Source organism: Muscardinus avellanarius (genome assembly GCF_963383645.1).
Source record: "Muscardinus avellanarius genome assembly, chromosome: 15".
Classification (NCBI taxonomy): Eukaryota; Metazoa; Chordata; class Mammalia; order Rodentia; family Gliridae; genus Muscardinus; species Muscardinus avellanarius.
In genome coordinates, this window is record NC_137801.1 from 42,514,955 (window position 1) to 42,640,791 (window position 125,837).

Below are 125,837 nucleotides of genomic sequence, written 5' to 3' on the forward strand. Positions count from 1 at the left end.
TCTGAGCTTTTCATGTGCATTTAAAAAACTCAATAGTAATTGTACTAATTATTTAGGATGTATGCCAATGAACATATTGAAGTGGGTGTGATGAGTATTGTATTGTGGACAGTTCTTAGAATTGTCAGCCCAAGGAGATAACCAAGAGCTGACTGACTTTTAGTGGTTTCATTATCTCGTTCAAATTCTCAACAATGAAGTCCACTATTGCCGGTATCCCCCTGGATGGTGGCTATTTGTGCATGTTAGTGGTCCAGTGGTGAACGAACAATTCATAGTGCAAAGAAGAGAGAGAGAGAGACAGATAGATAGACACACACACACACACACACACACACACACACACACACAGAGAGAGAGAGAGAGAGAGAGAGAGAGAGAGAGAGAGAGAGAGAGAGAAAAGAGGAGGATAATTTCTAGGTAGAGTTCTACCTCTGACTAGACAAAAGCAGGTGTGACCCAAGGCTGCTAGTAGAGGAACTGACTTGGGTAAGAGCACAAACAGCTCTCCACTGCAATAGGAGGAAGACAGAGACTGTGGCTACAGGTGTAGGCTGCAGGCCTGTATATGTGTCATTTTTTAGAGAAAATGGATTCCGAGACTTTTCAGTATCCCACAAGACAGTCCTATTTCTTTTTAGTTGTTAGTACTGGGGATTAAATCCAGAGGCATTCTATCTCTAAGCTCTTGCAAAGGCTCTGTGAAGTTGCCAAGACTGGCCTTGAACCTACCATACTCCTATCGCAGCCTCCCAAGTGTGGTACCACACCTGGCAAATGTTGTTTTTCTTTATGACTGATTTTGGTTTTATTACCCTGAAAATTTGATCATTTCTTCTTATATGTGCTCTTTAAGTATTTGTGTACATTTCAACTACCCTAACCCAAACAAGAATGTTCTTGGGACTTTGTCACCAGAGTATTGATACCCTCTAGCTGGGAATAAATGTTGAAGGTAGCTCTGATTTGGGAAGCCCACTTGGGAGTGCTCTACAGCTCCATCTTCTTTTCTGCTTTCATCTCTGAGAGATGCCACAGATCTGCTAGCAGCTGGTAGGTGCGGAGGTGGTGTGAGTTGGCAGTATTTGTCCTTTTCTGTGGAGTTTTATTTTAACATTTTCACACCATTCAGAGAGAATTCCACCCAGAAGTCCTCCAGTGTCTTGAAAAGGACAAGGGAAGAGCAGCTGAACAGTGGCATTAAATGCCAGGAGCTTGTCTCTCCAGTGGGTCATTTTGAAATATTCCAAAACATTTTTCACAGGCTCTAAGGACTCACTGTGGAGAAGGACAAAGCCGGCATTGAACTTGCCCTGGTTGAGACCATGGACTAGACAGTGTCTGTGGCTCTCCTTTTCCTCCTTTGAGCCTGCCCCACCCTTCCTTCCTCAGGCTCTTGGGGTCTCCTCTCTTCTTTTTTGCTTCATTAGATGAAGCGTCCGTTACTTAGATCTGGATGTTCCTGCCCTCTGACATTCTTCTGGTGCCGGCTTTTTGAATAGCCACTTATTCTTCCAAACCTATAGATCTTTAGTTGCTCCCAGTGTGCCATACTCCTGTTCAGCTCACAGGCCACAGTGAATGTGGCACTTATTGGCTTGCTTACCAGCCAGCCTTAGCTTGCTTTATATACTATACATTTTTTTTTTATGATACAGGGGTTGAACCAATGGGCATTCTGCGGCCAAGCCATACTCTCAGCTTTTAAAATTTTTTTCTTTTCTTTTTTAAAATTTTTATCGGTGCATTGTATGTATATATCATGATGAAGCAAAAAACTTGTGTAGACATAAATGCACACATCATACAGCCAGTCCCCATCCAGTCCCCATCCCATTCCCTCCCGTGGTTGACTATGATATGAATTAGTACATCGTGTGCTTTAAAGAGTTTCCTTCTCCCCCATCCTATCCCCATAGTTAGGTTGCCTTATTTGCTCCCCTATAGGATCTCCTTTTTAACCTGGAGTTCCTCCTATGACATCTTTCACCTTAGCTTTCACATATTAGGGAAAGCATCGGATTCCTTACTTTTTGTGACTGACTAATCTCACTTAACATAATGTCCTCCAGTTCCATCCATTTCTCTGTAAATGCTGAAATTGAGTTTTTTTTTTTAATGGCTGAGTAAAATTCCATTGTGTACATATCCACAGTTTTGTAATCCATTCATCTGTTGATGGACATCTTGGCTGGTTCCATAGTTTGGCTATGGTGAATTGTGCAGCTATGAACATAGATACACATGCATTAGTTTGGTGTTTGGTTTCCTTCCTTTTGGGTAGATACTCAGAAGTGGTATTGCTGGATCGAATGGTAGATTTCTCATTCTTCTGAGGATTCTCCATACTGTTTTCCAAAGTAGTTGCACTAATTTGCAATCCCACCAACAATGTTTTAGAGTGTCTCTTTCTCCACATCCTCACCAGCACTTATTGTTGTTTGTGTTTTGAATGATTGCCATTCTAGTTGGGGTAAGGTGAATCTCAGGGTAGTTTTGATTTGCATCTCTCTGATTGCCAGTGATGTTGAGCATTTTTTCATGCATTTATTGGCCATTTGAATTTCTTCTTTCATGAAGTGTCTATTTTGTTCACTTGCCCATTTTTTATTGGATTATTTGATTTTTTAGTGTTGAGTTTCTTGAGTTCTCTGTATATTCTAGATATTAGTCCTCTATCAGAGGAGTGGGTGGTGAAAATCTTCTCCCATTTGGTTGGCTCTCGGTTGAGGTTCTTGACAGTTTCCTTTGCTGAACAGAAGCTCTTCAGTTTCATGCAATCCCACATATTGATTCGCCTTTTGGTTTGTTGTGCCTTTGGGGTCTTGTTGAGAAAGTTTTTATCTGTGCCTATGTGTTGCAGTGTTGGATCTTCCAGGAGCCTCAGGGTCTATAGTCTAATTTCCAAGTCTTTGATCCATCTTGAATTGACTCTTGTGCAGGGTGAGAAAGTGGAATTAATTTCCAATTTTCTGCATATGGTTAACCAGTTTTGCCAACATCATTTGCTGAAGAGGTTATCTTTTTTCCAGTGTATGTTTTTGGTCCCTTTGTCAAAAATCAATTGGCTCTAAGTGTGTGGACTTGTTTCAGGGTCTTCTATTCTGATCCATTGGTCTATATATCTGTTTTTGTGCAAGTACCATGCTGTTTTTATTATAATGGCTTTGTAGTATAGTTTAAAGTCAGGTATTGTAATTCCTCCTGCATGTTTTTTGTTGCTGGGAACTACTTTGGCTATTCTGGGCTTTTTATTGTTCCAAATGAATTTAAAGACTGATTTTTCTATGTCTGTGAGGAATGATCTTGATAATTTAATGGGCATTGCATTGATTCTGTAGATCACTTTTGGAAGAATGGCCATTTTAATGATATATATTCTGCTTATCGATGAGCATGACAGATCTTTCCATCTTCCAAGATCTTCTTCTATTTCTTTTTTCAGTGTTTTATAATTTTCTTTGTAGAGATCTTTTACCTCCTTGGTTAAGTTTATTCCTAAGTATTTTATTTTTTTGTGGGAGATGCTGAGTGGAAGTGTTGTCTGAATTTCTTTTTCAATGGGTTTATGGTTGGTGTACCAGAAGAGCTTCTGATTTTTTAAGACTGATTTTGTTTTCAGACACTTTGATGAATAGCTTTTTAAATTTTTTAAACAGGGTCTTCCTAAGTTTCTGAAGGTCTCGCTAAGTTGCTGAGTTTGGCCTTGAACCTGTAATCCTCCTGTCTCAGTTTCCCAAGTACTAGGATTATAGGTGTTGGCCACATCTGGCTGAGAGGTCTTAGCTTATCCTCCAGCATGCCTTGTTCTCTGGCCAAACTGAACTTCCCTCATTCCTCAAACCTTAGCCCTTTATCAGTATACATCCTTCCCTGGAACACTCTTCTTTGTCCCCTTCATCTGTCCCTTACATTCCATAGATCTCACAATAGAGTTTCTATTTTAGGAAGCCTCACCAGGGCCTCCCCTTCAGTTTAGGTGCTCCTGGTAATTTTTGGTACTAATTCCAATATATGATAATTATGTGTGTTTTTCTGTCCCCTCACCCTGGATATGGGCCCTGATTTGTCTGAGATATGGACCAGGTGGCTTTGTCCACAGTGAGTTCCATTTTCTGGGGGCCATCCCATGTACAAGGATGCAAGTGATGTTAGGAGGGATGCCACTGGTCTGCTCCATATGGCAGTATGGAGCAGACCCCTTGATGGAGTTTACTACCTAAGTGTGGAGTGAAAAATAGCATGCAGATAAATGACCAGATGGGTTGAGATCCACACACTGCTTCTCCCACAGATGCTTGCATTTGAGTCCCTAATTCTCCCCCTCCACATAGGCTAGAAATTTTATTCTGTAACAATTTTAACAATAAATTCAAATCCATAACATTTAATGAATGCTTTCCATATTTAAAGTACTAGGGTAGGCACTTAGAGGGCAAATAATGTTGACTAATACATAGCTTCAGCTCTCAAGGAATTTAAAATCTATCATACTTTATGGTTACAAATATATTTTTCTTAATAAACATACACATATATCCTTGAGGGGTGGAAAAGAAAGCCACTGGAAACAGAAAGAAAGCACACTTAGAATTTTAATACCTATTGTATGCTAGGAACTGTGTTTTCTCATTTAATATCCAACATCTGATAAAAAATTACTTCTCATCTGTATCTTATTCAAGGTATCTTGTAACCATTGTGTAGCGGCAGTGTTTTTTCCTCCCTGTATTTGAAACAATACTTAATTTCCTTGATTTGGGTATGCAAGGATAAAAGGTAGCTTCAAATGAAGACAATCTTGGTGAGGAATTACTAGTTCACCTCCAGGAAACAGCCACAAATGAACAAGTATTTGTGAGGAGCTTCTGGCAGGACAATGCTAGGTAGGACTGCTTTAGGGAACACACAGCCTTGCAGATCACAGTGTACTTAAATAAATGGGACCATGCTTGCCCACTTCTGAAGCAGTTTCAAGCAAAGGTGACAAAGACAGGGATAGTTCACAGTGGTTTTCTATGGTGTTTGGGTAGGAGTGTTTTCTGAGTGTCTGGGTGTTAGGGTGGTTTCTTGTCTCAATGCCTCTCTCTTGGCACTTTGGTTTCATGCAGCAGGCTTATGTTGGGCTTATTTTTTTCTGGTCTGTGACCATTGGTGATTTCTGAGTTTGAGCTTTTCCAGCACCCAATCCAGCATATTGAGGCAAAAACAAACAAGACACCAGGAACACACTGCTGTGTCATACTTGGGATTTCAAGGTCTCTAACTGGGCTGTCTGCTTCTTCCCAACATCCAGAGTTTTCCTAGGTTTGCTGTATATATACTATCCAGAATTTTATATCTTTCTTTGCAAAAGGAATAGGAAGAAGTATGTTTGTTTTGTGTTATCTCTGCCTCTCCTGCTATTTGAGGCACCCAAGGCAACAATATAGAATAGTTTACATACTGTTATTTATCTTTCTAAAAATGAGATAAATTAGCAAAGAAGAAAAGTACATTGTGAAAACAGAGGTAGTTGTCTCCCTTTAGGTCAGAGCCTTAAATTCCAGTTGTTGGCCATGACCTCTGTCTTCTCTAAGTGGAAATTTAGGTTGGAGAATTAACTGGAGACAATGAACATTATCCTTGCTAATATTTCATGTTCGTGTATAGTTACACACATTATGATTAAGAAATGAAAATGGAATAATTTATTAGCTAGGAAATTACTGAATTCTTATCAAGACCCTGATGAGAATGTTGAAAAATTATAAAGAAATCTGTGCTTAAAGTCATCTTGCATACTTTCTGAGTTAATTATTAGCAGTAATTTACATATGTACACAACATATACATCTCTTGAATATTAAATTATTGTGAGACAGGCAGTAATGTGCCTATTAACAATGCTCCACTGTGTGATAGAGTGACCAGTTGGCCATAGCCTTGTGTCATATAGTCCCTTTAACTGAGAATCTCTGTTCTCTGGGTGCAGGAGGGACTCTTGATGGTGGAACAGTATTTGATGTTCAAATAAGGTAAGTTGATTTTGGAGTTGTATTAGAAAGTGAAAAATGTTACCAAATTGCAGAGTATAAATAAATCAGAACTGCCAACATTGTAACCATTTCAAAATTACAGGGTGAGGCAGAGATTGCCTTGATTTTCATTTCCTGGAGGACATGAAGGATGAAACAGAAGCAGAGAAACACAATACTGCTGTTTCTCTGCTTCTGTTTTTGCATTGGCTGAAAAATGTTTAGAAACTAATTATTAATATTTTATACCTTCAGTCATCTGATCAAAGACATAATTTGTATTTTTCACTACAGATAAATATATTATTTAAAGTGTCTACAGTTACTAAACTGCCTTTTACTTGATTATAAAGTCAAGTAAAAGATAATGAACAGTCTCTAAAATAATATTTTTTACATTCTTATTCATGAATTTCATCTCACAAATGTAGACTTTTCACACAATAGAGAGCAAAATGAAATTGTTTCTTTACTTTTTGAAATAGAACCACTAAACCTGGCATGGTGTTGCATGCCTGTAATCCTAGTACTTGGGAGGCTGAGAGGAAGGATGGGATCTCAGGTTGGCAACCAGCCTCAGCTACTTAGTGAGGCCCTCTGCAATTTAGTGAAAACTTGTTTCAAAATAAAAACCAAAATAGGGCTAAGGGTATAACTCAGAAGTAGACTACATCTGTGTTTAATACTCAGTACCAGAAAAGAAAGGAAAGGAAAGGAAAGGTGGGAAAGGAAAGGGAAGGAAATGAAAGGAAAGGAAGGAAAGTAGTATCATTGAAACCTTAAGGCAAAATTTACAGAATGAATTAATCTGATTATTAAAATTTTCAAAAACTGGTATTGATTGATATGATGATGTATTAAGTATATAGCATGGTGTCTAATGAAACAGGACAAAATGCAGATCTCATGTTCCCGTCTGTGATGGACAGATGGAGGAAGAGCTTTATGCTTCTCTACAGGTGGAATTTCTAAGAACTAAGTACTCAAAGAAGGAACAAAGCTCAGCATTTCTTTTTTATTTTCTGTATTTGAACATAAAAAATAGTAACTGTAAAATTGTCTCACTGAGGCTTCGGGATCTTGAAATTTTAATTTTAGTATCAAAAGTGCTTTGTGCATGTAACATGCTTCTCTCTGAGTTTGAAAAACTGACAAAAGAAATGTGACCATTACATAACTATAAAGGTTAGCTTTGTTTCATGATAATCTTGGGTCAAAGCTATCAACTATCAGCCTATAAAGATTCTTTTACATCCTTTTAAAGTGCTCTTACAACTGACAAGCGTACTCAGGAAACCTTACAAATTGAAATTACAACAGGGAAAATCAAGTCTCTGCTAGTCACAGTTTAATCAGATAATGAGCTCCCAGATTGGTTAGCTCATGCTGCATAACAAATTAAGCCAATGCTTAGCTGCTTAAAAAGACAAATGTTTATTACTTTCAACAGTCTCTGAGGATCAGAGGTCTCCGAGATACTCCGAGGGTGGTTCTGGTTCACAGTCTCCACTGAACCATCAGAGCTGCAAACCTGTGGCACTGTCTCTTGGGCAGGGAAGGGCCCATACTCAAGCTCATTGCTGTGCTTATTGGTAGGCTCCTGGCACAGCTGACTCTGGGCTGGTGTCTTGGTTCCTTGACACATGGGCCTTTCCATTGGCTACCTTAGTGTCCTTGTGACTTGATAACTGGTGAGGGGATCCAGCTTGACTCGGCTATAGTTATCTTGGTTTGTAACTGCCATTTTTGCCTTCAGGGTGACCCTGGCTCACATTCCAAATCCTATAGGATATGCAAAGTCACTTAGACAGCTGAGCAGTTTCTGCAATGTGTGCACCATTTCTTAACTAATGTTTGATATGTTAATAGTTTTTGAGAAATCCCAGGTGCATTTCATTTGGCTATGGTCCACCTTTGTCTAGCTGAGCAAATAACTTTTCTCTGGTTTGGGGTGCCAGGATACTTCTCTTTTGCTATTGCCTCAGACTTGCTTCTGTGTATAAATCTCTCATAAATCACACGCTGTTTCTTCACTCTCTTAAAACGTTTTGCCTTTGGTACTGGTTCACATATACCAGGTTTTTCCAGAATAGCTGGCTTCCTCCAAAGTGAGTGACCTGAGGGAGCCTACTGACATTTATAACCATTTTGATATACCATCACTTCTGCTTTATTCTATCAGTCATCTGGACAAACCATGGTCCAATGTGGGAAGGGACAATACCATGTTGTGAATACCAGAAGTCAAGGATCAACTGGGGACCATGTTGGAAGCTGGCTGCCAAAGGTTCAGAGCAGATTTGTGACTTGAGTTTACCTTGAAAATGGATTAAAGCATGCCTCCTCTAATGACCATCATCTATTATTGGAAAGAAATTTTAGCTGAGCTTACCAATGACCATTCAGAGACATCACAAGGGGCAGACAGAGTGTGGACATTTCTTTGCCAACACTGCCTGACTTGTTTATAATCTAAGTATACTAAGTGTACAAAGAAATAATAATTCAACTGTGATTCACAGTTTGTATGGGTACGAATGACCATTTTTTTTTTTCAGTACTGGGGATGGAACTCAGGGGAATTCTGCCTCTGAGCTATACCCCAGCCATATTTTTATCCTTTATTTTGAAACAGGGTCTCACTAAGTTGCAGAGGACCTCACTAAGGATCTGAGGCTGTCCATGAACTATGATCCTCCAGTCTCAGCCTCCCAAATGCTGGGATTACAAGCATGTGCCACCACTCCCAGCCAATGACCAAATTTAATTTAAAATACATGCATAATCTTCAGCCATAGCCATGAAAAAGGGATAATGAAGTATAATGAAGTACATTAAAATGCTATGCTGACACAAAAGGGAATATACATTTAAGAATAAAATTTCAAAACCTTGCTATTAAAATTATAGAAAACAAGAGATACCTTTCAGCTTTAGTTCCCAGCTTAAATAATTTAAATGAATTTTATAATAGAAAGAATCAATGTCTACTTTTAGCTTTCTATTTTGGGTAAAAGATAAGTTACTTTGAATATTCCTCCTACTGAATTGCCAGGTAGAGAGATATAACCACCAAACATTACCATATAAGTTTCTTGGCTTTTTGTAAAAGAAATTTCCAATAGCTTTCAATCTAGAAAGGTCTTCTAAAGGGGATCATATGAATCAGCTGCTTGAAACTCATGACCGACAAGCTGCTTGACCCAGGCAAGCAATTCAGAGTGGAAGAGCATATGCAGCTCTTCCGTGCTTATGTTCACAGAAATAATAAACAGCCAGTTAAAACCCAGTGAGAGAGCAGGGCATGGTGGTGCATGCTTGTAATCCCAGCATTTGGGAGGCTGAGACAGGGGGATCATGGTTTGTGGACAGCCTCAGCTACTTAGTGAGGCCCTTTGCAACTCAGTGAGACCCTGTTTCAAAATAAAGAATAAAATATAGGTCTGGGGGTGTAGCTCAGAGGTAGAATGCCCCTGGGTTCCATCCCCAGTACTGCAAAACAAAAACAAAAACAAAACAAAAAAGCAAAAAAAAAAAAACCCCAAAGCAAACAAACAAACAAAAAATACCCAGTGATACTTTTAACTATCAAATAGCCATCTGGTTAGGTCAAGGCCTATCTTCAGGCTAGAAAAACTGTTTAAAAGGCAGAGTGAACCATGCTTCATGCTGCCTGAGTACCAAACCCCACCTGGCTATGGGGTGTTGTTACAGCAGAGAAAAGGGGTACTGAACAATTGTGGTGGTGGCAGTTAGGGCTCTGGAGTGAGTGCCAAGATCTTGCTGCTTGGGGGCCAGAAAACAACCTGCAGAGGTGGGCTGCAGTGCCAGGGTCCAGCCTTGGCCAGTCCAGGGGTCTTGAAGGAGATGTAGGGTCAGTGAAATTGAAGAATGAGAGGTGCCATGCATAGTAGCAGGGGGAAGGCATCTCTGCCTATGTCCTAGAATATACCTTATTTATTCATGATCTGAAAAATTACAGCAAGCCACATCATATGTATTTTGTTTTTCATTTAGTTTTTCAAAGCCATATTACAATACATTGTTTTTCATTAACCTGAATTCCATGTAGCAGGCACACCTCGAAGCCACCTGCTTTTCTTATTTTTTGTTCTCTACATCACACATAATAAACTTTTAACTAAACTTATCTTATTCTCTATTTTAACAACTAAATATTAGACTTACTATCTTTACTTCTAAAATAATTTTATATGCTATTTTGACCACTAGGTAGTCTATTAACTTATTCTGACCCAACCACCAAACCCACACTAAACTTATTTTATTTCTCTAACATATAAAGCCTATACCTAATTTTCTATAATACCTATTAAGTTGTTTACCAAAAGAACTCTTTTGTGCTCTAGTGAGCAGGTACCAAGGAGGTCCCTGCCTGCCCAACCCTCTGTAGAAATGGCAGAGTCCTGATATCAAGCCATTGTACAGTAATATTAACTTCGTGCTTTCCATTCATCATACACTCCTGTATAGGAAAGTGGAGGATTGGTTTTAGGTGGAAATGTATTCTGATTAGCACTAGCCTGCAGCAGACTGACTCAATCCGGATGGCCGCTGAAGTCCGCTCGAGATCGATTTATCTCAGAAAGATGGGCATGGATTCGGATGCCGTTCTGCAGCCACTTATCTGCAGCAATTCTTTCCCTTTTATGAAATAAATTCCTTTAAGTTCCTATTCACGGCGCTTCGGGAAAGAATCTGACATGGACAAAAGCTTCTTGAGCAATTGACACTTTATTACAAGAACCCAGAAAATTTATATCTTTTACCAGTGAGATTAATAGTAAGAAAAAGAGAGGAGTGCAATCATTGCAAAACAATAGTAAATGACATGTAAACAAAGTTAAAAAAAACTAGTCCGGCATTCAAGAGATTAGCTCTGGATCTTCTCCGATCTTTTGGCAGATCCAGCTGCCCTTGCAGACAGGCAGTTCCAAAGGGCAAATTCCAGAAGATACAGGCACGCCCAGGGCTTGGAGAATAGGCCTCTCATGGAATCTTCTTTAACTTTTTTTTTGGAACTTTCCATCTCTAGGGCTTAGTCCATATGGCAGGCATGGGGAGATATGGCGATCCAGGGGGATGCGATGGAAGTCTCCCAGGTTTCATCTGCATTACCTTCTAAAGTCTGAAAGCTTAAGCAAGCTCATAACACAGTTTAGCAAGTAAATACCAAAAAATAACATGAAGTTTTTAGATTTAGTTGTCAGATGTACTTCTCTAGCTGCGGAACACTTTTCCTCAAACGATAGGCTTATTAGAAGCCTATTCATCTTATAAATAATCCATATTCCTATCACAGACCCTTTGCAATATCCTGATTCTCTCTTTCCCATTTTGGGACAATCTTAGAATAAGCTTTTCTTCATATAAAAATCCTTTCTTACTCTCACCATTTTTCCTTTCTTACACACTTACACATTTATTATATCTGTCCTTTGTTCTGACATATCCATTTCTTAGCCACGTGGCGCCTCCCTGTCTCGGGCAGCACTCATACTGGGTGTAAAGGTCAAGAATCTTCCTAGCCTTCAGCTCTATTGTATAGGGCAGTATTAGCTGCTCGTAAACTAGGTTGCTTTGATGTCACACCCAAAGTTTATCTTCTCTGTATCTAGGCAGGATCACAAGGAGAGGGGTAAACAGAGGCACCTGGTTGCCTCCCTTTTAGGGCTTTTATTATAAGTTAATGATTAGAATGAAGGTCAGAGATAGAGGGGAAATCTGTGTTTGTAATTACTGTGACTGGAATGCTGCCACTGCATCTGAATTCTAACTAGATTTTATTACCATTTGAGCAAAGCCAAGGATGTTTAGAGGCTTAGACAAATTACCAGAAAGTTTATTTTCCACGGACTCAGTTTCTTTCACAGTCCTGATCTTACATCACCAGAGCAATTCGTGTGGAAAATTAAAAGAATCATCGCCAAAAGAATAGTAGTTATGAAAGAATATCTAAGAGTGGGGGAGTACTTTGGCCAGAGACAACACTTTCTCTCGGGGCTTCGCTCACGTTGAGGACCAGCCAATTAACTGCGTGGGAGACCATCACACAGATGCCGAGGAGAAGCGAGTAATCTCGGCACTAGCCCCCTGAGGGGGATACCACAGTCAACCCTCTAACTTATAAGCAACATATGGAGGCTTGCACAGTAGGTATAATTTGCCTAAAGTTAACTTTTCCTTTTATGGTAAAACCTTAAGTGAGTTAGATGTTGTAAGCAGAGGAGCAAAGAGCTCTTTTTCTTGAAAGTTCTCCCATAGTCATATTCTTCTTATTGCTACCTCCAGCACAAATCTTAGGTCATTTTCCAGTCATATTCACATCAGTTTTCAAATTATTACAAAACAGCAATCCCCATTGAAGGCAATTTTCAAATTTTATTAATATTATCATCATTATAACTAAAATCAAGAGGAATAATGGCTTCAATTTTGCCAGAGTTTTGCCAGCTCTGCAGAATTCTCTTCCTAGCTATGATCTTGTCATACAGCAGGAATGACACCACATCCATCACTTCAGGGCTCATTGAGAAGAGGTCTGGAGGGGACATATTACAGAGGAACACTGCATCAGGCTTTTATCCCTGTTCATGCCCTAGGTCTCTACCCAGCCCTGCACCTCCTCCTCCAGCTCCCTACCTTCAACCCTTTAGAGCTTCAAGGATTCTCATCCAGCCCCTGGGAAGCACTCCTTCCCAGTCTCTTGTATCTTTGCTTTGTGTAAGGGGCTTTGAGAATCTACTGCAGAGGTGGGTAATCTGAGACTTTGAGTTTATTCTGAGATGAATCAGAAATTTATAGACCCTCTCTGTTCCTGGCATGGAAGAAATAAGGTCACTGTTGAGTTGGGGTCTGGGAATTGGTGGCATCTGAGTTGGCCAATGAAGAACTTAATAAACACAAGAATATTGGATGTGTGAGAAGCTGTTTGGGAAGCAATGGATTTGGTTTAGCTTGACTGATTGAATTGGAGAGATGGAATGGGGAACTCATTTGGTTGTGAATTTGGCCTGCCTCCCTGCAGACTCTGCCTGGTGCCTGAGAGTTCTATCTGGCCAGAGGGGATGCCTGTCTTGAGAATACGGGTGCAGATATCCCACTGGAAAAAAGGGCTAGGTTGGGGTGTGTGTGTGTGCAGTTTTTAAGTTCTTCCTTGCTGTGTTCTCACTTTTTTCTGAATTTCAATCCCTGCCCTTCCTTGTCTGGCCACTTGTGAGGAGGGGAGACCTTTCCAAGAATAAAATCTCAAGCTTTGCACCACTCACCTGTGTTGGCTGCCAAAAGGACTGGATTCTACCTATAACACACAGGCAGAGAGAGTAGAGCTATCTTATCAAGTGTCTTGCAGTCCAGTGGGGGAGATGAGTACAAAGTCAGATTGTGTCACTGGGTTTTGGGAAGCTATTCTTTTTAAGGACTTATACTCAGGAAAATGTGATTTGTTTGGGAGGTGAATGGCTCCTGATCCTCAGTTCCTTGGACACCCAGTGAACAGTCGTATTTTCCACACCCTGTGTAAGGCCTGCTTCATGGTCAGTTCCTCTCCCAATACCCTACTGTAACACTGAAATTGAGTCAGGAGTTGCAGAGGAGGCAAAAATCAGCCAAGTTACTGTGTGAGACCAAGCATCTTTAATTAACTGTCACCTTTGGGCAAGGTCTGCAGATCGTGGGAGAAGGGACCAATGACCAGTCAGCAGAATCATGTCGCAGAGAGCAAATGAGGGTATTTATGTAGCCAGAGTCTTGGAGTGGGACTAGCGGCATGGGAGATTATGCCAGTCCTCTCACAATATTTGAAGTCTCATGGCATCTGGAGTCTACCCCACATGTCTGGAGTCTTGTGACACCTGGAGTCTTGTGAAGTCTCTACTTCCAGTTTCCAGGGTTCCACCTCCTGTCCTGTGAGGGGAGGGTGAGGTACCAACCTGTCATCCCAGCCTTTTGGTGATATCAGGCAATGACCAAGTCAATAACTACTTCCTGCTGTCAGAGGGGATGTTGTTATAGGGGTCCCTTGGCCAGGAGAGGTTGGGTCATTCAGAAGTGGGCAGGTGGGAATATGGCTGCAGCAGGAGTTGATTGAAGGTTACCCTGGACAGCTTGGCAATGCACATTTGAATGAACTTTAGCAGACAAGGGGCTATTAAGAAGAAAAGTCAAATTGTGAGAACAGGTCCCAGAAAAGGAAGGAGCCCAGCAGCTACTTGCTTAACCTGGTCAGAGTTTAGACATTTTCCTCCACTAGACCAGATTCATTAATGTAATAGCAGCATTTTTCCCTGAGAAAGAGACACATACCATCCTTTTCAGTGGTGAGTAAATATGGGTCAGTCTGGTCAAATGGAAAACATGCTATTGGGTTCGGAGCATCAGTAACAGATTTTAGAAAGAGTTTAACACTTATGGCTGTCTGGCGTCCAGAGAGGGAGAGCACTGTGCTGATCCCACCTTGTGATCGGTCCAATGTTTTGTGGAAGGGGCAACTAGGTCCTGCACAGTGAATTTCTATACATAAACAGGTGGGTCTTTCCTGATGACTGCGGTTGACATGGGATGTGGAGCTTCCAAGAAATACCAAGGGCCTGTGCCACCTGTTAAGTAAACTTAGAAATAAAAGCTGGTACATTATTAGACTGTAAGAAATTGAGGAGTCCAAACTGAAGGATGATGTCCACCATTTTTCCAAGGGCACTGTTCCAGTGGCCCTCCTGGATGCATGGTCTGGTTGGTGGCCTTGCTGCACTTGAAGCAGGCACTTGGAGGTAGTTGTTGTTGCTGTCCTCCACCCCTAGGTGATGCTCATTGTTCAGAGGGCTGAGCCACTACCACTGGCAGGGCAACTACCAGGGCTGGAGCTTGCAAATCTGCCTTTTGGTGAAGTAGGAGTGTATGCTCCATTTAAGCCTGTTCCTCTCGGGAATTAAAGATTTTAAATGCCATGTTCACCAAATCTCTGATAGGGGTCTGAGGACTGTCCTCTGACTTTTTTAAAAGTTTTTTTGAATATCAGAGGCCAATTTCCCAATGAAATGGGTTGCCAACACTACAGATCCTTCCTCCGTTGAGGGATCTAAGTGAGTATAGAGGGTGAAAGCCTCCTGAAGTCAATTACGAAAAATGGCTGAGTTTTCATCTGGACCTTTGGTGATTTCCTTAAGTTTATCATAACTAACCACTTTATGGAAGCAGCCTGCATGCCATCAAGAGGGCATAGGATCATATGGTCTCATCTTTTTAATCCCTCACCTCCACCATTTGGGGCTGGCTGATAATCCCAGTGAGGACCTTCAGAAGGTACCACAGCTACTCCCATCGGGAGGGCTGGGTTAGTAAAATAAGCTTGGTTGGCCCATTCTTGGGCGGCCTTTACAATATGATGCCATTCATTTGGAGTTAAGGCAGAGGTTAAAATAACAAGAAGATCCCGCCATGTGAGATTGTATGCTTGCACAATATATTGGAATTCTTTTATAAAATTGGATAGATTAGCAGTAAAACGACCCAGTTTTCTTTCAATTTAAGCAAGGTCCAGTGTAATGATGAATAAACTGCTTCAGGGGGCCTGTTTGGCTCCTAAAACTTGTACCAGTATTGGGAATGGCCTAGGAAGATTTGAGAAAGCTATGATTATTAATATATTCCAAAAATTGGGTGAAGGGCAAATCTGTGAAAGGATTTGGTTTCTACCTAGAAGCAGGCAATTATTCCAATGTAAATTAACCTAGCTAAAGGTAATTAGCAAGTCTTTAGGAGAGGGGAACTAGGACTTCCTCATCCTCATTCTAAAGACAGGTTTACATAATAATTGGATAAGCTAGCTAGGATGGGAGGAAAGGAGACACCTTGCCACACCTTGCTAGGGGAGGACCCTTACAGGGACATTTACTAGTCAGAATTACGTAAACAAGATGGAGGTCATGGGTATAAAAAGTCTGGACCACATGTTGTATCTTTGGTAGGGCATTCATTTGAACCATCCCCCCCATGCCATTCTGGCATGGGGCTGTAACTATATTCTGTATTTCTATCTTTTTAAATAAACTTCTTTAAATCTTCAGCAAGAGTCTGGGCTGGACAAGAACTCGCAGTTTTTCTGTTTTAGGGATTTTTTTTTTTTTTTTTTTGTGTGTGTGTTCTGAGGAAAATTGTGTCCAGAACCCTAACAGGGGTCCTCGGGGACAGTTTCCCCAAAACTATATAATCTCCCATCATAACAAAACCGTTACAGTGAGATGTAGCCATGGGTTCTTGTTCTGAACTATGTATAGAAAATACTAGCCTGAACTCTTGCTGGAAGCTTAAATGAATTTATTATTACAAAGATGGAAAGATAGGACAGAGTTTAATAAAGCTCTATACCAGAGGTAGTATGGGGGGTGACTTGAAGGTACCCAAGGTTTGTCTGGGCCCAGGTACATTTTATACGAAGTGTTCCGACTAGACTAGATCTGCCCTTTCTCTGGGGCAGGTCATTTGATGTGGGGGATTCCTTCCTGTAGCCCTGCCCCGTCTCTAGCACAGACCCCAAGTCTTTTGTTACACCCCCAAATATACTAGTTGATTATCAGAGTCTGAGATCTCTTGGAGGCTCATGGCTTCCTTCTACAACCTGGGGAAGTTTATCTTTAAAATGTAAAAGACCCTGAGATTCCTCATGAGCCATCCTCTCCCATTCTTGGGAAGTTTGCTTATTTTAGAATTGTTTTATTTTATTTTTTTGGTGGAACTGGGGTGGAACCCAGGGGTGTTTCTTCTCCAGGCTATACTCCCAGACCTATTTTATACTTTATTTGGAAACAGGGTTTCACTAAGTTGCTGAGAGCCTCACTAAGTAGCTGAGGCTGGCTTCGAACCTGTGCATGCGATCCTCCTGTCTCAGCCTCCCAAGTGCGGGGATTACAAGTGTGCCCCACCACGCCCGGCTTGTCTTAGAATTGTAAACGATGCTGGGCTTCCTCTGATCTCTTGCTGATCCCCCTTGGTGCCTGTAATTCTGCAGCCCTTCCCCTGGAACTCCTGGCTGTCTAATACTGATGTTATTTTCACATGCACCACTTCCCAATACTGGTTCACCCAGGAGGGAGAAAGGATCATAAATGTGAACTATACTTTCTGTACCAGACACTTTTCAGAGAGCAGGGCCAAGAGAGAAGGGGGTCCTTGGAGTGGGTTAGGTAACTTATGGGGGAAAGCGTGGGGAGGTAAGGGTTGGTCCCTTAAGGGAGGAGTGGGGGGAAGGAGCGGGTTAGAGTGAGAAGCTATCCTAGAGTAGTTTGGTGGTTGGGGTGGTGAGGAGAGATCCTGGGGATCAGGGGCCTCAGAAAACAGTGCCTGTAACTTGGCAAGATCACAAGATGGCGACTGTGTGCCACCACAGTGGGGTGAACAAGATGGCGACTGTGTGATGTCACAAGATTGCGACTGTACGCCATCACAGTAAGGCATCCAAGATGGCGACTGTGTAACATCATAAGGTTGTGACTGCATGTTGTCACAATGAGGCGACCAAGATGGCGACTGACCCAGCAGGGTTAGAAAATGGCGGCTGATGGGAAAATGGTGGCTGATAGGGGAGAGGGGTTGGAGGTACAGGAGTGCAGGAAAAAGAATGCTAATAGAGTTGGTGGTGTATTGATCCCATTACAGGTGTGTGTGTGTGTGTGTGTGTGTGTGTGTGTGTGTGTGTGTAGGCAGTGTGGTGACAATCTACCCTATGTGTGCCTTTGACACCCTATCCTTAGGAGAAGGAGAAAGTATTGCAGGTCAAGAGAGGGTGTCTACCCAAGAAAAAAAAGCCTGGATGGCACTGGCGAGTCAACTACAAACTGTTAAGAATTGTGAACTTTTAGAATCAGATTCTCTGGATGGGACTGGGGCGCCAAGCTTTTTAAGCTCTCTAGGTGCTTTTAACACCCAACCTTGCGATTGATGGGGTGGGACAGTGGGCCACATCTGCTTATTGATCAGAATCAGCTGGCAGGCATGTTGAAGTTAGAGAATGCTGGGCCACTTGGGTTTCTGATCCAGTAGGTACCTATGGGAGACCTTGGTCGTTTGCATTTTAAACAGGTCTTCTGGTGAGCTAATGCTGCAGCCTGCACTTTTTAACAGCAAGAGTAGGCTCCTGCTGTTTCTATTGTTGTATGCAGGTTTAGCAAGAAATGAAGAGTCCAAGGGAATGTGCCAATTGAAGCCTTTATTAGCTGGCCTAAATGTATGGACCTATTGAGTATTATTGCCTATGGAAGGGCAGGCCAGATGGGCTATTGTGATTACAAGTGTGGCCTATTAAGGACTTTTGTCTAAGACAGCAGACCTTGCAGGGTGAAGATACTGAAGTTTCTAAATTCTGAAACTAGATTTTCTCCTTTCTTTCCAGGTTGCCTCCTTTTTACTTTTGCTATTACACTATATAGCTGTAGTAGAAACTGTGGACTTCAGCTGGGTTGAGGGAGGAATGGAACTTGATAAAAGCAAGTATCACTAATTTTCCCTCTTCTCAAGCTGAACTGGGATCCATCCCTGAATTGCCCCTATTTTCTTAGTCTTCACACTTGAGGGAGTAAAGGCCCTTTTGCAACAGCTGAAAGAGGGTTAGACAATCTAACCACCTGGCCCAGCAGCCTCCAACCCACCAGGCCTGAGACTGTAGGTAACCCCGCCCCCTCCGCCCCCCCCCCCTGCTCGCCCCCTGACCCTGCTTCTTCTCCAGCCCCTGTTCCCCCCCCCCCCCGTCCCCGGGGCCCCTTCTCAACACCCCACTCTGCTCACTCCCATGAGCCCTGCTCACGCCCCTCCCCTCACCCGCAGGCCGGACCCGCTCACCCCGCCCCGCCCCTCCGCCCACCTCCCCGCCCCTGCTCACCCCTACCCCCACTCACCCCTCCTCCCACTCCGCCCCGCCCCGTTCCCCCCGCCCCGCCTCCACGTGCGCCGCCGTTCAAAACCCGCGCCCCGCGCATGCGCGGAGGGCGGGAGCCGCGGCCATGGCCTGCGCCAACCCGGTGGTAAGGCTCGCACAGCGTCCCGCACCCCTTTGCCCTCGGTGTCACGCCACGCACTTCCATAGCCGTCTCCCTCCCTCTGAGTTGGGGAAGCCTTCGAGGGCCAGGTGGCCCGCAGCCTAGGCCCAAGCCAAGGTCGGCTAGATTAGGGTGCGCCTAGAGGTGGAACTCGCTGCAGCCCTGCTGGTTTCTGACATTTAGAAAACCCCCATCCTCTCTTGCTCTTCCTCTATTCTAAGTCTTAACTTTTAGCGTGGGCCCTGCTGATTCAAGATGCGTTGTGTACCAGCCTGAAATAACAGATAATGAGTTTTTTTTGTTACCCTCGCCATGTATTTTTAGTGTTTCCCTATCCTCCCCATCCCATTTCTCATCCCTCCCTTCCCTCTCCCATTTTTAGCCCCCTTTCCCCTCTTTTTGGTACTGGGGTTTGAACCCAGGAGTATCTACCTCCTAGCTACACCTCCGCCCTATTTTTAAATTTTGAAACAATCTTGCGAATTTGCTGAGGGTCTCAGTTGTTGAGGTTGGCCTTGAACCTGCAAACCTCCTGACTCAGCCTCCCAAGTACTGAGATTAGTGTGTCCCACAGCTGGACATGGTGGCGCATGCTTGTAATCCCAGCATTCGGGAGGCTGAGACCGGAGGATCGCGGTTCGCGGACAGCCTCAGCTATTTAGTGAGGCCCTCTGCAACTCAGTGAAACCCGGTCTCACAATAATAAAAAATAGGGCAGGGGTTGTAGCTTGGAGGTTGAATGCCTCTGAGTTCTATTCCCAGACCCCCCCCCCCAAAAAAAAAAAAGTGTGTCCCACAATGTCCTGCCCCATCCTTTAGCATCTTTTGTTATTGTTGTTGTACTGGGGATGGAACCCATGGGCAGTCTACCTCTCAGCTACAACCCCAGCCCTATTTAAAAAAATTATTTATTATTTTTACTTTGAAACAACAACTGCTTAAGAACTTGCTAGGATGTTGAAGCTGGCTGTGAACTTCCGATCTTCCTGCCTCAGCCTCCTGAGAACTGAGATTACAGGCACCATGTCTGGCGCCCCATTCTTTAGCATCTTAATGCTACAACCCACAGCCACTGCCTTCCTGCCTTCAAGAGACCTCCATCTCAGGAAAAATTTACAGGTGCCGCTGAGCCTCCCCCCCCTCCCAGACTTAAAAACCTGAAATAGAGAAAAAAAATTCATCTTTGTCGACAGACTCCCCATTTCCAGAAGCCTGATAGGTGGTGTTTTTATTTTTCAATGATTTCACATACACATAGCAGAAAAGATTCTATTTTTGGAGACATGTTATTTTAGTGTACCCCAGTTATGATAAGTATTTTAAAAATGTAAAATACATATATTTGAATATGTTTACTAGGTATACAAATTTACCTGATTGTGAACCCTAAGGAGGGTGTATATGTGTTAAGTTTTCTTTTAGAGAAGGAGTTAAGATGGACTTCTGGGTTATATATAGATTTAATAACGATAGCAGATGGGGGAAGCAATATAAAGTCTAAATGTAGTCTTAGAAGAGAAACTATAGTTTGTTCAATATCTATTTTGCTTTTGAAAGACTGTGTCTAATGGGTTCTTTTTGACTACTGCTATTATATTCTCAGGGTAGATCTTAAAGATGTTTTTAGCCTAGGAATTTTTTCCTCCCTTAGTGTAATCACACTAGCTAGGATTAACACTGAAGCATCAATTTAGAATGCCTTTATCAGGATAAACTGTTTTGAAGAAGTAGTTAATCTAGGAGCACTTACTCATAATGGATGTACTTGTGAATAACGTATTACTTAAATGTTACTGATTGGCCTATTCATAGGCTTACCCTGAATCTCCAGAAGGATTACTTTAAAACTTAGCTTCTCTTGGGGTGAACAAAAGTGGAGGATTTGATGGGTAGTATGGAAAAGCAATTCTAGAATGCTCAATGTTCATTTTGGCCTAATTAAGTAATTTGAAATAAGAGCAACTTGGCAAAATCTGTTTTGCTACTTTTATCGGTGGCACTTCCACTCTATCAATATTGCCAGCACAGTTAAAACCGCCATTCGAATTGGGAGTTGGGGACCTGGGTGGAGCACATTTTACACAGATTTGAAGGACTGAGTTAATTTCACATACTTATTGTATTGATACAACCAATGTGTAATCTGGGTAGAAATCTGCTTAATTTTGTGGCATGCTTTGAGTAGGAAACATTTTAGGGTGTATCTTGTTTCTCCAATGTGGACCTTTTGGAGGGGGCTGGTTTGTTCATGCTCTTTTTAGTTTCTGTTACAGGAAATCCATTTTGTTGTAGGTGTACATTAACTTGATGATGGTTCAGAATTTTTTTTTTGGACCATGTATTTTGAAAGTGGGACAGCTTAGATTTCCCCAGCGTTAAGGCTTGGAGTTTAGTTACTTTTGTGGAAGTAACATAGTGAATGCTAATAGTTCACCAATAATGGCTACTTTGAGAAAAAGGTAAATTGAGAGCAAAGTTTATTTCCAGCTGCTTTAAATTAATTTATCTTTCATAAAGGAATAGTGAATACTGACACAAAAGGCAAGTGACAACCATAACTGTTATCTCTTTGTGAGATTATCTCATATTTTATTATATTCCTATAATTTGGCCTTATAGATAAATAGGGGCTACTAGGGGACTGCAGCTGAGATTTGGGGTCTGAAGCTACCACAATTTATAGAAAGCTAAGTTTATACAGAATAGAATGTATTTAGTAAAAATCCTTATGGTGTTTTTTATTTTTAAACTATAATATTAGAAAGTATATGAAAGTGTAGTCAGGTGTGGTGGAAAAACCACCTATAATCTCAGTACTTGAGAGTTTGAGACAGGAGAATTGAAGGTTCAAGAACAGACTTGGCAACATAGCAAGACTCTCAGCAACCCAGCAAGATCCTGTTTCCAAAAGAAGAAGAAAAAAAAGGGTTCAGGGTGTAGCTCTGAGGTATAATGACCTTGGATTGAACCCCTCCCCATATGTCTTCCCACAATAAATATGTGTATGGCATTTTTTTTAAATTTAAGTTTAGAAAGTATCTTAAGCTAAATATATACAAACTTGAGAATTAAAATCCTTAACAATTGCTTTTATGTAGCCTAAACTCTACAGATCTGTAATTGAGGATGTAATCGAAGGTGTGAGGGATCTATTTGCTGAAGAAGGTATAGAGGAACAAGTTTTAAAAGACTTGAAGCAGGTTTGTAAACAATTCAAATATCCATGTATTTATTAGCTTAAAAAAACTGATAGCCGGGCGGGAGGCAGAGACCAGAGAATCACAGTGTGCAGACAGTCTCAGCTACTTAGCAAGGCAATTTGCAACTCAGTGAGACCCTGTTTCAAAAATAAAAGGCCTTGCCAGGCATGGTGGCACACGCTTGTAATCCCTGTGCTTGGGAGACTGAGACAGGAGGATCGCGCAGGTTCGAAGCCAGCCTTAGCTGGCTTGAGAGACTGTTTTCCAATTAAAATATAAAATAGGTCTGGGAGTTTAGCCCAGCGGTAGAAGGCCCCTGGGTTCCATCTCCAGTACCACCAAAAAAATAAAAGGCCTAAAAAAATAGGGCTGGGGGTGTAGCTCGGAGGTACAATGCCCCTGGGTTCCATCCCCAGTACTGCAAAAATAAATAAATAAAACCTGATAAATTATAGTTCTAATCCTTCAATTATAGTTTAGTACTGACTCATTTACCATCAACTGACATTTTTAAAAACTTTTAAGAATAGAAGTATACTAATAATTTTTTTTAGCAAACAATTTTTTTCTTTACAGCTCTGGGAAACCAAAGTATGGCAGTCTAAAGCAACTGAAGACTTCTTCAGAAATAGTATTCATTCACCTCTGTTCACCCTTCAGTTGCCACATAGCCTGCACCAGACGTTGCAGTCATCAGCAGGTTGGATAAAATTAATATTATTTATAGCTTCAGAGCAAACTCTTTTTGGTAATGTCTTGGTCAACATTCTCACTTCTATAATCAAAAAGACCTGACCATGAGGAATGAAAATTTATTTGTTCAGTTTCTTGGGAATTCCAGTTTCATTCCATGCAAATTGAGGATATATTTGTGAAGCCAGAAGCAGGGAGAGCTAGAGAGCCAGCAAGCAAGGGGATTAAAAAGCACAAATACAGTTTCTAAGGCCACAGCCCACCTGCCTCGGTTAACTAGCCCCATTGGAATGGAGGAACTGATGATTATACCCCTCATGACTTAACTATAGCTCCTTCAGGGACATTCTCTATTTGACCATAGCAGGTAGTAGTTTTTAATTAGTGTGATGTTCTTAAAGTGCAGAAGATGTGGACTTCAACATCATTTTCATAAATGAACACAATGTAAAACATCACGTTATAATCTTTATGTAACTTGTATATATACACACAAATACATTTTATTTGCTTTAGCTGAAATTCAGTAGAGTAGTATCTGCAAGAGGTGAGGTAGATTTTGGATTAGAGTGACAGAAGTTGATTGTTCTTTGCATGCTTAGGAAAATTCACATGAAAGTTATGTAGGCCAAGATGAAAAGAGTAAGGGTGCTAGTACCTCCTCTTCTGTTACAAACAGGGAACATTTAAGTGTGGCAGCAAGTATAAGTTATAAAAATGGAATACATTAATGACTAATGAATTACCAAACACAGGTTTTATCTAATAATGTGCTTGTAAAGTATAATTTTGTTCTGTAAGAATTAGTCATGGCAGTTTTAACTATTGACGAAACCTCTTTCATCAGTGATTGGTTTTGGGCTGTGCTTTCATTTTTAACTTTACTATTGTATCAGGATATTCCCTTTACTATTTCTGTTTGACATTCTTTTGGAATTTTTTTAGTATGTATTTCTTATTAAAGAGCTCTAGAAATTTTTTAATTTATTTTTTACTTAGGATTGACATGAGGGTGTGGTGAAAATGTAGAAGAAATACTTGACTGTCAAAAACATGGTCAAAAACATGGTCAACCTTTTCAATTTCTTTGTTCTCCAAAATTGCAGTATTGCATTTTGCCACAAGATGGTAATATTTAATCAGAATAGTCTGGCAACTGATAAATCTAGCTGGTTTTCATTTGTGCCTTATTTTTATTCTGTGTCTTAGACATTAGAATAAGAGAAATAATTACATTTAACATAAGGCAGTTTTTTTCATTCTATTTTTCATGATTTAGAATGAAAGTTTGAGAGGAATGGCTTTCTTTTAAAAGTACACTATAGGCCTTGTTCCTATCTGTCTTCATTTCTGGGTACCCTACAAAAAGATTCTTGGAACAAATAGCCTCATAAAGTTGAAGTACTTCTTAATTGTATCTTCTTATGGTATGATTTTAAAATCCTGATTAAAATAACATAAAATTCTATAATCTTTTCCTTGATAACAAGTTCAAATTAAATCTACATTTGAATAAGTAAGATCCTTGTCTGTTCCATGTTAAATTTTGTTTGCTCTTTCATATATTTTTTTTCACAAGAAGTTGTATTATTTATTTGCTTAGTAATTGTATTATTCATTTCCCTTGTAATTTTCTGTATCTTCTGTGCCGGTATTGGGAAATGACTTCAAAATGTATTTGAAAATAGCTCTGGTATTAGAAAGACGGAGCTTAGGTGCAGTCAGGCACTCAGACAGGGAAGAAACCCTGAAGAGTTCCCTGCACCAAGGAGAACAACAGAGATAGCCCCAGGGCCCTTTTTCATTGTAAAGAAAAGCTAAAATTTTCCAAGGATATGAGAGAATGCCATAGCCTACACATTTTGGGGTGTAACAAAAGGCTTGGGGCCTGTACTGAGGCAGGGCAGGCCTACAGGAAGGAATCCCCACATCAAGAGACCTGCTTTTGGGGCAGGTCTAGTTGGGTTAGAAGATAATTGGTATAAAACTGTTCTGTATCCAAAAACTTCATTAACTTTTTTTCAAGTTACTTCCCTACACCCACACCCCCCCTTTTGGGTGTAGGGCTTCAATATCTGTTTATATCTTTCCATCTTTGTAATAATAAATTGCTTAAGCTTACCACAAAAAAAGGAGTTCTGGCTATTGTTTTTTTACAAATAGCTAAGAGATATAGCCATTTTTACAAATGGCTGTATCTCACACTGGTACAATTTCTCTGTACTGGTACCATAACATTCAGTTCTCAGTTGTTGTTTTTGTTCAGTCTCAGAACTCCTTTACACTCTTAAAATCAGGGACCCCAAAGAGCATTGTATTTATTTATTTATTTATTTGTTTATTTATTTATTTATTATTTTGTGCAGTACTGGGGATGGAACCCAGGGGCATTGTACCTCTGAGCGACACCCTCAGCCCTATTTTTTATTCTTTATTTTGAAACAGGGTCTTACTGAGTTGCAAAGGACCTCATTAAGTAGTTGAGGTTGTCCGTGAAACCAGATCCTCCTTTCTCAGCCTCCCAAATGATGGGATTACAAGTGTATGCCACTATGCCCGGCTCCAAAGAGCATTTTTAAATGATGATTGTAAATATCTATTTAACAGATTGGAATTAAAACTTAAACTGAAAAAATACTGGCTTATTAATTTAAGAATAAAATTATTGCCGGGCATTACTTCTGTTTTCTATATTCTGTAGCATTGGTCTATGTGTTTTTATGTTAATACCTTAATATTTTGATTACTAATAGTTTTATTTTATTTTATTTATTTATTTTTGAGGTGAGGAGGTCTATGTTGCCTCCAACTTTGTTTTTCTGTGTTTGAATTGCTTTGGATAGTTGGGGGTATATGTGTGTGTGTTTCCATGTAAGTTTTAGAAATTTTTTTTCTGTTTCTGTGAAGAATGCTATGGAAATTTTGATAGAAATTGCAGTATGGATTTTTTTTTTTTGGTGGTACTGGGGGTTCTGGAAGTACTTTTACCTCCGGGCTATACTCCCAGACCTATTTTTAAACTTTTTTTAAAATTTGGAAACAGGGTCTCTTAAGCCAGCGTGGCTGGCTTCGAACCTGCACTATTCTCCTGTCTCCGCCTCCCAAGCGCGGGGATTACAAGTGTGTGCCACCATGCCCGGCTGGGAAGTATGGATATTTTAACAATATTCTTTCCGTCCATGAATAGGGAATTTTTTTAACTTATTTATGTCTTCTTCAATTTCTTTCATTGTTGTTTTTTTAGTTCAGAGAATGGTGGTACTGATCTTTTACCTTCCTGATTTAATTTACTCATGAGTATTCTAGTTTTTAGATGCTATTGTAAATGGGATTATTTTCTTAATTTCTTTTTCAGAAATACAACTAATTTCTGTATGTTAATTTTATATCCTGCAACGTGTGTGTGTGTGTGTGTGTGTGTGTGTGTGTGTGTGTGTGGTACTGGGGGTGGAATCCAGGGGCTTTTTACCTCTGGACTATACTTCCAGACCTCTTTTGTATTTTATTTGGAAATGGGGTCTCACTAAGTTGCTGAGAGCCTCACTAAGTAGCTGAGGCTGGCTTCGAACCTGCGCAATCCTCCTGTCTCAGCCTCCCAAGCGCGGGGATTACAAGTGTGCGCCACCACACCCAGCCATCCCGCAACATTTTTGAACTTATTATGTCTAGCAGTTTCTTTGTAGTCTTTGGATTTTCTATGTATAAGATCCTATAATTTCCAAAGAGGTAATTTTACTTCTTGATTTCCAATTTGCATGCCTTTTCTTTCTTTTTTAAATTTCTATCTGCTCTTAGTAGTACTTCTAGTTGAACTTTGTTGAACAGAAGTGGTGAGCATGGGCACTCTTCCCTTATGTGGGGTTTTGGAGGGAAAGTATTTTTCCCCATTGATTGTTAGCTGTGGATTTTCACTGATAGCCTTTGTTTTGAGGAAATTTACTTCTACACCTAAACTTTTGAAATATTTTTCTTAATCAAGAAGGCACATTGAGCTTTGTCAAGTGGTTTTTTGCATCATTTGAGATGATTATGTGGTTTTTACAATCCATTCTTTTAATACTTGTGTCGGTGCATTGAAATCTCACAGCATTATATAGTTCACAGTAATGGGGACTTTTGAGCTGAAATGTGTAATAGTTTATTATGAATTACAGTCACCTCATTGTGATGTGAAGCATTAGAAATTATTATTTTGGTACTTTGTCCTACTCGTTTCCACCCTAGAAACCTCTAGAAACTACTATTCTACGAATTCAGATCAGATTTTTCATGAGTGATACTTAGGATTGAACCCATGGGCATTCTGTCAATGAAATTAGACCCTTTTTAATTTTTGAGGCAGGTTCTGGCTAAGTTGCCCAGGCTGATCCCGAATTTGAGATTCTCTGACCTCTTCCTCCTCCTGAGCAGCTGAAATTGCCCACAGTGATCTATAACACCTAGCTCAGATCAACTTTTCAAGCTTCTACATAGGAGAGAAAGCATGTGGAACTTTTCTTTTGGCACCTGGCAAATAAATCACTTAATAGTCTTGTTGGGATGCTTTAAATTCCTATTTCAATCTCTATATTTCTGAAATCTATTTCTACATTCAGTCCAATATAATGTCATTATTAAATATGTGAAGAAAATCTAGCCTTTTCAGATACAGAATTATAAAAAGGAGTTTTTAATAGCATTTTCAGGTAATTTAATACAACAGTAAAACTTAGGTGCAAGATGGAATCTGAAACTAAATGAAGGTACCTGCAGTTCTCCTCACTCTTGCTTTTGTGTCATCAGCACAAGTGTCAACAAGACAGAGCAAAGTATTTAATGAGAAACAAAAAAGACATACATTGTCTTATTATAAAAAGTAGTTGAGAATACCCAGAACAGGAACTCTCAGGAGTTTTCACATTACTCTCCAAGAAATGTTGCTCTCTACTTATGATGTTAGTTAGTTAGTTAGTTTGTTTATTTATTTATTTATTTATTTATTTATTTATTTGGTCACTAGGAGATATCCATATGCTTATGATTGGTCATTAAATAACTGACCCGTTTTTGCATTTTTCAAATCTAGTGACTTGCATATTAAGGTTTGAAATGATTTAAAGCAGAACCAAGAATTGTGAGACTAATAAATTACCATGATGTATTAAAGAATTTTTGAGGCCAGGCGTGGTGGCACATGCTTGTAATCTCAGCATTCAGGAAGCTGAGACCAGAAGATTGCAGTGTGCGGACAGCCTCAGCTACTCAGTGAGGTCCTTTGCAACTTAGTGAGACCCTGTTTCAAAAAAAAAAAAAAAAAAAAACAAAGCTGGGCGTGATGGCTCATGCTTGTAATCCCTGTGTTTGGGAGGCGGAGACAGGAGGATCGCGCTGGTTTGGAGCCAGCCTCGCTGATTTAAGAGACCCTGTTCCCAAATTTAAAAAAAAAAAAAAAAAAAAAAAAGGTCTGGGAGTGTAGCCCGGAGGTAGAAGGGCTTTCAGGAACCCCAGTACCACCAAAAATAAAAAGACAAAAAAAAAAAAATAGGGCTGGGGGTGTAGTTCAGAGGTACAATGTCCCTGGGTTCCATCCCCAGTACTGTATGCCAAAAAAAAGGAATTTATTTATTTATTTATTTTTTATTTATTTTTTATTTATTTTTGGTGGTACTAGTGATGGAACCCTTCTACCTCTGGGCTACACTCCCAGACCTATTTTATATTTTATTTGGAAACAGGGTCTCTTAAGCCAGCAAGGCTGGCTTTGAACCTTCGTGATCTTCCTGTCTCTGCCTCCCAAGCGCAGGGATTACAAGATAGCACCACCACGTCTGGCAAAAAAGGAAGAATTCTTGATGGGGAATAAGAAAAAGTACATGAGTAGATGTATTGTTTTGCCAAATTATTATAGAACAAAAAATTTAGCTGCTTATTTAATTATTGCTATACTGTAAAATTAGTGTTTTTGAAATTAACATTTCTAAATTGTAATTAAATTGAAATTAACATTTCTAAATTGCACAGAAGTGCATGCCTGTAATCCCCATTACTTGGGAGGCTAGGCAGGAGGTCACTTGTAAGTTTGAGGTCACTCAAAATAAAAATATATGTCTGAAATTATGATACTTTTAGTTTAAATAAAGACACATATGCAGTTAAAACCTAACTGGTTATTAAAACCCTTTGTGTGTGTGTGTGTGTGTGTGTGTGTGTGTGTGTGTGTGTGTGTTACTAGGGATCCAACCCACTTGCATTCTACCTCAGAGATATACCCTTAGTCCTTTTTTATTTTTTTGTTTTGAAACAGGGTCTTGCTATGTTGCTGAGGCTGCCCATGAACCTGCGATCTTCCTCTCAGCCTTCCAAGTACTGGGATTACCTTGTATATCTATTAAAACCATCTTGAATATTTAAAAATGTGTTTAAGGCATAATCATTGGTGCATATAACTTTGTCAATGTATATAAATGGTTCATATAATTTGTGAATTAGTATTAAAATCAGGTAGAAGCTACAGGAACATTCACTATAGAACTCTGTTCAGTGTTTTTATTCTGATGTCTATAAAGAAACTTTAAAAGCTCTCTTATAGCCCTGTTTGATTTTTTAAAGATAGAGAATTATCTTATAGGATTTATTTCAAGGTATTTAAAAGAGGAGGGTTGTTGCTATTTTCCTCAGGAAACTCGGTTAATTGCTTTATCCAATGTATTAGCAGATTTTTGTTTCTTCTTAGGCTATGGCTTAAGCTGTAGATGCTTAAGCTTTTCTCCCTTCATCTAATTAAGACTAATACCAATTGTTTTCCTGCCACTCCAATGCTTTCTAATTTATCTTTCCTAAAAGAATGCCTGTTAATAAGCAAAGCTATAGTTGAACAGAGAACAAAAAAAAAGTCTTGCTTCATTAACTGTCAATCTGCAGCCGTACTTCTGTTGTCTGAACATGGGAAGAATGGCTAGTTTAAAAAATATTGGTCTTGCAAGCTTTTTGTTATATGTGATGGAGCCATTCTAGCATCAGAAACTGATCTTTGGGGGCACTTTTCTTTAATGCAATGTGTGAAAAATAGCAATATTTGGCTGCATAAACATGCTAAAAAGTTCTTGTTCTATTTAAAGGCAAAGTGGCATGCTACCAGTCACAAACTGATATCCTTTTGTTTTATTATTTAGTCTTTATACATATTTTTAATGATAGATTACACTTATAGTATTCATTTCGAGTCACCCCCTCATGCCATTTTGGCATGGGGCTGTATTTCTATCCTCTGTATTTCTATCTTTCTAATAAACTTCTTTAAATCTTCAAAAAAAAAAAGATTACACTTATAACCAATTGGTCTACCTTTTAGATGTATTCTAAACAAAGATATAGTTAGCATAGAAAGTTGGCAGAAAGATAAGGAATAGAAAGATATAAGGAATCATAATTTTTTTTTGGTATGGGGGATTGAACGCAGGAGTATACCCCTAGTCCTGTTTTATTTTTTATTTTGAAATAGGGTCTCTCACTGAGTTACTGAGGACCTTGCTAAGTTGCTGAGGCTGGCCTCCAACCTGTGATCCTCCTTTTTTTTTTTTTTTTGGTGGTACTGGGGTTCCTGGAAGCCCTTCTACCTCTGGGCTACACTCCCAGACCTATTTTTATATTTTTATTTAGAAACAGGGTCTCCTAACCCAGCGCGCGCGGCTGGCTTCGAACCTGCGCGATCCTCCTGTCTCCGCCTCCCAAGCGCGGGGATTACAAGCGTGCACCACCACGCCCGGCTGTGATCCTCCTTTTTCATCAGGTGTGTTCCACTAGGATCATCTGGAGCAGGTCTTTAATGCAGGTTGAGTTGCAGTTCTCATGAGAATTTGTTCCTTTTTGCCTTTATTGATAGAATTGTTTATTGTAATTACTCAGTCATATTAATTATACAAATTAATGGGTTTCACCATGGATAATTTTCCCATATTTTCCTTAACATTCATACTTGTTTTATTGCAAAGTGAAGTTATGAATATTTATTTGTTCTTTAAACTGTAGCTATGATTGCTCACTTGACCAAAGTACTATAAATAATTTTTCATGAAATGAATGAATTGAAATCTGTTTTGAACCTCTACGATTTAGAGTGGATTTATTTTGAGTTATGTATTTTGATCAATAATATAATCTCATAAAAATATGCTATTTATCAAATCCTACTCTTTCTCCCCAATGGGAAATTGTAATGGAGATTTAGTGCTACACTGACTTACTGAAGACAATATATAGGTTTTCTTATGGGTTTCTAAAAGCACATTAGGCCTGATTATAATGTGACATTTTTCTTTTTTATATTTAAAGTAGCTTAGTTGTCTTTATCTAAAGTAGTTTAGTTGTTTTTAATTGTAAAAATATTATTAGATCCTTTTTCCTACTGGGGATCAGAAAGTTTAAACTTCATTATGATTTTACAGTCATAGAAAATATTTTTTAAAAGTAATCTATCTTCAGCAATTTTAAGTTGGTAAGTTCTAATGAATGTATAATATTTATTTTGCTTTCTATTGCAGCATCATTAGTTATTCCTGCTGGCAGAACTCTTCCTACTTTTACCCCAGCAGAACTGGTAGGTAGCTTATTTGAGTACATTTTACAAGATATGCCCCATTTTTAGTGAATGGTGGAAGAATGTGGGGTGTAGATGTAACTCACGATCCTTTAGTTGAATAGGAAAAGATACAATAAGGAATGGGACACCAGAGGAGTTTTAATATCATAGCAAAAGCTCAGAATATTCAGAACCAGAATTTTCTTACCAAATTTTCTCATTTTCCAAAACAGTTATTACAAGTTATTCAAAGTTATACTGAACAGGGTTCAATTCTACTATAATATATAATGTTGTATACTTGGTGAAACGTAAATAAATAATTTTGTTTTTTTTCTGTTTTTCCTTCAGAGTTGAGCAACTTCATAGATTTTTCTTTTTACCTGAACAAAATATTCTGATTATTTTCTACCTTTTTAAAGTAGAGTTTATCCTTCAGCACTTGGAGACAAGAGATAAAAATTTTAACTTTTTTATAGAAAACTGGGTAGTTTTACAAGTGAGGAACAATAGCACTTATTTACTTTGAGTTTTCTTTTATGGTACTAATGGTGTTTTCATGTGCTTTCAGCCCATGATTTCTACCTTTCTACGGTAAAAGGGTTAAGGAATCAGTTGTTTCCATTTCTTCATTAAAAACAAACCTTACTTCTCATCTAAATTTTTGGAGAGAATTGCACTTCTTTTGATTGAAAACCTTTGATATTTCTACCAATGAGATGTATAGAAATGTTATTTCTAATTAAAGAAATAATATACTTAAAAAAGTGTAAAGTAGAATGTGAAAGAGCCCTGCAGTCTTATATCTCAAAGATAACTGTTTTAACTGTTTAGCATATATTCACTAGAATGTTCATTAACATTACATTACTTTTCAGGGTAAAAAATAGTAATTGCTTTCATTACTGTTTATGTAATTTATTTCCTTTTCTTCCCTCTCTTCCCCTCCCCCTTCTTCTCTTTCTTACTACTATAGATGGACTCTTTTTTTTTTTTTTTTTTTTTTGGTGGTACTGGGGTTCCTGTAAACCCTTCTACCTCCGGGCTACACTCCCAGACCTATTTTTATACTTTTTTATTTGGAAACAGGGTCTCTTAAGCCAGCGTGGCTGGCTTCGAACCTGCAGGATCCTCCTGTCTCCACCTCCAAAGCCCGGGGATTACAAGCATGCGCCACCACGCCCGGTTGTAGATGGCCTCTTTAATACCAGTAAATGTAGATTGGCTTTAGTGGGTATAGCCCAGTTTAGTTAACCAACCTCTTATTGGAGATTTTAATTATTTTCAGTTTTTTCCATTGATTATCTTGTACATAGCTTTTATGTGATAATAAGGTAAATTCTTAGTAAAATTTCTGGGTCAAAGGTCATAGATGTTTTCAGTTTTGGTATATTTTGCAAAATTGTCCTTCTAAAGATTGTACAAGCTGGGTACACAGGGTACATTCCTGTAATCCCGGTACTTGCAAGGCTGAGTCAGAATCACAGGTTCAAAGCCGCCCTCAGCAACTTAATAAGGCCCTCAGGAACTTGAGACCATGTTTTAAAAAACAAACAACTGCAACAACAACAACAACAACAACAACAACAACAACAAAACAAGTAGAGCTGGGGATATAGCTCAAAGTAGAATGCCCCTGGGTTGAATCTTCAATAACACACACACACACACACACACACACACACACACACACACACACCCAAAGGAATCTATTAGTATAGACTCACAGAAATAGAAATGGTAATGTGGGAGAACCAGCTTTTATCACATCCTTAGCAACATTGAGTGTTACTTTTCAATGTTTTTTTTTTTTTTTTTTTTTTAGTACTGGGATTAGAACCCAGCGTCACATGCTAGGCAAGCACTCTTCTAACTGAGCTACATCCCCAGCCTACTTATCAATCTTTTAAAATTTTTCAGATCTGATAAGCAAAGGAATTTCTTTGTTTTGATTTTATGTTTGTAACTATAAAACTTTAAGGTTTAATTATTTTAAAATAAAATATATGCAGTATTATAAATTATGCATTGTTACATCTACTTTAAAATACCCATTGGTTTTTCAACTTAGAGACTAAAGTTCTTATAAATGGCTTTGGTTCTCATATTTGACACCTCGGGAATCAATGGCCCAGACAAAACTATGTACTGGGTAAGTTTTATGAGCTGTATTCATTCTCTTCATTAAGACTTACTGGCTTCATTACTAATGACTGCATAGTAGAATTCCTTTTGGTCCTTAATGGAATGATCTAAATCAAATATTAAAGGAACTCAGCCTTGATACTAAGTGTTATCATGTAGAATCAGATTTTTTGGCCTCCTGTGATATGGACCAAAAAATATAAGTAAAATCTTTTTTCTAGCTTTCTAATAAAAAATTCTTATATCTAGGGTACCTCAAACTCTAGTGCCAACTTTACTTTTCCTGGTTATCCTATTCATGTTCCAGCAGGTGTGACACTACAGACTGCATCAGGTGAGAGTACCTTCTAAGTCTATTTTGTTTACAATTAGCATTGGTACTAACTTCTGGACATTAAGTTTCATCATTTTTAATAAACTAGAAACCAGAATATATAGCAATCTTTAATAAAGCCTATTTTAAAGGTAGTCATAAGTGGCTGTGGTTATTGTTGGCATTCTGTCCTGCCTATGATCCATCCTCATTTCTCTTTCTTAGCACTGAATGGGAAGCTTTATATATATACTTTCAAGTTAATTATCTAAATTTTATCAAATATTAAATAAAAGATCAAATCTGTGTTCCTGGTAGCTCTGATCAAGGAAAGGCTCATCAAGATTAGGTTGATGAGCCTTTGCCTCCTTTTGTATGGAGATTATTGGCTTGATGGAAAGGACATTCAAAAGTTTAAAGGTTAAACAGCCCCTGCCTTTTAGTAGTGTCCTGTGATTGGTAAGAGTATCAGACCTGTTCTTTCTTTGGGTTGTTGTGAAGTTTAAGTAAGGCATCTCACTCAGTGCTCCAACATAAATTTATTTCATTATTTTGTTTTTAGTTAATTATTAATCATGTGTCTGCTTGCTTATATAGAGCCAATCTTTAAAAATACTTTTATTAATACATTGAACGTATACATCATAGTGTGGTTCAAAGTGATACAAACATATATGCACACAGCACTTGATATATTTCCTTTTGTATCCTACTCCCCCCTCCTTCCTTCCTGTACATGTTAATGAGACTGCCTGTGATACCTTCATGGATGGACATAGCATTATTTTGTCCTTCCTCAATACTTTTTTCCCCTTCCTCCCCTTCCTCTCCTAAGCTGCTTCTACTATTCTACTGGTCTTTCTTCTCATTAATTTAATTTATTTATTCTTGGTGGTATTGAGGATGGAACCCTTCTACCTTGGGCTCCACTCCTAGACTTATTTTATATTTTTATTTGGAAACAGGGTCTCTTAAGCCGGCAAGGCTGGCTTTGAACCTGTGTGATCTTCCTGTCTGCACCTCCCAAGCACGGGGATTACAAGCGTGCGCCACCACACCTGGCTGTCTCCTCATTTATTTTACGCCTGTTATGTTTTCTATTTTCTTTGTAGCATCCAGATATGAGAGAAAACATATGACCCTTGACTTTCTAAGACTAGCTGATCTCACTTGGCATAATATCCATTTTTCTGAAAATTAATATTATTTTAAAGGAAAGACAGAGAAGAAATGATTATTTGAAATGATTATGATTATTAAATGTCCATTTTAGGTTGATAACATTAATTTATCAAATGATAGAAGGTCATAGAGAAAATATTTGTGGCCTATGCATATCTCAAAATGTGTCATATATGTAATAGTATGAAAAGGATAGTGTTAAAAATATGAGTAATACATATTATTGTAGAAAATACAAAAAATTCTGAAGAATGAAACAGTTCCCTAGGGATAGTCACTACTAACAGATATATTTCCTCTTAGCCTGTTTGAGGTGAGGCTTTTGATTTTTTTTATTTTGGAACTTAGTTACAATTTTGTTTTCTCTTTTTTAAGGTCACCTTTATAAAGTCAATTTACCAATTATGGTGACACAGACTTCTGGAAGAGCAAGCATTCTTCAGCATCCATTTCAGCAAGTATTTCAGCAGCTTGGGCAGCCTTCAATAATGCAGACCTGTGTTTCACAACCTAACTCTTATTCTTTTCAAGTAACCACTGAGAAATCACCAAGAATGGAAACTGTGCTGCAGCAACCTGCAATTCTACACTCTCAACCAGTGGATATGAAGCATCTTGAAAATCCCACTGGCGATACACTTGCACCTTCTGGAAATGAGCGTAAAATCATGTCTGAAGCTTTGTTGAGCCAGCAGGAAAACTCTCAGTGTATCAGTCTTCCAGGTGTTGTATTTCCTCCACAGATCTTGCAGACAGATTCTAATGTGGAGCCAGTGCTCAGCATCTCAGCTGGCATCCCTCCGGACCTTCTTGGTGGGCCTCTCCCCATGGGCCCTCCGGTGGTTCCCCACCACCCCCTGGTTGATGCACAACTTCATGGTCTTAAAAATAGAGTGTGTGGATGTGATTCTGTAAAACAATCAAGAAATACAGAGGAACCCAGCAACCCACTTATTTCAGAGAAGGTATAGTTCTGTGTTCAACTTGTTGATATTAAGGAACAGACAGTAGCTAGTGCTTATAGACTTCCTTTAGTAAGCTGTAAGAGTAATCAGAATTATATATTTTGTTATTTCCTTATAAAATTATTTGGTATTTAAAATATAACCATCAGTTCCTAAAGTGTCATATTCAGCATTTCTTAACTTTTCAATTGATAAATCAAAATACTTCTTTAAAGAAAATGCATTAAAGGTAATGTATTTTACCTCTCTCTTAGATTGTGAGATTTGTTTTATTGTTTTTATTTATTTTTTTTGGTCTGCAGATAGAATTTAAAGGACTCAGGAATCCATCTCAGTAATTTAATTAATATTTTAAGATAATTCATTGTCAATATAAAGAAACCACCGAAAATGTTTTTATTTTACTTAATTTTCTTGAACTTGCATATGAAAGTTTTTCAAACATGAGGAATTATCTTGCTAGTAATGTTTTTTCCCTCTTGTTAAAATACTAGTTTTACTTAATTTTTTTGAAATTCAAACCACTAAAAAAGATTTTTAATTAACTTTCATATTGAAAATAGTCTGAACTGTTAATATCCAAGGAATTCATGGTGATAAAAGAAAGATTCATGGGGAGTTTTAAGAACGCCATTGCATCATGTTTTTTTAAAAAATATGAACTTTTAGCCGGGCGTGGTGGCGCACGCTTGTAATCCCCGCGCTTGGGAGGTGGAGACAGGAGGATCACGCTGGTTCGGAGCCAGCAGTGCTGGTTTAAGAGACCCTGTTTCCACATAGAAAAGTTAAAAAATAGGTCTGGGCGTGTAGCCCCGTGGGAGTGTATCCCGGAGGTAGAAGGGCTTCCAGGAACCCCAGTACCACCAAAAAAAAAAAAAAAAAAAGAATAAAAGAAAAATGAACTTTTTCCAAACAGAATTATGGCCAGTTGTATTTTTCAACTTAGTATCATGTTCCAGAGGTTTATCCTCCAGTTAATGTTCAGTTGTCCTCTGGAGTCATTGTACAGGCTATAATAATGAACAGTTAAGTGTCACTTTAACATTTTATTTTATTTTATTTTATTATTTTTTGCGGGTCTGGGGATGGAACCCAGAGGCATTTGACTTCCAAGCTACACCCCCTGCCCAATTTTTTATTCTTTATTTTGAAACAGGATCTCACTGAGTTGCAAAGGGCCTCACTAAGTAGCTGAGGCTGTCTGCGAACCACGATCCTCTGGTCTCAGTTTCCCAAATGCTGAGATTACAAGCATCCGCCACCACACCTGGCTAAAGAAGAATTAAGCATGAAGAGAGATTTGTCCATGTTTCAATTTGGTGACAAAGGCTCAGTATTCACTTTTTTTTTTTTTTTTTTGGTGGTACTGGGGTTCCTGGAAACCCTTCTACTTCCAGGCTACACTCCCAGACCTGTTTTATATTTTTATTTGGAAACAGGGTCTCTTAAGCCGGCACGATCCTCCTGTCTCCGCCTCCCAGGCACGGGGATTTCAAGCGTGCGCCACCACGACCGGCGTCAACATTTTATTTTCAGAATATTTACAATTTACAAGGTAGGGTAAAAATATAAGGCATAGGTAAGGGCCATGAACAAAGTCTGTCAGAAAGTATTTTGAGAGTTTTAAATGACTAATGATTATTAAATCTATTTGACCTGTTATCAAACATTTCAGATGTTTGCTAGTTTCAGGATCTTTTAGCAAATATATTTCATTTTTAGTATAAAGTACTAAAATCAAATGTATTTTTAAGCATTTTCCATAATATTCTTACATAGCATTTGAAATATAAGAAATAAATATATGCTAAACTAATAATTATGATACATTTAATTTTGAGGTAAAAAATAAATTTAAAATAAGTGTTTTTCATCACTTAGTATTTTTGGAAGCATTTTTTTTTCCTCCTGGATTCTGTTTTAAGTTTTGCAGATTTTTGGTATGATGACTTATTCTCCTGATACTCACTAGATGTCACTATGTACCTGTTATTGGAGAATAGATTAGCTGAGGGGTAATAGTGGAGGATTGTTTGGGGGCAGTGATCGCTCTGAAGCAGAAGCAATAGGTTCACATTCCAGATTCACTATATAAGTAAGCTATGAAATGTTACTCTCTGAAATTTTGTTATAGTCTGTAACCTGAGTGTCATAACAACCTTATAATTTTTAAAATTATCAGAGACATGTACACAGAGGACTTAGAGTTAGCACCATGGGAGTCTTTATGACAATCAGTGCTCTTATGCTTTATGGTTGTTATATATTTACTAACTTTACAGAACTCTTATGTTAGTTTTAAAGTAGGTCTATATATAAAACAAAATCCAAACATATAAGAGATTTTTAAATATCTCCTTGTTTATTTATGATAGAATGCCTTTAAATATTTAGCAATAAGGGAAGTTCATGCAGATGTCTTTTTTATTTTTTATATTTTGTCATACTGGGGATGGAATCCAGGGGCATTTTACCTCCAAGCTATACCCCCAGCCCTATTTTTTATTCTTTAATTTAAAACAGGTTCTAACTAAGTTATGGAGGGCCTCACTAAATAGCTGAGGCTGGCCTCGAACCAATGATCCTCTTGTCTCAGCCTCCCAAGTATTGGGATTGATTATAAGCAGGTACCACCATGCCTGGCTCAATGCTGATGTCATTTAAAAAACTTATAGTTTTTCTTTTTTCTATAAGTAGCTTAAAGCGAGTTATATTAGCTATACATTTTTGCTTTACTTGTGTTGTAGACTCCCAAATATCTTAAGGATCTGTGCAGGCAAAATATTTTTACTGTTGTATAAAATAGATTCCTGACAGCTCTTGATTCAGCTCCCTGTAACTTCTGTTTTATTTTCTGTCTGTATGAATTTGACTATTCTGGGTACCTTCTAAGTGGAACCATAAAATATCTGTTCTTTTGGGATTGGCTTATTTTACTTAGCATAATGTTTTGTGGTCCATCCATGTTGCTGCACATGCCAGAATTTTAATCCATTTTAAAGACAGAATCATGTTGTTTTGATAATTTATTTTTATTTTTTACAGTACTGGGGATAGAACCCAGGGACTTTTTACCTCCAGCTGCACCCCCAGCCCTATTTTTTATTCTTTATTTTAAAACCAGATCTCACCGAGTTGCAAAGGGCCTCACTAAGTAGCTGAGGCTGCCCAAGAACCACGATCCTCCGGTCTCAGCCTCGCGAATGCTGGGATTACAAGTGTGCGCCACCATGCCTGGCTTGTTTTGATAATTTTTAAAACTTATAAGTATTTCTAGAATCTGTTCCCTTTTCTTCATCTCTACTGACATGCTTTAGTCATATCTCTTGTGACATACATTTCCCAGCTAACTCCTCAGCACAGAGCTCTGCTCCTTCTCACCTCACTCCTCCCAGATCACCTATACTGGAGGTTACAGGCCTACACCTCAGGGATCAGCATTGTTTTGAATCCCTCTCTTGTGACTTGGGCAAGTTTTTAAAAATATTACTCAAAAAATAATGTTTGTTTTATATAAAATAAGATGATACGTTGGGCACAGTGGCACATGCTTGTAATCTAAGGATTTGGGAGGCTGAGCCTCAGCTACTTAGGTCCTTTGCAACTCAGTGAGACCCTACTTGAAAGTAAAGAAGAAAAAAATAGGGCTGGGGGTGTCCCTTGGAGGTAGAATGCCCCTGGGTTACACCCCCAGTACCACACACACAAAAAGTACCTACCATGGAGTTATGGTAATGGTAGTGGAAGGACTAGTCAGGACACAGCCTGGTGCATGGTGAGTGCACAGTGCATGCTACCTCTGTTGCTCTTGTGACTCCCAGAGCCAGGAGGGACCTGTCCACATTGCAGCCCAACCATGTTCTTTTCCCTGCTTAACATATCACTACCTATCACCTGCAGGATGAGTAAAGCTCAAATTCCTCAATACGGCATTCAAACACTTATGTGTTCTTTCTCTGCAAACTTCTTATTTACTCTTCCTTTTGTGCCTAGTACTTTATTGGGAACACCAAATGTGAGTTATTCCATTTTCTGTTTCCTCGGTGTGTGTGTGTGTGTTTCCTTGCTGGGGATTTAACCCAGGATTACAATTATGCATGCTAGGCACGACCACTGAGCTACCAATGCAGTTCTTTGCTTTTGTCATCCACTCTGATTGGCACCTAGATCTCTCTACCTAATCTCCCCCAGTATGGAGTTGAATGTGACTCTTCTGTGTTGTCATAGCTCCTGAAGCATATGTTTGTCATACTTTAGTTGAAAGTTACATTTAAATGTCCGGTTGCCATTTAGAGGCACATTTTATTAATCTTTGTATACATAACACCTATGAACACACACACACACACACACACACACACACACACACACACACACACACACACTACAGTATAAGCTTTTAGTTTAGTTTAGTTTTGCTTCAGGCTCAGTGGTTTTCAACCCTGGCTGAATATTGGTCTCATTGGAGCATTAAAAAAATGTTCAGGTTTACCAACCCCCTGAATTTAGATCTAATTGGTTGGGGTGGAATAATCAGTATTAACTGTTTCTGAGGTAATTTTGTCATACTGTCAAGGTTAAGATCCACTGATATAACTAAATCAGTATACAGTTTGATGGAGATGGAGATGAAGTAAAGGGATAAAAGAATATATAGCTTCAAGTAAGAATTTTTGTTTTTTCAAATCTACATTAATATTCTGCCAAAAGATAAGATGTCCTATCAGTAGTTATTTGAATTCTGAACTCAGTTAAATTGAGTAAATAGTTTTTGAGTCTTTATATGCCTTGTCTAAGTATCTCTAAATAATTAAAAAATTGTATTGGTGTATTGTAATCATACATCTCACTGGGGTACAAGATGTTACAGGCATATATACACACATCACTCCTTTAGCCCTTCCCCAATTCTTTCCCCGTCCCTCCTCATGTTCAGCTTACTGATTGACTTTGATGTGTTAATAAATGTATATTATGTACATTAGGGAATTTTCTCTCTTCCCCCCTTCCATTCCCTCAGTTAGGTCACCTTATTTGCTCATCTATGGTTTCTTCTGGTCTAGAGTTCTTCCTATGACCTTTTTTCTCCCTAGCTTCCACATACTGGGGAGAGCATCCAATTTTTTACTTTTTGTGACTGACTAATCTGACTTAGCATAATGTTCTCCAGTTCCATCCATTTCCCCACAAATGATGTAATTTTGTTCTTCTTTATGGCTGAGTAAAATACCATTGTGTACATATCCCATAGTTTTGTAATCCATTCATCTTTTAATGGACATTTTGGTTAGTTCCATAACTTGGCAATTGTGAATTATGCGACTATCAACATGGATTCACATGCATATATTTGGTAGTTTGGTTTCCATTCTTTTGGGTAGAATTATATGGTATTGCTGGATTATATGACAGGTTTGTTCCCATTCTTCTGAGAATTCTTCATAATGTTTTCCAAAGTGGTTGCACTACTTTGCAATCTAATCAACACTTCTCCACATCCCCGCCATAATTGTTATTGTTCTGAATGAGTAAATTCTTAAGAAGGAAAATTGACTATTTCTGGTCAAGAATTATTCTTATACATGGAATGGAGAAAAATGGCACAACAACAACAACAAAAAGACTGCCTAGTACCTACTTTTCAGTTTTGTTTTTTAGAATGTCTTTTTTTTTTTCATTTTTTTTTAAATTGGTGCATTGTAGTCATACATCTAATTGGGTTACAAATGGTGGAGCATACATGCAAACATCACACAATTAGCCCTTACCCAATTTCCACCCCATTTTCTCCTCCTCTTGCCTTTTCATGCTTGGCTAAGTGTTTGATATGTTTGTTAGTATACATCATGTACATTAGAGAATTTCCCTCTTTCCCCCTTCCATCCCCTCAGTTAGGCTGCCTTATTTGCTCATATATAGTATCTTCTTCTTTGTCTAGAGTTCCTCCTATGACCCATTTTCTCCCTAGCTTTAGAATATTAGGGAGAGCATCTGATTTATTTTTTTATGACTTTCTAATATCACTTAGCATAATGTTCTCCAGTTCCATCCATTTCCATGTAAATTATGTGCATTTTTCTTTATGGCTGAGTAAAATTCCATTGTGTACATGTCTCATAGTTCTGTAATCCATTCATCTGTACATGGGCATCTTGACTGGTTCCATAGTTTGGCATTTGTGAATTGTGCAGCTATGAACATAGATACACACGCATTAGTTTGGTAATTTGGTTTCTATTCTTTTGGGTAGATACCCAGAAGCAGTATTACTGGATTATATGATAGCTTCATTCCCATTCTTTTGAGGATCCTCTATACTGTTTACTAAGGTGAGTACACTAATTTGTAGTCCCACCAAGAGTGTATTAGAGTTCCCACTTCTCCACATCCTTGTCAGCATTTGTTGTTGTTTGTATTTTGCATGATTGCCATTCTGGTTGTAGTTAAGTGAAATCTTAAGGTAGTTTCGATTTGCATCACTCTGATTGCTAATGATGTTGAGCATTTTTTATGCATTTATTGGCCATTTGAATTTGTTCCTTTGTGATGTGTCTGTTTAGTTCACTTGTCCATTTTTTGATTGGGTTATTTGTTTTCTTAGTGCTGAATTTCTTGAGTTCTTTGTATATTCTAGAGATTAGTCTTCTATCGGAGAGTAGGTGGCAGAAATCTCCCATTCTGTTGTATCTTGGTTGAGGTTCTTGATGGTTTCCTTTGTTCTTCAGTTTCATGCAATCCCATGCATTGATCTGCCTTTTAGTTTCTTGTGCCTTTGGGGTCTTGTTGAGAAAGTTTTTACCTGTGCCTATGTGTTACAGTGTTGGACCTATGCCCTCCTCAAGAAGCCTCAAGATCTCTGGTCTGATTCCCAAATCTTTGATCTATCCTGAATTGACTCTTGTGCAGGGTGAGAAAGTAGGGTTTATTTCCATTTTTCTTCATGGGGTTAACCAGTTTTTCCAGCACCATTTGTTGAACAGGTTTTTTTCCAGTGTATGTTTTTGGCCCTTTTGTCAAAAATCAATTGGCTGTAAGTGTAGGGATTTGTTTTTGAGTATTTTATTCTGCTCAATTGGTCTGTGTATCTGATTTATGCCAGTACCATGCTGTTAACATTATTATGGCTTTGTAGTATAATTTAAAGTCAGGTATTATGATTCCTCCTGCATGATTTTTGTGCTGGGAACTACTTTGGCTATTCTGTTTTTTTTGTTGTTGTTCCAAATAAATTTAAGGAGTGATGTTTCTATGTCTGTAAGAAATGACCTTGGTAATTTAATGAGTATTGCATTGAATCTGTAGATCACTTTTGGAAGTATGGCCTTTTTAATATTTATTCTGCCTCCATGAAAATGGAAGATCTTTCCATCGTCTAAGGTCTTCTTTGATTTCTTCTTTTCAGTGTTTTATAATTGTCTTTGTAGAGGTTTTACCTCCTTGGTTAAGTTTATTCCTAAGAATTTTTTTTTGTGGGATATCCTGAGTGGAAGTGTTTTCTGGATTTCTATTTCAGTGGATTTATGGTTGGTATACAGAAAAGCTTCTGATTTTTTAAGATTGATTTTGTATTCAGACACTGCTGAATTTGTTGATCAGTTCTACAAGCCTTTTTGTTGAGTTCATTGGGTCTTCTAAGTATAGTATCATGTCATCTGCAAATAGTGAAAGTTTGAGTTCTTTTTCAATTTGTACTCTTTTGATTTACTTTTCTTGCCTATTTGCTCTGGCTAAAGTCTCAAGTACTTTATTTAAGAGAAGGGGTGATAATGAATATCCTTGTCTTATTCCTGTTTTTAGGGGGAATTCTCACAGTTTTTCCCCATTTAATATACTGTTGGCTGTGGGCCTGTTGTAGATTGCCTTTATGATGTTGGATATGTTTCTTCTATTTTGATTCTCTGCAGTGCTTTTAGCATAAATTGATGTTTGATTTTGTCATATGCTTTTTCAGCATAAAGAGCATATGATTTTTGTTTTTGCTTCTGTTTATGTGATGAATTACATGAAGTGATTTTTGTATGTTGAACCAGCCTTGCATCCCTGGGATGAATCCTATTTGGTTGTAGTGCATGATTTTCTTGATGTGGTTTTGATTGCGTGTTGCTTGTATTTTGTTTAGCAGTTTTGTATCCAAGTTCATTAATGATATAGACCTGTAGTTAGTTTTCCTTCCCTGAGCTGTTTTTTATTTGTTTTTGGCACTACTGTGATGTTGGCTTCATAGAATGTATTTGGGATACTGTGATGTTGTCTTCATAGAATATATTCATGAAATAGATTGAGGAGTATCAGGATTAGGTCTTCTATAAAGATTTTATAAAATTCACTTGGAAAACCATCATTCCTGGGCTTTTCTTTGATGGTAGGCTCTTCATTGCTGCTTCAATCTCCTTGATTGCTACTGGTTGGTTTAAATTTTCTATATCTTCTTGACTCAGTTTAAGAAGGTTGTATGTATCTATATATTTGTTAATTTGTTCTAGATTTTTCATTTTGTTGGAGTGTAGTTTTTCAAAGTAGTTTCTGAAAATCCTCTGGATTTCTACACTGTCAGTGGTAATATTTCCATTTTCATCTCATTTTTGGAATTTGGGTTGATTTTCTCTTTTTTTGTTTAAATTGACTAGTGGTTTATCCATCTTGTTAAATTTTTCAAGAAACCAGCTTTTTGTTTTGTTGATTTTCTGTATTTTTTATTCTTTACTTCATTGATATATGCTCTGATTTTAGTAATTTTCTGTCTTTTACAGGCTTTGATATTAGACTTTTCCTGTTTTTTCAAGGGCTTAGAGGTATGTCATTAGGTTATTTATTTGGTGATTTTTTGTTCTTTTTTTGTGGGTAATTAGTGCTATGAATTTTCCTCTTAATACTGCTTTCACATTGTCCCAGAGATTTTAATATGTTGTATCTCTATTTTCAGTTGCTTTTAGAAATTTCTTGTTTTCACCCCTTACTTCTTCAATGACCCATTCTTCATTCAGCAGTGTGGTGTTCAGTGTTCACATGTTTATGTGGATTCTCTGGGTCTTTTTATAGTTGATTTCTAGTTTTATTCCATTATGGCCTGAAAAGACCCAGGGAAGTCTGTCACATTTTTTGAATTTGCTAGTGCTCATTTTGTGGCCTATTTGGAGAAGGTTCCATGAGCAGCTGAGAAAAATTTGAACTTTGCTGTAGTTGGGTGGCATATTCTACATGTGTCTAGAGGATTGGACTAATGGCGTGAGAGAGGTGTTGAAATCTCCCAGTATTATCATATTGGGATCTATATGTGTCTTAATGTCACAAAGAGTTTGTTTTATGAAAGTAGCTGCACCTATGTTTGGGGTATAAACGTTGACTATTGTTGTTTCCTCTTGCTGGATTGTTTCTATTACCAGTAAGAAATGACCTGCTTTCTCTCCTCTAGTAAGGTTGGGCTTGAAGTCTAACTTGTCAGATATCATAGTTGCTACCCATACTTGTCTTCGTTTTCCATTATCATGGATTACTGTGCTCTACCCCTTTATCTTTAGTTTATTATCTTTACTTGTAAGATATATATCTTGTCGGCAAAAGATATATTGATTCTTTATTTTATTTATTTATTTTTGGTGGTACTGGGGTTCCTGGAAGCCCTTCTATCTCCGGGCTACACTCCCAGACCTATTTTATATTTTTGAAACAGGGTCTCTTATACCAGCATGGCTGGCTTCGAACCTGCACGATCTTCCTGTCTCTGCCTCCCAAGCGCAGGGATTACAAGCGTGCGCCACAACGCCTGGTGTTGATTCCGGATTTTAATCCATTTGCCACCATATGTCTTTTTATTGCAGAGTTGAGGCCATTTATATTCGGTGTGGTTATTGAGAGATAACTTTTAACTTTTAACATTTTGAGTTTTAACTTCTTTTTGAGGTTGTAATTTTCTTCTTTGTTTAGTTGTTTGCTTGATGGAAATTTTTGTTTCTCTGGTTCTGGTGTATATTATTTTTTCTTTGATGTTAATGTCTGAGTATTTTCTCTAGTGCTGATTTGGAAGACATAAATTCTTTCAGCTTTGTCGTGGAAGATTTTTCTTTCCCCATCTAATATGAGAGATAGTTTTGCTGGGTAGGAAATTTTTGGCACCAAGTTGTTTTATTTCAGAGTTTGGAATATGTTACTCCAGGCCCTTCTGTCTTTCATGACTTGGTTTGGGAATTCTAGAGTGATTCTAATTGGTTTGCCTCTAAATGTAACTTTGTTTTTCTTGCCTTTATGATTCTCTCCTTGACTTTTATTTGATCAGTTTGACTATTATGTAGTGTGGCGAACTTTTTTGCTGATCTTTTCTAAAGGGTGTTCTATAAGTTTTCTGTACCTGTGTATCAACCTCTTGTTCCTTGTTTGGAAAAAATTTTTTTAAATTTATTTTTATTTTTTGCAGGTCTGGGAATGAAACCCAGGGGCATTCGACCTCCGAGCTACACCCCCTGCACGATTTTTTATTCTTTATTTTGAAACCGGGTCTCATTGAGTTGCAGAGGGCCTCACTAAGTAGCTGAGGTTGTCTGCGAACTGCGATTCTCCGGTCTCAGCCTCCTGAATGCTGGGATTACAAGCGTGTGCCACCACACCCGGCTCTGGAAAATTTTTTGATATTACCTGTTTGAAAAATTATTGATTCCATCAGGTGTGGTGGTGCACACTTGTAATCCCTGCACATGGGAGGCTGAGACAGGAGGATCGCTCTGGTTCAAAGCCATCCTTGCTGGCTTAAGAGACTCTGTTTCCAAATAAACAATACAAAATGGTTCTGGGAGTGTAGCCCTGAGGTAGAAGGGTTTCCAGGAACCCCAGTGCCACCAAAAAAAAAAAAAAATTATTGATTCCTTTGTTTTCATTTTCTATTCCCTTTTCTATGCCAATTATTCTTAGTTTAGCTCTTTTAAAATAAGTGCATACGTCTTAAATGTCCAATTCATATCATAAAGTTGTATTTTCTAAATTATATACTATCCATTCATTTTTGGAGTGCTTATCTTCTAAGAGGTCTAATTGTTTATAATTTGAATTGATGCCTTCACTTCAATGATTGCATCCTTTATTTCTTTCAGACTCTCTTTAAATTATTTTTGGAAGTCTTGTATTATTTATCCAGTTACATTCCTGATATTTCCTTCTGGTGATATCTACAATTCTGTGTTATCAGGTTGTTATTGCAGGGTTGTGGGTGCTCATTGCTTTCTTTTTATTCCTTGTCATGATTTCAGAAGTTTGTATATATTGCTTTTGATAGATTTCTCTCAGCCTCTCAGTGTCAGCTGATATGTCTAAGGGCAAATTGTGTTGTATTAAACAGTGAAGGTTGAGGGAAGTGAAGTCATAAATGCAAGAATAGGGTAAATATACAGATAGGATTGAATAGAAGGAGAGTAGAAGTCTGGTAAGGTAGTATATAGTAGAGATTAGAGATAGTGAATATGTAGTACTATTCTAGTAACCAATGTAGATTATTTAGTATAGTGATATGAAGTGAATTTAATGCAAGACAAGAGAAAAAAGAGAAAAAAGAAAAAGGATGGGGAGAAGAGAGTAGGTATGTATAAGGGAAGAAGTTTGGGAGAAAGGTTGGGAAGAGAGCAAAAAAAACAAGTATACACATAAAAAAACAGATCAAAAACAAAATAGTGCAACCCTATAAATATATGATTATTCAGCAGCCTGGATCTTTGTAGTCTCTCTCTCTTTGCAGACACAGAGTGCCACCAGTACCTTTCCTGCTATAAGCCTGGTTCTCTGAGTCTTTCTCAGTCTTTGTAAATGGCAGATATCAATGGGGCTGAATCTAGTGTTAAGCTTAGGTCACCCGCCACACTTTTCACTGATGCAGAGTCTGCGACCATCTGAGGCTGTTCTGTTCCCACTTTTGCTGGTTTGAACTGTAAAGTGTCAGACTCAGGGAGTTTATTGTGGCTGTGTGAGTCCCTGTGGGCATAGCCCTGGGTGTTCTCCTCTGGTGACAGCTGGTTCACTTATGGTGTTGTTGAATATGATTCTGGATCTCTGGAGGGTGTGGTGAGCTCAGCCAATGCTGTTGCAAGTTGTAGCTGGTGTTTGTGTAGGAGGAACTGATGGCTTACAGTTCTGATGATCTGCAGTCGCTCAAGTTCTTTGTTGTTTTCCTGTTCATCTCTGGAGTTGGTTGGGGTGAGGCAAGATGGCACTGATATGGCGCCCATTGCCACAAATTGGATGGATTTCTTTTCTGTTCTGATTGGTCTTATAGTTTTTTTTCCCTTCTGTCTTTTCTTTATTGTTCTCTTTTTCAAGTTATGAAGTTTTCTTGGTTTGTTAAGAATGCTATTTTTAAGGCAATGGAGATAGAGTGTTAGCAGAACTGATATGTGCTGCATCCTTTGGTTGCTATCTTCCTGGAAGCCCCAAAATTATATATATATATATATATATATATATATATATATATATATATATATATATATATATATATATGTGTTCTAGGGATGGAACCCAGGGGCATTTGACCTTTGAGCTATACCTCCTGCCCTATTTTGTATTATTTATTTTGAAACAGGGTCTCACTAAGTTGCAGAGGACCTCACTAAGTAGCTGAGGCTGTCCGTGAACCACGATCCTCCTGTCTCAGCCTCCTGAATGCTGGGATTACAAGCGTGCACCACCATGTCTGGCTTATTTTTAAGCCAGATATAAGATGTATTCTTTACAGGAAGAAAATCAATTCAATAATTTTTTTTACATTTGTCAAAATGTTAAGATATATTTTATGCTAAATGAGAATGGAACGGCATGGGATGCTATTGCATGTGGCCAGATGATATATAATCATCATCATCACTTTAATGACTGACATCTGGATTAAATACTTGTTAAGAATGGAAGAAGCACTGGGCATGGTGGTGCAGGCCTGTACTCCCAGTACTTGGGAGGCTGAGACAGGAGGATCTCAGGTTTGAAGCCAGCCTCAGAAACTTAGTGAGACCATCAGCAACTTAGTGAAACTGTTTCCAAATAAGTAATAAAAAATTGGTCTGGGGATGCAGGCCAAAGGTAGCATGCCCCTAGGTTCAGTCTCCACCACCAAATAAACAAAAGCAAAAACAATAACAAAAAAAATTAAAAATGGATAAGCTATACCCTGCCATTATGATTATAGACTACTGAATTGACATAAGTATGTTAGACCTTAGGTTTCTCTTGTTTTATTTTCATTCCCAACTATGGACATGAAGTCCTGTCAATCCTTACTAGCCACTGGAAAAACATGGTTCTTTCATTTGAGGAAAGCTTAAATTGGAAAGGTTGGAAACTATATCCAGCAAACTGAGCTTTGCTTTTAAGACATTCTGTTTGTATTGCCACAGAAGTGACACACAGTTGAAGACACCTTGGTGAAGCCGAGGATTTTAAACATTATTGTGCTGGTTTGTTTCAGAACAGAGAAAGAACATTAAGGCAAGTGCCTCTGTCAGATTACATTATCTGCATTAGATCTGTTGACATTTGTTCATATTTAGCTGGAATTCACAAAAGAATCATCTGTGACTTTCCTTTAACATTCAGCAGGATATAAAATACCAGTGCTGCTTACGGCAGCTAGCAACTTACTTTAATTTTATTTGCACATTGATATCATTAAAACTTTTCTCATCTGTGAATTCCCGTTTTTTCCTTGGGAAACCTGAAAACTGACATCTTTGCAATAATGAAGTTTTTTTTTTTTGTTTTGAAAAATTTGATAATTTTTACAGTGATGCACCAGTGGTTGGTAAGGTATGATTTTGCTGTTTTAGTAAAGAAAACATTGCTGTCTAATTCAGCATATGGCATGCATGAGTGCTAAGACACAGACAGTATGTCTAAAAGAAATGTCATCTTCTGACATAAAACTCAAATACATTAGAGTTAAGGTTTTGAAATATTGTCTTTTCCAATGCATCTGTCAAAAATGTGGGCGAAATGTTAAATTGTTCTTAATCAGAAGTTCTCTTTGTTTTTCCAAAGTTCCATGCTTGAATTTGTGGCTTAATTCCTGGGGAGGTGTTTACTGTTTTTGGAGGGAACAAAATCTCCCCCATCCCCACAGTTTGACCTGGAGGAGTTTGTTGATGACTGAAGTTGGGATGTTTGGCTATGTCAAAGATTTAAGTCTTTCTGCTCATGATTCTGTAGCATCAACTATGGATGTTGTTGCAAAGCTATTGGCCATTTTAGTCAAGTTACCACCTCAGAGGGTACTAGAGTCAGATAATTATGTGAACTGTCTAGTACATGGCGGAAGTACTTCTGAAAAATGAAGTTGAAAATGACAAAACTATTTTTCAGTTATTGAAAGTAAGTTTGAATCTTATCCCTTTCCATAGTAAAGAGAGCCTTACTAGTTTAAGTAAAATAAGATAATGTTATATGAATTCAATGGGAAGGGTCCTGGAATCTTTAGTATTCCTCAGTAAGCTTGTATTTATACAGGAAAGCACTATGGGAGCCCTGATTCATTTTTCAACAAAAGATTTCGTGATTTATGGGTCTTTGTACTTGTTTTTATTAATTTTTTTATATTTAACTTTTTTTTATTGGTACACTGTATTCATACATCATAATGGGATACAAACTTTTGTAGACATACATGCACACATCACCCAGTCAGCCCCCACCCGATCCCCACCCCATTCTCTCCCCATTCCTCCTTCCCATGCTTGGCTTAGTGGTTGACATCTAGTATTATAGCAATTTATCCAAAATTAAAAATGATAATCTCACATAACAGTTTCATTTGTCTGATACCAAGCTTTTGATGACTTAAAGATAACACTTCAATATTTCTTTTTGCTTTCTTTCTTACCAGATAATATTTTTTTCCTATTTTTTAGGTGAACCTATCATATATTTATATATTTATTTTTCAGAAAAAAAATCTATCCTAATATGGAATATGGATTCTAGATACCCAAAACGATCTTGAAAAAGAACAAAGCTAGAAGATATATATTTTCTGATTTCAAACCATATAAAGCTACAATAATTGAAACAGTGTAGTACTGTTCTAAAAGCAGATATATAAACCATTGGAGTTAAATAAAAGCCTAGAGCTAAATTCTTCCCTATATTGTCAAGTTATTTTTGACAAGGTTTCCATGAACATTTGGTGGTGGAAATAATAATCTTTTAACTAAATATTGTTGAAAAATAATAATTACATGGAAAAGAATAAAATTGGACCCTTACCTAATCCCATATACAAATATTAACTCAAAATAGATAAAAGACCTAAATATAAATCTTAAGACTATAAACTTTTAGAAGAAAATCTGGGTCATAAAACCTCACAACATTGAAATTGGCAGTGTATTCTTGGATATGATTTCAATGGCACAGGCAACAGAAGAGTATACAAACTCCCTAAAAAATAAAAAAAATATTGTATATCCAAAGACAGTGTAAACAGAGTTAAAAGTTACTACTAGAATTGGATAAAATATTTCCAAATGCTATATCTGAAGGTATATTAATATTCCAACTAGAAATCCTAAAAATTAACAACAATAAAGGCAAACAATACAATTTAGAGATAGGTAAAAGACTAACATAAATAATGAATCTCCACAGATAACCAATCTTAGTTGTCTGTTGGATGGAAAATCTTGTTTCTCTGGTTCTGGTGTGTGTTACCTATTTCTTCTTTGTAGTTAATCTTTTTGAGTATTTTCTCTAGCGCTGGTTTTGAAGACATAAATTCCTCCAGTTTCTGTTTGTCATGGAAGCTTCTTATTACTCCATCTAATTTGATAGAAAGTTTTGCTGGGTAGGAAACTTTTGGCTGGAAGTTGTTTTCTTTCAGAGTTTGGAATATGTTGCTCCAAGCCCTTCTGGCTCTCATGACTTGGATTGGGAAGTCTGGAGTGATTCTAATTGGTTTGCCTCTGAATGTCACTTGGTCCTTTGTTTTTGTTGCCTTTAAGATTCTCTGCTTGGCTTCCACATTGGTCATTTTGATAATTATGTGGCGTGGGGATCCTCTTCTCCGATCGTGTCTAAAGGGAGTTCTATAAGTTTCCTGGACCTGTGTATCAACCTCTTGCTCTATGTTTGGAAAATTTTCTGCTGTTACTTCCTTGAAGAGATTGTTGATCCCTTTGGTTTCACCTTCTTTTCCCTCCTCTCTTCCAATTATTCTTAGGTTAGCTCTCTTAAAATGGGCCCATATTTCTTCAATGTCAGATTCCTGCTGTTGGATATTTTTTTCTAGATTAGAAACTATGCTTTCATTTTTGGAATGATCATCTTCTAAGAGCGAGATTCTATTCTACATGTGGTCTAATCGGTTGTTTGTGCTTTGAATTGAGGCCTTTACTTCATTAATTGCATCCTTTATCTCTTTTTTGCTCTCTCTGAGTTCTTTTCGAAGCTCCTCTATTATTTCTACAGTTATTTTCCTGATTTGATCTTCTAGAAATCTCTGAATTTCTGTTTTATCGGGTTCTGATGTGGGGTTGTGGGCATTCATTGCTCCAGTGTTATTCCTATTTCCCATGATTTCGGAAGTTTGTGCCTTCTCTGGGTTCTTCCCTTGGGTCACTATGACTTCACTTAAGGTTCTCTGGATCTCGAGTCTGTAGTATCTCTGACCCCACTACTGCTTTACTGGGATGTATCACAGAGTCTCCGACCCAGGGAGTCGATAGAGGCTGCTTTAAACTATGGGGGGTGCCAGGTTGCACGTTCTCTATGGTGTGATATCTCTGCCACCACCACTCCCCCACTGGGTCAAGTCCCAGGGAGTACAGTACTGGGATTTCTCCTCTGTGGCCCACAATTTGACTCACTGTTCTTGAGTTCGCAGATGTAGCTGTACTGGACTTGGTTAATTCGCTGCTGCTGCCGCCGGTGGCAATAGGGCACCGCTGCTACGCCCTTTGCCGTGAGGCTGGCTTATTTCTTCTTGGTTTTGAGTTCCACTCTGAGTCCCTGCAGCGTGTGCTGAGCTCAGCCACTGGGAGCTTTAGATGCTCCCTGTGCCGAAAAATCCTGCCTGGCTGTTCCGCAGCGGCTCACTTCGGCTTGCTGTAGCTGTCCAGTGAATTCGCCGCTGCCGCCGGCAGTATGGCGCTGCTGCTGCGTCCTCGGGCGTGAGGCCGGTGTATCTCCTCTGTGGCTCTGAGCTCTGTTCTCAGTCTGATTTCTCTCTGGAGCCTGGTGATTTTTTTGTTTCTCTGGTGATGGTATTTTCTGGCTATGATAGGCGCTGATTTTGTGGTAATGGAGATTGGTTGTTAGCAGGGCTCTTAAGCCCTGCTTTTCTCGGTAGCCATCTTCCCGGAAGTCCTGTACTCGTTTTTATTAAAACCAAAAGCCAATGTCAACATGTGATTTGGGCTTAGGAATAACCTTATAATTTACTTTTAAAAAGTCAGGTTTGCTGGGTGTTGTGGCCAGCCTCAGCAATTTAGCAAGGTTCTCTGCAACTTAGTGAGATCCTGTTTCAAAATAAAAAATAAAATAGTGTTAGGAGTGTAGCTTGGGGGTAAAATACCCCTGAGCTCAATTCCCAGCAACACCCCCCACATACAAAGTCAGGTTTATTGACTATATATATATATATATATATATATATATATATATATACACACACACATACATATATATACATATATACATATATACATATATATACATATATAGTCAATATTTAGTCAATATAGATAAGTAAATATTTTATACACACACACACACACACACACACACACATATATATATATATATATTTTTTTTTTTTTTTTCACCTTTTTTCCCTTTTTTGTAGTACTGGGGATTGAACCCAGGGGTATTCTAACTCCAAAATACACTCTCCAGCCCTATTTTTTATTCTTTTTATTTTGTTTTATTTTATTTTATTTTTTTGCTATCTACTCTGTTTATTCAGAACTTATAACAATATTTATACTTTCTTTCATATAGGACAGAAAAAGAATATTTATGTAAGCAGGGAAGTTTAAAGAGAAAAAGATTCTTTTTCAGACCTCAGGGCAGGGTGTCAGACATTTAATGAATCATAGAAAGTAAGCTTTGTCTCATATCACAAGGTCAGCTTGAACCTAATCTTATATGTTGGCTCAAACTAAGGTCAGCTTGAATTTAATCTTTTGGCCCAGACTTTGTCCTTGGGAAAAAATTCTTTGCTGACTGAGTCTCTTACAAGCCATCGCACACCTGTTTTAGTTAATAATGCTTATTCATAAAATTCCAATTACACATATTGATCCAAATAATCTTAAAATAGTTTTTGAAGAAGGCGATGCTATTCATACTTCATGGGGGGCTTAGGCTCTTTTGGGCCCCCTAACCGAACTTTGGCTCAAGGTCAGCATGAGATGCTTTAACAGCCTCCCTCGGAGCAGCCGTCCTATGTAGATCCTTGACATTTTGGAAGAAAAAGACGTGTCAATGGATTCAGTTGCTTGGGAGCTCGAAAGCTATGAATCCCATGTTTCCTAACTTTTTGTAGGGACTAAAGGTGAAGTGCAAGCTTGATATTGTGGCCCCTGTAGAAGAACAGGTCTGAGGCAGGTGATTGCAGCAATAAAACCAACATCAGATCTTCCTCCAGTGGCTGTGTTTAGCAGATCTTTGTCATATAGAATAAATGCTTTCCTGCAAGTATTGCTGAGTCAGTGGTCCCTTCCCACCTGCACTGAACTCCTGAAGGTGTTAGCGAACCGAGGAAGCAATGGGGGGCTTGGGGGTCCTCAGATGAGACTTCCATAAGCACATCTAGGTTGAAATAAAACTACCAAGTGTCCCAAGCCAAATTCCGAATCAAGTCTTTTACAACTTAACTTGCATCTTTAAGCCGAGAGTGGTGATGCATGCCTATATTCCCAGTACCTGGGAGGCTTGAGACAGAAGGATTGCAGGTTCAAGGCCAGCCTCAGCAGCTTAGAAAGGCTCTCAGCAACTTAGTGAGAACCTGTTTTATTTTTATTTTTTATTTATTTATTTTTTAAAGTTTTTTATTGGTGCACTGTATTCATACATCATAGTGGGATACAAAAAAACTTTTGTAGACATATATGCACACATCGCCCAGTCAGCCCCCATCTGATCCCTACCCCATCCCCTGCCCATCCCTCCTTCCCATGCTTGGCTTAGAGGTTGACATCTAGTATTATAGCAATTTATCCAAAATTAAAAATGATAATCTCATATAACAGTTTCATTTTTTTCCTGGACCTGTGTATCGACCTCTTGCTCTATGTTTGGAAAATTTTCTGCTATTACTTCCTTGAAGAGATTGTTGATCCCTTTGGTTTCACCTTCTTTTCCCTCCTCTATTCCAATTATTCTTAGGTTAGCTCTCTTAAAATGGGCTCATATTTCTTCAATGTCAGATTCCTGCTGTTGGATTTTTTTTTCTAAATTAGAAACTATGCGTTCATTTTTGGAGTGCTCATCTTCTAAGAGCGAGATTCTATTCTCCATGTGGTCTAATCGGTTGTTTGTACTTTGAATTGAGGCCTTTACTTCATTAATTGCATCCTTTATCTCTTTTTGGCTCTCTCTGAATTCTTTTGGAAATACCTCTATTATTTCTACAGTTATTTTCCTGATTTGATCTTCTAGAAATCTCTGAATTTCTGTTTTATCGGGTTCTGATGTTGTGGGGTTGTGGGCATTCGTTGTTCCATTGTTATTCCTCTTTCCCATGATTTCGGAAGTTTGTGCCTTCTCTGGGTTCTTCCCTTGGGTCACTATGACTTCACTTAAGGTGCTCTGGATCTCGAGTCTGTGGTATCTCAGATCCCACTACTCCTTTACTGGGTTGTATCACAGAGTCTCAGACCCAGGGAGTCGATAGAGGCTGCTTTAGACTATGGGGGGTGCCAGGTTGGGCGTTCTCCTATGGTGTGATATCTCTGCCACCGCCACTCCCCCACTGGGAGTGCTGTACTGGGATTTCTCCTCTGGGGCCCGCAATTTGACTCACTGTTGTTGAGTACGCAGATGGAGCTGTAGTGGACTCGGTGAATTCGCTGCTGCTGCTGCCACCACCGGTGGCAATATGGCGCCTCTGTCACGCCCTCGGCCGTGAGGCTGGCATATTTCTTCTCTGTTTTTGAGCTCCGCTCTGAGTCCCTCGGCTCGCTGCCCGCCGCTTTTCTCTGTAGCCTGGTGGGCTGTTGAGTGCGTTGGTCTGTAGCCGTAGCCATCTGGTGAATTTGCTGCTGCCGCTGGCAGTAAGGCGCTGCTGCCGCGTCCTCGGGCGTGAGGCCGGCGTATCTCCTCTGTGGCTCTGAGCTCCGTTCTGAGTCCCCCTCCTTTCTGGAGCCTGGTGATTTTTTTTGTTTCTCTGGTGATGGTGTTTTCTGGCTATGAAAGGCGCTGATTCTGTGGTAATGGAGATTGGTTTTAGCGGGGCTCTTAAGCACCGCCTTTCTTGGTCGCCATCTTCCTGGAAGTCTCTATTCTTTTTATTTTGAAACAGGGTCTCATTGACCTTGTTAGTGAGGCCCTATGCAACCCTCACTAAGTTGCATAGGGCCTCGCTTTGTAGCTGAGGCTGGCCGTAAATCCAAATCCTCCTATCTCAGTTTCCCAAGTTCTGGGATTACAAGTGTGTGCCACCATGCTGGCTAAAATTCACCTTCTTAAGATGTGAAATTTTTAGGTGTATAGTATGAATTTTTACAAAAACATGCAGTTGTATAAAACAATCAAAACTGAGATAGAGAACATTTTCATAATGCCAAGGCGTTCTTTCACATGTCATTAGAGTGAATACTTTTTTTTTTACTACCACCAGGCCTTGGTAGTCGCCGATCTGGTTTCTTTTGGTATAGGTTTACTTTTCCAGAATGTTAAACACATGCAGGTAAACAACATAAAACCTTAGCATAATGCATTTGAGATTCACCCATGTTGCTGAAGTATCAGTATAAATTTTATATATTCTATGAATGTGCTGCGGTTGGTTCATCAAATGTACATTCTAGTTTTTGACATTTGTGAATAAAGATCTTAAAAATGTTTATATGTAAGGTGTGTGTGTGTGTGTGTGTGTGTGTGTGTGTGTGTATACCTTGATTTGGAGTAAATAGCCAGGTATAGTACTATTAGGTCATATGATACATGTATATATTTTAAAAAAATTGTCAACTGGGCATGATGGTACATGATTGTAATCCCAACATTTGGGAGGCTGAGACAGGAGGACCATGCTTCATGGTCAGCTTCAGCTACTTAGTGAGGCCTTTTGCAATTCAGTGAGACCTTGTTTCAAAATAGAGAATTAAAAAATAGGGCTTGGGCTGTTGCTCAGAGGTAGATTGCTCCTGGGTTTTACTCCCAATACTGCAAAAAACAAAAAACAACAAATAAACAAACACCTGTCAAAGTTTTTTTCAAAGTGGCTGTATTTCCACCAGCAATGTATGGTAGAATTTTGCATTTATACCACGAATATATAAAATTTATAGTCCCTATATATCCTTGCCATTTAAGTCTTTCAGAGTTGTTTATGATTTTGATGAAGTACAACCATTTTTAACAATCATGCTTAATGTATATATATCTAAATATTGCAGATTTTTGCTTTTTGTATTTTTTTTTCAGTTCTGGGTATCAAACTTAGGTCCTTTTTGCTGGTAGCAAGTGTTCTATTACTGAATGAGCTATATTCCTACCCCTTTTGTCAGGATTTCTCCTAAAATTTTTATAGTTTTAAATATAGGTCTATGATCCATTATGGGCTAGTTTTTATGTATGGTGCAAGGTTAGGATTGAGATTCACTGTTTTTATTTTTCTCTTTGCACATGAGTGTTCACTGGTTTTAGTATTGTTTTTTAGAAAAACTATTTACTGTTGTATCTTCATTGAGTTGTCTAAAGTACATTGAGTCTAACCCACTTCACCATTTATAAAAATCAGTTACTATATTTGTGTTGGTATATATCTGGGAATTCTGTCTGTTTTATTGATCTACATGTCTATTTCTAATTATGGTAGCTTTATGGTAATATGGGCCATCACAGAATGAGTCAAACTTGTTCTTTTTCAAAAATCATCTTGGCTATTCTAATTTGTCTTTCCATATAAATGTCAGAATGAGTTTAACATCTGAGGAAAAAAAAAACCTGCTGGGCTCTGTTACTTTATTGTGTTGAATATAGATCAATAAGATAAGAACTGACATCTTTATAGTATTAAGCCTTTCATTTATTGGACATGATACCTTTTCTATTTATTTAGGTCTTTGGTTTTCCTTGTTAATGTTTTCTTGTTCTCATAATATACAGATTTTACATATTATGTTATTTTTATCTAAATACTTCATGGATTTTGGGTACTATTATAAATGGTATTTTAAAAATACCATTTACATGCTTGTAATCCCATCATTCAAGAGGCTGAGACCAGAGGATTTCAGTTAATGGAGAGAGGACACACCATTAATTTTTTTATTTTTAAGTTTCATTTTCATTGTTTTTTTTTTTTTTGGTGTGGCAATTAAACCTAGGGGAATTCCACATCCAAGTTATATCCTCAGTCCTATTTTATTTTTTATTTTGAAACAGGGTCTCACTAAGTTATGGAGGGCCTCACTAAATTGCTGAGGCTGTCTGTAAATGTGTGATTCTCCTGTTTCAGCCTCCCAAATACTGGGATTATAAGTGTGCACCACCACACCTGGCTTAAAATATGTTTTTTTTTTTTTAAAGTAGGATGAAAAGCTAGGTGTGGTGGTACATGCTTGTAATCCTAGTACTTAGGAGGCTGAGTCAGGAGGATCACAATTTCATGGCCATCCTCAGCTATTTAGTGGAACTCTTTTTAGGCCTAGTGAGACCCTGTTTCAAAATAAAAAATAAAATGTAGAGCTGGGGGGTGTACCTTGGAGGTAGAATGCCTCTGGGTTTAATCTCCAGTACTGAAAAATTTAGGATTAAGCAAGACATGGTTGTACATGCCTGTAATCCTAGTATTTGGGAGGATGAGACAAGAGGATTGCAGGTTCAAGGACAGCCTCAGCAAGTAGCGAGACTCTAATTAGCTTCATGAGACCCTGTTTCAAAATGAAATAAAAAATAGAGCTGGGGGTATAGCTTGAAGGTAGGATGACCCATGGCTCAATCCCTAGTACCACCACTAAAAACAAAAACCAAGTAAATAAAAGTAGGTTTGTTGAGAGAAAGCTGTAAAAATTTCTGAGGTACTTGAAATTAATTGCCATATTTCCACAGAGATTGTGTGTCAGTTTTTCTATCATAGTACTCAGATTTACCGCAAACTTGAAAATATTATCACCATTGATTTTTTCTATTTTATTTTTCTCTTGTAATAAAATATACCATGAAATATACCATTTTAATAATTTATTTTTTTTTATTGAACATAAATGGAATAAATTTAAACTATACTTGGTGCCCTCTCCCCTCCCCCTGCCCCTGTTTTCCCTTCCCCTCCTCCCACCAATGAATGTCCAGGGTTACCATGCCATATTCATAATTTTACACATATTCGGATGTAGACCCTCATTAATCAAGTTCAGTCTTCCTCCCCTATCTTTCCATTCAAGCTTTGCTGGTATTTCCCCTCCATTTCCTGGAGTACCACTGGTATCCTCTACATTCCCTAGTTTGGGCATATTAGAGGGAACATATGTACCTTCTCCTGTGCTTGGCTGATCTTCTGCAAATGGTATGATTTTGTTCTTCTTTATGGCTGAGTAGAATTCCATTGTGTGTATTTCCCAGAGTTTTGCAGTCCATTCATCTGTTGATGGAGACCTGGGTTGGTTCCATATTTTGGCTATTATGAATTGTGCTGCTATGAACATAGGTATGCATATGTTGCTGTAGTTCTCTGAATTCAACCCTTTTGGGAAAATACACAGGAGTGGTAGAGCTGGATCATACGGTGAATCTATTCCTAGCTTTCTTAGAAATCTTCACACAGATCTCCATAGTGGCTGAACTAGTTTGCACTCCCACCAACAGTGTAAAAGAGTTCCTCTTTCCCCACATCCTCGCCAGCATTTGTTGTTATTTGATTTCTTTATGCTTGCCACTCTGACTGGGGTTAGATGGAATCTCTGTAGTTTTGATTTGCATCTCCCTGATGGCCAATGATTTAGAACATCTTTTCATGTATCTATTGGCCCTCTGTATCTCTTCTTTTGTGAAGTGTCTATTTAGTTCATTTGCCCATTTCTTGATTGGGTTGTTTGTTTTGCTAGGGTAGAGTCTTTTGAACTCTTTGTATATTCTGGATATTAGCTCCTTATCAGAGTGGTGGCTGGTGAAGATCTTTTCCCATTCTATAGGCTTCCTCTTTAGGTTATTGATGGTTTCCTTTGATGAGAAGAAACTTTTTAGTTTGATGCTAGCCCACTTGTTAACTCTTGATTTACTTTCCTGAGCTTTGGAGGTTTTGTTGAGAAAGTTACTGCCTGTGCTAGTATGTTGTAGTGTTGAGCCTATGCTCTCCTCTAATAACTTCATAGTCTCAGGTCTAATTTCTAAGTCTTTGATCCATCTTGAGTTGATTTCTGTGTTTGGTGAGATATAGAGGTTTAGATTCATCTTTTTACAAATGGTTAGCCAGTTCTCCCAGCACCATTTGTTGAAAAGGCTGTCTTTTCTCCAGCATATGAGTTTGGCCCCTTTGTCAACCATTTTAATAATTTTAACTGTACAGTTCAGTGGCATTAAGTACATTTACATTGTAGTGCAGCCATTACCATCATCTATCTACAGAAATGTATCTTTCCAAACATGTACTGACAATAACTCTCCATTGCTCACTACCCTTCAGTCCCTGGCATTCTACTTCTTGTCTCTATGAACTTGATTGCCTTAGTTACTTCATATAAGTGGAATCAGACAGTATTTTATATTTTATGTCCCTTTTCATTTAGCTTCATGGTTTTGGAGTTTATGCATGTTAAAGAATTCTCTTTCTTTATATAGCTGAATAATATCCCGTGTGTGTGTGTGTGTGTGTGTGTGTGTGTGTGTGTGTATCATTTTATCTGTCCATTTGTCTGCCTGTGGACTGCTGGGTTGTTTCTACTTTTTAGCCACTATGAATAATGCTCTTATAAACATGGTATATAGATATTTCTTTGAGTCCTTGCTTTAAAGTCTCTTATATTTGCTGGATTATATGACAACTCTATTTTATTAGGAACTGTCATACTGTTTTCCATAGAGGCTGCACTTAGTGGGAATCTTATATCCTCACTAGCAGTGCACGTGGGTTCTAGGGTTTTCACATCTTTACCAACACACAGATATGCCATAAAATACAAATTATTTTAAACACACAGAAGTGTGTGTGTGTGTGTGTGTGTGTGTGTGTGTGTGTGTGTGTGTTTTATTGGTATAGTCATACATTTCAATTGGGTACAAGATGATAGAGGCATACGTGCACATATCACTTATTTAGCATATACTTATTAGATATTACTAATTCAGCATATACTTATTACATATTACTTATTCCCCAATTTCCACTTCATTCCTTTTCTCCTCCCTCCTCATGCCTGGCTTAGTGATTGACTTTGATATGTTTGTGAATGTACATCATGCACATTAGGGAATTTCCTTCTTTCCTCCTACTATTCCCCTCAGGTCACTAACTCATTCTTTGTCTAGAGTTTCTCCTATGACCCATTTTTCTCCCTAGCTTCTGCATACTGGGGAGAGCATCCAATTTTTTACTTTTTGTGACTGACTAATCTCACTTAGCATAATGTTCTCCAGTTTTATTGATTTTCCTGCATATGATGTAATTTTGTTCTTTATGGCTGAGCAAAATTCCATCGTGTACATATCTCATAGTTTTGTAATCGATTCATCCATTGATGGACATCTTGGCTGGTTCCATACTTTGGCAATTGTGAATTGTGAAGCTATGAACATAGATACACATGCATTAGTTTGGTAATTTGGTTTCTTTTTTTTTTTGGGTAAATACCCAGAAGTGGTATTACTGGATCATATGATAGGTTTATTCCCATTCTACTGAGGCTCCTCCATACTGTTATCCAAAGTAGGTGCACTAATTTGAAATCTCACGGACAATATATTAGAGTTCCCACTTCTCCACATCCTCTCCAGAATTTGTTGTTCTTTATATTTTGAATGATTGCCATTCTTTTTGAAGTTAAGTAAAATTTCAGGGTAATTTTGATTTGCATCACACTGATTGCTAATGATGTTGAACATTGTTTTATTGGCCATTTGTATTTTTTCTTTTATGAAGTGTCAATTTAGTTCACTTGCCCATTATTTGATTGGGTTATTTTTTCTTAGTGGTGAGTTTCTTGAGTTTTCTCTATATTCTAGGCATTCGTCTTCTTTTGGAGAAGTAGTTGGCAAAAATTTCTCCCATTTTGCCTGCTCTATGTTGATTTTTTGATAGCTTCCTTTGCTGTATAGAAGCTTTTCAGTTTAATGCAATCCCATATATTTATCTGCCGCAAACCGGCTCAGTTGAGATGGGCGTGATCCCACTCGCTATTGAATCAATCTCAGAAAAGATGGGTGAAGATAAGGTGCCGTACTGCAGCCACTTATCTGCAGTGATTCTTTCCCTTCTAGGAAATAAATTTCTTTAAGTTCCTATTTACAGTGCTTCTGGAAAGAATCTGACGTGGACAAGAGATTCTTGAGCTAATGACACTTTATTACAAGAACCCAGAAAATTTTATACCCTTCACCAGTGAAGTTAATAATAAGAGAAAAGAGGGGAGTGCAATCACTGTAAAACAATAGCGAAGAACATGTAAACAAAGGTAAAAAAAACTAGTCCGGCTTTTAAGAGATTAGCTTGGATCTTCTCTGGATCTTGCAGACAGGCAGTTCCAAAGGGCAACTTCCAGAAGAAACAGGGCACGCCCAGGGCTTGGAGGCCTCTCATGGAATCTTCTTTAACTTTTTTGTAACTTTCCATCTTTCGGGCTTAGTCCATATGGCAGGCATGGGGGGATGTGGCGATCGATGTGTTGCCCACCTTGCCTTCTAAAATCTGAAATCTTAAGCAAACTCACAACACAGTTTGGCAGATAAACACCAAAAAATACCATGAAGTTTTTAGATTTAGTTGTCAGATATACTTCCTTAGCTGCTGGACACTTTTCCTCGAATGATAGGCTTATTAGAAACCTATTCCTCTTTTAATAATCCATTTCCACTTCACAATCCTTCTGCAACCTGCTTTTAATCTTTCTAATTCCTTTCTTTCCCATTTGGGACAATCTTATGATAAGCTCTTCTTCATACAAGAATCCTTTCTTATTCTCAGCATATTTCCTTTCTTTTACACATTTATTATATCTATCCTTGTTTCAGACATATTCATTTCTTAGCCACGTGGCACCTCCCCTGTCTCGGGCAGGGCTCATACTGGGTGTAAAGGTTAAGAATCTTCCTTGCCTTCAGCTCCATTGTATTGGGCAGTATTAGTTGCTCATAAACTAAGTTGCTTTGATGTCACACCCAACGTTTGTCTTCCTGTATCTGGGCAGGATCAAAAAGAGAGAGGTAAAGATCGCCTCCCCCTCTAGGGCCTTTTTTTGTAAGTTAGTCATTAGGTTGAAGGTCAGAGATTGAGGGGAAATCTGCATTTGTAATTACTGACTGGAATGCTGCCACTGCATCTAAATTCTAATTAGATTTTATTACCATTTGAACAAAGCCGAGGATGTTTAGAGGCTTAGACCTCTAAATTACCAGAAAGTTTATTTTCCACAGACTCAGTTCCTCTCACAGTCCTGATCTTACACCACCGGAGCAATTCGTGTGGAGAGTTAAAAGAATCATTACTAAAAGAATAATAGTTATGAAAGAATATCTAAAAGTGGGAAGTACTTTGGCCAGAGACCACACCTTCTCTTGGGGCTTATTTCTTGCATTGAGATCTTGCCTATTGGCTGCATGAGTGGTTTTCATGCAGATGCCGAGAGAGCGTAGCTGGTGTCTGCATTTATCCTTCTTTTAAATTCTTGTGCCTTTGAGGTCTTGTTGAGAGTTTTAACCTATGCCTATGTGTTGAAGTGTTGAACCTGTGCCCTCTTCAAATAACTGCAAGTTCTGTGGTCTGATTTCCAAGTCTTTGACCCATCTTGAATTGCCTCTTTTACAGGGTAAGTGGGGCTTATGTCCATTTTTCTGCATATTGTTAACCAGTTTTGCTAACACCATTTGTTGAACAGGCTATCTGTTTTTCCAGTGTGTTTTTGGCCCCTTGTCAAAAATCAATTGGCTGTAAGTGTGCAGATTTTTTTCTGAGTCTTCTCTTCTGCTCCATTGTTCTATGTGTCTATATTTGTACCAGAACATGCTGTTTTTATTACTTTGGCTTTGTAGTATAGTTTGAAGTTAGGTATTGTTATGCCTTCTGCATGGTTATTGTTGCTGAATACTACTTTGACTATTCTGGGTTTTTTGTTGTTCCAAATGAATTTAAGGACTGATTTTTCTATGTCTGTGAAGAGTGACCTTTGTGATTTAATAGTATTACATTGAATATGTAGATCACTTTTGGAAGAATGGCCATTTTGATGACATTTATTTTGCCTATCTAAGAGCATGGAAGATCTTTCCATCTCCTAAGGTCTTCTTCAATTCTATTTTTCAATGTTTTATAATTTTTTATAGAAGTATTCCTTGGTTAGGTTTACTCCTAAGTATTTTATTTACTTGTGGAATGTCATCAGTAGAATTGCTTTCTGGATTTCTTTTTCAGTGGGTTTATAGTTGGCATTCAGGAAAGCTTCTGATCTTTTAAGATTAATTTTGTATCCAGATACTTTTCTGAGTACATTGATCAGTTCTATAAGCTTTTTGGTTGAGTTTGTTAGGTCTTCTAAGTATAGAAATATAGATAGTATAAGTATCATGTTATCTGCAAATAGGGATAGTTTTATCTTTTGTTTCTATTTGTACTCCTTTGATTTATTTCTCTTGCTTTATTGCTCTTCCTAGAGTCTCAAGTACTATATTGAAAGAATTGGTGATAATAGACATCCTTGTCTTGTTTCTGTTTTTAGAGGAAAATTTTTGCAGTTTTCCCCCATTTAATATGATGTTGGCTATGGGCTTATTTATTTTGACTTTATGATGTTGAGGTTTGTTCCTTCTATTCCAATTTTCTGTAGTGCTTTTAGCATGGAATGGGTGTTGAATTTTATCAAATGCTTTTTCAGCATCTATCGAAATGATCATGTGATTTTTTGGTCTTTGTTTCTGCTTCTGTGATGAATTACATGAATTGTTTTTTTATATGTTGAACAAGCTTTGGCATCCCTAGGATGAACCCTACTTGGTCATGGTGTATAATTTTCTTGATGTGATTTTGTATGCATGTTGTTAGTATTTTGTTTAGCAACTTTGTGTCTAAGTTCATCCGTGATATAGACCTATAGTGTTCTTTTCTTGAGTTGTCTTTATTTGGTTTTGGTATTAATGTGATGGTGGCTTCATAGGATATATGGGAAGGTTCTGTTTCTTTCTTTTTCATGCAATAGATTGAAAAGTTTTAGAATTAGCTCTTTTATAAAAGTTTTATGAAATGCACGGGTAGTCATCTCATCTGGTCCTTGGTTTTTATTTGATGGTAGGATCTTTATTGCTGATTCAATCTCTTTGATTACTCTTGGTTGGTTTAAGTTTTCTATATCTTCTTGACTCAATTTAGGAAGGTTGTCAATTTGTCTAGATTTTTCATTTTATTGGAATATAGTTTTTCAAAGTACTTTCTGATAATCCTCTAGATTTTCATGATGTTGGTGTAATACCTTTTTCATTTTTTAGTAATTTTGATTGATCCTTTTGGTTAGGTTGGCTAGTGGTTTATCTATTTTGTTTAATTTTTGAGAAACCAGCTTTTGATTTTATTGATTTTCTGTATTGTTTTTTAATTCTCTACCTCATTGATTTCTGCTCTGATTTGAATAATTTCCTGTCTTCTAATGGTTTTTGGTTAGACTATTCCTGTTTTTCATTTGAGGTGTGTCATTAGGTTATTTATTTGGTGATTTTCTGTTTTTATTTGAGCACTCAGTGCTATAATTTTCTCTTAATACTGCTTTCAAGGTGTCCCAGAAGTTTTGATATGTTGTGTCTCTATTTTCCTTTTTTCCAGGAATTTCTTAATTTTACGCCTTACTTCTCTGACCCATTTCTCATTCAGCAGTGTGGTGTTCAGTCTCCATGTGTTTATTTGGTTACTCTTGGTTTTATACTTGATTTCTAGTTTTATTCCATTATGGTCTGGAAAGATGAAGGGAAGTATGACACATTTTTTGAATTTTCTAGTTCTCACTTTGTGGCCTAGGATGTGGTCTATTTTGGAGTTTTTGTGAGCAGCTGAGAAAAATGTGAATTCTACTGGCGTTGGGTGGAATATTCTGTATGTGTCTGATAAGCCCATTTGGTTTATGGTGGTTCTTTTTTTTATTTTATTATTATTTTTTATTTATTTATTTATTTATTTTTATTGGTGCACTGTATTCATACATCATAGTGGGATACAAACTTTTGTAGACATACATGCACACATCGCCCAGTCAGCCCCCACCTGATCCCCACCCCATTCTCTCCCCATCCCTCCTTCCCATGCTTGGCTTAGTGGTTGACATCTAGTATTATAGCAATTTATCCAAAATTAAAAATGATAATCTCACATAACAGTTTTATTTGTCTGATACCAAGCTTTTGATAACTTAAAGATAACATTTCAATATTTCTTTTTGCTTTCTTTCTTACCAGAGAATATTTTTTTCTATTTTTTTTAGGTGAAACTATCATATATTTATATATTTATTTTTCAGGAAACAATCTATCCTAATATGGAATATGGACTCTAGATACCCAAAACGATCTTGAAAAAGAACAAAGCTAGAAGATATATATTTTCTGATTTCAAACCATATAAAGCTACAATAATTGAAACAGTGTAGTACTGTTCTAAAAGCAGATATATAAACCATTGGAGTTAAATAAAAGCCTAGAGCTAAATTCTTCCCTATATTGTCAAGTTATTTTTGACAAGGTTTCCACGAACATTTGGTGGTGGAAATAATAATCTTTTAACTAAATATTGTTGAAAAACAATACTTACATGGAAAAGAATAAAATTGGACCCTTACCTAATCCCATATACAAATATTAACTCAAAATAGATAAAAGACCTAAATATAAATCTTAAGACTATAAACTTTTAGAAGAAAATCTGGGTCATAAAACCTCACAACATTGAAATTGGCAGTGTATTCTTGGATATGATTTCAATGGCACAGGCAACAGAAGAGTATACAAACTCCCTAAAAAATAAAAAAAATATTGTATATCCAAAGACAGTGTAAACAGAGTTAAAAGTTACTACTAGAATTGGATAAAATATTTCCAAATGCTATATCTGAAGGTATATTAATATTCCAACTAGACATCCTAAAAATTAACAACAATAAAGGCAAACAATACAATTTAGAGATAGGTAAAAGACTAACATAAATAATGAATCTCCACAGATAACCAATCTTAATTGTCTGTTGGATGGAAATCTTGTTTCTCTGGTTCTGGTGTGTGTTACCTATTTCTTCTTTGTAGTTAATCTTTTTGAGTATTTTCTCTAGCGCTGGTTTTGAAGACATAAATTCCTTCAGTTTCTGTTTGTCATGGAAACTTCTTATTACTCCATATAATTTGATAGAAAGTTTTGCTGGGTAGGAAATTTTTGGCTGGAAGTTGTTTTCTTTCAGAGTTTGGAATATGTTACTCCAAGCCCTTCTGGCTCTCATGACTTGGATTGGGAAGTCTGGAGTGATTCTAATTGGTTTGCCTCTGAATGTCACTTGGCCCTTTGTTTTTGTTGCCTTTAAGATTCTCTGCTTGGCTTCCACATTGGTCATTTTGACAATTATGTGGCGTGGGGATCCTCTTCTCCGATCCTGTCTAAAGGGAGTTCTATAAGTTTCCTGGACCTGTGTATCAACCTCTTGCTCTATGTTTGGAAAATTTTCTGCTATTACTTCCTTGAAGAGATTGTTGATCCCTTTGGTTTCACTTTCTTTTCCCTCCTCTCTTCCAATTATTCTTAGGTTAGCTCTCTTAAAATGGGCCCATATTTCTTCAATGTCAGATTCCTGCTGTTGGATATTTTTTTCTAGATTAAAAACTATGCGTTCGTTTTTGGAATGATCATCTTCTAAGAGCGAGAATCTGTTCTCCATGTGGTCTTATCAGTTGTTAATGCTTTGAATTGAGGCCTTTACTTCATTCATTGCATCCTTTATCTCTTTTTGGCTCTCTCTGAATTCTTTTGGAAACACCTCTATTATTTCTACAGTTATTTTCCTGATTTGATCTTCTATAAATCTGATTTTATGTTTTATCTGGTTCTGATGTTGTGGGGTTGTGGGCATTCATTGCTCCAGTGTTATTCCTCTTTCCCATGATTTCGGAAGTTTGTGCCTTCTCTGGGTTCTTCCCTTGGGTCACTATGACTTCGCTTAAGGTGCTCTGGATCTGGAGTCTGTAGTATCTCTGACCCCACTACTCCTTTACTGGGTTGTTTCACAGAGTCTCAGACCCAGGGAGTCGATAGAGTCTGCTTTAGACTATGGGGGGTACCAGGTTGGGCATTTTCCTATGGTGTGATATCTCTGCCACCTCCACTCCCTCACTGGGTCAAGTCCTAGGGAGTACAGTACTGGGATTTCTCCTCTGTGGCCCGCAATTTGACTCACTGTTCTTGAGTATGCAGATGTAGCTGTACTGGACTCGGTGAATTCACTGCTGCTGCCGCCGGTGGCAATATGGCGCCACTGCTACGCCCTCGGCCGTGAGGCTGGCGTATTTTTTCTTCTCTGGTTTTGAGTTCCACTCTGAGTCCCTGCAGCGTGTGCTGAGCTCAGCCATTGGGAGCTTTAGATACTCCGTGCCCTGAAAGATCCCATCTGGCTGTTCTGCAGCGGCTCACCTCGGCTTGCTGTGGCCGTCGGGTGAATTCGCTGCTGCCGCCGGCAGTATGGCGCTGCTGCCGCGTCCTCGGGCATGAGGCCGGTATATCTCCTCTGTGGCTCTGAGCTCTGTTCTCAGTCTGTCTTCTCTCTGGAGCCTGGTGATTTTTTTGTTTCTCTGGTGATGGTGTTTTCTGGCTATTAAAGGCGCTGATTTTGTGGTAATGGAGATTGGTTGTTAGCAGGGCTCTTAAGCCCCGCTTTTCTCGGCGCCATCTTCCCAGAAGTCCCTATGGTGGTTCTTTAAATGTGAGGCATCTTTACTGATTTTTTGTCTAGAAGGTTGGTATATCATTGTGAGAGGAGTGTTGATGTCTCCCAATATTATTGTATTGGGATCTATGTGTGACTTAATGTCACAAGGAGTTTGCTTTATGAAAGTAGCTGTACATATGTTTGGTGCATAAATGTTGACTTTCACTTTTCCTCTTGCTGTATTGTTCCTTTTACAAGTTAAAAAACCTACTTTATCTCTTTTGATAAGTTTAGGCTTGAAGTCTAATTTATCTGATATTGTAGTTGCTACTCCTGCTTGTCTTTGAGTTCTGTTTACATGGATTACCTTGGCTCCAGCCTTTTACCTTTAGTTTATGAATATCTACAGTAAAGTGTTTCTTGCAGGCAGTATATGAATGGATGTTGTTTTTAAATCTATTTGTCACGCCGGGCGTGGTGGCGCACGCTTGTAATCCCCGCGCTTGGGAGGCGGAGACAGGAGGATCGCGCAGGTTCGAAGCCAGCCGCGGGTGCTGGCTTAGGAGACCCTGTTTCCAAATAAAAATGTAAAAATAGGTCTGGGAGTGTAGCCCGGAGGTAGAAGGGCTTCCAGGAATCCCAGTACCATAAAAAAAAAAAAATCTATTTGTCACCTCATGTGTTTTTATTGGGGAGTTGAGGCCATTTGTATTCAGTGTGATTGTTAAGAGATGATATTTATTTTTTATTTTTTTTTCCATTTGTTTATTTATTTTGGGGATGCTGGAGATCTAATCCAGGGCCTCACATATGTTAGGAAATTTAACTTAAACATTATTTTTAATACATGTGTACAATTCAAGAGTTGCTTAACATTAAAATCCTGACTCATAATACATGAGTACTAATTCATCCATTTTAAACTTTGAAGAGTACTTCATTGAAGAAATATATAATTTATTGATCTATTTTTATGTAAGGAAAGCATGTTTTCTAATTTTTCATGACCAAAACTGTTGCATTAAATAATCATACAAATGTTTCCCTTTGCTATTTTCCAGTTTCTCTAAAATACATTACTGCAAAATTAATAGTTAATTTCAAAGTATAAACATCCTTTAATTATTGGAGAGCTTGCCAAATTATTTTTATATGGCTATGCCATTTTATACTATTATGATTGGATATGAAGAATTTTGATTTTTCAAATTCTTACTGAAAGCTTTCTTTCTTTCTTTTTTTTTTTTTTTTGGTGGTAATGGGGTTCCTGAAAAACCTTCTACCTCCAGGCTACACTCCCAGACCTATTTTTTATATATTTTTATTTGGAAACAGGGTCTCTTTTTTTTTTAACAATTTTTTTATTGAACATAAATAGTATACATTTACACTATATTTGGTGCCCTCTCCCCCCCCGCCCCCATTTTCCCTTCCCCCCTCCCACCAATGGTTGTCCAGGTTAACCATATCTTATTCATAATTTTACACATGTTCAAGTGTAGAACCTTATTAATCAAGACCGGCCTTCCTCCTCTCCTATCTTACCATCTAAACTTAGCTAGTATTTCCCCTTCAATATCTGGAGACCCACTGGTATTCTTTGTGTTTCCTAATTTGGGCATATTAGAGGAAACATATGTATTTTCTTCTTCTGTGCTTGGCTGATCTCACTTAACATTATGTTCTCCAGGGCTTTCTATCTTCTTTCAAATGATATAATTTTGTTCTTCTTTATGGCTGAATAGAATTCCATTGTGTGTATTTCCCACAGTTTTGCTATCCATTCATCTGTTGATGGTGATCTGGGTTGGTTCCATATTTTGGCTATTACAAATTGTGCTGCTATGAACATAGGTATGCATATGTTGCTGTAGTTCTCTGAATTCAACCCCTTTGGAAAGATACCCAGGAGTGGTATAGCTGGGTCATATGGTGGATCTATTCCCACCTTTCTTAGGAATCTCCACACAGATCTCCATAGTGGTTGAACTAGTTTGCATTCCCACCAACAGTGTAAAAGAGTTCCTCTTTCCCCACATCCTCGCCAGCATTTGTTGTTGTTTGATTTTTTTATGCTTGCTACTCTGACTGGGGTTAGATGGAATCTCAGTGTAGTTTTGATTTGCATCTCCCTGATGGCCAGTGATGAAGAACATCTTTTCATGTATCTATTAGCCCTTTGTATCTCTTCTTTTGTGAAGTGTCTATTTAGTTCATTTGCCCATTTCTTGATTGGGTTGTTTGTTTTGCTAGTGTAGAGTCTTTTGAGCTCTTTGTATAATCTGGATATTAGCCCCCTATCAGAATGGTGGCTGGTAAAGATCCTTTCCCATTCTGTAGGCTTCCTCTTTAGGTTATTGATAGTTTCCTTTGATGAGAAGAAACTTTTTAGTTTGATGTTATCCCACTTGTTTATTCTTGCTTTAATTTCCTGAGCTTTGGAGGTTTTGTTGAGAAAGTTACTGCCTGTGCCAATATGTTGTAGTGTTGAACCTATGCTCTCCTCTACTAGCTTCACAGTCTCAGGTCTAATTTCTAAGTCTTTGATCCATCTTGAGTTGATTCCTGTGTTTGGTGAGATATAGGGGTTTAGATTCATCTTTTTACAAATGGTTAGCCAGTTCTCCCAGCACCACTTGTTGAAAAGGCTGTCTTTTCTCCAGCGTATGTGTTTGGCCCCTTTGTCAAAGATTAATTGACTAAAGATGTGTGGGTTTGTTTCTGTGTCTTCTATTCTAATCCACTGGTCAGTATATCTGTTTTTGTGCCAGTACCATGCTGTTTTTACTACTATTGCTCTATAGTATAGTTTGAAGTCTGGGATTGTAATGCCTCCTGCATGTTTCTTGTTATTGAGAATTGCTTTGGCTATTCTAGGTCTTTTCTTTCTCCATATGAAATTCATGATTGATTTTTCTAGGTCTCTGAAGAATGCCACTGGTATTTTAATGGGAATTGCATTGAACCTATAGATCAGTTTTGGCAGAATGGCCATTTTGATGATATTTATTCTGCCTATCCATGAGCACGGGAGATCTTTCCATCTTCCAAGGTCTTCCTCAATTTCTTTCTTTAATGTTTTATAGTTTTTGTTGTAGAGGTCTTTTACATCTTGGGTTAGGTTTATTCCTAGGTATTTTATTGGTTTTGAGGTTATAGTGAATGGAATTGTTGTTTTTATTTCTTTCATTGTGGATTCGTTGTTGGCATAAAGAAAAGCCACTGATTTCTTTAGGTTGATTTTATAACCTGCGACTTTGCTGAATTTGTCAATCAGGTCCAGAAGTCTTTTGGTTGAGTTCTTTGGGTCTTCCAGATAGAGGATCATGTCATCTGCGAATAAGGATAATTTTAATTCCTCTCTTCCTATGTGAATTCCTTTGATTTCCTTCTCTTGTCTGATTGCTGCAGCAAGAGTCTCAAGGACTATGTTGAAAAGGAGTGGTGATAGTGGGCATCCTTGTCTTGTTCCTGACTGTAGCGGAAATTCTTGCAGTTTTTTCCCATTCAATATAATGTTGGCTTTGGGTTTGCAGTATATTGCCTTAATGATGTTGAGGTACTTTCCTTCTATCCCAATTCTTTGCAGTGTTTTTAACATAAATGGGTGTTGGATTTTGTCGAATGCTTTTTCAGCATCTATTGCTATGATGATGTGGTTTTTGTTCTTGATTCTATTTATGTGGTGAATAACATGTATTGATTTGCGTATGTTGAACCAGCCTTGTTTTTCTGGGATGAAACCGACTTGGTCATGATGTATTATTCTCTTGATATAGTTTTGAATGCGTATAGCTAGTATTTTGTTTAGAATTTTTGCATCTATGTTCATTAAGGATATTGGTCTGTAATTTTCCTTTCTTGAAGTATCTTTATTTGGTTTGGGGATTAATGTGATACTGGCCTCATAGAAGGAATTTGGGAGAGTTCCATCTCTTTCAATTTCCCGGAACACGTTATGCAGTATTGGTATTAGTTGTTCACTGAAGGTTTTGTAAAATTCAGCTGGGAACCCATCTGGGCCTGGGCTTTTCTTTGGTGGAAGAATTTTTATTGCCATTTCTATTTCTTTGGTTGTTATTGGTTGGTTTAGGCTTGCTATGTCCTCTTGGCTAAGTGTAGGAAGGTTAACTGTGCTTAGAAATCTATCAATTTCTTCCAGGTTTTCAAGTCTATTGGAGTATAAATTTTTAAAGTAGTTTCTGATAATATTTTGAATTTCTTCACTATCTGTGGTGATATCTCCTTTTTCATTTCTAATTTTGATAATTTGAGTTGATTCTCTTTTTCTTTTGATTAGGTTGGCCAGGGGTTTATCAATTCTATTAATCTTTTCAAAGAACCAACTTTTTGTTTTATTGATTCTCTGAATTGTTTTTTTGTTCTCTATTTCATTTATTTCTGCTCTAATTTTGATGATTTCTTGCCTTCTGCTGGCTTTGGGAGTAGACTGTTGCAGAATTTCTAGATCCTTGAGTTGTGTCATTAGGTTCTTTACTTGGTGGTTCTCCGTCCTTTTTATGTGGGCACTCAATGCAATAAACTTTCCTCTTAGTACTGCCTTCATGGTGTCCCATAGGTTTTGGTAGGTTGTGTCTCTGTTTTCGTTTGTTTCCATAAATTTCTTTATTTCTTCCCTAATTTCTGCTCTTACCCATTCATCATTCAATAGAGTATCATTCATTCTCCATGAATTTGAATACTTTCTTTCAAGTTTCCTGTTGTTGATTTCTACTTTTATTCCGTTGTGATCTGAAAAGATGCAAGGAATTATATTACATTTTTTGAATTTGCTGGTATTTTCTTTGTGTCCCAGGATGTGATCAATTTTGGAGAAGGTTCCATGGGCTGCTGAGAAGAAAGTGTATTCTGTAGTTCCTGGTTGAAATACTCTGAAAATGTCTATTAGGTCCATTTGGTTTATGGTTTCCTTTAGTTCTAACACGTCTTTACTCAACTTTTGCCTTGAAGATCGGTCCAGTGGTGTGAGAGGCGTATTAAAATCTCCCAGAATTATTGTATTTGGGTCTACTTGGGATCTTATGTCCAGAAGGGTTTGTTTTACAAATGTGGTTGCACCCATATTTGGGGCATAAATATTTACTATCATTATATCTTCTTGGTATATTGTTCCTTTTAGTAAAAGGAGGTGCCCTGATTTGTCTCTTTTGATGTGTTTTAGTTTAAAGTCTGTTTTGTTGGATATTAGGGTTGCTACCCCTGCTCTTTTTTGGTCACTGGTGGCATGGTATATCTTTTTCCATCCTTTCACCTTCAGCCTGTGAATGTCTTTGGCTGTGAGGTGTGTTTCTTGCAGACAGCATATATTTGGATTATGTTTCCTAATCCACATTGCCAGTCTATGTCTTTTGATTGGTGAGTTAAGTCCTTTGACATTAAGAGATATTATTGAAATATGATTTTTGTTTTCTGCCATTTTGTGTTCTGTCTACTCTTGGGTGGTGTGATCTTTCTTCTTTACTTAAGTGGCCCACTTATTAACTTCCTCTCTTCTCTGATTCTGAAGTCTGTTTCTTTTTTCTTCCTTATGGTTTATTTCTTTAAGAATTTTCTCTAGTGTTGGCTTTGAATTCATGAATTTTTTGAGATTCTGTTTATCGTGAAAGACTTTGGGTTCGCCATTGATCTTGAATAGTAGTTTTGCTGGATAGATTAATCTGGGCTGGAAGTTATTTTCTTCCAGGGTCTGAATCACGTCGTACCAGTCTCTCCTAGCATTCCTAACCTGGGTTGTATAGTCTGGGGTGATTCTTATTGTTTTGCCTCTATATGTTACCCGACCTTTTTTTCTCGCTGCTTTTAAGATTCCTTCCTTAGCCTCTATATTGGTCATTTTGGTTATTATGTGGCGTGGAGTGGTCATTCTTTGGTTTTGTCTCAGTGGAGTTCTGTATGCCTCCTGGACTTGAAGATCGAAGTCTCTTTCCATATTTGGAAATTTCTCTGAGATTATTTCCTTGAAGATATTACAGATGCCCTTGGTCTGTACCTCTATCCCTTCCTCAATGCCTGTTATCCGTAAATTAGGGCGCTTCATATTATCCCATAATTGCTGGATGTTTAGGTTTTGTTGCTGTAAAGATTTCTGTATATCGCTGACTGTGTTTTCGGTTTGGGATGTACTGTCTTCTAATATTGATATTCTGTTTTCCATTTCATCTAATCTTCCAGAGTTTCTTTCAATTGCTGTCTTCATTTCACTTATTGCCTCTTTCATTTCATTCCAGACCTCTTTCTGATTCTTTTTTAGTGTTTCTAATTCACCTCTAACCTCCTCTATACTTGATCTGAATCCTTTCATCATATTGAACAACAAGATTCTGAACTCCCCTTCTTGCATTTCTAGTAGGTCAGTATTCGTGATTTCTGCTGTCTCTTCATAATTCCTCGTTCTCATATTTGTAGCGTTCTCTGTCCTGTTTTTCTGGTTTCTACCCATCGTTCGTGAGTATTATGCTTAGTCAAATCTTAATATTAAGAGTTGGGGTATCGGCTAGTCAGGAGAGCCTTTCCAGTGTTGAGGGTGGGTGATGTGGGAGGAGCTGGGGTGATTGGTAAAGGAGTCAGATTAGGTAGAGGATATGTTTAGGTTGAGAAAGACTTTAAGTATGGTAAGGTGAAATCTTGCTAGGAATGAGAGAGAGTTAACTACTAGGACTCTTGTCGTTCGTGGAGTAATTATGGATGTAAGAAATACGTAGGGTATTAGACCAGGAGGTATATTATGTGGAAAAGTTTTGGGGGAGAAAAGTATGTAGGGTTAGTGTGGGAAGGTTTGTAAATAGGCGTGATGGAAGGAGCAGACAGACATAAAAAAAAAAGAATAGAAAAAAAATCCACACAAGGTACCAAGACTATTATGTAATCCAAGAAAAAGGGAGGAAAACCAATCAAAGGAGGAGAATGAAAATAAAGGAAGGAAAGCGGAAGAAAGAGGAAAAAAGAACAAGAATAAAATAAAAGGAACTAGCAGCTGTGTGAAATAAAAAAATAAGGCAAACAATCCAATATATATATATATAAAAACAACATGTGAAAGTAAGAGAAGTGTGGGTTAAAAGAAAAAAAAATAAAACAGCAATAACCATATCAAAACAAAAGCACTGTAAAAGCAAAATAAAACAAAACATCCACATTAAAAGTAAAATAAACAGTCCTCCTTATTTACGCATATGGGATCAGGTCTATATAGTATGTGCTATCTGATTGCTTTGGTAACTTTCAGGATACCATCCAATGTCTCTTAGTTTTCTTTGTACTCTATTTTTTTATCTACTTAGGTCACTCTGGGTGTTTGGACACCTTGTCTCCTTTAGCTGCTTTAGGTTTATGTGTCCGGATGTCTGGTTTCACTTTTATTTGATTCTGTACAATTCACAGGTTCTGCGAAATTCTAACCTGTGGTCAGTACCTCTGCACTCACCACCCTAGGCTCCAACCTGTGCTTCCCTACAACATGGGTGGAGAATGACCAAGGTATAATTAGAACCTCCCCCTGAGGTCCTGTGCAGATATTGTGGCCCTCTGGAGTTTCCTGTGTCTCTGGAAATTCCAGCTGGGTTAGCCGGTGTGGTCCCAAGATGTACCCTGGGCAAATGGATGCTGGTTCCTGGATGCCCACGCTTGCTGCCAGAGCTCTGCCTATTCCAAGAGTGCAGGCTGGGTGTGCTGCTTTTACTGGACCCAGGAGTGAGTGGATGAAGCTGTCTGTTGCTGCTGGTATGCTCTTCCAAGGTGTATTGAGCTGAGTTCTCGCTTAGAACTAAGCATCTGGCTACCAGGAGAGTAGGAACACCTAGCGGTGGGCCAGGAGTGCAGGATAGGTGCTCAAGGATCCAGTGCGTGGTGCCCAGTAATGGTCTCTGCCTCCCGCGGGATGTAGAAACTGGGGGTGCCCCAAGGAGATTTCCGGTTTACACAGGGCTTTCGCAGCCTGGAAGGCCGTCTCTGGCAAGGTGGCAGGGGCGGGGGGGGGGGGGCGAGACACATAGGAAGGCTCCAATTTAGTGAGAGAGTGGCCCAGGCACTGACTGCTAGCAGGGGACGGGGCGCAGACAAGGTGCGCAGAGGAGAGTGCTCGGGTCTGAGGCTTGGGCGTGCTGGGGGGGTCTGCACTTCCCTGGGCGCCCGCAGGTACCTGTCTTCCTTGGTTCAGGATTCGTGGGAATCTCTATGCTGTTGTGGTCCAGTCGCTGGTGAACACACAGAATTCTGACGGTGGGTGCTGCTCGCTGTTTTCAGTCCTGGATTATCTTGCTGCGGGACTATCGGGACTATCGGGCGGGCAGCTCCGCGGGCCCGCGAAAGCAGCCCGCCGCTGAACAGTGTTCAGATCCGATTGTATCTGCAGCTGGTCCGGTGTCCGATCTATGTTCTTCTTCTTCTTCAAGTTCAGAGTTCCCCCGAGGTACCAGGATTTGATTTGGTTCCTGGTATGTATTTATTTTGTTGATTAAGACACAGCTTTCTAAGTATTTGAACTTTATTTGCTTCAGCTACTGAGGAGTGCTGTGTCCCTCAGTCGCCATTTTGGAAAAAAAAAAAAAGGGAGAGAGATGATATTTAATTTCTAATATTTTGAACTTCTGTTTGAGATAGTGTTCCTCTGGTCTGGCATTTATTATTTTTTTGTAATTAATCTCATTGAGTATTTTCTCTAGTTGGAAGACATAAATTCTTTCAGCTTCTGTTTGTTGTGGAGACTTTTTATTTCCCTGTAGAATTTGAGAGATACTTTGCTGGGTATGAAATTTTTGGCTGCAAGTTGCTTTCTTTCAGTGTTTGCAATATGTTGCTCCAGGTCTTCCTAGCTTTCATTACTTCGTTTGGGAAATTTGGAGTGATTTTAATTGGTTTGCCTTTGAATGTCATTTGGTCTTTTGCTTTTGTTGCCTTTAAGATTTTTACCTTGCCCTCTACATTAGTCAGTTTTTTTTTTTTTTTTTTTTTTTTTTTTTTTTTTTGTGGTACTGCGGTTCTTGGAAGCCCTTCTACCTCCGAGCTACACTCCCAGACCTATTTTATACTGTTTTATTTTTGGAAACAGGGTCTCTTAAGCCAGTGCGAATGGCTTCGACCTGCGTGATCCTCCTGTCTCCACCTCCCAAGCGCGGGGAATACAAACATGTGCCACCACGCCCGGCTAGTCTGTTTGATTAGGGGTTCTATATGTTTCCTGTACCTGTGTATTGACCTCTTTTTACATGTTTGGATAATTTTCTGATATTACTTCTTTGAAAAGATTGTTGATCCCTTTGGTTTCAGCTTCTGTTTTCTCTCTATTCCTATCATTCTTAGCTTGTTTCAAATTGGCCCTTAAGACTATATTTTTAGGGATTATTTCTATAATATGTTAAAATTGACCCATATCTCTCCAATGTCCAATTCATGCTGTCTAATGTTTTTTTAAAAAAATTATATACTATGTGTTCATTTTTGGAGCGGTCTTCTTGTAAGGGTAAGATTTTATTTTCCATTGGGTCTAGTCTACTATTTATAGTTTGTATTGATCCTTTCACTTTAATGATTGCATATTTCACTTTCTATAAGGCTTCTTTCTGATTTTTGTTCAGGGTATTAGATTGTATATTTTTTCCTTCATTTCTTTCAGGTTCTCTCAATTGTTTTTGGAAGTCCTGTATAATTTCTACTATTAAAATTCTGAAGTGTCCTTCTGGCAACCTCTGCAATTCTGTGTTGGCAGGTTCTTTTATTGTGGAGTTAAGGGAGCTCATTGTTTCCTTGCTATTCTTTCTTCTCATTATTTTTGGTTTAACTTTGTATCATTGTTACTTATGATAGCTTTCTCTCAGTCTGCAGGTTTCTTATGTCTGTTTCTTTTTCTTAATAGTAGAGATTTACCACCAGATATGCCTTACAATTGAATAGCCTCTACCATATGGTTATTTTCTGTTCTCTGTTGTATATTTATCACCTTTTGATATTAACTTTGAAGACTATATCTACTGTCACTCCACAGTTGTTCTTTCTTTAGATGGTTAATACTGAATTGTTGTTACTCTGTGGCTCCTTCTACATGCTATAATGGTGGTATCAATGGGTTTAAGGTGTTAAGTCCCATGTTCTCTCTGTCATCTCCTTTATAGGAAGTTGGCTCAGAGATGTGAGCAGAACAATTTGTGATCCATGTGTTTTTAAAGCTCAGTGTGTAGGATGTTGGGCATTTTCTTTTGTCAGCTGTGGTTAGTTTATCCTTAGTGTCTGATAGTTCTTACCTGCAGTTCACCTCAGCAGTACTGGTTTAGAGGGGTCAGCTGGTAAATACAAGGACAAGTTGTGTTGTAATCAGTGATGAAGACTTAGTGAAGAGGGAGGAGCTGGAGTGATGGGTTCAAGAATAGGATAAAGTAGAAGATATATGATTGAGTAGAGTGAGAGTTTAAGTGTAGTAAGTTATATATGGTAGAGATAAGAGATAGTGAATAGGAGAATTCTAGTAGTCAATGTAGAGTATTTAGGTATAGTAATATGAAATGGATTTAATATAAGACAAAGAAAAAAAGAAAAAAGGTTGGAGGGAAATAAGTAGATAGGAAAGAGGGAGAAAGCTTGTAAAAGGAACAGGGAAGAAAGCAAAAAACTACCAAACAAAAAAAAAATCCTGTAAATATATAAGTACAAAGCAGACTTGGCCTCTGTGGTCCTCCTGGGTTTGCATAGAGATTTGACTTCTGTAGTCCTCCTGAGTTTGCATGGACACATTCAGTTGTTTAATTTCTACTCAATACAGTAGGTTCTTGAGCATGTTCCAGACATTGTCATTTGCTCTTTAATCTTGGTAGTGATGTCAGTTTGCAGCCTCACTTTTGGGTGTTCTGCAATGACTAGGATCCTGAGGTGGTGTCTCTCTCTCTGTCAGTGCAGGCACCAAACACTCCTGGTTCCTTTTCCACTGCACTCTTGGGTCTCTAAGCTCTCCACAGGGATTTTTCCTATGCCTCTCTCTGTCTTATCAGTGGGGGGTATCACTGGGAATAGACCCCATGTAAGGGTGGGGATCTGTGCTTTCTGCAGGCCCTGCCTGTGCCTCTTTCTCTGCTTACACTGCTGTCGGGTGTCCATTGTAGTCATGGGGCAATCACTGGAGACTCTGGACACACTGCACCCTGGGCACTATGGCCTTCTCCTGCACCTTTGCTGTGTTTGGCAGCAACTTCCATCCCAACCTCCTCAGGGGTGGACTGCAAAATGTTGCAAGTTATCACTTGCTAGGCCAGTTCCTGGGGTGGCACTGGGTGGTCTCCTGCTGAGCCATGTAGCTAACTTACAGTGGAGTGCTGCTCTAGGTCTCTGGAGGATGAGGTGGGCTGCATGCTGCTCCCGCTGCAGGTTCTGGCCAGGTTTCTGAGCTATGGAATCTCTGAAACCTGGAGTGAGGTGCTGACTGCTTAAGATGCTGAAGATCTGCAGCTGCTTACTTCATATCAAGTCTTTGGCTTCCTTGCTGGGATCTTTAGGGGCTGTAGTGCTAGCATTCCAGGCTCAGAGCAGACAGGATGAAATGGCACACTGTCCCCTGCAGCAGTGTTTCCCAGGTGATGCACATGTGGGACACTTTGCTGTCTCCTGGATTCTGTTCCACTGTGGTTCAATTTTTTGTGGCTTAGTTCAACTTTTCACTTTTTTTTTTCTTTTCCTCTTGTCAAGGAGCTGCCTTTACAGTGGTTGAGTGTCAGGTTTTACTATGACTGAGATGTGCTGTGTCCCTCAGTTGCCATATTGCTGAGTCCTCCTGTGTGTTTTAAGTAATTGGTATTTTATGGTTTTGATTTTTTACCTGATGGCTAGCAATGTTTAATATCCTTTAGTGTGCCAGTTTGCTCTTTTTATATCTTCTTTGTAAAAATATCTATCCATGTCCTTTGCTCATTTTAAATTTGGAGTGTTTTCTCTTTTGTTGAACTGTAGTTCTTTAGACAGTCTAATTCATGATTCACAAGATTTTCTCCCATTCTATGGGTTGCCTTTTCAAAACTCTTGATAGTGTCTCATTTTTGTATACGTGTGTGTGTGTGTGTGTGTGTGTGTGTGTGTGTGTGTTACTGGGGATGAAATCCAGGGGCATTTTCTCTTCAAGTTATACCCTAGCCCTATTTTTTATTGTTTATTTTGAAACAGTCTCACTAAGTTGTGTACCTCACTAAGTGCTGAGGCTGGCTATGAACCTGTGATCCTCCTTTCTGGCCTTTTAATACTGAAATTACAAGGGCATGCCACCATACTGGATGATAATGTGCTTTCATGCAAAATTTTTTAATTTTTAAAAAATTATTAGTGCACTGTAGTCATACATCTTAGTGGGATAAAAGACTTGTGTAGATGTACATGCACATATCACCCTATTAGTCCTTACTCAATCACCACATTGTTCCCTTCCCATCCCTCTTTCCCATGCTTGGCTTAGTGATTGACTTTGATATATTTGTTTAAGTACATCGTGTTCTTTAGAGAGTTTCCTTCTCCCTTCCCATCCCTTCAGTTAGGTTGCATTATTTGCTCCTCTATAGGATCTCCTTCATCTGGAATTCCTCTTGTTACCCATTTCTCCTTAGCTTTCGCATATTAGGGAAAGCGTTTTATTTCTTTTTTGTGACTGACTAATCTCACTTAGCATAATGTCCTCCAGTTCCAGACATTTCCCTGTAAATTATGTAATTGTGTTTTTCTTTGTGGCTGAGTAAAATTCCATTGTGTACATATCCCACAGTTTTGTAATCCATTCATCTCTTGATGGACATCTTGGCTGGTTCCATAGTTTGGCCGTGGTGAATTGTGCAGCTATGAACCTAGATATGCATGCATTAGTTTGGTAGTTTGGTTTCCTTTCTTTTGGGTAGATACCCAGAAATTGCATTGCTAAATCAAATTGTAAGTTTGTTCTCATTCTTCTGAGGATTCTCCATACTGTTTTCCAAAGTGGTTGCACTAATTTGCCATTCCACCAACAATGCTTTAGATTTCCCACTTCTCCACATCCTCACCAGCATTTGTTGTTGTTTGTGCTTTGAATGACTGCCATTCTAGTGGGAGTTAGATGAAATCTCAGGGTGGTTTTGATTTGCATTTCTCTGATTGCCAGTGATGTTGAGCATTTTTTTCATGCATTTATTGGCCATTTAAATTTCTTCTTTTGTGAAGTGTCTATTAGTTCACTTCCCCATTTTTTGATTGGATTGTTTGTTTTCTTAGTGCATAGTTTCTTGATTTCTCTGTATATTCTAGATATTAGTCTTCTATCAGTGGAGTAGGTGGCAAAAATCTTCTCCCATTCTGTTGGCTCTCAGTTGAGGTTCTTGACAGTTTTCTTTGTGTACAGAAGCTCTTCAGTTTCATGCAATCCCACATATTGATTCGCCTTTTAGTTTCTTGTGCCTTTGGGGTCTTGTTAAGAAAGTTTTTATCTGTGCCTATGTGTTGCAATTTTGGACCTCTCCCATCTTCAAGGAGCCTCAAGGTCTCTGGTCTAATTTCCAAGTCTTTGATCCATCTTGAATTGACTCTTGTGCAGGGTGAGAAAGTGGGGTTAATTTCCAATTTTCTAATACAATAAACCAGTTTTGGCAACACCATTTGTTGAACAGACTATTTTTCTTCCAGTGTATATTTTTGGCCCTTTTGTCAAAAATCAAGTGGCTGTAAGTGTGTGGATTTGTTTCTGAATCTTCTATTCTGCTCCATTGGTCTATGTTTTTTTTTTGGTGGTACTGGGGGTGGAACCCAGAGGCTTTCTACCTCTGTGCTATATGCCCAGACTTATATTTTATGAGTAGCTGAGGCTGAGTTTGAACCTGTGCAATCCCTCTGTCTCAGTCTCCCAAGCATGGGGATTATAAGCATGCGCTACCACACCCAGCGGCTATGTATCTGTTTTTGTGCCAGTACCATGCTGTTTTATTACAATGGCTTTGTAATATAGTTTAACGTTGGGTATTGTGATTCCTCCTGCATGGTTTTTGTTGCTGAGAACTACTTTGGCTATTCTGGGTTTTTAATTGTTTCAAATGAATTTAAGGACTGATATTTCTATGTCTGTGAAGAATGATCTTGGTAATTTAGTGAGCATTGCCTTGACTCTGTAGATCACTTTTGGAAGGATGGCCATCTTAATGATATTTATTCTGCCTATCCATGAACATGGAAGATTTTTCCATCTTCTAACATCTTCAATTTCTTTTTTCAATGTTTTATAATTTTCTTTGTAGAGGTCTTTTACCTCCTTGGTTAAGTATATTTCTAAGTATTTTGTTTTTTTGTGGGAAATCCTGAGTGGAATTATTTTGTGGATTTCTATTTCAGTGGATTTATGGTTGGTATACAGAAAATCTTCTGATTTTTTGAGATTGATTTTATATCTAGACACTTTGCTGAATTTGTTGATCAGTTCTATAAGCCTGTTGGTTGAGTTTGTTATGTCTTCTTAGTATCATGTCATCTGCAAATAGTGAAAGTTTGAATTCTTCTTTTCCTATTTGTACTCCTTTGATTTCCTTTTCTTGTTTATTGCTTTGGCTAGAGTATCAAGTACTATATTGAAGAGAAGTGATAATGGACATCTTTGTCTTGTTTCTGTTTTTAGGGGGAATTATTTAAGGTTTTTTTCATTTGATATCATGTCGGCTTTGGGCTTATTGTAAATTGCCTTTATGATGTTGAGATATGTTCATTCTATTTCGATTCTCTGCAGTGCTTTTATCATAAATGGATATTGAATTTTATCAAATGGTTTTACAGCATCTATTGAAATGATCATGTGATTTTTGTCTTTGAATCTGTTTATATGATGGATTACATGGGTTGATTTTCGTATGTTGAACCAGCCTTTCATCCCTGGGATGAACTCTACCTGATCATGGTGTATGATTTTCTTTATGTGTTTTTGAATGTGTGTTGCTTGTATTTTGTTTAGCAGTTTTGCATCCAAGTTCATCAAAGATATAGGCCTGTAGTTTTCCTTCCTTGAACTGTCTTTATTTGGTTTGGGTATTAATGTGATTTTGGCTTCATAGAATGTATCTAGAAGAGTCCCTTTTTTTCTATTTCATGAAATAGATTGAAGAGTATTGGTATTAGTTCTTCTATAAAGGTTTTATAGAATTCACTTGGGAAACTATCTGGTCCTGGGCTTTTCTTTGATGGTAGGCTCTTTATTGCTGTTTCAATCTCTTTTATTGCTATTGTTTGTTTTCAATTTTCTATTTCTTCTTGACTCAGTTTCTTACTAAATGCAACCTTACTGTTGCATTCAATAAGAAAGTTGTCAATTTTCTCCTGATTTTTTATTTTGTTGGAATAGTTTTTCAAAGTTTCTGATAATCCTCTGGATTTCTACACTGTCAGTAGTGATATCTCCTTTTTCATCTCTTATCTTCATAATTTGGGTTGATTCTCTCTCCTTTTTTAGTTAAGTTGGTGAGTGGTTTATATATTTTGTTAATTTTTTTGAGGAACCAGCTTTTGGTTTTGTTGGTTTTCTGTATTTTTTTATTCTCTACTTAGTTGATTTATGCTCTGATTTTAATAATTTCCTGTCTTCTACTGGCTTTGTCATTAGATTGTTTCTTTTTTTAAGGGTTTTGAGGTGTGTTGTTAGGTTATTTATTTGATGGGTTTTTTTTTTTTTGTTTGTTTTGTTTTTCTTCTGTGAGCTCTCAGTGGTATAAATTTTTTTCTTTATACTGGCTTCAAAGTGTCCCAGAGGTTTTGATATGTTGTATTTTCATTATTGTTTGCTTCTAGAACTTTCTTGATTTCTTCCTTTACTACTTCTGTGACCCATTCTTCATTTAAGAGTGGGGTCTTACGTCTCCACATGTTTATTTGATTTCTGAGTCTTTTTATACTTGATTTCTAATTTCATCCCATCATGGTCTGAAAATACATAGGGAAGTATGTCACAGTTTTTGAATTCTCTAGTGTTTACTTTTTAGCCTAGGATGTGATCTATTTTGAAGAAGGTTCCATGAGCAGCTGAGAAAAATGTGAACTCTACTGTAGTTGGGTGAAATATTCTATATGTGTCTAACAGGTTCATTTGATTAATGGTGTTCTTTAGGTCTGAGGCATCTTTACTGATCTTTTTTCTAGAAGATCGATCTAATGGTGTGAGAGGGGTGTTGAAGTCTCCTAGTATTATTGTAATGGGATTTATATGTGACTTAATGTCACAAAGAGTTTATTTTTTGAAAGTAGCTGCATTTATGTTTGGGCCATAAATGTTGATTATTATTATTTCCTCTTGCTGGATTGTTCCTTTTACCAGTAAAAAGGAGCTTCTTTGTCTCTTCTACTAAACTTGGGCTTGAAGTCTAACTTATCTGATATAATAGTTGCTACTCCTGTTTGTCTTCAAGTTCCTTGGCATGGATTACCTTGCTCCAGCCCTTTACCTTAATTTTGTTACTATCTTTACTTGTAAGGTGTGTTTCTTGCAAGCAGCAGATAGAAAGGTTCTGGTTTTTAATCCAGTTTGCCACTTCATTTCTTTTTACTGGGGAGTTGAGGCCATTATTGAAAGAAGACTTTTAACTGGGGAGTTGAGGCCATTATTGAGAGAATATTTTTAATTCCTAAAATGTTGAGATTTTACTTCTGCTTGAAATACTGTTTGTTCTTCTTTGCTTAGTTTTTTGCTGTATGAAAATTCTTGTTTCTCTGGTTCTGGCCTGTATTACTTATTTACTTTTTTGTAGTTCATCTCTTTTGAGTATTTTCTCTAGCCCTGGTTTTGAAGCCATAAACTACTTTTGCTTCAGTTTGTTGTGGAAGATTTTTATTTCCCCATCTAATTTGAGAGAGAGCTTTGCTGGGTTTTAATTTTTGGCTGTTTACATTTTTTTTTTCAGAGTTTGGAATATGTTACTTCAGGACCTTCTGGCTTTCATGACTTGGTTTGGGAAGTCTGGAGTGATTCTAATTGGTTTGCCTCTGAATGTCACTTGGTCTTTTGTTTTTGTTGCCTTCAAGATTCTCTCCTTGGCTTCTACATTGGTCATTTTCATTTTTATATGGTGTGGAGAACCTTTTCTCTGATCTTGTCTAAAGGGAGTTCTCTAAGTTTCTTGTACCTGTGTGTCAATCTCTTGCTTTATTTTTGGAAAAATTTCTGCTATTAGTTCTTTGAAAACATTGTTGAGCCCTTTGGTTTGAGCTTCTTTTCCCTCATCTATGCCAATTATTTTTAGGTTAGCTCTTATAAAATGGGCCCATATTTCTTCAATGTCCAATTCCTGTTGTTGAATTGTTTTTTCTAAGTTATAAACTATGTGTTTATTTTTGGAGTGATCATCTTCTAGGAGGCAGATTCTATTCTCCGTGTGGTCTAATTGATTGTTTATATTTTGAATAGATTTCTTTACTTAAATGATAATATCCTTTATTTATTTCAGACTCTCTCTAAATTCTTTTTGGAATTCCTGTATTATTTCTATAGTTACATTTCTGATTTGACCTTCTGGAGATCTCTGTAATTCTGTGTTATCAGGTTCTGTTATTGTGGAGTTGTGGAAGCTCATTGCTCCCTTGTTGTTCCTCCTTCTCATGGTTTCAGAAATTTGTATCTGTTGCTTTTGATAGATTTCTCTCAGTCTCTCGGTGTCAGCTGGTATATCCAAGGGCAGGTTGTATTATATTCAACAGTGAAGTTTGAGGAAGGAGGGAAGTGAAGGAGTAAATGGAAGAATAGGGTAAAGTCTTAATTAGGGTCAAATAGAATGAGAGTATGAGTTTGGTAAGGTAGTATGTAACTATAGATTAGAAATAGTGAAAATGTAGTAGTATACTGGTAACCAATGTAGAGTTTCTGGTATCGTGATATGGTTTCAAGAGAAGGGAGAGATACAAGAGAAGTGAGAGGTAAAAAGAAGATAAGGATAGAAAAGGGATAATGAGAAAATAGTAGGTATGTACAAATGAAGAAGCTTGGGAGAGGGGTTTTGGAAAAGGGTAAAAAAAAAAAAAAAAAAAAAAGAACAAAAAAAGCAACCAAACCAAAAAACCAGGCATACATACTCACACATAAAAGAACAAAAAACCAAAACAACCCCAATAACAAATTAATGCAACTTTATAAATAAATGACTATTCAGCAAATAGAGGTTGGATTTAGTATTAAGTGCAGGTCACCTTCTATGCTTTCCACAGATTTGGAGTCTCAGTTTTTCCCTGCCTTCATTGGTGGCATATGCCTCTGAGACCAAACTCAATGTTGGAGTCTCTGTTCTCCACAGCTAGGACTGGGCTAGTCTGACTTCTCCCCATTTACCACGATTGGGAGGTCTGTGGTGATCCTGGATCCTACTAGTTGAGTCTAGTGTTAAGCATAGGCCTCCTCCCACGCTTTCCACTGATCAGAGCCTGAGTTGGTTTGAGGTTCTGTTAAGTACAACAGCAAACCCCATTCCTACTTTCTTCGGGTTGTATCAGAAAGTCTCCGATCCAGGGAGTTATTGGGGCTGCGCGAATCCCTGGGTGTGCCCAGCTGGGCACTTTCCTGCAGGATAGGTAACTTCACTTACTATTGAGTGTTGCTTTGGATCTCTGGAGTGTGTGGTAATCTCTGCTGCTCCTACTCCTTCACTGGGTTGAAATGCAAATTTTCAGACCCAGGGAGTTTATCATGGCTGCGTGAGTCTCTGGGGGCACAGCACTGGGAGTTCTCCTGAGAGGACCACAGTTTTATTTACGATTTTGGTGTGCATTAGTCTGGATTTCTTTTTTTTTTTTTTTTTTTTTTTTACTCCCCCTCCTTCTCCACCTCTGCCTCTTATTTATTTATTTATTTATTTATTTATTTATTTTTTTATTTATTTTGGTGGTACTAGGGATTAAACTACACAGGGGCATGCTACCTCTCAAGCTACATCTCCAGCCCTTTTATTTTTGAAACAGGGTCTTGCTAAGTTCATGAAGCTGGCCTCGAACCCGCAATCCTCCTCTCTCCGTCTCTCAAGTACTGGAATTATAGTTGTGTGTCACGGCATTCAGCTTCGACTTTGTTTTTTTTGTTGTTGTTGTTTTTTTTTTTCTCTTTTTTTTTTTATTGGTGCACTGTATTCATACATCATAGTAGGATACATAGTTTTGTAGACATACATGTACACTTTTCCCAGTCAGCCCCCACCCAATCCCCACCCCATTCTCTCCCTATCCCTCCCTCCCATGCTTGGCTTAGTAGTTGACATCTAGTATTATGGCAATTTATCTAAAATTAAAAATGATAATCTCACAGAACAGTTTCATTTGTCTGATACCAAGCTTTTGATGACTTAAAGATAACATTTCAATATTTCTTTTTGCTTTCTTTTTTACCAGAGAATATTTTTTTCTATTTTTTAGGTGAAACTATCATATATTTATATATATATTTTTCAGAAAAAAATCTGTCCTAATATGGAATATGGAGTCTAGGTACCCAAAACGATCTTGAAAAAGAACAAAGCTAGAAGATATATATTTTCTGATTTCAAACCATATAAAGCTACAATAATTGAAACAGTGTAGTACTATTCTAAAGGCAGATATATAAACCATTGGAGTAAAATAAAAGCCTAGAGCTAAATTCTTCCCTATATTGTCAAGTTATTTTTTTACAAGGTTTCCACGAACATTTGGTGGTGAAAATGATAATCTTTTAACTAAATATTGTTAAAAAATAATAATTACATGGAAAAGAATAAAATTGGACCCTTACCTAATCCCATATACAAATATTAACTCAAAATAGATAATAGACCTAAATATAAATCTTAAGACTATAAACTTTTAGGAGAAAATCTGGGTCATAAAACCTCACAACATTGAAATTGGCAGTGATTTCTTGGTTATGATTTCAATGGCACAGGCAACAGAGGAGTATACAGACTCCCTAAAAAAAAAAAAAATTGTATATCCAAAGACAATGTAAACAGAGTTAACAGTTACTAATAGAATGGGATAAAATATTTCCAATTGCTATATCTGAAGGTATATTAATATTCCAACTAGAAATCCTAAAAATTAACAACAATAAAGGCAAACAATACCATTTAGAGATAGGTAAAAGACTAACATAAATAATGAATCTCCACAGATAACCAATCTTAATTGTCTGTTGGATGGAAACTCTTGTTTCTCTGGTTCTGGTGTGTTACCTATTTCTTCTTTGTAGTTAATCTCTTTGAGTATTTTCTCTAGTGCTGGTTTTGAAGACATAAATTCCTTCAGTTTCTGTCTGTCATGGAAGCTTCTTATTTTTCCATCTAATTTGATAGAAAGTTTTGCTGGATAGGAAATTTTTGGCTGGAAGTTGTTTTCTTTCAGTTTGGAATATGTTACTCCAAGCCCTTCTGGCTCTCATGACTTGGTTTGGGAAGTCTGGAGTGATTCTAATTGGTTTGCGTCTGAATGTCACTTGGCCCTTTGTTTTTGTTGCCTTTAAGATTCTCTGCTTGGCTTCCACATTGGTCATTTTGACAATTATGTGGCGTGGGGATCCTCTTCTCCGATCCTGTCTAAAGGGAGTTCTATAAGTTTCCTGGACCTGTGTATCAACCTCTTGCTCTATGTTTGGAAAATTTTCTGCTATTACTTCCTTGAAGAGATTGTTGATCCCTTTGGTTTCACTTTCTTTTCCCTCCTCTATTCCAATGATTCTTAGGTTAGCTCTCTTAAAATGGGCCCATATTTCTTCAATATCAGATTCCTGCTGTCGGATATTTTTTTCTAGATTAGAAACTATGAGTTCATTTTTGGATTGCTCATCTTCTAAGAGCGAGATTCTGTTCTCCATGTGTTCTAATCGGTTGTTTGTGCTTTGAATTGAGGCCTTTACTTCATTAATTGCATCCTTTATCTCTTTTTGGCTCTCTCTGAATTCTTTTCGAAACACCTCTATTATTTCTACAGTTATTTTCCTGATTTGATCTTCTAGAAATCTCTGATTTTCTGTTTTATCGGGTTCTGATGTTGTGGGGTTGTGGGCATTAATTGCTCCAGTATTATTCCTCTTTCCCATGATTTCCGATGTTTGTGCCTTCTCTGGGTTCTTCCCTTGGGTCACTATGACTTCCCTTAAGGTGTTCTGGATCTCGAGTCAGTAGTATCTCTGACCCCACTACTCCTTTACTGGGTTTTATCACAGAGTCTCCGACCCAGAGAGTTGATAGAGGCTGCTTTAGACTGTGTGGGGTGCCAGGTTGCACGTTCTCCTATGGTGTGATATCTCTGCCACCTCCACTCCCCTACTGGGTCAAGTCCCAGGGAGTACAGTACTGGGATTTCTCCTCTGTGGCCCACAATTTGACTCACTGTTCTTGAGTACGCAGATGTAGCTGTACTGGCCTCACTGAATTCGCTGCTGCTGCCGCCGGTGGCAATATTTCGCCGCTGCTACGCCCTCGGCTATGGGGCTGGCGTTTTTCTTCTTGATTTTGATTTCTACTCTGAATCCCTGCAGCGTGTGCTGAGCTCGGCCACTGGGAGCTTTAGATGCTCTCTGCGCGGAGAAATCCCGCCTAGCTGTTCCGCAGTGGCTCACCTCGGCTTGCTGTAGCCGTCCCGTGAATTCGCCGGTGCTTCCGGCAGTATGGCGCTGCTGCTGCATCTGCAGTGTCCTCAGGCGCAAGGCCGGTGTATCTCCTCTGTGGCTCTGTTCTCAGTTTGCTTTCTCTCTGGAGCCTGGTGATTTTTTGTTTCACTGGTGATGGTGTTTTCTGGCTATGAAAGGCACTGATTTTGTGGTAATGGAGATTTGTTGTTAGCGGGGCTCTTAAGCCCTGCTTTTCTCGGTCGCCATCTTCCCGGAAGTCTAGTCTGGATTTCTAGCAGGCATGGCTGCTGCTGGCATGATGGTGCCACTGCGGCACCTTTGGCCACAAGGCCTAGCAGGTTTCTTTTCTGGTGTTGAACTTCTCTATGGATCCCTGAAGTCATGGTGAGCTCCTGGTAGTTGTAGCAGGCCTTTGCACAGGAAGAACTGATGATTTACAACCTGTGGATCTGCAGTTGCTCACTTCAGATCCTTGTTTCTGGCTTCCCTGCTCTGGGTCACCTGAGGGCTCATCGTGCCGCTCTGGGTGCCACCTCTGGTGAGCGTAGGAGCTTTTGGGTTGTGTCCCTGAAGTGTGATGCTGGTCGCTGCTTAAGATGTTGGAGCTCTGTGGCCACTTTCAAGCTCTTGGATTATTTTTCTGTATTTTTGGGGGCTTCCACACCAGTGTTGGCTAGAGCTGGAACTCATGGTTTGGACCTGTTGCCAGTGCTGGGCTGAATCTGCACAGGTCTGTCATGTACTTGGGCTTTTTGCAGTGGATCTCACAGTTCTAAGTACTGGATTCCTTCCACTGTAGTTCCTGATTCTGCTTTGGTTCATGAGCTGAGCCATATTTATTTCGTTTGTCAAGACGCTACCTTCTTGGTAGTTGAACTTTGTTTCAGCTGCTAAGATGTGCTACGTCCCACAGTTGCCATTTTTCCGGACCTCCACAATTTTAAATTTTGAACAAGTCATTTTATCTATATTTTCTTGTATTGCCTATGCTTTTGGTGTAATATTCAAGAAATCATTACTAAATTCAATGACATAAAGTTTTCCCTTGAAGTTTTACAGTTTTGTGCTTATGTTTAGGTCTTTGTTTTGATTTAAATCTTGTATATGGTATGAGTTAAGGCTCCAGTTTGATTTTTTTTTTGCATTTGAATATATCTAGTTCCACCAGAACCATTTTCTTGAAAAATAAAAACCTATTTTCCATTGAGTGATTTTGTCACCCTTGTAGAAACTAATTTGATCATATATTTGAGATTTTGTTTCTGGAATCTCTATTCTGTTGATTTAAGCCAATAATATCACACTGTTGGTTTTATATCCTATCAATCACTTAAATTTTTTCGTGTGTGTGTGTGTGTGTGTGTGTGTGTGTGTGTGTGTGTGTGTGTTATGTGTTAGAATGAACCCAGGAACATTCTACCTCTGAACTACATCACCTCCAGGCCTTTTCTTATTCTTTATTTTTTAACAGGGTCTCACTAAGTTGCTGGCCATGAACCTGAAATCCTCCTGTCTCAGCCTCCCAATACTGGGATTACAAGTGTGTACCCCCATATCTGGCTGTTTCTCTTTATGAAATCTTTAGGGTTTTTTTTAATATATGAAAGCCTTTCATCTGTGAATACAGAGAAATTTTCTTTTTTCCTATTTGGATGATCTATTTGTCTTACCTAGTAATTGTAGTCTATGCTGAGTAGAAGTTAAAAACAGGCATTCTTGGTTTTTTTTTTTTTCTCTCTCTCTAATCTTAGAGAAAAGCTTTTGTGCTTTTACTATTTTGTATACTTGGCTTTTGTATGTTGAATCATCCTTTAATTCCAGGGGTAAATCTCATTTTTCAATGTGAAGGATCCTTTTAATGTGCTATTGAGTTTGTGGGCCAATTTTGTTGTTTAGGATTTTTATATCAATATTCACCTGTTGTTTTCTTGTAGAGTCTTTGTCCAGCTTTGGTATGAGGTGATGCTGGCCATGATCATAAAATGAGTTTGGAGATTATCCTTTCTTTTCAATTTTTGGGAGCATTTGAGGAAAATTGATGTTGATTTTTTAAATATTTGGTACAATTCTTCAGTGATGCCCTTTAGCCTTGGCTTCTTTTCTTTTTTTTTTTTGTTAAATAAATTTTTATTGGTGTAATCATACATCTTAATGGGATAAAAAATTGTGGAGATATACATGCACACATCACCTAGTCAGCCCTACCCAATCCCTAACCCTTCCCTCCCCCACCCTCCTTCCCATGCTTGGTTTCCTGATTAACTTTGCTATGTTTTTTTCTTCCATATATGGTCAAATTATTTTTGACAATGTTCCCAAGAACATTTGGTGAAGGAAATAATAATCTTTTCACTAAATATTGTTGAAAAATAATAATTACATGAAAAAGAATAAAATTGGGTCCTTACCTAACACCATATACAAATATGAACTCAAAATAGATAAAAGACCTAAATGTAAATTTTTTTTTTATATAACAATTTTTTTATTGAACATAAATAGTATACATTTACACTGTATTTGGTGCCCTCCCCCCCCCCGCCCACATTTCCCCCCCCACACACACCAATGGTTGTCCAGGTTAACCATGTCTTATTCATAATTTTACACATGTTCAAGTGTAGACCCTTATTAATCGAGACCGGCCTTCCTCCTCTCCTATCTTACCATCCAAACTTAGCTAGTATTTCCCCTTCAATATCTGGAGTCCCTCTGGTATTCTTTGTGTTTCCTAGTTTGGGCATATTAGAGGAAACATATGTATCTTCTTCTTCTGTGCTTGGCTGATCTCACTTAACATAATGTTCTCCAGGGCTTTCCATCTTCTTTCAAATGATATAATTTTGTTCTTCTTTATGGCTGAATAGAATTCCATTGTGTGTATTTCCCATAGTTTTGCTATCCATTCATCTGTTGATGGTGATCTGGGTTGGTTCCATATTTTGGCTATTACAAATTGTGCTGCTATGAACATAGGTATGCATATGTTGCTGTAGTTCTCTGAATTCAACTCCTTTGGAAAGATACCCAGGAGTGGTATAGCTGGATCATATGGTGGATCTATTCCCACCTTTCTTAGGAATCTCCACACAGATCTCCATAGTGGTTGAACTAGTTTGCATTCCCACCAACAGTGTAAAAGAGTTCCTCTTTCCCCACATCCTCGCCAGCATTTGTTGTTATTTGATTTCTTTATGCTTGCTACTCTGACTGGGGTTAGATGGAATCTCAGTGTAGTTTTGATTTGCATCTCCCTGATGGCCAGTGATGAAGAACATCTTTTCATGTATCTATTAGCCCTTTGTGTCTCTTCTTTTGTGAAGTGTCTATTTAGTTCATTTGCCCATTTCTTGATTGGGTTGTTTGTTTTGCTAGTGTAGAGTTTTTTGAGCTCTTTGTATACTCTGGATATTAGCCCCCTATCAGAATGGTGGCTGGTAAAGATCCTTTCCCATTCTGTAGGCTTCCTCTTTAGGTTATTGATAGTTTCCTTTGATGAGAAGAAACTTTTTAGTTTGATGTTATCCCACTTGTTTATTCTTGCTTTAATTTCCTGAGCTTTGGAGGTTTTGTTGAGAAAGTTACTGCCTGTGCCAATATGTTGTAGTGTTGAACCTATGCTTTCCTCTACTAGCTTCACAGTCTCAGGTCTAATTTCTAAGTCTTTGATCCATCTTGAGTTGATTCCTGTGTTTGGTGAGATATAGGGGTTTAGATTCATCTTTTTACAAATGGTTAGCCAGTTCTCCCAGCACCACTTGTTGAAAAGGCTGTCTTTTCTCCAGCGTATGTGTTTGGCCCCTTTGTCAAAGATTAATTGACTAAAGATGTGTGGGTTTGTTTCTGTATCTTCTATTCTAATCCACTGGTCAGTATATCTGTTTTTGTGCCAGTACCATGCTGTATTTACTACTATTGCTCTATAGTATAGTTTGAAGTCTGGGATTGTAATGCCTCCTGCGTGTTTCTTGTTATTGAGAATTGCTTTGGCTATTCTAGGTCTTTTCTTTCTCCATATGAAATTCATGATTGATTTTTCTAGGTCTCTGAAGAATGCCACTGGTATTTTAATGGGAATTGCATTGAACCTATAGATCAGTTTTGGCAGAATGGCCATTTTGATGATATTTATTCTGCCTATCCATGAGCACGGGAGATCTTTCCATCTTCCAAGGTCTTCTTCAATTTCTTTCTTTAATGTTTTATAGTTTTTGTTGTAGAGGTCTTTTACATCTTGGGTTAGGTTTATTCCTAGGTATTTTATTGGTTTTGAGGTTATAGTGAATGGAATTGTTGTTTTTATTTCTTTCATTGTGGATTCGTTGTTGGCATAAAGAAAAGCCACTGATTTCTTTAGGTTGATTTTGTAACCTGCGACTTTGCTGAATTTGTCAATCAGGTCCAGAAGTCTTTTGGTTGAGTTCTTTGGGTCTTCCAGATAAAGGATCATGTCATCTGCGAATAAGGATAATTTTAATTCCTCTCTTCCTATGTGAATTCCTTTGATTTCCTTCTCTTGTCTGATTGCTGCAGCAAGAGTCTCAAGGACTATATTGAAAAGGAGTGGTGATAGTGGGCATCCTTGTCTTGTTCCTGACTGTAGCGGAAATTCTTGCAGTTTTTCCCCATTCAATATAATGTTGGCTTTGGGTTTGCAGTATATTGCCTTAATGATGTTGAGGTACTTTCCTTCTATCCCAATTCTTTGCAGTGTTTTTAACATAAATGGGTGTTGGATTTTGTCGAATGCTTTTTCAGCATCTATTGCTATGATGATGTGGTTTTTGTTCTTGGTTCTATTTATGTGGTGAATAACATGTATTGATTTGCGTATGTTGAACCAGCCTTGTTTTTCTGGGATGAAACCGACTTGGTCATGATGTATTATTTTCTTGATATAGTTTTGAATGCGTATAGCTAGTATTTTGTTTAGAATTTTTGCGTCTATGTTCATTAAGGATATTGGTCTGTAGTTTTCCTTTCTTGAGGTATCTTTATTTGGTTTGGGGATTAATGTGATACTGGCCTCATAGAAGGAATTTGGAAGAGTTCCATCTCTTTCAATTTCCCGGAACATGTTATGCAGTAATGGTATTAGTTGTTCACTGAAGGTTTTGTAGAATTCAGCTGGGAACCCATCTGGGCCTGGGCTTTTCTTTGGTGGAAGAATTTTTATTGCCATTTCTATTTCTTTGGTTGTTATTGGTTGGTTTAGGCTTGCTATGTCCTCTTGGCTAAGTGTAGGAAGGTTAACTGTGCTTAGAAATCTATCAATTTCTTCCAGGTTTTCAAGTCTATTGGAGTATAAATTTTTAAAGTAGTTTCTAATAATATTTTGAATTTCTTCACTATCTGTGGTGATATCTCCTTTTTCATTTCTAATTTTGATAATTTGAGTTGATTCTCTTTTTCTTTTGGTTAGGTTGGCCAGGGGTTTATCAATTCTATTAATCTTTTCAAAGAACCAACTTTTTGTTTTATTGATTCTCTGAATTGTTTTTTTGTTCTCTATTTCATTTATTTCTGCTCTAATTTTGATGATTTCTTGCCTTCTGCTGGCTTTGGGAATAGACTGTTGCAGAATTTCTAGATCCTTGAGCTGTGTCATTAGGATCTTTACTTGGTGGTTCTCCGTCCTTTTTATGTGGGCACTCAATGCAATAAACTTTCCTCTTAGTACTGCCTTCATGGTGTCCCATAGGTTTTGGTGGGTTGTGTCTCTGTTTTCGTTTGTTTCCATAAATTTCTTTATTTCTTCCCTAATTTCTGCTCTTACCCATTCGTCATTTAGTAGTGTATCATTCATTCTCCATGAATTTGAATACTTTCTTTCGAGTTTCCTGTTGTTGATTTCTACTTTTATTCCGTTGTGGTCTGAAAAGATGCAAGGAATTATATTACATTTTTTGAATTTGCTGGTATTTTCTTTGTGTCCCAGGATGTGATCAATTTTGGAGAAGGTTCCATGGGCTGCTGAGAAGAAAGTGTATCCTGTAGTTCCTGGTTGAAATACTCTGAAAATGTCTATTAGGTCCATTTGGTTTATGGTTTCCCTTAGTTCTAAAACGTCTTTACTCATCTTTTGCCTTGAAGATCGATCCAGTGGTGTGAGAGGCGTATTAAAGTCTCCCAGAATTATTGTATTTGGGTCTACTTGGGATCTTATGTCCAGAAGGGTTTGTTTTACAAATGTGGTTGCACCCATATTTGGGGCATAAATATTTACTATCATTATATCTTCTTGGTATAGTGTTCCTTTTAGTAAAAGGAGGTGCCCTGATTTGTCTCTTTTGATGTGTTTTAGTTTAAAGTCTGTTTTGTCGGATATTAGGGTTGCTACCCCTGCTCTTTTTTGGTCACTGGTGGCATGGTATATCTTTTTCCATCCTTTCACCTTCAGCCTGTGAATGTCTTTGGCTGTGAGGTGTGTTTCTTTGAGACAGCATATATTTGGATTATGTTTCCTAATCCACATTGCCAATCTATGTCTTTTGATTGGTGAGTTAAGTCCTTTGACATTAAGAGATATTATTGATATATGATTTTTGTTTTCTGCCATTTTGTGTTCTGTCTACTCTTGGGTGGTGTGATCATTCTTCTTTACTTAAGTGGCCCACTTATTAACTTCCTCTCTTCTCTGATTCTGAAGTCTGCTTCTTTTTTCTTCCTTATGGTATATTTCTTTAAGAATTTTCTCTAGTGTTGGCTTTGAATTCATGAATTTTTTGAGATTCTGTTTATCGTGAAAGACTTTGGATTCACCATTGATCTTGAATAGTAGTTTTGCTGGGTAGATGAGCCTTGGTTGGAAGTTATTTTCTTCCAGGGTCTGAATCACATCATACCAGTCTCTCCTAGCATTCATGACCTGGGTTGTATAGTCTGGGGTGATTCTTATTGTTTTGCCTCTATATGTCACCCGTCCTTTTGTTCTCGCTGCTTTTAAGATTCCTTCCTTGGCCTATATATTGGTCATTTTGGTTATTATGTGGCGTGGAGTGGTCTTTCTTTGGTCCTGTCTCAGTGGAGTTCTGTATGCCTCCTGGACTTGAAGATCGAAGTCTCTTTCCAAATTTGGAAAATTCTCTGAGATTATTTCCTTGAAGATATTACAGATGCCCTTGGTCTGTACCTCTATCCCTTCCTCAATGCCTATTATCCGTAGATTAGGGCGCTTCATATTATCCCATAATTGCTGGATGTTTAGGTTTTGTTGCTGTAAAGATTTCTGTATATCGCTGACTGTGTTTTCGGTTTGGGATGTACTGTCTTCTAATATTGATATTCTGTTTTCCATTTCATCTAATCTTCCAGAGTTTCTTTCAATTGCTGTCTTCATTTCACTTATTGCCTCTTTCATTTCATTCCAGACCTCTTTCTGATTCTTTTTTAGTGTTTCTAATTCACCTTTAACCTCCTCTATACTTGTTTTGAATCCTTTCATCATATTGAACAACAAGATTCTGAACTCCCCTTCTTGCATTTCTAGTAGGTCAGTATTCGTGATTTCTGCTGTCTCTTCGTAATTCCTGGTTCTCATATTTGTAGCGTTCTCTGTCCTGTTTTTCTGGTTTCTACCCATCGTTCGTGAGTATTATGCTTAGTCAAATCTTAATATTAGGAGTTGGGGTATCGGCTAGTCAGCAGAGCCTTTCCAGTGTTGAGGGTGGGTGATGTGGGAGGAGCTGGGGTGATTAGTAAAGGAGTCAGATTAGGTAGAGGATATGTTTAGGTTGAGAAAGACTTTGAGTATCGTAAGGTGAAATCTTGCTAGGAATGAGAGAGAGTTAACTACTAGGACTCTTGTCGTTCGTGGAGTAATTATGAATGTAAGAGATACTTAGAGTATTAGACCAGGAGGTATATTATGTGGAAAAGTTTTGGGGGGGAAAAGTATGTAGGGTTAGTGTGGGAAGGTTTGTAAATAGGGGTGATGGAAGGAGCAGACAGACACAAAAAAAGAATAGAAAAAAAATCCACACAAGATACCAAGACTATTATGTAATCCTAGAAAAAGGGAGGAAGACCAATCAAAGGAGGAGAATGAAAATAAAGGAAGGAAAGAGGAAGAAAGAGGACAAAAGAACAAGAATAAAATAAAAGGAGCTAGCAGCTGTGTGAAATAAAAAAATAAGGCAAACTATCCAATATATATATATATAAAAAAACAACATGTGAAAGTAAGAGAAGTATGGGGTGAAAGAAAAAAAAATAACACAGCAATAACCATATCAAAACAAAAGCACTGTAAAAGCAATATAAAACAAAACATCCACATTAAAAGTAAAATAAACAGTCCTCCTTATTTACGCATATGGGGTCAGGCCTATATAATATGTGCGTATGTGATTGCTTTAGTAACTTTCAGAATACCATCCAATGTCTCTTAGTTTTCTTTGTACTCTATTTTTTTATCTTCTTAGGTCACTCTGGGTGTTTGGACACCTTCTCTCCTTTAGCTGCTTTAGGTTTATGTGTCCGGATGTCTGGTTTCACTGTTATTTGATTCTATACAATTCACAGGTTCTGCGAAATTCTAACCTGTGGTCAGTACCTCTGCACTCACCACCCTAGACTCCAGCCTGTGCTTCCCTACGACACGGGTGGAGCATGACCAAGGTATAATTAGAACCTCCCCCTGAGGTCCTGTGCAGATATTGTGGCCCGATGGATTTTCCTGTGTCTCTGGAAATTCCAGCTGGGTTAGCTGGTGTGGTCCCAAGATGTACCCTGGGCAAATGGGTGCTGGTTCCTGGGTGCCCACGCTTGCTGCCAGAGCTCTGCCTATTCCAAGGGTGCAGGCTGGGTGTGCTGCTTTTACTGGAACCAGGAGTGAGTGGATGCAGCTGTCTGTTGCTGCTGGTATGCTCTTCCAAGGTGTATTGAGCTGAGTTCTCGTTCTCGCTTAGAATTAAGCCTCTGGCTAGCAGGAGGGTGGGAACACCCAGCGGTGGGCCAGGAGTGCAGGATAGGTGCTCAAGGATCCAGTGCGTGGTGCCCAGTAAAGGCCTCTGCCTCCCGCGGGACGTAGAAACTGGGGGTGCCCCAAGGAGATTTCCAGTTTACACAGGGCTTTCGCAGCCTTGAAGGCAGTCTCTGGCAAGGTGGCGGGGGGGGGGGGGAGCTAGACACCCAGGTAGGCTCCAATTTAGTGGAGAGAGTTGGACAGGCAATGACTGCTAGCAGGGAACCGGGGCGCCGACAAGGTGCGCAGAGGGGAGTGCTCGGGTCTGAGGCTTGGGCGTGCTGGGGGGTTGGAGTGCAGCGCACGCTAGGGTCCGCACTTCCCGTTGCCCGCAGGTACCTGTCTTTCTTGGTCCAGGATTCGTGGGAGTCTCTATGCTGTTGTGATCCAGTCGCTGGTGGGCACACAAAATTCTGACGTGGAAGCTGCTCGCTGTTTTCAGTCCCGGATTATCTTGCTGCGGGACTATCGGGGCTATCGGGCAGGCAGCTCCGCGGGCCTGCGAAAGCAGCCCGCGGCCGCCGATCAGCGTTTGCAGCTGGTCCGGTGTCCGGGTCTATGTTCTTCTTCTTCTTCAAGTTCAGAGTTCCCCCGAGGTACCAGGATTTGTTTTGGTTCCTGGTATGTATTTTTTATTGTTGATTAAGACACAGCTTTCTAGGTATCTGAAGTTTTATTTGCTTCAGCTACTGAGGAGTACTGTGTCCCTCAGTCGCCATTTTGAAAAAAAAAAAAAAAAAAACCTAAATGTAAATTTTAAGACTACAAACTTTTAGAAGAAAACCAGGGTCATAAAACTTCACAACACTGAAATTGGCAGTGATTTCTTGGATATGATTCCAAAGGCACAGGCAACAAAAGAAATCCTAAAAATTAGCAACAGTAAAAGCAAACAATACAATTTAGAAACAGGTAAAAGACTAAAATAGATAATGAATCTCCAAAGATTTTTATAGGACCAATAAACACATGAATATCACTCATCATTATCATAATATAAGTAATCATTAATGAAATACAGATTAAAAACTATAGTGAAATACTACTTCACATTTTTAGGATGGCTACTTAACATGAATTACCTTGCTCCAGCCCTTTTTCTTGAGTTTGTTACTATCTTTACTTGAAACGTGTGTTTCTTGTAAGCAGTAGATGGATGGATTCTGGTTTTTAATCCATTTTGCCACTTTATGTCTTTTCATTGGGGAATTGAGACCATTTACATTCGGTGAGATTATTGAGAGATAACTTTTAATTCCTAACATGTTAAGATTTTATTTCTGTCTGTCTGATATACTGTGTATTCTTCTTTGCTTAGTTGTCTGCTGGATGGAAAATCTTGTTTCTCTGGTTCTGGCATGTATTACCTATTTCTTCTTTGTAATCAATGTCTTTGAGTATTTTCTCTAGTGCTGGTTTTGAAGACATAAATTCCTTCAGTTTCTGTTTGTCATGGAAGCTTCTTATTTCCCCATCTGATTTGATAGATTTTGATTACTGATTCAGTTTTCTTACAAATTTAGTAAGGAAACTGATTACTGATTCAGTTTCTTTAGATTTTCTATTTCTTCATGATTCCACATTGGTAGGTGATGTGTTTCTAGGAGTTTGTCTATTTTATGTAACCAGTTTGTTGGTGTATAAGTGATCATAGTACGCTCTAAAAGCTTTTTTTATTTCTGTAAAATCAATAATGGTTTCCTCTGTTTTATTGATGATATTAGTTATTTGAGCCTTTTCTTTTTCTTCTTCAGTCTAGATATAAAGGCTTATCTATTTTATTTTTCAAGTCACCAACTCTGGGTTTTGTTGATTTTCTCTGTTCTCTATTTTATCTCTAATAATTATTGTTTCCTTTATCCTTTTGGTTTGATTTGTTTCTTTTTTTCCCTTAGTTCCTTAAGGTATAGAGTTGGGTTGTTAATTTGAGATTGGTCTTTTTATATGTCTTTTAAACATTGACAGGCTATGAATTTTCCTCTTAGCATTGTTCTTATTGTGTCCCATGAGTTTTTGTATATGTGTTTTTGTTTTCCACTTGTCTTAAGTTATTTTATAATTTCCATTGTGATTTCTTCTCTGACCCACTGGGTTTTAAGATGTGTTTAATTTCCACATATTTGTAGATTTTCTGATTTTTCTTTTGCTATTATTTTTAGTTATGCTACTATTTTTAGTATGATTTACTTTAAATTTATTATCTGTTTTGTTTTGTTTTGTTGTTTTCCCTCTTCTCCCCTCTTTTGGCTTTTACTTTTTTATTTTTTATTTTTATTTTTATTTTTATTTTTTGCAGGTCTGGGGATGGAGCCCAGTGGCATTTGACCTCCAAGTTATATCCCTTGCCCTATTTTTTTAAAATTTATTTTGAAACAGGGTCTCACTAAGTTGTGGAGGCCCTCACTAAGTAGCTGAGGCTGTCCATGAACCGTGATCCTCTGGTCTCAGCCTCCCAAATGCTGGGATTACAAGCATGTGCCACTACACCGGCTTACTTTTAAATCTTAGATGTTAATGTCATAGGTAGGCCTAGGCATGGCTGGCATGGGCCAGGGAAGAACCAATGAGGCGGGGGTGTTCAAAATCTGTTTAAAACTAGCTGGCAGGCATCTGAGAATACTGCCATGGTCCACACAGAAGGCTGGAGAAGGTAGCAGAGAGATGCTGTATCAGCCATTACAGCCTCAGAGCAAAGTTGGTGTCTCTTTGGACTTTAAAGTTGTTTCTATAGCTCATTTCATTTTTGTTTAATCAAATAAACAAGAGGGCTTTTTTTCAAATAAATACATTTATTATTTTTGTAATTTTAATTATTTTAATCTTGATATTTATTAAGATTTGTTTTATGTTCTAGCATGGTCAATCACAGAGAATATTATTTATACATTTGAGAAGAATTATTCTGCTTTTGTTGGGTGGAGTTTTTTATATGTTTCTAAAGTCCTACTGATTTATATTGTTAATGCTGTTATATTGCTGTTTAGGGAACTCGTGTTTATAATTGTGATATCTTGATGAATTAATTTTTCATTGTATAGTTTTTTATTATAGTTATTTATTCATATTCTGTTTTATCTGGTAGTAGCATAACTCCTGTAGCTCTCCTTTGATTATTATTTTCATGGAAATTATTTTCCACTTTCACTTTCAACTTATACATGTTCATATGTATATAGTTAGTCTCTTATGAATAGCTTGCAGCTGGATCCCTTTTTTTTTTTTTTTTTTTTTTTTTACCCATTCTGTCAGTCTTTGTCTCTTGTCTAGGGAGTGCTATGGCTTAGATATCATTTGTCCCTAGAGGTTTGGTCTCCAGTGTAGTGGTGCTAAGGAAATATAAGTGAGGTACTTAGTGGAAGAGACTAAGTCCTGGGGCTCCACCATTATGAATAGATTCGTGCTGGTCTTGCATAGGCAAGTTGGGTCTATGGGAATGGCTTGGTTTTCATGAAAGTGAGTTATTACACAAGGACTGGTCCTGCCCTTCTAGGTTCTTGCTGTTTTACAATGCTTGTGCTCCCACCATCACCATGCCATTTGATCTGTGTTCCTCAGTAGAGCTGAGCCTCTGTACTCCCCAGACAAGAGACAAAGACTGTCAACTCTTTTGTCCCTCATTTTCTTCACAACTGTCTTCCTTTTATTTTAATCGATATTTTATAGTGATGTATTTTGATTCCTTTTTCATTTCCTTTGTGTACATTCTATAGATACTTTCTTTGTGATTCCTAGGAAACTGTTGTTAGAGCCAGGCCTGGTGGCACACACCTGTAATCCCAGTACTTGGGAGGTTGAGACAGAAGGGTTGCAGGTTCAAGGCCAGCCTCAGCAACCTAACAAGGCCCTCTACAACTTAGACCGTGTTTAAAAATAAAAAATAAAATAGGTCCGGGGGTCTCTAGCTCATAGGTGGAATGTTCCTTGGTATAATCCTTAGTACCACAAAAACAGAAACACTGTAACAATCTATTTTAATTTTATACTAATATATTTGATTACATACAAAAAGTTTGCTCCTCTACAATTCTACCCTTCTCTAATTACTGTCACAAATTACATATTTATGTGTTTTGTACCCATTAATATAGACTTATACCTACAATTTGTGCTTTTATTCTGCTAAACCCTAGAAAGGAATAAAAGAGGGACAAATTAAAATTGTGATAATACTGGTTTCTATATTTGTTCATGTTATTTACCTTTCCTGGAGAACTTTCTAGCATTCTTTGATTTCGATTTGAAGGAATCTTTTTAGTATTTCTTGTGGGGAAAGTCTGATGATAATGGTTTCCTTTAGTTTTTATCTGGAAATGTTTTAATTTCTCATTTCTTTTAAGATGGTAAGGCAGACTTTATTAAAGATGGGAGATGGCAATAGATACATGGACCACTGCAATAGGGTTTTGTAGTAAAGGAGAGAGATTAGACTCAATTTTTCCTCTCTCTCTCCCCTGTTTCTCTCTCTTCCTTTCTCCCTCTTTCTCTGTCCCTCTCCCTCTTTCTCCCTCTGTCCCTTTCTCCCTTCTTCCTCTCTACCTCTGAGCTACACCTCCAGCCCTATTTTATTTTAAAACAAGGTTTTATTGAGTTGTAGAGAGCCTCATGAGGTTGCCAAGGCTATACTTGAACCTACAATCCTCTTTTCTCAGCCTCCTAAGTACTGAAATTACAAGCATGTGCCACCACATCCAGCTCTTTTTTCATTTTAAGTTCTTTAAACATATCCTCTCCTACTTTCTGGCCTTCAGTGTTTCACTGAGAAATCTGCCACACTCTTGTTGAGGGTCCTTTGTATGTAGATAAATTGTTTTTCTCTTGCTGCTTTAAATGACAGTGTTTTAAAATTTCAGTTTCTAAGTACTTATTGCTATGATAGAGATGTACAGTTCATTTTTGTTAATTGTTCTTATATTCAATCACCTTGCTAAAACTACATATTAGTTTTAGTAATTATTTTGCATATCCCTTGAAATTATCTTATATAATTATCTTTTTTTGTGAATGGAAATTTAGTTTATATCTCCCCACTCAATTTTCCTTGACTTATTACACTGATGAAGGCCACCAGTACAAAAATAAGAGGTGAGAGGAGCTATCTGGTTCTTAAGGGGAAAGCATTCTGTCTTTCATCATGAAGTACTGTGTTGGCTATAGGTTTTTTTGTAGAAGTCCATTCCCCCCCCCCCTAATTTCCGTTTAATCTCTTCCAGTCTCAATCTCCCCCTTTCATTTTATGTGGAGCTGGGGATTGAACCTAGGAGTGTTTTACACCCCTGAGCTATATCCCCTGCCCTATTTTTTAAATATTATTTTGAAATAGTGTCTCACAAATTGCTGAGGGTCTCACTCAGTTGCTGAGGCTGGCCTTAAACCTCCAATTCTCTTCTCTCAGCCTCTCAAGTATTGGGATTACACATGTGTGTCACCATGCCTGGCACTCTATCTTTTAACTAGTATTCTTAAGAACTTCTGTTTAATATAGGTATTAGACTAATTATCGGTCACTTTTTTATTGGTGCGTTGTAATTACACGTCACGGAGAGGTTCAGTGTGATAGAAACATACATGCACACTGTACTTAGATCCACCCTGCTGCTGCCCCTTCCCTTCCCCTTACATAATACTAAAATTGATATTTATAACTTTATATATGAACATAGGATTATCTGAACTGTTTTCTTCATCAATCTCACTTTCATCTTCTCACCTCCCTTTCCAAATCCCCTTCCACTATTTCTCTAGTATCTCCCCTTATTTATTTGAAATTCTTTTTGTTTCCCAGTTTTTCTCTAGCATCCACATATGAGTGAAAATATATGGCTCTTTACTTTATGGGACTGGCTAATTTTGCTTAAAATAATATTCTCTAGTTCCATTATTTTTCCTGCAAATGACATAATACTGTTCTTCTTGTAGCTGAGTGTTGTGTTCCGTTGTGTGTTGTCATTTGTTTCCTATGTGCTTTCTTTTTTACTGCAGGCTTTTGGTTCTTTCCTTGGCTGTGTCACATTTGATGACTCCTTCAGAAGACATTTTTACTGTTATGTTTTTTATTTCTAAAATTATATTTGATTCATGTTTTCTACCTCTCTGCTAAAATTCTTTATTTGTCCATTCATGGTGCCCACCTTTATCACCATAGTCTAATGAGTCTGATTCTCTTGATTGCTTTCCTGCCTAATGGGTGGTTTTTGTTGCTTTTCTATTCATCATTATTTTTGATTGAATATCATTAGACATCTTGTATAGGAAAGTAGAGGTAAATAGTATTTATACTTGGAGATTAATATCTCTCTATTCCTTTTTTTCCAAGGGCTGTTTCTCCTTGGATACCAGATTTCTGGAATGTCATGTGATATCAGTGGATTTTTGGTGTACTCAAGAAAAGCTGGGATGTCATAGCTTATTCAGTGTCTGTTCATTGTTAGTGTGGCAGTGGCTTCTTCTTAGCTCTTATAGCCAGCAGTGGAATCCCCAAGATTTTTCTGATTTATTTTGTATACAATAAAAGTTATTTGTATAATTTTGAATTATTGCCATTTTTGAGTGTATATAGCCATTCATTTTTATAAAGTGTGACACTCCTTATATTCCATTTGTGAAGAAATTTTTTTAACAATGTAGTAAAAATTCTTAATTTCATGTGAACAGTTAATTTGCATGATTTTTAACTTTCATTGTTCTATGTAAGATTATTTGTTGGGGAAACTGAAGATTAATTATAGGAAATATTTGTATGAATATGACTCTCAAAAGGACAGTCATTTACTCAAAAATTTGGTATATTCGATATAAAAGTGATTCATTGGGATGTTTTTTTTTTGTATTAAGTGTCACCTGTACCTCATGAATGTAGAGTATAAAGAAAACTTCACACCTTTTTGAAGTTATACCTTGTTGGGATCCTTCACTGACCCTGCAGACTCCCAAGACTTCTTAGGCTGATATGATGAAGGCTCTCTGGGGACTTAGAGCCAGTATCCTTGAGCTGTACTTCTGTACCCTATCCTTAAAGTAACCTGTTTCCTGTGAGTTTGTGTGCTGTCCTGTAAATGTGCTTCTACACTCCTGTGAACCGGATTCAGATTTCTATTACTGCATCTGGAACTTATGCCAGGTTTTCATCGAAAAGGGCTAAGAATTCTGCTGTACATTCTGTGGTGCATATACTCATATAAAATAGCCCTCTTGAAGGAGCTTAGAATTTTGTTTCTGTCCTATGACAGAGTAATAGGAATATGGTATGGCATGGTGATGGGGAACTCTCTATAATCAAAGTTGGGATTTAATCCTGTTTCACCCATTTCTATCTCTGTGGTCTTGGTAAGCCTCAGTATCTTGTCTCTCAGTATGTTACAATTGGGTTCAAATTAGAAAATGTCTATAAAACATTTACCAGATGCTTCTTTGTTCTGATTGATGAAGATTATGGTACAAAGAATAGCTATGTGACAAGAGGTGATTACTAAATTTCCTTTATATTTTCTCTAATTTATTTTTTAGTTGTGGTAAAATAAATATAACACAGAATTTGCCATTTTACACTTCTTCCATCTACAGCTTGGTGGTGTCACATATTCACAGCTCCGTGCAGTCATCATCACTATCCAATCCAGAATGTTCCTCATCTTGAGCAAGAACCCTGGGCTTATTAAACTATACTCTTCATTCTTCCCTTCCCCAGGTCCCAGGAACATCTACTTCACTTTCAGTCTGTATGAATTTGCCTATTCTAGGTACCTCACATTAAGTAGAATCATATGATATTTGTTCTTCTGGGTTCACCTGATTTCCCTGACTATAATCCTCCGTTATTTCTTATGTATGCATTAAATATAGTACCACTTGTCTTTTCTACTTTGGTTATTGTTCAGAACCAACTGTAATAATTAAAACATAATAAGTACTCTGTTAACTTAAATGGTATATATGAAAGTTAATAAAGATTATATAAAAGCAATGAAATCGCCGGGCGTGGTGGCGCATGCTTGTAATCCCCGCGCTTGGGAGGCGGAGACAGGAGGATCGCGCAGGTTCAAAGCCAGCCGCGCTGGCATAAGAGACCCTGTTTCAGAAATATAAAATAGGTCTGGGAGTGTAGCCCGGAGGTAGAAGGGCTTCCAGGAACCCCAGTACCACAAAAAAAAAAAAAAAAAAAAGCAATGAACTCATTTGTTGCCTGTGTACTGTAAATAGGTTCATGCAACTTATAATTTTCAAAACTGTTTTATGTTGCATAGAAATGTTAGTATTATGAAATTCAAAAATTTGGAGGGAAAATCATTTTATAAGGCAGAAATATATGTTACATAACCAATTGTTTAATATTTGTCAAAGTAAGTTAAAATTCTGATTCAGAGCCGGGCGTGGTGGCACACGCTTGTAATCCCTGTGCTTGGGAGGCAGAGACAGGAGGATCGTGCAGGTTCGAAGCCAGCCGTGCGCGCAGGCTTAGGAGACCCTGTTTCCAAATAAAAATGTAAAATAAGGTCTGGGAGTGTAGCCCGGAGATAGAAGGGTTTCCAGGAACCCCAGTACCACCAAAAAAAAAAAAAAAAAAATTCTGATACAGTATTTTATGCACCACTTTTGACTTGAAGAACTTTACTGCATTTCTTTATCTTTTTAGAATTCTAATTCTCATATGGATTTAAGCAGTCGGGTGACTGATGATGATATTAGTGAAATAATTCAAATAGATGGGACCGGTGATACATCTTCCAATGAAGAAATAGGAACTGTAAGAGACATAAATGAGAATAAATTTCTAAGTACTGTTGATACAGGAGATCTAAAGGTGCTTGAAGAAGCTGGCAGTATATCGAATGAAGACTCCACAGCAAATAGTAGTGATGATGAAGACCCTCAAATAGACATTGTGGAAGAGGTGAGCATCACTTTTGAACTGACAATTTCCTTATCAACTTACTCTTGTGTATCAGTATACATAGCAACCAAGAACAATAATAAGATTAACCATGTCTTTAGTTTTTTAAATTAGACTTATTTATATTCTGGGACTTAAGCTTTTAATCTTAAACTGTAATTTAAACCAGTTTTAAGCATTTAGGAATTGGTTTTCTGGCAATTAAACTCAGGGCCATTCTACCTATAAGCTATACCCTGAGCCTTCTTTTTTATCTTTTTAAAATAGGGTCTTGCTGCCCTCCACAATTTAGTGAGACCCTGTCTTAAAATAAAGAATAAAAAATAGGGCAAGGGGTGTAGCTTGGAGGTTGAATGCTCCTGGGTTCCATCCCCAGACCAGGAAAAAAAAAAAAAAAAAAAAAAAAGGTCTTTCTAAGTTCTTGAGGCTAGCTTTTTGAATCTACCATCCTGTTGTTTCAGTCTTCCAAGTATTGGGATTATAGGCATGACACAGGCTTTATCTGTTACTCTTAATTGGGGATAGGTTTAGGGGATAGGATTGGAGATTAAAGAAGGCAGCCTATGGAGAAGCATACAGTATCTGTTTTAATAAATGCAGTAAATCTAGGTGGACTATGTTAATTAAGAAGTATGTAATGAGTGTTAGCTATCATTGTGGCCTTACATATGTGCCTGCCAGGCATATACAGGTCATATCTGCTTCATCTTAAGTAATAATACTAGCATCCTTTGGGTCTTATTATCAATGAGAATACTGAGATATGGGGAGTTCTTTTATTTCTATATATCTGTCTTTAAAATTTTTGAATCATCATGAAATTCCTTAATATGATAATCTTTCATCTTTAGGACCCTTTAAATTCTGGAGATGATGTTAGTGAGCAGGATGTACCAGACCTTTTTGACACAGATAATGTAATTGTCTGTCAGTATGATAAGGTACTGTATTCACCTTTGGACTTTGGGTTTATTAATTGCATTTGTAGTACAGAGGGTGATGGGAAATATAATGGTGAGTTACAGTTTACCACTAAATGAATCACAAAACGTGTTTAACTTTGTCAAAGTTTTTTTGTGTGTGTTCTGGGGATGGAACCCAGGGGAATTCTACCTCTGAGCTACACCCCCAGCCTGATTTTTTATTCTTTATTTTGAAACATGGTCTCACTAAATTGTGGAAGGCCTCACTAAGTAGCTGAGGCTGGCTGTGAACACAGATCCTCCTGTCTCAGCCTCTCAAATACTGGGATAGCAAAGGTGTGCCACCACGCCCATCTAATTTTGTCAAATGGGCCTACCACTGTGCTGTGTGATCTTAGCGATACTAAAATAGTGAGAGTCCTTGTCTGAAGGAGGCAACAATCTTATTGAAACAAGCTATTTCAATAGGATGGCAGGCAAATCAAAAGCTAAAATATGTGACAGGTAAACCAAATGCCAAGATGAGTGCACATAAGTCAAATGAGCTGAGAGGCAGACAGTGAGTCATATAGGCAGCTTGGAATGACAAGAAATCATTTGCAGTTTTAGTCCTCTACAAATCCTTCATGAGCAATGTGGGGCTTTGAAGTGGGGCTTGAATGATATATAGGATTTAGGTAAGTCTGGAGGGTAGGCTTTCAGAGTAGAATTGCCTGATAAAAGGCAGAGAAATGAGTGGGTGCCATATATGTCCAGGACAGTGAGGAGGCGGCCTGGCTTGAATACATGTGCTCCTATTAAATGTACTAGGAGATGAAGCTGGGTTGGGAGACAGAGTAAGGAGTAGATTGGAATATCCTGAATGTTACTAAACTTGATCCAAGGGCCATTAGTCTTCTGAGAAGGTTACTGAGAAAGTTTTAATTGGGTTTAGAAGCTAGTCATACTTAATGATTTGTAAAGGCAAATGGTAAGAAAAACGGGAAACATAAAGTAATTAGAATCTAGATGAAGCAGAAAGCACAAAAACAAGGAGACATTGGAAGTATGAGAGAGTCAGCGGGACTTGGAGATTAGATGAAGACATCTCCTCGGTTTCAAGCCGAGAGGCTGAGACTGGAGGATCGTGGTTCGCGGACAGCCTCAGCTATTTAGTGAGGCCTTCTGCAACTTAGTGAGACCCTGTTTCAAAATAAAGAATAAAAAACAAAATAGGGCAGGGTGTATAGCTTGGAAGTCAAATGCCCCTGGGTTCCATCCCCAAACCTGCAAAAAACCAAACCAAACTAAACCAAAACAACAACAAAAAAGAGCTTTAGCCAGGCGTGGTGGCACATGCTTATAATCCCAGCATTCGGGAGGCAGAGACCAGAGGATCATGGTTCACGGACAACCTCAGCTGCTTAGTGAGGTCCTTTGCAACTCAGTGAAACCCTATTTCAAAATAAAGAATAAAAAATAGGGCAGGGGCGTAGCTCGGAGGTCAAATGCTCCTGGGTTCCATCCCCAGACCCGCAAAAAAAAAAATAAATAAATAAAATAAATAAATAAATAAAATAAATAAATTAAAATAAATAAAAAAGAGCTTTAATATATATAATAGGATGGTACATTTTTGTCCTTAACTTATGAATATTTATATACTTTTAAATCAGACTTGATATATCATTAACAAACTATGCAGTTTTACCTGTTTATAATATAGAGTTCAAAGGTTTTTTAAAATATGCTTATGCATATGTATAACCATTATTATCTTCTCTTAGAACTTCTTTCTCCTCACCGTAGTGAGGAGAGACCCCCAAATTTCACAAAACCCCCAAAATTCACAACTTTAGTTCTCACTCTGATAGCTCCCTGTTTCTCCTAGGGTTGGGGAACCACAGATCTACTTTCTATTTCTATGGATTTCACTGTTCTGACATTTCATATGAAAGTACCATGTAACATGTAAAATGTGGTCTTTCGTGGCTAGTTTCACAGTGTCATTGAGATTGATTGTGTACCAAGACTTCACTCATTTTCATTGCTGAATAGTCTACTGAGTGGATATACCACATTTTGCTTTCTTAATTATCTTTCAGTGGACCTTCAGGTTGACTTCCACTGTAGGGGAGAAAAAGTAGCATTTTTTCCCTCATCTACCACAAGGCTCATAGCTGAGGCCTTATAATAAAGTCTAGCAAGAAAAATGGATGCGAATTTATTTGTTTTAGATGGTACAGGAACTTTTAGAAATAGAGACACAAAGAAACATGGAAAACCATTTCTGGATAATCATGTAGGAGTAGGATTGGGGAAAATGTGTATGGTTTAGTGGTGATAAGCTAGTGTGAATTTAGTAAGGCCTGTTCATTCAGATTATTCTCTGTGCCCTTTTCTCTTCAGTACTAAAGACATTCCTTTCTTCTGGGAATAGGGTGGGCAACTCTGAACAAAGCGTTTTATGGCTTACTGTAGAGGAAGGTCAGAGAATCTTTTTTTTTTTTTTTCTGCTCAGAGACCCACTTTATTCAGTTCTGTACATATGGGGATGTTGGCCCAAGCCCAACCCACCTTAGGACCCAGGTCAGGGGCTAGGAATTGTGGCTTTTGGCTGTATGCATAGGGTGCTTTATTCTTCACAGAGAATATTTTTATGGCATGTTTTAGAGGAGAAAGCGAGGAGAAGGTAATAGAAAGTTTTCTGCTTCTGCTATTTTCTTAGATGCCAGGGTAACATATTTTGGAGGGGGTATGTCCTGACCCCCATCACCACTTTTTGACTATTATGAATGGTGGTGCTATAAATATCAATGCACACATTTTTGTGTGGACATATGTTTTCCTATGTCTGGTAAATACCTAGAAGTTGGATTTCTAGTCGTAAGGGTTTGTCCACAGTGATGTTGAGAGTCTCAGTGTCTGAGGCCTTGCCAGAACTTTCTGATCCTTGACATCCTAGTGGGTGTGAAGGGGTTTCTCAGTTTTGATTTTCCTTTTTCTGGTTAACAAATGGATATTTTGATCTTTGGTGTTTTTTTTCATCATAGTTTGGATATACTTAAAGGAAACTGCAGATAGTGTTTTGAATTGCTGTAAGAATAATTCCTTTTCTATAAAAATAAGATCACTTTCTCAATTTTAACATTTTAGAAATACAAATAGAAAATGACAATTTAAATGCTGGTGAATGAACATAAGAGGGAGCAGGGGATAGAAAAGGAAAGTTCTTTGTTTCAAATTTAGTTTCTTATAAACAGTATATTGCCTTCTACAAAGAATATATTATAAAGTATTTAATTATATATGCATTCAATAACGTCTCACAGAGATTTTTCTGGAACATTATAGAGTATCTTTTGTTTGCTGCATTGTGGAAGACAGATTGTAATTATATTGTGCTTTGTATTTTTTAATGTTTTCTCATATCGTGTTTTGCTTCTTGCAAAAACCTTGTGGGGTAGATAAAAGTGATATTAGTTGTATAGTACTAAGAGATTTAGTCAGAGAGCACTCTATAATTAGTGAATATTTAAAAATTGTATTTAAAAATTAATGGAAATATGGGCATTGGCAAGCCTTGAAATGCTGTTTAAAGGGAGTGATGGACTCAGAAAATGGTTGCAATGAGAATGTATCTGTAAAGTCATAGGAATGAGTAACACTGTTATAATGAAAAAAAATTTTTTTGTACTGGGGATCGAACACAGGGGCATTCTACCTCTGAACTACACCCCAGCCCTATTTTATCTTACTAGTGTGTTGAGAATCTCACCACATTGCTGAGACTTACATCAAACTTGCAATCTTCCTGTCTCAGCCTCCCAAGATTACAGGTTGTATGCATTTGTGACAGACTCCAGGTGATTTGCTTGCCCCTTAAACGTTTGTTTTTTTTTTTTTTTTTTTTTTTTTTTTTTTTTTTGGTGGTACTGGGGTTCCTGGAAGCCCTTCTTCCTCCGGGCTACATTCCCAGACCTATTTTATATTTTTGAAAAAGGGTCTCTTACACCAGCACGGCTGGCTTTGAACCTGCGCGATCCTCCTGTCTCCGCCTCCCAAGCGCGGGGATTACAAGCGTGCGCCACCACGCCCGGCTTAAACGTTTTTTTTTAAACTCCTATTTATTTATAGAGACATTTATAATATTTTATAAACATTCTTATATTCTGAATAAATATTTCTAATTTCATGTTGTACTTTGTTTTAATTAAAGGGTAAGGTTGTCCTTCTAAACTATTTTGTCATATATGTAAAAACTAAACCTTTAATGCTTACATTAAATCAAGAGCCCTAAGTAAGGGGCTAGAAGACTACATTAGATCAAACTACCAACAAAAAAAAACCCCTCATTTATCGTCAATTTTTATAATTTTGCTACTTTTTAAAATCATAAAAGGGGAGTCATCTATTAAAGTATCTCTTTTCTCCTTTAAAGATTCCTCAATCAGGGGCTGTAATATAGAACTGAAGGCACAAGGAAGTCATACATTAACTACTGCTAAATGGCAAGCAGCTTTGCAAAACATGATTATCAGAAAGAGAATATCACAATGCTGCCAACTTGACACTACAGAAACAAAGTAATTTTGGTAATAAGAGCATTATACTTTAGTCCCATATCACATAGTTGAGGTCTTTAACAAAGAATATATTTTCCCATGAGATTAAAGGATAATCAAACATTATATTGAAAATCTTGATTCCTATACACATTTAAAAAATGCTGAATTGTACATATCAGGTTCACATCTCAAACCCTCTACTAGTATAATCCTGTTTTAAAGAGAATGAACTATTTGAGATAAGGAATACATACCAGTTCTCTATTTTCATTTTTGCACACTCTTTACCTTTTAATATTTCTACCTATTATATAAACATAACTGAGAAGCACTTTTGTGTATGGTTCTGGGGATTGAACACAGGGGCATTCTGTCTCTGAGCTACAATCCCAGCCTGATTTATTTATTTTCAAATTTTTAAACAGGGTCTCTAGGTTGCTAAGGATGGCTGTGGACCTGAGATCCTCCTGTTTCAGCCTCCCATGTACTGGGATTACAAGTGTGCAGCACCATGTCTGGCTTGAGAAGCACTTTTTTTTTTTTTTTTTGCAGTTCTAGGGATGGAATGCCTAGGGGCATTCTACCTCTGAGCTACACCCCCAGCCCTATTTTTTTTAATTCTTTATTTTGAAACAGGGTCTCACTGAGTTGCAAAGGGCCTCACTAAGAAAAGCTGAGGCTGTCCGCAAACCACGATCCTTCCTGTCTCAGCCTCCCCAATACTGGGATTATAAGTGTGCACCACCATGCCTGGAGAGAAGCACTTTTTAAAAAGTTTATTTTTAAGCCGGGCGTGGTGGCGCACGCTTGTAATCCCCGCGCTTGGGAGGCAGAGACAGGAGGATCGCGCAGGTTGGAAGCCAGCCCCGCGCGCTGATTTAGGAGACCCCGTTTCCAAATTAAAATGTAAAAATAAGTCTGGGAGTGTAGCCTGGAGGTAGAAGGGTTTCCAGGAACCCCAGTACCACCAAAAAAAAAAAAAGTTTATTTTATTTTTCTTTGACTAGCAGATGGAATTTATATTTTAAAATGTGTAGCTTAACACTTGGAGGAAACTTGGAAAATATCAACATGTACGATTAAAAACTGCTAAGTGAAGGCATTGGTTACATTCTGGGTGAGAATTAGTTAATGGTATAGACACATTATTTCAGAGGCCTCCAGTATGTCTAAGATTACTATAAAATTAAAGTAATAAGGATATGACAGAAAAATTAATAATGAGATGAGAGTATTCATTACTATAAATAGAAGTGTTTTTAGTAGAATGTGAAACCATTTGGATAGCCTCGATCTTCATCAAACAGTTTAGTAAACTTGCTCATAGGTGGCTTTGTTCTTTAGATGCTAGCATAGACTTTCTCTCCCTCTTTCTCTCCCTTTCTATTTTAATATATATTAGAGTTCCCACTTCTCCACATCCTTGCCAGCATTTGTTTTTGTTTGTTTTGAATAATTGCCATTCTAGTCTTGTTACATTTTTTCTATCCATAGATCTATATCATGTTGATTTAATTTTACTGAGATTTAAAAATATTGATTAGTACTTTATTCTTGATCTTTTCCAAAGTTTTTCTGGGTATTATTGTCTATTTTTATATTAATTCAGAATTAATTTATCTGGTTTAAAATAAAGCCCTATTGGTATTTTCACCAAGATCACATTAAATTTAGAGAATTTCTATGATGTACCAATTAAAAAAAGAGATAAAGAAAAAATGGTAGATAAATTCATGTTTGGAGGTATGAGGTAAGAGGTAATGGGATGGCATTAAACTAAAAAGTTTCTGCTTATAAAAATGTTTTAGAGAATTTGGTAATTTAATGATGTTTGGAAGAAATAGGCTGCAATTTTAGATGAGTGTTCAGGGTGGCCTTACTGAAAATGTAATAGTGTAGAGATCAGATGTAAAGGAATGAACTATCAGGATATCTGGAAACAAGCACTTCAGACAGAAGACAGCAAACACAAAAGCCTGGTGGAAGGAGGCTGTGCCTTGGTGTAAAGGGAACAGGGAAGGGTCTGGAGCAGTAAGCAAGGGAAGTGAGAGGTTGATACAACCCATTGTAAAGACTTTAGTTTTGGAATGGGAAACACTAACAGTTTGAGCAGAACCACTCTGACCATCATGTTCATAGTAGACTAACAAGGGGCAAGAACTGGTTATGAGGCAATTTATATTGTATAGGCAAGGAAAGATAGTGGATTAGACAAAGGTGACTGTAGTGGCAGTGGCTGGAATCTGAGTATGCTTTGTTAGGCAGAACTGACATTTACAGTAGATCTGAATATGGTGTGTGAGTTGGAGGCATAAAGAATGCGTAATTTTTTTTTTTGTGTGTGTGTGTGTGGGTCTGGTGATGGAACCCAGAGGCATTTGACCTACGAGCTACACCCCCTACCCAATTATTTATTCTTTATTTCGAAACAGGGTCTCACTGAGTTGCGAAGGGCCTAAATAGCTGAGGCTGGCTGTGAATCACAACCCTCTGGTCTCAGCCTTCTAAATGCTGGGATTAAAAGCATGTGCCACCACACCTGGTTGTGTAAGATTTTTAACTTGAGCACTGCAACGAATGAGTGGCCACTTTCCACTGAGGTGGGAAAGGCTGTGAAGTTTACGTCAGATATGTTTTGTTCATTTCTGGGTATTTTATTTCTTTGGTTTCTGTGGTAAATGGACTCTTTATATCTTCTGACTGTTCATTTATGTATATTAATTTTGTACCAAGCTGAATTCTTATTTAGTTTTAGTTTCCTCAATTATCCTGGATTCCTTTCTCTCTCTCTCTCTCTCTCTCTTTCTCTCTCTCTCTCTCTCTCTCTCTTTTGTACTAGGGATTGAACCCAGAGGGATTCTATCTTTAAGATTTTAATTTTTTTGTTTTGAAAAACAGGGTCTCACTAGGTTGTTGAGAATCTCACTACGTTACTGAGACTGGCATTGAACCTTTGATCCTCCTACTTCAGTCTTCCAAGTTCTGGTACTACAGGAATGCACCACCATGCCCAGGTGATTATCTCAGATCTTTGACCTGCATTAATTGCATATGCAAATTTATTTCAGCTCCAATTTTTGTAGCTGTATTTCTTCTCTCTAATTGCATTGACTTAATATCAATTATATTACTCTTTTCTATTTGTATTAGCTTAAGTACCTCTAGAGTGTTTTAAAAGTTGTATAACAATAGATATCCTTGTTTACATCCTGATTTGCATGGGAATGCTTTTAGTGTTTTCCCTACTAAGCATATCACTAGTATTTAAGCTGAAGTTGTGTGTTTGTGTGTGTGAGAGAGAGAGAGAGAGAAAACACGCGCGTGTGAAAGCGCGCCAGTGTGAGCTAGTGAGAAGAGAGACCAAAAGCATGCGTATTTACATGCATATGTATGCCCATGTATGACTTTTTTTTTAAGGAAAAATCTAAAGTACATGAGTTTTATCAAATGCTTTTTCAACATAACTGGAAATGATCACATGGTTTGTCTTCTTAGGGCAAGTAATATTTTTATACAAATGAATACCTAATATTGAACTATTTTTGAATTTCTAAAAAAATGTAATCACTTGGTAAATCTACTAGAATGAGTTAACTGCTGTTGATGTTTTCCTCCTAATTCTGGTTGTATGTTCTCATCTGTGCTGAGTTCAGAATTTTGCTATCACTGTTGTATTCCAGGGGACTTTTAAAGATATATGCAAGTGAAAATTTGTGCATCAAACTTAGACAAAAGCTTAGATTATTAGAAAAAAAATTTTTTACACACAAATAGATATTTATCCTTTGTGTTTTCTTATGTTTCACAGAATAGTCCTGAATACTAGACACACATTCTCTTCCTGAGTTAGACTATTTGTAGTCAAACAGCTAGCTTTAGATATAACCTCTTACCTCAGGTCATATATTTCTAGGACTTTTGAATAGTTACTTGCAATTTACACAGAGGTAGCAATAATTTTATGGTTTCTTACCTTTTGAAGTAGAAGGATTTCTTTGTTTTTATTTGTTGGATCTAGGCTGATTACCCAAACTACAAACAGCCAGCAGAATCTACACATAAGATGTATCTTCTGATCTTGCTCAGTGCTTTATTGTGACTTTCTTCTTCATAGTGAAACACAGCTTTTTTTACTTCTGATATTAATTCATCCTCCTTGTTGATTCTTTGCATATATACTAGTCTCTGCTGTTCTTGAGTAACCAGACATGCCCCTTCCAGGGCCTTTTGCTTCTGTTCTTTTTGTCTGGAATGCTCCAGTCAGTCTTTACTTGGCTTTACCACTTACTTTCTTCCAGCCTTTGCTTAAGTATCACCTCAAAAGTGAAGTCTATCCTATCTTTTTCAAGATTGAAAGTTCATTTTTATATTGGGTTTTTTAAATTTTCTACTTATTTTTGTAGCACTTATCACTTTTTAGTACTTTATATAATTTACTTATATATTTGGTTTGTGCCCCTCTCTTTATTAAGATGTAAACTTATCAGAGGCCCTCCATATCTGCTGTTTCCTCCTCTAAGGATACAGCTAAATGTGAATAGAAAATATTTGGAACAACTTTCATCTCTACTGAATATGTGTGGGCTTTCCCTTGTCATTATTCCTTAAACAATGAAGTATAATTAAGACTTAAGAGTATTTACATTGTATTAGATATTATAAATAATCTAGAGATTATTTAAAGTATACAAGAGGACATACATTATATATATGTGTGTATATATATATATATATATATATATATATATATATATAGGCATTCATATAAGAGAATAAAGCATCCATAGATTTTGTTTCTGTGGGGGTTGTGGAAACATTCTATCACCTATATATTGATACCGAGGGTTGACTGTATGTTATATATCTCCAGTGCCTAAAGCAGTATTTGATATATAAAAATTCTTATTTGTTGAGTGAATGACTAAACTGTCTTGAGGAGGCCTTACTTTTAAAGAACTACTACTTAGGGGTCATATTAATTTCATTTGCTATTTCAAAGAAATGTGATTCTTACAAAATTAATTAATTTAGATTATTTTCTCCCTCCAGATTCATCGAAGCAAGAACAAGTGGAAATTCTATTTGAAAGATGGTGTTATGTGTTTTGGAGGGAGAGATTATGTATTTGCAAAAGCCATTGGTGATGCAGAGTGGTAAACCCTATGAGCTCAGTACATCAGTTTTGTGAACATCAGTGGGACTACATTATGTATTATAAAGCTTAATTTTTATTCTTATTTAGTCCACAGAGCTGCTCAAATTTTTAGTTTACCATATGGAGTTTAATAAATTATAATTCAGATGCAGATACAAATATACAACTTTATATTTGTTTTCTTTTTTACAAGTTCTTTTCTTTCTCCTCATTATATATACCATTACAAAGCATATTTGCCCAGATGTGATAAAACATGAAGGAATATCATATTTCTTGTTGTGTGTGGTGTGTGTGTGTGTGTGTGTGTGTGTGTGTGTGGTATTGGGGATTGAGCCCCCAGGGGGATTCTACCTTCGAACTACACTCCTAGCTCTTTTTTATTTTGAAACAGGCTATTGCTAGTTGCTGAGTCTCCCCAAGTTGCTTGAGCTGTCCTTGAACCTGTGATCCTCTTGTTTCAGCTTCACAGGTACTATGATTACAGTTCATGGTTAGCCTCAGCTACTTAGGTGCTTTGCAACTCAGTGAGACCCTGATTCAAAATTAAAAAATAAGGCTGGGGCTCTAGCTTGGAGGTAGAATGCCTTTGGGTTCCATCCCCAGTGCCACAAAAAAGGAAAAATAAAATAAAAAGGCAAAAAGGCAATTTAAGTTGGGCGTGGTGGTGCATGCTTGAAATCCCAGCATTCGGGAGGCTGAGACCAGAGGATCACGGTTCTCGGACAGCCTCAGCTACTTAGCGAGGCCCTTTGTAACTCAGTGAGACCCTGTTTCAAAATAAAGAATAAAAAATAGGGCAGGGGGTGTAGCTCAGAGGTCAAAAATGCCCCTGGGTATTTCCCCAGACCCGCAAAAAAAAAAAAAAAAAAAAAAGGCAATTTAAAAGTAGGCTTAATATAAAACAAAGCACAATAATAGTTATCCTTGCATGTTAATATAATGTGATAGTTTGTGTTTTGACTAGAGAGAGAGCTAAGAGTTCATCAAATTAATCTGGCACTGTCTCAAATAATGCTAAAATAATTCTAGTTCTTTTGAAGTTGTCAAGTTTTCTAAAATTTTTGGCCAGGATCCATCCTAAGGAATATACTTTAACAACTCAGTATATGAATGTATACTGACACAAATAACTCAAATAAAACAATGACTTAAAAAATCATACTTGCCTGTAGCATGATAGCCATCTACAGCATCTATATGATTCTTTTCTGTTTTACCTGAAGGCTTGATGGTATTAATCCACTAAGTTAACTGCTCAGTTAAAAAAATTATTTTTAGCATGCTGACATTCATATTTTTATTTTAGTGTGAATATGGTACTTTAGATGATCAAATTCTTATTAAGTTTATTCAGTCTTATTTTTATTAACATTTATTAACTATGCATAATAATAGGGCTCACTGATCAGTACTTAATTAACACATACAATTATGTGTTAATCAAACCCAGCCTCCCTTTCTCCCCCATTCTCCTGCCCACCCCCAACCTCCAGTAATCATTATTTTATATTCACGTCAACTGTTTTTATTTTTAGCTCTCACATAAGGGATAGATGTTTTTAACCTGTGTAGTAAAGGTAGAGTAAGACAACCTTCATCTACTGTAAAAGAATTATTCTTGAAGACCTATAAGTTGAAAGAGTTTATCTGATATTTGGTTTTACTACTTTTACATATTCAAAGCAAATATTTCTTATTACCTTTTATAAAAAACACCATAAAGTAAGTTTCTAAGTTCTTATAAAATCAATACTTTGGTAAATACTGTATTACAGCCTTTTTTTTGGTGGAGAAAGTGTCTCTTGTAGTGGTTACAGTTTGCTGTGTTAAAGGACATTTGTGAAAGTATCATGTATCTAATTCCTATGTCAGTACATTTTTTTAAAAGAAGTTTATTAAAAAGATAGAAATGCAGAAAATAGCCGGGCATGGTGGTGCACGCTTGTAATCCCCACGCTTGGGAGGCGGAGACAAGAGGATCACGCATGTTTGAAGCCAGTTGTGCTGGCCTAAAGAGACCCTGTTTCCAAATAAAAAGGTATAAAAATAGGTCTGGGAGTGTAGCCCAGAGGTAGAAGGGCTTCCAGGAACCCCAGTACCACCAAAAAAAAAAAAAAATAAATAAATAAAAAAATACAGAAAACAGTTACAGCCCCATGCCAAAATGGCATGAGGGGGGAGGGTGGCCAGGGCCAACTCACCACTCCCCCTATGCCAGTACATTGTGAGAATTTCTCAAGTTTTTCTCATATTCATATCCTAGAATGCTTTATTAAATTTATATCTTCCTGTAGGCCAAGATTTGGTTGATTCAGCACAGAATTAGTCTTTTAGGGGCTAACTGACCTTGCCTGGTATACTTCCCTTACCTATTTTACCTATTTTATTCAATGTGCAGAAGACTTCAGTCATTGCTGTAATACATGTAAATAATCATCAATATAGCTCAGACTTTATAGAACATTGGGACTCTAGTTCCAACGGATACATTCAGTTTTTTAGTCATTTAAATTGTGTAGGAAAAACTAATAATTTTAGAGTAAATAACAAAAGGAAATTAGAGTAGTAAGCAGGGAATTTAGTGGGGCATTTTATTTTGCCTCATACTTACAGGTTAATATTGTGTTATTTTTCATATAATATATACCCGATGGGAACATTGTGATTTATAGCTAGAAAATTATAAGTAGAAAACCTGTGGTAATATCTCTTAGGGGAAAGACAATATTAATTAAAAATAAAGTAGCCCTACCATATCCACAAGGAATATGTTCCAAGACCCACATGGATGCTTGAAACTGCAGATAACTCTAACTGTGCTTTTTCTCTATATCCTTCAGAGTTGCCATACAATATCAGAGTTAATCCGTCCTTCCATGTGTTGTGTCCTGGTGCTGCCTTTGCATCACTACTCTTGCATTTTGGGATCATCATTAAGCAAAATGAGGGTTACTTCAACACAAGCACTGTGATATTGTGGTCACCAAACTGATAACTAATATAGTCATTAGGTGACAGATGGGTATATGGCATATACAGTATGGATACACTCAACAAAGTGATGATTCAAGTTCTGGACGGCACTGAATATGACAGTGTGAGATTTTCATTACAGAACTCAACTTAAAACTTGTGTTTTATTTCTGGATTTTTCACTTACTATTTTCAGATGGTAGTTGTTTATGGATAATTATGGAAATTGAAACCACAGGAAAAGGTACTATGGTATCACACAATTTGAAGTAATTTATTTAATGAAATGTTGGAGGGGAACTAAAGACTGGAATAGTTCAGATATTCTTTCATAGAAGAATGGAAACTATTATATTCATACAATGGAATACTAATCAGCAATGAAAAGGAATGAACTTATTCAAGCAGTATCATGAGTAAATAGCAAACAAAGTCACACATAGAAGAGTATATACTGTATGAGCCCCTTTATATGAAGTTCTAGAACAGACAAAACTAATCTGTGGGAACTGAAATCAGAATCATCATTACCTTTGAGAAAGGGGATGAGGGAACTTTTTGGAGGTGATAATGCTTTATATTTTGATGAAGGTTTGGGTCACATGAGTGTATGAATTTCTTTTCTGTTTTGTGGAACTGGGGATTGAACCTAGGTGCATTTTGGTACTGGGGATTGAATCCAGGGAATTCTATCTCTGAACTACAACCCTACCTCTATTTTTTATTCTTTATTTTGAAACAGGGTCTCACTAAGTTGTGAAGAGGCTCACTAAGTAGCTGAGGCTGGCTACAAAATGCAATCCTCCAGTCTCAGCCTCCAAAGTACTGGGATTACAAGGATGTGACATCGTGTCCAGTGGCTGTATGCATCTCTCAAAACTTCATATATGTTATATTTAAGATTTATCCATTTCACCACATGCAAATATTTTCTAAACTGTAAATGAATACTGAAACTTTGTGAATATGAGTGCTAAAGTTTTAGGGCTGACAAGCACTCATGCCTGCAAATTACTTTGAAATGCATAAAAATAAGATGATGGATGGATGGATGAATGGATACATAATAGATAGATAAGCCTATAGGTATGTATTGAAACCAATAGAATAAAATCTATTGAATATAAGTGGTGGTATATGAGAGTTCACTGTATAAAATTTTCAGTTTATTACACTTGAAGCATTCATAATAAAATACCGGGGTCAGTTTAAGGAGTACTTGTGTACCCTGAACCTTTGGAATACTTGTGATTTACTAATATGGGAGCCAGAAAAACACAGCAATTGAGAGGCTGGGGTCCTGAAGCAGGGCTTTGGGTTTGAAACCTATTAATTAACTCTTTTATTAGTTTTGAGAAGTTTGGCAAATGCAATAGATTTTCGTCTTCTGTATAGGATGAATAATACCTACATGATTTAAGTTTTATAAAGGTTCAGTGGGTTAAATGTTATCTTGATGTTTGGCATATAAAAATTACTTTTTCAATAAAAATTACTTTTATAACATGCGTTTATTAGTGCATTATAGTTTCACCTTTTAATATAAATTATCTTAACAATGGTATATATGTACACAGCATTTGGTGCCCCCCTACCTCCCCATTTCTCCCCTTCCCAATACAGAGCACTAAAATTGACTTTGGTATATTAACATGTATACACATAGCCAATGGAAGTATTTCTATTAATGCATCTCAGTCTTCCTCCTCCCCTTTTCTTAGACCACCTCCCTGGCTCCACTGAGGTTTCTCATCCATTATCTGGAGCCCCTCTTATATCCCAATTACTCCCTAGCTTCACATATAGAGAAAACATATGACACTTTACTTTCTGTGACTGGCTAGTCTCACTTAACATAATATTCTCCAGGTCCTCCCATTTTCTTGCAAATGACTTAATTTTGTTCATTATTGCTGAATAGAATTCTATTGTGTGTATTTCTGGTAATTTTATAAACCATTCATTTATTGATGGACACCTATGTTGGTTCCGTAATTTGGCTATTGTGAATTGTGCTAATATGAAATAGATGTGCATATATCACTGCATTATTGATAAGATAATCAAGAAATGGGCAACTGAATTGAATAGATACTTCAAAAAAGAGATACAAATGGCTGATACATGAAAAAATATTCAAAATTATTAGCAACCAGGGAGATGCAAATCAGAACTACACTGAGATTCTAACTCCAATCGGAATAGCAATCATGAAGTCAAATAACAAATGTTAGTGAGGATGTGGGGAAACTCTTCTACACTGTTGGTGAGATTGCAAACTAGTTCAGCTTCTATTGAGATCAGTGTGGAGATTACTTAGAAAACTTGGAAGGTATCCACCATATGATCTGGCTATACCACTACTGGGTACCTTTCCAAAGAGGTTGAAACTAAAGATCTAAAAATTACTTTTAAAAAGTCAAAGGAAGTCGGGAGTGGTGGCACATGTTTGTAATCCCAGTACTTGGGAGGCTGAGATAGGTTTGGGAGGCTGATGGCAGGTTTGTGGTCAGCCTCAGCTACTTAGGCCCTCTACAACTTAGACCCTGTTGCAAAATACAGAATAAAAAATAGGGCTGGGTGTGTATCTCAGAGATAGAATGCCCCTTGGTTGAAGCTCCAGTAAAACACACACACACACACACACACACACACACACACGAGCATACAAAAATATTGCAATGAAAACTATAGTTTGTCCTGCAAGAACCAATTCTATTAATTAAAACTATAGTAAATATTGGATGTATTTTCCTATAACCTGCAAAGGTTATAGAAATGATTATTGGAAAGGTTATAGGAAATGACAAAAGTTAATTATTTTTAAATATTTTAAATATTTCCTCTTACTGAAAAAGAGTTCTAGAAAAATTTTTTTATAGGTTTTATACTAACTTCATAGCAGTTCAATCCATTTGTTGTATATCATTATCAAGGTCCTGAGTTGGAGGATGGGGAAACAAATGGACAGAGACAGGATTCCCTTCTGGGAGGCATTTATAATGTCTCATTGATCTTTAAAGGAGAAACAGTAGACCAAGCAGATAGATCAAAATGTACCATTAGATGTTTATCTTAGATTAACTTTTTGAAAAGTAGAATCTAGGTAGGACATAAAAGTCTGTAGAATAGTGTTGTTATCCAAAGAACTCTGTGATGATAAGGATATTTTGTGTCTGTGGTGTCCATGTGTAATTAGTCATGTGTGGCTTTTCACATTATACTTCATGTAACCACGAATGGCTAGTGACTACCAGGTTACACAGTGCATCTCTGAGTATATTTATCAAGTTTATTTGAGGAAAAAGACCAATTACTTTAAATTTCCAGTCTGTTATGAACTACAGCTTTTGTAGAATGCAATAGAAATTACAAAAATGAAGGGAAAAATCAGAGTCACTCAAAATTCCTTAATTTTTCCTAATGTTAGATTCAACAGTTAAAAATTACTCTGTCAAAACTGTTACATAAATTTCTAAA

The 125,837-nt window shown here is 37.7% G+C and overlaps 1 protein-coding gene across 2 annotated transcripts; it reads left to right on the top strand.

Moving 5' to 3' along the window:
* Positions 1–19,030: 19,030 nt before the first annotated feature.
* GTF2A1L (general transcription factor IIA subunit 1 like) lies at positions 19,031–119,383 on the top strand (the record flags this gene model as incomplete). 2 transcript variants are annotated; one of them, XM_080711253.1, is made up of 9 exons in its annotated part: positions 19,031–19,051; positions 22,165–22,266; positions 22,843–22,966; positions 31,479–31,534; positions 33,911–33,995; positions 35,532–36,121; positions 108,499–108,756; positions 109,608–109,697; positions 119,276–119,383. In XM_080711253.1, 9 exons carry the CDS (start codon positions 19,031–19,033, stop codon positions 119,381–119,383), a joined length of 1,434 nt encoding a protein of 477 aa, XP_080567379.1. The 2 variants fall into 2 exon arrangements, with proteins under 2 accessions (XP_080567379.1, XP_080567380.1); XM_080711254.1 differs by lacking the exon at positions 22,165–22,266.
* Between the last annotated feature and the right edge of the window lie 6,454 nt (positions 119,384–125,837).